This window comes from Rhipicephalus sanguineus, chromosome 5 (assembly GCF_013339695.2).
Source record: "Rhipicephalus sanguineus isolate Rsan-2018 chromosome 5, BIME_Rsan_1.4, whole genome shotgun sequence".
Lineage (NCBI taxonomy): Eukaryota > Metazoa > Arthropoda > Arachnida > Ixodida > Ixodidae > Rhipicephalus > Rhipicephalus sanguineus.
Genome location: NC_051180.1, coordinates 189,687,819 through 189,831,997, shown reverse-complemented (window position 1 = coordinate 189,831,997; position 144,179 = coordinate 189,687,819). Strand labels below are relative to the sequence as shown.

Below are 144,179 nucleotides of genomic sequence, written 5' to 3'. Positions count from 1 at the left end.
CAATCTATACCTCTTAAGCAGGCTCGACTTAACCTGGTCGTAATCATCTGCTTCCTCTTTTGTCAAGCGGGCAATTACATCGGCAGCCTCACACGGTAGTAAGGTAAGCAAGCACTGCGGCCACATCGTTTTGGTAACACCCGCCTTCTCGCACGTGCGCTCGAAGTTTACCAAAAACAGACCTATGTCCTCTCCGGAGCGGTAGGGTTGCATTAGGTCTTTCATCCTGAACGACTTCCGTTCTACTCCGCTAGACGCTTCGCTACCTCCACTATTACTTTGAGCCTTGAGCAGCTCGACTTCAAGGCGCTTCATCTCAAGCTCCCTTTCTTGCGCTTCGCGCCTTTCTTTTCTTTCTTCCGCTTCGCGCCTCTCATTTCTTTCCTCAGCCTCGCGCCTCTCTTTTCTTTTTTCCTCAATTAGCTCTAGACACTCTGAGAGCTCGTCGTCGTCTGCCTCAAGGTTCTCAATAGCCTCGATAATCTCTGGCTTTCTCATTTGTTCTCGAACATCCAAACCCAGACTTTTAGCTAACTCTAGCAAAAGCGGTTTTTTCAGTGCCTTCAGATTCATGGTTGCTGCAAGTGCTGCTAACTTCACTACTACTAAGACGCTACGTTCCCATGCACAGGTCAACGCAGAGTAGTTACCCAAAATTACCACCTTTCGAGACAAAGCCTGGTAAAATCTCAGTGAAGAAAAGTCAAGCACTCACCACACCCTGCAGCCATGATCTCGGCGGAGACGATCCCGATGCTGGCACGAGCTTGTTGCGACTTGTCGTGAGCAGAATCCCGTCGCTGCCATCCAGTTGTTACGAGCGGGTATTCGGATCCATCCCACCGCTGCAACCAGTTGTTACGTGCGGCGACGTTGGCCGACGCGGACTCGGGGGGTAGCGTGGTCCTGAGTGGCGGGAGACGTACCGCAGGCCCAGGGACGTCCAGAACAGCAGGAAGCCGAGGCCGAGAGACCGGCGTTGAGGAAAACTTAACAGAAGTTTATTTACAACATCACAGAGGACAGGATCGTCAGAACGACATCTAGTCCGATCGATCCGTCCCGAGCAGACGCTCTGCTGCTCCTTAAATACGCTTCAATACAAAGACAGGGAAACTCCTTATGCGGCAAATGTCCAATCACAAACGTGCATGCCTTTGAAGCTGCATAACTATAGCTCCTTATGCGGCAAATGTCCAATCACAAACGTGCATGCCTTTGAAGCTGCATAACTATAGCTCCTTATGCGGCAAATGTCCAATCACAAACGTGCATGCCTTTGAAGCTGCATAACTATAGCTCCTTATGCGGCAAATGTCCAATCACAAACGTACATGCCGTTGGAGGGTCCGTCTCTTCGGCACATAGGTCACCGCCCACAGGAAGGCACTCCAGAGACCACTGCCCTTTCACTCTTCACGTCCGACCAGTTCGGAAGGGGGGGGGGGGGACAATGCCACCTGGGTTCTGATAATCCCTTTACGAACGAAGGCACCAGCCTTAGCCAAAAGCACACTCGATGCAAATACGCGTTCCACGGAGGGGTCCCGCGTGTAGCAGCCAGCTTCCCGTCGAAGCGCTCAGTTCAGGGAAAAGGCACCAGGTGTAGGTGTCTAATCCGTTCTTCGAAGTGAGGGGGGGGGGGGAGTCCAAGAAGCAGGAAAACTCGTTTGGAGACAGCTGGCCCAGGACCCTCGCATTTGCTTTGTAACAATAGCCGTTTACCACGGGCTGCGGTGTACGGGTATGCGAAACGCAGGTGACTGACAGTTTATATCTACCCAGGAACGGCGAGAACAGACATTGTTAGTTTAAGTGCGAGAGCTTTTAGAAAAACAGACATCGGCAGCGTTGGCCCAACGAATAGAAAGAATAAGAATTAGGAACAAAGCAGGAATCGAACCCAAGCATTCTGCGTGGCAATCAGGTATTCTACCACAGAGCCACGCCAGATCTGTAAACTGATTTGGAAAAACAGCCTATTCAGGCGCAATGCCAGAGTAACGTCAATTGTGGTTATGGTGGTGGCTATCTTATTTTACAAGAAAGCAATAGACACTACATATGTACTCCTGCGATACAGGCGTCATATCAGATAAACGTCTATGGTTCCAGTGTTGGCTCCGCTTTTATAGCAGCCTAATAAACATTACATTTGTATTTCTATGATCCAGCAACCTATATTAAAGCATTGCTCGACCCCGGAAGAATACATTAACGAAAGTTACTTATGATATTCGCATCATCGCACCGTAAAGTGCAATTAGTCCGTCAGAACGGCTCAGTGTGCTCTTCATTTCTTACGAGGCTGGGCGGTGGCCTCGTGCTGACCGATGATGATGCCAGATTGATTGACAGCCGCTTTTGACACTAGGCTACGTAGGCCACATACGCCCATGTACTCTACGAATACGACAAGCGCCGTCCACTGATGTTGGTCTACGTAGCACTATCCAGACATACCAGCCTCGACGGCCTATATCTCACCAACGCGAAGGGTGACTTCAGTTTCCAACATGTCGCCGGCTCTATCGACATAGAATTTGTCGACGAAATGGCCGAGGCATCCATGATTTCCAACAACTGTACTATACCTCATACTTCACTACACATGGATCCCTCGTCACCGCGATCACGACCGGATCCAATAACAAGTCATGACCAGCTGCTGGTGCTCACTGACCACGGTGATGATGACCTTGCTCAAGATCTGTCAAGAAGCTCTTCCACACAAGTACACGGGTTCGTGAAACGTGCGTGCCTTATCCATCATTAGGAACAAGCATAAGCATACATATCAGCTTACCGCTTCTGGTGTTAGTAATACCCACGTTGTCCTTGGCAGCGTTACCCAACTATAAACAACTGGTTAAATAACACATATGCGGCTCTTCAGCATATATGTGTGCGTATAAAATTTATACAGATCTTTATTGTCACTTTGTAACGTTTCGCTCAGTGCATGCTTCGCATAACACCGATTCCCACGGTACGTGGGATCTGCCGAATTTTTTTTTTGTTACGTTGTTATTCTTTGACAGTTACACGTCATCCTTGCTGCGGCTATGTAAGTTTGATACGCATTTTCAGTAAATCAGTTGTGAGTCTACGCTCGTCTGTCTCCTCTTTCTTTCTTTGTGTCCTGACCTGCTGCGCAGTTTGTCAGAAGTGGACAAAGGTCTATGGCCAAGCTATGCTGAAAACTGGCGTTCTGAAATGGAACCACATTGTGCAGGGTGACTCGACTACAGGGTCGGGCCGGCTGCGCATGGGTGCTGTGGTGGACAAGCTGGCACAGGCAGCTGCTGGGAAGCTACCGGTCACACTGGTGTTGGATGACCCCTGTGGCAACAGCTATGTGCAGAATCTGTGTGCCCCAGAGCCAGACCCAGCCCTGAAGGTCACACGATACGAGCGCACTTTCGAGCAGAAGAGCTGCTTGGGCTGAACGACATGCGGACTGAGAACTATTCGTGACCTGCATGGAAAAAATAGCACAACCATGTGCTTGCAATCAAATTAGTTCTCTCGTTACGAAATTATTAAAGCCTGGATTGCGCAGCCCTTCTGTGCATTCACTGTGTCATGATGTACTGTAATTACACTGCCACTATTTTCATGTTACTGGTGAACTGGTGAGCAGGATTTTAGTGTGCATGCAACTTCACGGAACATTCACCCTCTGAAAGTTAAAAGGGGCCCTCCAAAGCATTTGCAGCATCTATTTTTTATTCATGTTTTGCGTAGACTGATGGCTGGGGATAATTTTAGCATAGGTATAAGCACCGATATCAAATGATTTAGTATTCTAATCACGCAATAATGTCACTACATCGCTGCCGACCGCATCAGCGCGTAGTGGCGCTCGCCAGAACTATTGCGGGCGGAAATGATGGCGCACGCGCCAGCCTATGATTGGATAAGTATAACGTTAGAAGCGATCGTGGCGTGGCAAAGTTGAGATTACTAATGTGTTTCGGTTTTCTTTTCTGTGCTTTTTCAATTAACTCCAAATAGACACCATCGCATCAAAAAAAAAAAAACAGATACAGGGTTGTACAACTACAAAACACGACAGAGGCGCCTCTGTCGTGCTTTGTAGTTGTGATCTTTTTGTTGTTGTTGTTGTTGTTGTTGTTTCGACGGCGTCTATTTGAACGGCGTTTTGCCTCTGGTTTTAGAGTATTTTAGCAAGTTACGGAAATATGTTACGTAAGTACGGTGAGGCAGTACGGTAACGCTGCTCCTTTCCCGCTCGTGACAGTGCGCTCCCCGAACGACAGGTTCCTCCTTAAAGGGACACTAAAGGCAAATAACAATTTATGTCAGAGTGAAAGCTCAATGTATGACAACGTCTAAAATGGCAATATTATCTACAGCAGTGCCTTACTTACCGAGAAATTAAGCTAAATGTATCATACGATGCGCGCCACGAGCGGCACATTTTCAAAATGATCCCGATGACGTATGAGAGTCTGCCTACAATTAATCACTGGTAATCAAACTAGCAGCAGTAAAAAAAACCTTCCGTGCATCAAGAGATGTAATAAAATGCTGTTTGTTCGTTTACGTTTGATCCATGGAAAAACAGAACCACTTTGGCGTTGCCATGGGGAACGGCGGGCGTGGTTCAAAGGTTCCGTTGTCGCCGAACTGCGCTTCGCCCGGCGCCCTGCTTCGCTCACGCGGTCACGTCTCAGTAGTTTCGGTATCGCATACTGCCGCGTGTGTTTTGCGCGCTCGTAAAAGTCGCTCTGACAGAAAGCTCGACAAAATGCCGCATGCATGTAATGTTGCCGGATGCCCGAATGGTGCACGCTGCCAGTGCACGCCGCCGCGCAGTAAAGGCGGGCAACGTAGGGCACGGCAGCAGTGACGTGTGAAAGACTGATTTCAGGCGGGTGATTTGAAGTGCGCTAACGCGATGCGGAGCACTAAAACGTTATTTTATTTCAAAATAAGCACTTCCTTGGCATAAAAGTAGCACTACGAGGTTTCTGGAGCGCTATTTCAACAATCAACGTCGACTTAATATTTGCCTTTAGTGTCCCTTTAACAATGCGTAGGCTGACAAGTAACAATAAGGCGGGAAAACCCCACAGTAATTCTTTAAAAAGCTTTTGTGATGTTGGGGTGCCTTCACCTGCAAAAGCACACGAGCGGGAAAGGAGGAGCGCTACCGTACGGCCTTAACGTATTTGCGTACCGTATTTCCGAAACTTGCTAAAAGACACGTTTCTCTGTTCCCTCTTTTTGCTTCAGTACGTTTGCGAGCTGTCTCTTTCCGCACGTGCGGTGCAAGTAATAGACCTCTACTAGTACTGAGGTTGAGGTGCAAATAGTCTAGACTCTCCCGCAAAAATGCGTTTGTCTAATGATGATAATAGTACTTGCAGTACCATCTCGCCTTGCTCTATTGCAGCTTAGTACGCCGCCGCTACCCTTATTTTCGTACTACAGCCAAAGGTACAGTTTCCTATTCATATTTTAAAGCGCAGAACTGAAACGACAAGGACGGGACAGGGAACACACACACAAGCGCCATACTTTCAACAATGATTTATTGGAAGCCGGATCAAACATATATACATGAAAAACTTGTGATCACTCAGGCACGCGCGAATGTGGAGGCATCAAGTAATGATAATTCTTTTCTTGATAATGACAATGATGGTGCGCTGACGCAATTTTACGCTAACTGATGTATGGTAGCCGATTCAACAATCAACCAATACAATATGAATATCTCGTACTAACAAGGCCAAATAACTACCCTTGCCAAGTACAGTTTCCGTTCTCTCATACCCAGGAATTCGGGACATCGCTTTTAGTTCACCTTTTTTCACACCACGTGGCGTACGGACCTTCAACGTTCAAAATTCGCGCGATGACGCTTGCCGTAGTCGTGCGAATCGAGAAAACCACAATACATAATAAAAGCACGACGACGATATCCGCTACAAGCAGTGAGCGCGAACCTAAGACTGATAACCGCAGCGCATGCAACGAGCGGCCGGTTGGGCTTCTCGACCGTGAATCAGCAGTTCTGTTGCAATGAAAGGAGGCTTACATGTCGCTTGGCTGCGCTTGATAACGACGAACTCTCGAAAGAGCGTGCTGCCCTTCTTCGCATCCCCTGCCTCTTCAATATATTTCGTCCGATTATATTGTTGTTGGCTCCCACGGGTTTCATAAAAGTTCTAAAGCAAGAACGTCCTTTAGCGCTGCTATTTTTGTAGTGTGAAAAAGCTAACTTCCAGAAAATAATAAAAGCTTGTGAGGCGGTGATGACGATCGCGGGTTTCAAAATGTGTTGACAGACGCTTGCCGTCCCTAATTTCAGTTAGCCTCAATTTATGAATTCAATATTTCGCGCTTTTACAAGACGTCTTGCCGTGTTATATTCGCTGCCCACAGACATTTTTCTTTACCCTAGCAAAAATCCCAATAGAAAATTTTATTGGTCACATACATAATTTGTATTGGTTCTATGTGTCCTCTATTTGATTTCTATGAGACCTTTATAATGCAAATAGAGGTGTGAATTGGTCTCATAAGATGGAGGCTATCAGTCCTATTGGCCAATAAGCATGTGGCTTATCGGGTGTATATGGCCCGAGTTAATTCTATTGGCTGGTGTGTATTGGTATGTGACCAATACACACCAACAAAAGTTGGACAAATACAGAATTTTTCAAATAACATCACATTTATTTGCTGGTGTACTTCAAAATTATTTTACATAATGAGCATGCAATATGTGAGAAATCACCAAATTGAGCAACACAAGTAAAGACAGTTAACAAACAGGCAGATTTAACAAAGTACAATTTGCGTCATGATCGATACACAAGAGAAATAGTAGTGAAGAACAATATTAAGAAAAAAATCAATTATAACGAAAATATATAATTATGTAGGCACAATTTCACTCTAGCTCATAATGAATTGTAGGCAGTGCCAATTTAAAACCTGCAAGTTCATGAAGATCACTAAAAATACTGCTATAAATGCAAAAATTAGAAATTGTTAAGGTGACTAAAGCCTGCTGAATTTTGCACTTTAGTTAACATTCAATGCTGAGGCACATCCCCTCATTATTCACAAAACTAACGCAGTTAAAACATATCAAAGCTCACAAAACGTTATATAGCAAGTGAAATGAACCTCTTTTTACACATGTGAATTGTAAAAGCACTACAGAAATAAATGAAAGCATTTCCTTAGTTTGCTACTAGACCAACCCTTTACAAAACACTTCTCTTCAATCCCGTTCCCACATATTCGGCATATCCGCCACAAACTGCTGACTGCCAACTGTCAATAAAACAGAAACTCTGTTAACTTCATGTGGAAAAAGCACTACCTTTTGAGCTGCTTGTTTACACACATACATGTGAGGCAAATTTTTATACATTTGACAGTCCATGCGTGTGCATATCAAAACACAAGTGCCGTCCAACAGCTGTAAGGCTTTTACCAAGGCATAATGTTGTCCGTCTATGCTGCTGAAGACACAGTTGCTAGTCTTTTTGGCACGCCTGTAATTTGTAGCATGAATGCGCTGGCTGTGGACCTCCGCACGTTGGTAGCTTGTCACTGAATTGGGTACATAGCCAAGTCGTTGAATACAAGCTACCTGTTCGTCCTGTTCAAGTGTTTCCAACACTATTCCCTTTCCAAGCAGCCTGGGTCCCATGTTATCATCAGCAGCTGCAGGTGGTGGCATCAACTCTTTGCACAGCACTTTTGCACATTCACTAAGTTGAAGTGTATTTGCAAGCTTTGCAATTTGAGCTTTCATTACAAAGCGCTCAAGAACTTGCTTAGGGACACCATTTGCATCAGATATGAGTCGCAGTAAAAACCCATTGCCCGACTCAAAAATGAATGTTGAGTGTGACCACAAGGGACCCAGCTCCAAAACGCTATTTGGAAGGTGCAGCAATTGATGTACGTTAAACGTCATTGCTGCTTCACTGTAGAGCTCCTGAGCGCGGATAACAAAGCTTGAAATGCCGTCCATAGCTTTGCAGACATCTTCCTTGACAACAGCATCCTTCAGTAGAAGATAAACAGAAGACACAAGTAAAGACAGATGCTCATGATACGTATCAGGCAAAATGCCATCCAGGCATGGCACAGCGTAGAAGAGAAGCCACCACTTCCACTCGCTAGCTTTCCAAAGTGCTCTCTCCTCAATAGCACGTGGTAGTCTTGTTACCCACTGTGGTGGTGTCATGCCAAGAAGCCTGAAGTTCACCTGTCGCACAGTAGAGGGCTCACCAATATATGCAGCAGATCTTGGTGCTCCAAACCAGGCCTCGGCCAGCTGCTTACAAACTCCTTCCAGGACGCAGTGCATATAGTCAGGAGAAACACTCCAGACAAGGTCAAAGTTATGCAGGCGGGCAAGAGGAGAGTACCCTTTGAATCCGTGAGACAGCCCTCCAGTTGATGCTGCAAGCTGCATGTCCTTTCTTACGGTGCTGTCTGTCCGTGCTGTTGGCAGTGCTCCACTGACTGGGTACTTCACAGTGCCTAAAAAAAAACATGTACAGGGGATAACAAAGCTTGAAATGCCATCCATAGCTTTGCAGACATCTTCCTTGACAACAGCATCCTTCAGTAGAATATAAAGAGCAGACACAAGTAAAGACAGGTGTTAATGTGACCAGTTAAAATGTGACCTCAACAGTAAGTGCAGTTACACAGATGAAATTTCAGGAGCTGTCAGTGAGAGCTAATTACTGCTATCATGCATTTTACGGACTATGATTAACATATTTTAATTGGACAAGCAAATAAGGCCATTTGCTGCTGCTCTATTGGACATATGCATACAATAAAATGCATCAGGCTGTCCAAATACGTTGTATGACTACAACATATTTTGCAGGTGTGATAGATGCTCGCAACACTCAAGAGATATGTTTTAATATACTTACGACCAACAAGGGCACCCTTATGGTGGCAGTAGCTGCATCCGTAGTACCCATTGAACTGCTTCATGTTGAGCACAGCAGCCCTTGCAGGAGCGTCAACACAACAGCAGATTGCCCGTATTCTGGACTTGAAAACTTTTCCATCACATTCCCAGTTTACCGTTACTGGCTCATTGATGGCGTCGGCAAATACTTGAAGAAATGGCTGCATTTTCGGGTGGCCCTTTCCGAAATAAAGTCCACAGAGTAAGACATGGCTCCACCGCACTGCGACAGGAAGTTCATTTATAACTGCCTGTATAGGCCACAGTGTGCATTTGCTGCTCTTGAATACTCTGGCACCATCGGTGTTAAAAGTAAGGGAGAGGTCCCACCAAGATGCGTCCTTCCTCAGGTGCTTGTAAAGCCTTCCATCACTGACGTCCCTCAATGGGACATTGCTGCTCTGGGAGGCACTGTCTGCCTGCACCTTCTTCAATGAGTTTAGAAGGGCATTTGCCACCTTTGGGTCGGAGAGGTGCACCTCTATCTGTTTTTTTATGCTCACAGTCGTGAACACATTGCTTGAACTGTTAGCATTGCAAGATGGGCAGCTGTACTCTTTTGCACCTTCTTCATTAGGGACAATTTTCCCACAATGCTCACAGTAGAAGTGGTCTGTGAGCATGTCTTCTTTCCACTTCTTCCATACCTTACGGATAAGATACTGCGACGTGGGCAGCACAGACTTGCCCAAAAAAAGATTAATTACTGAAACTAACTTTTCCATATGCACCCAGTTCAGGCCGACGGATGCAGAATAGGCCATTAAAATGAGCATGGCGTCTCTGACAGTCAAATCGACGTTTGGGAGGCGTTCATCAGAAAACATATTGCAGAATTCTTCTGCGTCACCTTGTTGCGCGCTTTCAGCATCAGCGTCGTCATTGCATTCACCACTAGTTTCGAAAGCATGCGCGTCGCTGCTGGGGTCGTGACGTATTCTGCTGTCACTGCTATTTTCTGATTCACTGCCAAAAAGAGCAGTCTCACTTTGCGAGTCTCCCGAAGAGTTGCACACTGCGGTATCATTTTCCGTCTCGTCGCGAGATGTGGCGGCAGCTATATGCGATCCGTGCTGTGGGTCGCAGCACTTGTTGCTCGAGGTCCGCAGCAAGTCACTGACGGTGTTTGTTCCGCTTGCACGCTGCTTCAGATTTATGTCTTGATATCGCAGCGTGGTTCGCGGAACTACACAAAGTTGCCCCGGCTCCAGATAGCGTTTTCGTTTCCTCGCGCGAGGGTGCACGGAGTTGGCAGCTTCAGCTTCAGTGACAGCGGTAGAAGGGCTAGCTTCGCTGGCGTCGGCGGAATCTTCAGCATCATCCATGGCAGCCAGAATGATTGAAACGGATTCACAGACACACCACAGCAGTAGCCGAAAACAAAATCACAGATCCACAGAACACAAGACAATTTTGCTTGGCCTGGCTTGACTTAGCCGGTGGCTTAGATGTGTTTTGGGGGCGCAGCATGTGCGCGTGCAGCTGCCCGCCGAGCGTAGTAGACCACTAAAGCAATTTTTTTATTAATATTCCGAAAATTTTTATTGCTTAATTAATATTATTTATTTCCTAAATTTAGCTTAGAAACGCGTATTTACAAAAAAGATACGCAAACGGAGCCGTGCTTGTCGGCGTCGTTAGCAGCAGCCACGGCGGCCGGATTGGCATCGGCAGCATCACTGCTGAGCGCGCACGTGCAAAATATTAGCAATGACTTGGTTCATTTGTGCCTCACGTGTACTCGTGACTATACGGTTTCGTGCCATCATCCTTTGTCATCGTCTCATCCTCGTGTCTGTTCACGCTGTCATGTACGCGTACGTACGCTTCCGCGATGACAATCATCGAGCTGTTGTTGAGACAACAGACTTTCGTAACTTCAACCCTAAACACAAGGATGACTTTGAGAACAAATGGTACGAAGTCTTCTGGCAAGATGAGGTCCAAAGTGATTACTTCAAAGCACAAGTTGTGCGCCTGTACGGTAAGTAATCTTTACTTCTGGGAGCGTTAGATCTGTTCTCAGTGCTTCAATACTGCATGCAGCCTCAAGAGAAGATGCTGAGAAGCGCGGCAAGAGAGTGCCCATACCGCCACCTCCCTCGGACGACAGCGACGCGAGCTCGAGTGATGAGTGGGAACCAAAGGTACTTGTACTTTTAACTCGAACCCTCTAGACGACGATGTGGCCAGATCGAGTGCCCTGTTGCCCTAGGAGCATGTTTTTGGATGGGTTCACGACGCTCCAATGCATATTCATGGCGTACAATTGCCATAGTTGTGCGTCAAAAGTAACACGAGGGAAATAGCTTTGTTGGTAACACGTTGAAAGATGCCGCAGCGAGGAAATAGAACAAAGGCAACTGATAGGACACGCTTTATCTTTTGCTTGCACCCCTGTGGAAAATGCTTCATTGATCTTAATGATCCTTGTGACACGCTGACCGATGAAAACTACTTCATCTGAATTTGATATTAACACATTGTGGGCACCAAAACTACTGTCGCGTTTTCTTTTTTTTTCTTTCCACTCGCGTGCTGTCGATCAACAAAGCAAACGTCGAAGGGCAGCTAGGTAATAGAAGAAATGCCACTGCTCTCTCATTATGTTGTGCTGGATGACGAGTGCGTGCTCGGGCACGTGTTTCGTAATTTATAAAGATGCGGGCTGATTGTCCATAGCATGCACGCGTAGTACATACTTCAAGACATCTCTAATCATAGTAATAAGTTGCAGAGTTTTTAGCCTGAGAAATCTAACGATGGATGGTGATTTATTTCTTCGCTTTCTTTTTTGCAATCATTATGGTCCCTTTCTTAGATGAGCAGTTTGGTCAATGTAACTGTTTTTGTATGTGCAGGCCATCAAGAAACCACTGCACAGCGTGCAAGAAAAAGAGGAGCGCTTCAAAAAAAGAAACCTGCAACTTCTGTGTGCCAAGGATGAGGATGAATTAGAGAACCTGAGGGAGGAAAACAAACGACTGCATGAGCGCATTGCGATGCTGGAAAAGGCACTGTGCAGCAAAATTTTTGAAACAGGTGTAGTTTCATATTTTTCACTCACTTGTTTAATTGCATGGTTCAATCAGCAGGAAGCATTGTGTGCATAATAGAATGTGCACTTGGTATAGTGCTTCGTTTCAAGAGCAGTCATCCTTCATGTGCACAACTTGAGCTTCATGGACCTTCTCTATGCAGAACAAATGCGGTGCAGCAAGGTTGGCACATTCCCAGAGAGCAGAGAAGTTCAGCGCACCGCAGCAGTCGCAAACACAGTCCTTTCTAGGGTGCCCAACACTCCAGAAAAAAGTGACAAAGAATTCCCAGATGAAGTGCTCGTGCCACCTTCACCTGAAGATGGTGCAGTGGTGTGCAAGAAAAAAGCTCCCGAGGAGGGAAATTTGGTGCCCTTTGCAACTGTTGGCACTGAGGTACGTATGTCATAGTTTGGTTTGTTTGCAGTGAATCTCTAAGCAGTAAGGGATAAACAGCGTGGTTTTGCTATGCATTATTTATTTCAGGTGTTCCTGGGAAACGGAGTTGAAATTTCAAGGGCAGCCTTCAATCATCTGATGAGCCGTCCTAAGGACAGTATCTTTGTGCGGGAAGCATCAGTTGCAATTTTTTCGACTGCGGGACTTCTTGGTCGCAGCGTAACAGGCTCGGTGTCTAACCGCACAAAAACAGACCCCAAGCCAGCATTGGATAGCCTCAAGTATGAAGCACTCAGTGGTATGTGCTGATTCTGTGCATTTCATTGAGGTGTACGCTTTTTCCGTAATCCTATGTTGTGTATATTTAGTGCTGTAGTATGAAATACCACAACCATGTGAGCATGAATGGCTGTACATGGCAATTAAGGTATAGCTAAGTGAACACTAGCTTTCTCTGTGCAACAGTTTAGTGAGAAGCAAAAAAAAGGGTGAAGGAGAGATGAGCTAACTAGCTTTTACTCGTGTGCAGTATAGGCCTGACATGTTTCCGCAGTAATTGCACTTCTCTTTCTTCTTGTGAGTCTTAATTTGTAGATGGGTTATATAACAGAAGTCTCCAACACTGAGTGTGGGAGTTTAATATGTAGTCTGCCATTTTTTCCCCCAGATTTCTTCAAGCACTACCTGCAGCAGCATTGTGCAGGGGCTGAACTACAGCTGCGGCACCGCGCCTTACGCAAAATCCTCGCTATGAAGATTGCTGATGTCACCAAAGGACAGATCTTGAAGTCGCAATAAATCTTGTCAACATTATTTATTCTGATGTTTCTATGGCTAGTGCACCAGCAACCTCTTTAAATAGCACATGCCAACAGGCCTATAGGTCCATATTGGTCTATAGGTCTATAGTGCCAAATATGCCTATTGGTATTTGGACCAATAAGCCTATTTGTCCAAATAGGTCTATAGGTCCGAATAGGTCTATAGGTGTCAATAACCAAATAGCCTATTGGTTTTTTCTATTGGTCTTTTTTGCTAGGGTAGAGCTCAATTACCAGCAGAGGTAAAGCAACAATACCTTTGCAAGCACAATATTGTTCAATGATCTTAAAAAGAATCATTTTAATAAAGTCACCTTAGTTTCAACAGCGCCCCTAACAAGCTCTCGCGGCTATGCGCCCGTGCGTCTGAGAAAAACAATAAGGCCGCCTGTGACATACAGCATGTAAAACCGTATTGCCCATGCATACTTGGGGTGGTTTACGAAATACCCCTCAGCTGTGGTAGGACATACATCGGCCACACTGGTCGATGTTTAAATATCCGATTAATGGAACATGAAGCCTCCCTTAACAATGTATCTGGTTTACACTTGCCTTCGCACTGCAAGTCCTGCGCATGCGCGCCCCGGTTTTTCGATACCAGGGTGCTTGGGAAAATTCGAAACCAGGTGGCCAGAGAATTGTTGGAGGCTTTTTGCATAAATAAGAAGGGTGCCCAATGTGTTAGTGTGCCTTCCTTGAATTTATATCGCAACGAATTGCACTTTTTAGACAAGTCTTGATAACTCAAAGTAGGTTGTCATTCTGTTACCATGATTGTCAATGTGACTCGCCCATGCGCGTGAAGCTACCTGGAATGCAATGTTCTTTCCAATAAAACAGTTTTTAGTTTGGCACCAGTCCTGTCATTTCTTGTCCTCGTTCCTTTGTGCCTCCAAATTTTTGTCAGACCATGCACCAACTAGCCCAAGAACGTGTTTTAGTCGATAACAAAAGACGCCGGAAAGCACCGACTTCATTATGCTCATGACATGCTACCCAGGCCGCGTTTTCCTCTCCGCTAAGTGTTGGTGAAAGAGGGATGAAACAGATTAGACTGATATAAAGTATCGTGAAACCCGCCTTCTTGTTTGACTGCCTATGCTGATCTGCAACCCTTCAGGGTGGTCTAGTGAATAAGGTGCTCGACTGCTGACCTACTGGTCACGGGATCGAATACCGGCCGCGGCGGCCATATTTTCGATGGAGACGAAAACGCTAGAGGCCCGTGTACTTAGATTTAGGTGTATGTTAAAGAACCCCAGGTGATCGAAATTTCCGGAGCCCTCTACTACGGCGTCTCTCATAATCATATCGGGGTTTTGGGACGCTAAACCCCAACAATTATTATTATTATTATATTATGCTGCTCTGTAGAATTGCTGGAGGTCGCGGCTTGAAACCCGGTTCTTGCGGCCAGTTTTATTCTAGACAAAATAGCTTGTTTCTATTTTTACATGGTAAAGTTCGTTAAAAAGTCTCTCGTCAGGACTCATTTAATATTTTCATTACGAGTTGAAATCTTTTGCTTATGTGAGCAAGTGACGTGGAAGGTTCTAGAAAAGCCGTTTTATGTTTATTCTCTGTGTCGTGCCTTTGTTTACCGATAGACAACGTAGCACCTCACGAGGCGATGTTTCTCAAATAGTGGATTACACTGAAAGTTGTTAAAGGCAAGCTGAGCAACCTTCCACGAATATCTTTCTTTTTTTAGTCAATTAGGTCACTGTTGAGCGTGAAAAAGCGCGCCGAGAGGGGACAGAAAACGAAAAGAAGCACACATACACATCGCTATGTGTGTGCAACTCTTACAATAGCGGGGTGTACCCACTATTATAACAGTTGCAAGGCATTGAACTGCCCTGTTACCGTGCTGCCAGAAGGTAAACATTGCTGTCAACGCAGGCCTTGTCCGCCTCGGTGGAGCAGTAAATATGGTGCTCGGCTGCTAACCGGAAGGTCGCGAGTTCGATCCTGGCCGCGGCGGTCGCATTTCGATGAATGCGAAATGCTAGGGGTCCGTGTACTGTGCGATGTTAGTGCACGTTAAAGAACACCGGATGGTCAAGTATTCCGGAGCACTCCACTACGGCGCCTCTCATATCGTGGTTTTGGGACGTTAAATCCCGGATATTATTAACGCAGGCCTTACCTATACCACGGCGATGGTCTGCAAGTCTACAAGCGGAGTTCTTTCCCTGCATTTCGTTACGTACCGTAGGCAATGTACATACTTTGTTTTACTTACGTGATGAGCCCCACTTTTTTCTGTGTTGGTTCGTGGCGCTTCTAGAGTGGCCGCATTGAGCTTCTCGCAATGGGAGCTTAACTGAAGCCACGTGCTGCAGTCAATGACGCTGAAATCAGTGTGTTGCAGTGCGCGACTCACATCTCGCAGAAAGTGTGACCCCCCCCCCCCTCTTAAAGGCATGGCCTACTTTTGATTATTTTCATACTTAGTAGACACGATATTCGCCTGCTAAGTGACGGACCGAATTTGTCAGAAATCTTACATGATGAAATTCTTCGGTTTCCTCGCATCACTCATTGCCATCGTCTCAATCGTACAGTAATGCCAATAAAGACTAGAGGCTGCTAAGTAATATCCTTAATTAAGAGGGCAGTGTTGTATGGCTTGTGATTTTCAAAGCTCCTAGTGACCCGGTGAGCTTGGAAGCGTGTGCTCGCGCCATACCATGGAAAGATCGAAAGCGCACGCCTCGTGACTACGTTTGCGAGTAGTACTTCATGTAGACTAAGGCCTATCATTCGTATAAAAAAAAACGCACTGGGCCCCTTATGCATTAGACTAAGACGACTCGAAGGTGAAAGTTTTCTTCTTGTCGTCATTCGATGTGTCTGTTCTGCCCCACTCTCGTGCAAAAGCTTTCTGCACCTAACGTGGTTTTGCACTGCCTCCGTGATTGGCCAACCGATCACAGAGGCAGTGCAATGCGACGGTGTCATGTGATGAAGTCACGTCATGTGACGTCATCATGCCGTCATAATTACGTGATTTTGGGAATGTGTGACGTCATAATAACGTCGCATCATGATGTCATCACGTGATGATTTTTTGTTAACGCCGCCAACGCCTTGGAAGCAATTGGCTGATAAAGTGTGGCGCTGCTGAGTAGCGAGGTCGCGTGTTCTATTCCCTGCCACGGCGGTCGTATTCCGGCGGGGACGAAATGCAAGAACACATGCTTACTTAGGTCTGTTAGATGCACGTTCTAGACCCCCGGGTGTTTAAACCTATCACAGAATCTCCCACTGCGGCTTGGCGATAATGACAATGGGGTTATGGCACGTAAAGACCCTTGAATTATTATTGTTTACGTAGGCCGCTTGGGGGCAACAAAAATAATGCAGGAAAAACAACCTCGCACACACGCGTCATCATTAATGCGCGAATGTCACACACAGAGTTCTGCCCAAATTAATATTCTGCATGTTCCATCACAAGCATCTGCTTATCAATAATTCGGAAGTATCCATGTGAATGCGCACATGGATACTTCGGAATTACTTATGCTCTTGCCACAGGATAAAAAAAAATCGAGATATAAAGGGAGAAGGCTATGATATTCCTCTAGTCTTGCTTGCTTTATTCGCTAGGCCATCTTCTGGGGCTGCTGTCGCATCCGAAAAGCTACAGCGCAGTGTGTCCGTATTTTGGCGGTGTCTGCATTTTGGCGGTGTACAAGTAAAGAAATGGCTCCCCCTGGTTTCTGTATATATATTTTTTTGCAGTGAGATTGCAAGTTGTGATATCCACAACCCGACTAGACGCTTAATACGAGTGCGGTTTAAACCGATGCACCGTGGAGAAAACAATAAAACAGGTTGAATATAAATGCTTCAAGCTTTCATTTGTGGTAATTCAATTTACATAAACCAACACTCTACGACTTTCACGCCTTAGTAATACTACTACTACTACTACTACTACTACTATTGCTACTACTACTACTACTACTAATAATAATAATAATAATAATCAATCAATCAATCAATCAATCAATCAATCAATCATTTATTTAACGTGCCCAGGAACAACCGTGAGGTCTTTATGCAGGCGCACGCAAAAAAAAAAACAATAAAAATCAACAATACAATACAGACAGTCTTCAGAAATAAAAAGAGCAAAAACACGTAGACAAAGAGAAATGAACACAAAAGCGGAGGAGTAAAATAAGACAATATGAGAAATATTGAAGGGAAATAAAAAAATTAGATTGCACATATACAACTATGCGGAAAGACGGAGAAGGGAAGACTTTGTACATTGTGCCATACTATGTCAAAACAGTGCAAAGCTCGGATAAAAACAATGATTGTGGACTATGAAAAACGTCAAGATCAAGAAAATTAATATTATAAAGACTTTGTATTCTGTGAACGGTAGAGTGTTGGAAGAAGCAGGCGGGTACATGAAACGGTCTGTTCTCTCTGGTTAACTTACGCGGAATTCGAAAATTAACACAATTGAGAAGTACAGGGCAGGATATGATACCGTGGACTAGCTTGTAGAGAAATAAGAGATCAGAACGATCTCGTCGGCAGTGAAGTGATGGCAGTGATAATGATTCAGCAGTATTTGAACGAGATCCAGAGTCATTTTTAGCAAAGCGATGGTTATATATGCTGAGGAATTTTTTCTCTACTCGTTCAATGGTGTTACCGCTGGATTGAGCAATGCCATTCCATATCACGGACGCATACTCAAGTTGCGGAAGACATATTGCCGTGTACAATTTGTGTAGGGCCATGGGAGACCTGAATTCTCGAGATATTGTACAAACACATCCGAGAGAACGAAGGCCCCGCATAGCAGCACGCTTAACGTGAGAAGAAAAGTTTAACGCGCTGTCAACAACAACACCAAGATCACTGATTTCATAAACCTTGCATAACGGCACAGAATTGACAAAGTATTGAAATGACACGCTAGATGTTTTGCGAGTGATAGACATGAATTTTGTCTTTGAGGTATTTAGAGAAAGGTTATTGCCGTTGCACCATTCGGAAAAAGAACACAAATCTGACTGCAGCAAGCGACAGTCGTTAACTGAATGAATTTCCTTAAATATCTTGATGTCATCGGCATACAAGAGGAAAGAAGAATTACGAATGGCAAAAGAAACATCATTAACGTAAATTAAAAATAGGAGTGGGCCTAATACCGACCCTTGAGGGACCCCACTAGTCACTTTATACAAAGAAGAGGTTTGGCCATTTACGGCAACATAACAAGATCTATTGAGCAGATAGCTGTGCAAGAGATTCACAATCGACAAGTCAACGTCAAAGTTCGCAAGTTTAACCATAATCAGTGTGTGGCTGACTACGTCAAAAGCCTTGCTCAGGTCACAGTAGATTACGTCAACCTGTCCTCTCTGAGAAATAGGTGTGGAGATCTGCGTCATGAAACTAGCAAGATTTGTGGTAGTTGAGCGGCCAGCAAGGAAACCATGTTGATTTGGAATCAATGAGTTTTTCACACTAAAAGACAATATTTTGTGAAGAGCCAGTTCGAAGATCTTTGATGTGGCACATAGTAGAGAAATCGGTCGATAATTAGAAACATCTGTCTTAGAGCCCGACTTAAATACTGGGAAAACACGAGCAGTTTTCCACATGCTAGGAAATGTGGAAGTGTCCAGGCAGTTATTAAATATCGTAGTCAGTACTGGGACAAATATAGTACCATATGCTTTTAGTATGGCGGAGGGGATGCCATCTGGGCCACATGATAAGGATGGTTTTAAGCGCTTAATGCATTCGCTGATAAGATTTTCATCCAGCGACAAAGCACTGGATGAGCTAACTGCCTTGGGCTGTTGTCTGATATCAGTGCTGGAGTCTGAGGCCTTATAAACGGATGAGAAATGTGTGGCAAAACAGTCAGCGACGGCATGCACTTCTACCCCATTTGAGTCTAGTAGTCTGAAGGACTCTCCGCTTTTGCTAGACCGTTTACGTACATACTTCCAAAACTCAGCCGGCCTGTCAGAGGCGCTTTTTTCTAAGAATTCAATGTACGAACTATGATCCCGTTTATATAGGCGTTTAGAGAGAGTTCGAAAAAAGCTGAACTCTTCCTTCCACTCGCTGGATGGAGAACATTTAGATTTCCTGTGTGCGTGATCTTTATGCTTCAGTGCACTGATAAGTTCAGATGAGAACCAGTGGGGATATTTACGTTGGTGAGGTGTATACTGGGGAATAAAATTAAGCATGCTGCTCAGTACAAGCTCCGTAAACCGATCAACCTGGTCATCAACATTAGGTTTGTCAGTAACCTGTGACCACTCAACGGTGGACAAGTGATGATAGAGGCCCGTGTAATCACCTCGCTTGAACGCAAATCTTGGAGATTTGTTTACGTAACTGCTGTAGCTCGTTGTTTCGGCTGATGCAGATAATCTTACGTTAAGTGGTGGGTGGAATTTGTCCGGACGTACAAGAGAGATGTTGGAGCGGGAAACTTCAAGGGGTTGATCGTTTGACACACACAGGTCTAAGACGTTGCCACTGGAATTGACGACTGAATTATGTTGCACTAGGGAATTAAACGCCAGAAAGTCCAAGAGCAGGCTGCACTTTTTCTCTGTGAAATGATTGTAATGAGAAAAGGTAAGCGTGCTCCAGTCAATTCCAGGTGCATTGAAATCCCCAAGAACAATAATTCTGTGCCCACTATGAGAAGATATCACAAGTTCAATAGAAGACATGACATCGTGAAACGAGGCAGGGGAAATGCTGGGCGGTAAATAGAAGCATCCAATCAACAATTTTTCACGGCGCTCAAGGTTGATTTCTAGCCAGATCGATTCTTCGATAGTTTCTAGGTCTTTCCGTCTAACGGATTTCAGTGAATTGTCAATGGCAATCAGCACGCCACCGCCTTTCTGTTTGGTTTCACTGAAATCTCGGTCACGGCGGAAGGTGGTGTAGGTCGGGGGAAAAAAGTCCGATGAGGGAATTTCAGTGCCGAGCCAGGTTTCAGAAATAGCGATAATAGGAAAAGAAGACGAAAGAACATTAGAGAAAAACTCGAGTGTCTTGGTACGCAGACCCCGAGCATTTTGGTAGAATATGTCTACGTTACACGGCACTTTCGATTCCAGGCGCTAGCTCAGAGGGATGAAGCATGTCATTGCGCAGCTCCCCACGAAATGGCTTGAAGAGGCATCCGAGGGGCCACATCGAAGGGTCATTCAGGCGTTGTAGCGTGTCCTAATAATAATAATAATAATAATAATAATAATAATAATAATAATAATAATAATAATAATAATAATAATAATAATAATAATAATTGTTATTATTGTTATTAGTAGTAGTAGTACTAGTGGCGTTTAATGTCCCAAAACCACGATATGATTATGTGGGACGCCGTACTGGAGTGCTGCAGAATTATTGACCACTTAGGGTTCTTTAACGTGCACCTAAATGTAAGATTTCTTCCAGTATTTTTATATACGGTTCGTCGACGCCCTGATTCCGTTGTGCCTGAATGACTGCTGCCATCTCGACCGAATCAAATGCCTTCTCGTTATCTCTGACGGCTATATATCGGGGTTGGTTATATTCCGCGCATTTCTCTATCACTTGATTGATCGTGTGAATGTGTTTATTGTCGAGTAGCCTGTACGGAATCTTGCTATATTTTTAAATCGCTTGTACACAACGGACAGTAAGCTGATCGGCATGTAATATTTCAAGCCCTTGACGTCGTCTTTGTCATGAATTAAGGTGATTTTAAAATTATTCCAAGATTCTCGTACCTTCATCGTCAAGAGACACTTTCTATACATGGTGGCCAGTTTTTCTAAAACAATATGTCCACCGTCTTTCAACAGATCTGATGTTACCTGATCCTAACCAGCGGCAATTGCCTCTTTGCGTTCCCTCTAAGGATTTCTTTACTTCCGATGTCATTACTGGTGGGTTGTCCGATTCCTCTGGCCTACTAATATACTTCTTACGTTATCGTCCTCGTTGTCCTGGCTTCTGTATGGATATTTGTAAAGCTCCTTAGCTATTTTAACTTTCCTATCCATATTGACAGTGACTTTGCCTTCCTCATCCCTTAGTGTGCATAGGTCCGGTTTTTGCCTGTGCGCAGTTTCCTCTTGACCCCTTTGAGGCTTCGTCCGTCCTAGAGATGCCCAATAAAAGGATGGGACGAAGTCAGTCACGTGCGTGTCACGTTTGAGACCCCAGCCCTGCAGCAAAAATTAAATAAAACGATACAACGTGGCTTCCTAGATGAAGTCCAGGAGCGGTCTATACAATTCGCGCATCCACTTGGAATCAACGTCCATCGGCACTGTCGACGAGCGCAAGGTAAGGTTGTGATACTTACAGAGTACTCGAGAGACTGATTAGACCGTGTGCGCGTCGATCGCACGGCGTATACATGTATATAACAAATGATAAGATTCTAGCGCCCTTCGTTGATACTAACTGCAGTTGTTGCATTTTAGAAACGCTGGTTGTACTTTCACGTGTTTGCTCGCAGGTGAATGCATGCCGTAGATATGTGTAGTCGTGCGCAAGATAAGTCTCTAACACTGAAATTATCTTTGAAATACGCCATAACGGCTAAACGCAGTGAGCAAGCGCAAAAGTGTTCATGACACCAAATGCTGAGGCGGAAAATTCTATGGCATTTCAATACGACACATTCGCATTAGTACCTTCCAAGTATTCATACACTAAACATGAATTCGGTGTTCCGCTCACATTATTGACAAACGAACGTCGTGACGGCATCGGCACGCGATAACGCACATATCGATTAACTGCTACGTTCGATATACATACGCTCGGCAATACCTACACTGACTGTGTTATTCCTTTCACATTTCATGCGTAGATATACAGGCAGATGCGTTTGGATAAGTATAGTCTTTTACGATGTAAGAATATTCAACAAGCCGCGATGTGTACGTTCCTTTCGTTTCGTGCTCCCACGGCACCAACGAGCCGCGGGCGACCGAACGGCCGGCTCGCTCGATGTACAAACTTTTCCCATAGTGCGCCATGCTCCCGCGGGGCTTTCTGGGATTGCTTGAAAAGGTCCATCAGCAAGAATCTCGCAATGCATTCACCGTCTCTCTTTAGACTATCATCTGATGCTTTGCAATCATATGCCTCAATTTGTTTTTATCATATATCTGCACTTAATTATTAATTTCCTAAAACTATCAGTAGATTTAATTACTTCTTTAAATTGCAGAAGGGTGTCTTGAAGGGTCAGTTGGTACATGTTACTGCGTTTCAAACAGCGCAAAAACGGGGCGAAGGCTTAGGAACAAACAACAGAAGCTCTGTTCCTTTGTTCGTTAGCCTTCCTGCCGTTTTCGCGCGGTTTTGAGTGCAGTAACATGTAGCAACTGGCCCTTGAAGACACCCTTCTGCATATTGTTTCTCTTACATCAGGCTCTTTTGCACCCAGTGTTTTGCATAACTCATCAATGTGCGAGCGCTAGTGTTGTTGTTTTTTCCTTAGCCTTCGTCCAATTTTCGCGCCGTTTTCAACGCAGTACTCCTTTAAATCGTCATCTCTCGTAAACGTTCCTTTTGACACTTGTCGGTGATAGATGGTATCTATATTAAACGAATAATTATAATTGATTACGAATTAATGATATTTATGACTGCTAATAATGAATGATATTCTACTACTTCCCACCATTGTATTGTAACTGCATAGATTGAGATCTATAGCTGCATAGATTAGATACTATCTATCTACTTTACTGATGTCCTACACTGACAGCTTTCACCCCTAAATTGAACATATGTTGAATTCATTGTCACCATTCATTAGTAATGCACTGTGTACCAAGGTGCGAATGTTTATCAACATTAGTAAGATACTCTTACTGTGAATTCTGCTTAGCTGACCTAATATTAAAAAATTTGCGCAGCTTGCAATGAGTCGCGCAAACCTGGGCTAGAGCAGAGCTGGTCTGCACTTGGCTGGTCTTGGCTTTACTAGACACACGTGCATTCACACGCCGATGCACGAAGTGTTCACGGGGTCACATTGGTAATCACGAGTATAGACTAGGCGTTGATCGGGTTCGATTGGGTATCGCTCGGCAGTCACAACACCAAATAGGTTAATTAGCTTAGTCAGATTAATTGTAATAATTAATGTAATAGGTCTAATTTGCACATTTGGAACTTGGTCTAGGTTAACTTGCATCCCTAGTCAAGCTAGCATTAATTATATCTTAATTAGCTTAATTATGCTAATGAGCTTAATTAGTATAACCTACATACTCGAGGCTTCATCTCGACGAGCTTTCACCAAAGTCAATCTATACCTAATGAGTTAATTAACGCAATTAATACTAATTAGGCTCATTCATAATTAATCTATCGGTATCGCTCGGCATCTCTTGCCGAGCTCGGCATGACGACGCAGACTAGAATCTCAACTCGGCTTAATTAGGGCTAATTAGCCTTCTGACTTTATTATGCTTGGCTAATTAGTTTTCATCGTGCTCAACTAAACTTAATTACAATTGGCTATGATTAACATGGCTTAACTAGGCACAGCTATGCTGAGTGCGCCGGCATAATGGTGATTGTGTTTTGTCTACATCGCGAGTAGTACAAAGCGTGGGCATAACTCTGCTGTAAAAAATATTATTAATTACGCTGCAGAGCCCCTAAATGCCAATTAGCAAACATTCCAAATGTATTCAGCCTCTTCCTATATGCTTTCATTTGATGCATTACTATGTTGTCGACCTATTAAGTTATTGACCATATACCCGCACTTGGCAACTGCCTACAACGATCACTAATAAACTATAATCGTCATATTTGGCATATCTTTTATTTGATACCTTTAATTGCTAGGTTCCATAGATTTTCCCCAAATTATCCCTGATTACTAATTATCGATAACTATCGCTAAAGATAACTATCTATCTCGGATGGTAATTGCATACATTGAATACCCGATATATATCATGTACATATCCTTCTATACTGAAAGATTTCTATTATAACCTTAAAAATTGGTAAATTCACTACAAGTGATTACTTATATGGTGAGGGTGCAAATGTGCATAATGTTGCTGAGTAAATCTCACTCAGTGTGAATTCTTGGGGGTCATTGTCAACTCTGTTAATTTTCCATAGTAATTAAGCTAAAAGACCCCTAATCACTGATTAGCAACCTAAGATTCTTATATATTTGATCCTCTTCGTCTCCACTTCCATGTAATACATGACAACGCAATCCTCCGATTAGTTGATTCTTATTTACCCCTTTTCTATTTACCTCAAAGTGTAAGTATTAATAATGACAGAGTACAATTACCATATCTCTTATACCTTTGATTACTAACTAGCTATAACAGTATCTACTGCTAGTTATTTGCATGCGACAGCCATCTAATATTAATGGCGTGCATTGCAATACTATATCTAAATATATATATAATGTACATGTCCTTCTGTACTAACCGCTTTCACCAATAAGTTTTAAGTAAATTGTTAAATTCATTAGTACCCCTGATTACTTACACCCAGTGGAGCAAAATTCGTATCCGTATCAATATATCTTCTTAATTCTTACTTACTTTGAATTACGGGGAGCTATTCTCATTTTTGACCACCTGCTCTAATTAATCTAAGACTTCTCATTGCTAATTAACAACTTAAGATCTTCACAGTATTCATACCCTCCATATCTTTAGCAGCTTCAAGAAAAACAAGCTTATATAAAAACACTGACATTTTCACCTGTTTTAGGGCAACCGTAAACGCTATGAAGCGTATGCACCCCTATAAGGTGGTTTCGCTGCAATGCACCTTAGACAAAAGTTCCCGTCGAACCTCAGAAACTTCGCCGACATCCGCCAAACGTCACAGGTATAAATATTGAATCATCGAGATTGGGTCCCTTCAGTGATTTAAGCAGGTGAGGGCGCATTGTTTTTATATAAATTTTTAAGTTATCTCCTATGGAGTTTCACATAGCACATAAAAGTGGCTCTCGAACCCAGGAAGTTAATGGGAATAAAGCAAAATTTCTCGCACTGTGGCATAATGACTCCCATATCATATGGACAAAGTGATTTAAGCGTATATTGAAGCGTTACACTACAATAAATGTTTAAAGGTCGGTTCCCATTGAGTGACACTACCATTTAGCAGCCAACACAACAGATGGCGCTAGTTGTCGATGTCCCGAATTCCTGGACATGAATGCTACTAATGCTGCGGCGATTTCTTCACGATTGTGCTACAGTTAAGGTACCATGCTTGGCCTCGCGCGTCAACTTCATACGACTGTGCGGTAACAAATGTGTTGTTATCGTTCACGGGCGTAGCCAGAATTTTTTTTTTTTTGGGGGGGGGAGGGTTCAACCATACTTTGTGTATCTTCGTGCGTGCGTTTGTATGTGTCCGTGTAATATACCCAAGCAAAATAGACAATTTTCGGGGTGGGGGGGGTTGAACGACCCCCCCCCCCCTCGCTATGACCCTGTTATCGTTGTTGCATCGGTTAATATTGAATTGTAGTTGGAATACCGTTTTTGCAAAGGTGAGTGAAGCTGTAAGTAGTTGCCCTTCTTTATGCTTGCTAGTCCACGAACATTACTTCTAGAATCGCATTTGATGTTAAGTTTCACGTACCAAAGGAGCATCGAGCATACGAAATACACACTGCACGCGTGTGCGTCTTATATAAATCTGAGTTATGCCATACTTAATTTAAAGGGCATGTGATAGAGGATTGTGGTGTCAGTGGTGAAAGTGATTAGATATTCAGAAATATGTGATTGTAATGCAGTTAGAACTCCCTGATAATTTTAATGCGGTCTGTGAAATAAAAAAGCGCTGTGTGAATGTTTGTTGGTCATTTGCTCTGGTACGTTCACGTAATATTATGCAGATGTGTGACGCCTGTTAAAACGTTAAACAAGTGAGATTTCGGTTTTCTTGGCATAATTATATATATAGCTGCATAGTTGAGTGCTGCAAGTGTTGGGCGAAGTAAAAACGGGTGTCTCTTGAGCGTTTCTTAAGCAGGCATACAGCCGTAATATGCATTGTTGTACTGTTGGGAGTGTTCAATAAAACAAGAATGGTGTTTTCTATTGCAAAGGTTTTTGTTTTATCTGTGTTTACAGATCACGCAAACAACTTCGACGCATGCACGTAAGAAACGTACGCAGTGCATCGCTCGCACGCATAAAAAACCGGGCCTGTCATTTAAAAACAAATATAGAACAATCGACGTAAGAAACGGCATGGTTGTCTAGTGGAGCTGCGTCGGCAGTGCAAATATCAAACCAGAATTAAAAATTAATAGAAAAACGGTGAGTAACGCGCGCTTTGCCCACGGCTTCTATGAGCCGCGTGCATCCACTTTTCGCCACCGTTCGCCGTTGGTGGCGCCACCCGTACAGCTGAAAGCAGCAGCGCACGAGGCGGATAGCACGGTCCCTACGGCTATCGCCGTCTGGTGGCCGCCGGCGGAAGACATCATTCTCCGTGCCACCGTGACGCCCGCGGTCGGCACACTAGTAAGTATATTCTAGGCACTGTTATACCCCTGCCACACTGGACGTTTTAATGTCATTCGAACAGAATGATATTCGCACCTAATGAGATTATGCGGCTGCTACACAGCGATATTGAATGTCATTAGAACCGAATGACTTAGGCGATCGAATGAGTTCGAGAAACACATTCGCCATCGCGCTAGCACCGAATGTATACTCTCAATTCCATAGACTACTTGAAATGTGGCACTCAGCATTCTCAATTTGAGAAGAAATAATGCAAACACGCTATTAATTTTGAGTTTTTTAAGGCATCTGTGATCTTAACGAGATCAGTTGTGTGGAAGGCTGTCGCAAAAAACTTTGTACTCTCAACCTCAGTGGTACAGAGACCACTCGCAGGCTTCCGGCCGACGGCGCGGTCGGCCATATTGTAAACAAACACACGCTGACGCGCACGTGTGTTTGCAGCGATAGCATCAGCTCCGCGTGCGCACTGGACCCAGACGGAGACGCTTGCTCTGATAAGGCTATGGGAAGATAATCTGAGGGACCTGCGTAAAGCCAAAAGGAATAGTACAGTGTACGCCCGGATTGTCGAGGAGTTGCGCAAACTTGGGATCGAGAAGACCCTGAAAGAGACGAAGACAAAAAGTGAAAACCTGGGGAACAAGTACAGGTAAGTGTGACTTTTTTTTACGCGCTGCGCATATTTATTAACTTATGAAAAATTAAGTAACTGTACTGTGCGCTGCTCCTTTGCAAGCGGTTATCCCGTATGGATGTGAGAGACCGCGCTTTTAAATTGACAAAGGCGGAACGGTCTCGTTTTTTGTGAGCGTGCTGTCGCACCACCAACTGCCATGGGTGCCTCTATGACTTCGCGTTCTAGAGAACTTCAATAGACGCGATACGTATTTTTTTCATTCATTCTTTTCCCCCGTCACGTCGCGGATGAAGCGAATACACGTCCCAGCGTTTTCGCGTGCAGGCTCGTCTGAGTGCATGGGATTGATCGAGTCCTAGCAGATGCAGAGAGCTCGGCATGACTATATTACTACTGTCACTGTTCTGAACGCATTTCAAGAAAGCTAGAATAAATATTGTCGAAGCGAGCGACTCGAGTGCGTAACAGCTGATTGAAAATGTTCACTCGTTTATGTTGACAATGTAGTGTAAACATGACTGAGTTTTACCCTTGTTATTGCAGAGACATCAACAAGAAAAAGGGTACTGGATGTGGAAAGATTACGTGGCCCTACTACTGGGAGATCAACAGATTTCTGCAAGCGCTGCCTATGAACGATGCAAGCCTGCTGCAAGAAACGGCATGCAGTGACAGCAGCGCAGTAGAGCAGGTAAGTGCAATGATGGCAGTTGTCTTTGTAATCTGGTTGTGCAGTGGTTACATCTATACACAATTAAAAAAAAAATTGGTTTTCTGCTCAGAAAAACTTTCATCTTATTTTCTGAATTGGATTCAAGTTATTGTCAAAATGTGTTAACATGCAACAGAACATACTATTGTGTCTAACAAAGAAAACGAGCCCTTAAATGTACACTTCTTTCCTTCATTAATAATAGCTACAGTATTATGAGTATTAACTTTATAGAGTAGTTTGTAAGTTTTGATGTAATGCCTTTCTTGTGCTAGTTTTGCAAAGTTAACAATTCTTTAATCAGGAATACACAAATAAATATAGGCAGACCACTTTCATTTTCAATCTATTTATTGTTTCTTTTTCAGATCATAAGGGATATGGAGATGGGCAGCACATGTGAGCAGGCGGATGATGCCTTGGGGGGCGACGAAATTTCTATACAGGTGACAGACCCCATAGCAACACAAGAAACTGAAGCCAGCAGCAGTCCAACAGAAGGTGCAGATACACAAACGAGTGAAGGGACAACAGCAACACCAGCTGCAGAAAAAACACAGCAGCGGCAGTCCAACAAGAAGCAGTCACCGCAGCAAATGCTGATCTCCGAGCTTATCGAGGAGCAGCGGCAGCTGCGCCTCTTTGGAGCGTTCCAAAAACAAAGAGCTGCAACTGCGTGAGAGACAGCTAAAATTGGACCAGGCAGCAGCGGATCACGAAGAGCGGCTCATATCTGTGCTCGAAAAGATGGCTGGGAGCTAATTGTGTATGTATCATTGTAAATAAACAGTATTTATGTTTTCTGCACTTACTCGAAGTGATCTTTATGGGAGCGTTACATCACGAAGGTGTACTTTAAACAAATATATAAGCCCTAGCTAACACCTGTAAAGACTCCACAGCTTGGTGTACCTTCACCTCTGACACACACTTCGGTGAGGCTGGTCTAGCAACGGTGCTGCGGCAGACTCGGGCTTAGGCCTGCCTTGAAGTGGTGCATTTGGAACTTTTGATGGCCGGTCGACCCATGCAGGGTTGCACGTGTACTGGTGTTCGTGTTGAATGACAGACCCTTTGTACAGAGAACAAACAAGCATTCACTTTGAACAACGACAATGTCAAGAGCTAACGAAATCAATTAAGAGGGGAAAAAATATGCATGATGAAAAAGAAAAAAAGACACTAGACAATATGCACTGAATGAATAACTTTAAGTACAGAAGAGAAAAACAGACAACACGGCATGTCAATAAAAAGCTTGGCAAGAAACAGGCGATGATAAATAAAAAACAGTAAAAAACACACACAATTAAAAGTTCCGTAAGGACCATGCCAGGTTGTGGTGCTCGTAAAGGAGTTGATGGGGCACCGTAGATGGTCTCGCCACTTCAGGTAAATGATGACGGTGCCTGGTGTTATAGTCGACTCGGTTTGTTACGTGGGTCACGCCACAAACGCCGCCTCCACAAGACTTGTGACACCGATGACCGCACTATTGACTGGTTAAACGTCAACTGCCAAAGCAGCCAAATTCTTTCGTGGTTTGTGCACTTTCACAACAGGTGACTTTTGCTGCTTGTGTGGAAAACCACCCGAGGCGCCGTTCCTTCAAAGTCAGTCGTAGGATATTTCTCTTCCGACACCAGTGAGAATCGCAAACCTCTGTGACAGCCCCGCCGCGGTGGTCTAGTGGCTAAGGTACTCGGCTGCTGACCCGCAGGTCATGGGATCGAATCCCGGCTGCGGCGGCTGCATTTTCGATGGAGGCGAAAATGCTGTAGGTCCGTGTGCTCATATTTGGGTGCACATTAAAGAACCCCAGGTGGTCGAAATTTCCGGAGCCCTCCACTACGGCGTCTCTCATAATCATAGTGTGGTTTTGGGACGTTAAACCCCACATATCAATCAAATCAATCAAACCTCTGTGACAACGTCTGAAAGTTACGGGTTCTGGTTCAACTTCCAAAAGTACTGCGCAAGAGCACCTCTAACTACATCACCTGCACCACTGGATGCAGTAGTAGTGTGCGATGGCTGCTCGTACAGAGCATCGAAGGCACGGGCTTCTTGCTCCCACTGTCGTTCCGCGCTGTCCCTAAAGCCTTCACATATGTTGTGTAAAGTACATGATGCCCTGATGGCGAGCTTCGCATTTGCCAAGGTACATTCCATTCTTTTCATTACAAATCTGAAGCGTGCCTTCAGCCTCCCGAACGCATTTTCCACAATACGTCTAGTCCTCGATAAATTATAGTTGAATGTAGCTTCCTCTGTGTTTGGCGACGCATTAGGAAATGGCTTGAGCAGGTTTGTTGTCAGTGGAAAAGCCTGGTCACACAGTATTATTGGCTGCACCTCGACGCCCTCAATCACAGCCACGGGTAATCTGAAGCACCCACCGTCAACCATCTTCGACAGATTTGACCTTGCATACACATTGGCGTCGTGGCACCTGCCAGGGGCTCCAATGTTGATATACCGAAAACGGTACATATGGTCGACCACTGCAAGCAGCACGATGCTGTACCTGCGAAGAAGACATGCATTAATACCAGTTTTCATGCTGCACTTGCACTACAGTCACATGCAAAATAACTTCCTAACAGAGTGATACAAGCATCTGCACTTCTTCAGAGTGATTATAGGACTTCCACGCTAATGTAAAGCGGTAATTTTGCGCCGTCCTAACAACGAAATATATTCCACATTAATAAATTGGTCACTGAAACACCCTGACTGCGAAACTTGAATAGGCAACGAGAATAAAAAGAAAGCTCAACCGAATGTTTCAATTGCAAACTTCTGTCGAACTTTTATTTCATGCATCTGTGTATTAATTTGAAGTATCCGCGAATTTCGGACTAAACGACCACGTGAAGTTTACAATTTCCCCTAAAACATAGAGAACAAGGCTGAAGCTGTGCTGATCAAAAGCCTTTAAACCAAAAGAACTTCTGATACTTACCATCCTTTGTAGTTGTAATAATCCACCGCATGTTCTTTGGGTGGTGACACACAAAAGTGGCAGCCGTCGAGGGCGCCTATGCCCTGAGGAAACCCGCTGAAAGCGAAGAATTCCCTGATATGTTCCTTCATGTCATCCCGCCGGATCATTTGGAGCCACTCGCTTTCTAGTTGGCTGATTACAGCCTTGCAAAAATCTTTGTAGAGTGCGTTCACTGTGGATCTCCCAATTCCAAAAAGATGTGCAATAGTTCCGTCTTCTGCACTCGAACACAACCGGTACAGTCCCACCGCCACTCTCTTTTCAACGGAGATGGGCTTTCTCAGCCGCGTTGTCTGGCGTTCTAACACACATCCGCAGGCTTCCACCAAATACCTAAACGTAGAGGGTGACACCCGAAAGGCTTGTTTGAAGTGACGGTCTCCAAGGTTTGGCAGCGTATCTTCAAACCATCGTTCGTTCCTTTGGAAGGTCCAACGTTCCCGGTGAATGATCGATGCAGTAGCGACAACTGCTGCATTAGCGAACGCGTTCGCTTGGATGCGCTGCTGAATGTCGTCGCTGCGTCTACATTCTTCGTTTATCTCATACTCAATCCTCTTCCTCTGGCTAACGCGCTTCTCTCGAAACGCCAAGTAGACAGCAACTAAACGCTTTATTTGCTGCAGCTTAGCGTCGTTGTTCAGTGGCACCGCCATGTCCGCCATGTTGCTTGTGTTCATTCTATAGTGCCTAGAATATACTGGCTAGTGTGCTGAGCGGAGGGGGTTTCCTATGGGAGGAGGTGGCAGGGCCGGTGATGCCTTCCAACTTTCGCCGGCAGGCGGCGACGCTTGTCGCAAAGGTGTAGGCCGCGCGCCGGTTTGGCCTCCGCAGCCTCATGTCCGAATTTGTCTTGGTGAGGTCAGCGCTGCTTTTATCGTGTTTGCGCTGTTGTGTACGCACGAGTAAATTAGAACTGCAAAGAGTAATGGTTCAACGGGAGAAGCATCATGGCAGGCAGAAAACATGCTTCGTTCCGCTGTGTCGGAGTGGCTATCACATTTTCTGTTGAAGTACAGATCGGGTTTTTCACTAATATGTTTGTATTAAGCAGTTGTTTAACTATTTCCCTGCCCGTTTAACATTTTTCACTGTATTTTGCTGATTTAGGAACTGGTATTATGACTATTTGTATTGTGTCACTTCTGTTGAGCGTTTGTTTACATTTATGTGTGCGTTGTGTGTTTTGAACATTATTTATGTTTGATAAGTTGATGGTTAAGTTGTGGAACTGTGGGATTTTTCATAGTGAAAGTCAGATTATATTCTCAGTTATTAAGGTGGGGTGAAACTTCGAAAGTGAGTTTCAAAGCTTGGCTGTACAGCAGTGGTAAGGGAAGCTATATGACTAAAATTTGCGAGGTATCTTAAGGTGGACGCAGGTTGCATTAAAGCTGAAAAATGGTTTGAAATTGTTTAGTATTTTTTTACTTGTGTTTGTTTTTTACTAATGTACTTTTTAAATAAGATCTGCCAACTGCAGACCATTGCAATTTTGCATAAAGGTAGCTATACTAACGCTTTACAGAAGTGGAACTAAAATTGTGAGCGTACAACAAAAACTACATTTGTTATGTTTTCTTATGTTTGTTGATTTATGAAAATTGCCACTTATGACTTGATTTTTTATACTAAAAAATACAAATGCGCATAGGCTACTGCTTCTAGTGCCAGTTATGTAAATGCCATTAGTTACCACGTGGAAATTTTTGTTTTCTAAGCCCACTAGTTCTCAAGAAAAAGGTACAGAAAGTACAAAAATGTTCTTTTGGGAAAAACGCAGAAATAACGTAGGGGTACGTGAGCATTACCTGTCAATGTGTCAAAGAAAAAGGACCTAAAATTCTTTTTGAAACGAGTACCCAAATGTGATATATTTTCTGAAAGATAAAGAAATGTTGTATCACGTAATTTTGAAATCCCTAAATTGATTTTTTTTTTGCCAAAGGAAGTCTCATCCCGCCTTAAACTGTTAGTTCATTGCGGTTAAAAACAAAAGCCCATATTCACAAAGGTGCCTCGCCCTTGATTTTTTCAGGCAATATTTCAGCTATAATCACAATGCTAGACTAATGAAATTATCTAATTGAGATGTCGATCTTGAATAATGACTCCTGTTCGGTTTCTTTGCACTTATGTTACCTTCTGTTAAAATGAAATTCAAGCTCCAGACACATTCGTAATGTTTTTTTTGTTTTTTTTTGTGTGTGTGTGAAGTGAGTAGTACCTTTCAGATAAAATGCATGAGTAGTGAATCCTATTCAGACTGGCTTGTGTTCATGGCATGTGGTCTAGAAAATACGGATGCCATGCTGGAAAACGCAGAACAGTGAAAGTGACCCCACCCCACCCTACATTTGCGTATAAACGATGCTCTGTTAACTACAGACTTGCTCATGTAGATACAACAACGCAGTAGCCACAGCTGAACTGCAGAAACATCGAAACAACCGATCCGAGAGTATGGGGCCTATGCTGATATCTGCAGCACTGGGTGTACAATATTAATCCTGTTTGTGAAAGCGAACAATGTGCAAAAACTAGTGTCATAATGTCTGCAAGAAATATTAGTGTAGTTGTGTAATACCAGCGTTACACGGGAATTTGCGATTACTGTTGACCTGCTCCGAGTCAAATATCTGCTCGCGAGAATCATCGTAGCCACCGATCCGACTACCTCGGCGCATAATACACTCTGCAAGTCCATGATGGTGCATTATACCGAGTGTGACGCGCCGCTAATATAATAAAATATGACCACGACTGAGCGGTGCGAATTGCAGTTGACTGGATCGACTTCGCGTAAAATCGCTGCGTTGAAAACAGCGCGAAAACGGGATGAAGGCTAAGGATAACAAACAACACAAGCGCTGTTCCTTAGCCTTCGTCCGTCTTCGCGCTGTTTTCAACAGAATAAGATGTACTAACTGGCCCTTCAAAGCACCCTGCTCTCACCAGCGAATGTTCACGTGTAGCAGCGAAGAATGCGAGTCGGACTTGATCGCGATCGAAAGTGCCGTGAACCATCCTTACGACACGATTGCTTGCACCTAACGTGTCAACCTTAGCTGAGTGTTTTCAACTGGCAAGTTGGGTGTATCGTAGTATATTAATTGTGACTTTTCTACTTCGCTTTGGTGGTGAAGCACAGTGTCGCGAAAGCTAGCAGACGACCGTGAGGGACGTGTGAAACCTTCGTCATTTTGTAGTGCCCAACCAGTTGAGGATTCTCTGCGGGCAGTAATTTGCCGCTAATATTTCCTTCTTGATATCGAGTGTTCTGTCGAGTGTGTTAAAAGGAACGAAGAACACTGTATTCGCAGCAGAAAGCGCCGTGCTACGCAGCCGCAAGCGCAGGAGCCGCCGACGCGCGATGGACCTTAGCGAGTCGCAGCGCCTCCATGCGGTGACTGTGGGAAGGCATCAGCGCGGTGGCCACGCCAGAGCGCGCGCTCAGCACACTAGCCAGCATATTCTAGGCACTATAGTTCATTCTATCAGCTGCGGCTAAAAGCTAAGGCTCGTGTTGGCTTGTAGTGGCCAGAAATATTCCAATACAAAATTTCTATGCGTGTTTGTTTTAGCAAAGCGACTCCCTACATGTCTTTTAAAATAAATAACTTACGTTTTCTACCACGCTACATTTACCTTACTCAACTTTTCTGGCTTTTTTTTCTAAATTATCGACATTGGTATCACGAACGAATGACATTACTTTTTCCTATGTAGCACCACCTCATATCGAATGACATTCGTTGCGCCGAATGGCCTTCGAACCAAATGACATTAACACCTCCAGTGTGGCAGGGGTATTATGGTGGCCAACGTTTCCAGATGCTATTTCAGTTTCCGAACTCCTCCTTTCGAGGCGGGCGCGATTTGCTCCTAGGGAGTGTGGGGGCGCTGCAGTCTAAACTTTGCTCCAAGTAAACGGCCGCTCTCCGCTGGCTTCACTGCCGCCGCAGTTGTGTGCGTTCCGTGTTGGTGTTCGGTAGCGCCTCTTTTTTTCTGTGCATCATCGCTGTCTGTGCACGTGGCAAGCTTCCACGGTCTTCTGAAAACAATCCGACGTCTACGCTGACGTCTGCGACGTAGGACTGTCAGATTGTTGTGTAACGTGGGCGCGATCTAAGCATTGACCACGCGTGGACGCACCGAGCACGTGTGTATGTGTGGACGTCTCCCGAGGTAAATCCTACTGCTGCTGCTATCATGTGCGTCATGCCTCAGACCTTCGGGACATCATGCCGACGTGTTTTGTGCGTGGGTGCACCAGCGGGTACAGAAAAAAACCCCGGAAACGCCACTTCTCTCCGCCGTCCATAGGTCGGCAAACTCACTCATGAGTTGACTCACTCGGACTCAATCAGACTGAGATCGGGGCGTGAGTCTGAGTGAGTCCCGCTGAGGAAAATTTCAGTGATTCTGTGTGAGGGAGTCCGGTTGAAGAAAATATATGTGAGTCTGAGTCCGAGCGAGCCATAAGCTCAAGATATATTTTTTAGTGAGGTCCACCGTCCTTTGCCGACCTATGGTCCTATCTACTTATCTTCAGCACTACTATCAGTCTTATATCGGCTTACGTTTATGCTCATGTCTATTTACACATATGTCAACGCACGAGCGTTCATGCGCCATCTCAACATTTATTGATCAGAGGCGTGAGTTGGGTGGGGGTGCTGCCATGACCTCCCCCCTGCAAATTCTTTCACGGGAAGTTCTTGATAAAATATCTCGTGTGAGTCGTTTATTTCATAAAAATGTCCTTACAAGATCGAAACCACATATAACACGTATTTGAAGGTACAAGATCAACATAATAATAATATCTGGGGTTTAACGTCACAAAACCACGATATGATTATGAGAGACGCCGTAGTGGAGGGCTCCGAAAATTTCGAGCACATGGGGTTCTTGCGCGTGCACCTAAATCTATGTACACGGGCCTCCAACATTGTCGCCTCCATCGAAAATGCAGCCGCCGCAGCCGGGATTCGATCCCGCGACCTTCAGGCCAGCAGTCGAGCGCCATAACCACTAGACCACCGTGGTGGGGCAAGATCAAAAGGCGTATCGTAGAGCACCGATTATGTCAGGTATTGGCGTTAAAGAGCATTGACAGCATGACCTAAAAAGCAAATTTTACGCTAACGGACTCATGAGACGACTCACTCAGGTTCGCTTAAACTCAGGTCAAGCCGTGAGTGTGAGTCTGAGAGAATCCAGCTGATGCATATGTTGGTGAGTTTGAGTTCGAGTGAGTCTGATTGAGAAAAAGTTCAGTGAGTCCGGTTGAGGAAAATTTTGGTGAATCTGAGTCCAAAAGAGCCCTCAGAGCAAAATATGTTTCTTGAGTGAGTCTGAGTGAGCTCAAATTTTTTTGCCGACCTATGCCGCCGTCCGAACAGCTGTTACTGCAGAAGTGCGAAAGATACATGCCACACGCGGACAAAAATTTGGGAAAGACGTGCAAGGTGTGCGATGTTCACTTTCAAGAAAGCGACATCCTGAAGACATATAAGGTGCGCAGGATTCCCTTCCTTCTGATGGTCTTGGAGAGGGAATACGTGAGCGGCATCCTTGCTTACCCCTCCATGAAACTTTTCGAATGTGCGAGGAGTGTGGACCACGTCATCATCCTGGAATCGAAAAATGATTCCTTTGGTGACCTCTTTTGGAGAGTCTAGGATGCACTTACGCAGAAAGGCACCAGCTTTGTTGGTTGCGAACAGCACTGCAGTGAATTTAATTCAGGGTTGATTGACGTCTACATTGAAACTAGGATGCATTTCTTTGCAAGACAATGGCAGTGCCATCAAAGCACAGAGAGAAAGAAAAAAGGCGAAACATGTGTGATATTCGAATACTCGTGACAGGTGTGCTTTAATAAAGACACATTTTTCTTTTCATACGTTAAAGCCACTATGCTTGTGAACTAGTGTGTGATCGTGGCAAGTATTCTTGTGTCAATATATTGATGTTTTCCTATTTCTTTCCACAATATTTGCATTTTCTGTTTGAAAGATTCTAAACATCCAGAAATCTGAATGCTTGAAAAGAAGAAAGTGCACTGGTTTATGCTATATGAACAGAGAAATAACGTAGTTTCAGTGGGATTTTCAACGAGGGTCTTACCTTACAGCAAAGGCTGCAACTTGCTTTAGGGCACGGCACGCTGAGGTGCTTATCGCTGCGCAATGTTAATGTGTAGTTTCACAAAAGAAGCGCTCTGTCTTATTTTACTTCTTTTCTGATGCGCACAAAGAACAGCTGAGCGGACACACTGGGCACAATGGATGTTTGTTCAGCAGTGGTATAATGTATACCTATTTTTTTCTGCAAATACAATGGGGATCAAGGGCGTTTTGTAGCAGATAATATTGTATCAAGGAAAGTGATTTGCAGCTTGAGTTCAGTTTCAATAGGGAGCGCATTAAAAATCGGAGCCAGAGAAGAGAATGCCCTCTTCACATTATTTTCGTTGCACTCTTTGTTGAAATTTAAAGCATGCTGTAACGACAAAGCCGATCGCGCACCCTTCTTGATATGTAGAACCCATCTTCAGCATAATAGCACCTTGCCACAGGAAGAGGAATAGGCGAAGAAAGCCAAATTTACTACCTTGTTGTAAATACACAATCCTATAGATAAAAATTATAATGAACCGCGTGCACCCCGTTTACATTTAGAAATACGTATAAGCAGCCAAAAGGAAAAAACAAAAACTATTTGGCATAGCATATTATTTGCAAATATCACACCTCTGCTAGTATATAGAGTCTATCATTTTTTGTGGCATATTTTATAGTTTATTTCTTCACGTGGTATTGTGCAAAAATGAAATTGTCAAGAGATTCCTGCTTATAATCACACCATGCGCTGTTGCATCACCTATCCTGCCGCGCTAAACGTTTCTCGCAGTGCTTCGTTAGCCGCAGGGGCACACATCTGCCTTGCGAATTCTAAGGCGTCGGCAGTCGTTGTTCTTATCTTCCACCACTGGAGCAAATTTAGAATACCTTCGTGGACCTCTGCAGAATAAACACAGCTGTCCAGCTCATCCCTTCATTTCTCTTGTTTTCGAACGTCGTGCCACTCTTCAATATCATCTGTAAAACTCCTCTTTGAGGGCTTCTCCTTGAAGTTTTCAGCAGTGTATGTTATGCACGGTTTGCACCGTGCTCTTTTTTTCCATATTATAATGGTGTATGCCTTCCTAACGATGTTGTACTGGTAGAAGGTGGTCATTGGACTACCCGGGTAAAACTGGCATGAGGTGGACGAAGAGATTTCGATCAATTTTCGGGGTTCGTTACCAGTGCGGTAATAAAGGCGCGAATAAGCTTCTCGAAGCTTACTCATTGGATGCATACACGGTTCGAGATAAAGGGATATCACCCCTCCCAGAATTCGTAATTGTCGTTTTTCAAGCCAGATATTTCATCGAGCGAATATACTTTACCCCACGCCTTTTTTAATGGGCCTATGCTATTCCTGCACGTTTCAACGCTGTTGCGGCCGTACCATGTAGCTCGCGCACTTTATAGCGAAGGGGCCTCAAACACGCGGCCCGCACATAACTGTCTTCGTCCCATTTTCTTTCTTTATAAGTACGTGCTTAACCTACACAGTCATGACAGGGCTAGAGCATTTTTTTTCGTGTGGCACGTACCCCCTGCAGCCACCATGTGTTGATACATAACCGTTAAACAAACTCTACATTTCAGAATCAGCGTCCAGATTTTAGTAATCTTGGAGATAGGTATCCATATGTTGTTGGAATTTTGCCTCCGAATACCCTTCAGAAATAATCCATATAGGAGATACGGAAAAGGTCTTTCAAATGGCAACGTTAGCTGACATTTGGTACGACCTAATCCCCCTCCCACTTATCTTCATCACCGTCCTTTCCCCTGCGGGAGTAAATTTTCGTGAATGGGGCCCGTTAGCTGAGGTCAGTTTGAGACCCCTTATATAGCGGAGCAAGGCGAAGGCTCAGACGTTAACAATGTGGGCACACAAAGCAGGCTGTGCACGTCTATCTCGCGTCACATGACCACTGGGAGTCATGACGGAACCAAGGAAAAAGAGCGTCTTTAGAGGAATTATATACAACGAGACTCCGTGCAGTTCTTTCGTTTAAGTGAAGGGCTGGAACTTTCAAGAACGTTTCCCCGTTTTGGAGCTCTGTGATCGCAACAGCGATCACAGAGTTGCGATCTTGCGAGTTATAAATTTATTATGTTACATTTAATACTGCGATTATAGAATAACATTTGTGATATAAAATATTAGCGAATGCAAATAAAGCACAGGATAGCTATATGTTAACCATATAAGCGCCTGGTCTATTTACTTTTAGCTCGCCTGTTTCAGATACGTCAAGTAGCCCCAAATTCAAGGAGCAGAAAATGTTCAGTACTTGCCCCTCATAAAACTTCTCCAAATAGCTTGCCCCACACACAAAAAAAGCGTTTTTTTTTATTTCGAGATAAAATGTGAAGCATACATGTATGCACAACGAATGTGGAACGAACTTGGAGACACTGAAGAGAAGAACGATTTTACTATAATCAGTAAACTACGCTTTTACAATTCCAAAATCACGGCGCTCGCTACGACAAGGCTCTTGGTAAGCGATATAATGCACAAAAATAAAATACGGGTGAGGACGACACCTTGAAGTTCGTGCAGCAGACGCCGTGACGTCATAGGTTCCGACAGTGTCCACAGGGGCCTACGTAGTTCCTAATCGGTAGAAATTGACCTCTGAGGGGCCATAAACCTAACATACCAAGTTTCAGGAAATTTCTTTGAGCCAAAGTCCGCAAAATACGAGAAATACAGTTTGAAATTCGTGACGCCGCGCGCGGCGTTTTCAGGGCGAAATGTAAAAATGGACCTTTGACCTTGACTTTCTCCTTTATTAATAAACTTATGATGACGAAGTTAATGACATTCGAGTTCTCAGAGTACACTTTATCAGTCTAAACCGATTCAGCAGTGTTTCACTTTAGTGCCCCTTTAAGGACGGAGCAAAGTCCAAGCCCGGCCCGACCCGAGCCCGCCACCTAAAACCCGGCCCCGGCCCTAAGCCCGGAGCTTCAGGCCTGAGCCCGGCCCGGGCCCGCCGTGAAACTTACTTTACCCGGCCCGGGTTTTCGGGTAGGCCCGAGCCCGCGCAGTGCTCTGTTTTGTAGGCGCCCACTGTGCAGACTTCAGTGCATCGCACTATAAAAATATGTCGTTGCATCTACAGTGCAATCTGAGGGGAGGGTCACGCATATTTACAACAGCCCCAGAAGGGATCATGGCGGCACACAGGGAGCCTTAAGCCTCCCCTGAAAGATCCTTTGCTGGAAAAGCAGATTAACGAAGCTTAGGCTTTCAACGAATTCGTTGAAAGCCTAAGCTTCGTTAATCTGCTTTTCCAGCAAAGGAACTTTCAGGGGAGGGACATCCTGCTTTGTCGTGTATCACTCGCATGAACGCCTTTCCGGAAGATGTCCCCTTGCCTGATGAACTTTAGAGTGCCCATGCATATGCAGACAATTCGAAAACGAAATTGATTTTGTTTATATCAAGTAGCATACTCGCCGCATATTTGTGCATGTGCGCTGGTCATCGCGATAACTTGCGGAATTTCATAACTCACACGTTCTCTAATGCCTGTGTGAAAAGTCGGGTATAGCAGTTCAGGCTGTGCAAGGACTGCAGTGCCAAGTAAGCTTGAATGAAGCTATTAGTCATTTTCACAGGCGTTTTAGCTTTTCCTAGATTGCAAATAAGTAAATAAATAGATAAATAAATAAAAACGGGCCGAATTTACAATGCTTCTCCTTCGTATGTGCGCACGCTCTTTGCCAATGACTCTCCGGCTTCGCTATTCATATGTCGAGTATCATTATTTTGAACCCCACAGGTTCAAAACCAGTGCGGGCATGCCCCCACACTCAAGGTAACAACCCCCCCCCCCCTCACCTTTTCCCCTGGGGCCACGCGGCCCCGTGAGGCTGGAAACTCATTTAAATCTTGTGGAAGCCTGTGACTTCTGATGCTCTATTTGTCGGTGCTTGGTCTGCGTAAACAGTGTTGTAATGTAGATGCGCTGAGCGAAATCTGCAAACGAGTAACGGAATAAGTGGACAGGACAAACAGCATTGTCTGTTTTTGTCTGGTTCAACGTATGTTCCGCCCTGAAGTGGTTCTCGAGGAGGTAAAGGAGCTGTATTCTGCAGCCCTTGCAAGAGAACGTCTCAGCGCCGCCACCTTAGGATGCATAGTTCTCTCCCTCTTTCTTTGCTCCTATCCAAGCCCATGAAAAGCAATAAGATAAAAAGGTAGGTGTAATTAAGCCTAGTCCCACTTAAGAACGATTTTAACCATGAACTTACCCAGGGGCGTATAGTCATAAACTTTTTTCCTGGGCGGTCTGACCTCCTTTTATCTATGTTCTCGCGTGTGTTTGTATGGATGCGGGTATATATACACATACAAAATGTACTAATTTCGGGGTGGTGAGGGGTTGGACATCTCAAACCTTCTACTAGCTTCGCCACTGAACTCATCGCTTGGAATGCTCGTTTTCCTCCGGTTCGACCCATAAGACCTTGGTTCTCTCCCGCACAATGACTGTGGAAAATCGGAAAGGGAAATCGGGGCCCACGGTTTTGTTGCTGAAAGGCTGTGATCTAGAAGCTCTACCAACTCATCGTGCATGTCAGCCTCCAAGCATACGGCGAGCTTTCATGGGTAGACGCCGGGGCGAGTCCTGATGATTTGGAAAAAAAAAAAATAAAATAAACATTTAAGGATATATTATATAGGCTTTCCTTCTTATATTTTTTTTTCAAATCAGTAACTCGTTCACAGACTGCTTTTTTCTATCAAAGTGCATTCCCCCTCCCAGGCCCGTAGCCAAAAAATTCTTTCAGGGGGGGGGGGGGACTTCCTGAAGGTCTTCACTATTTGAGAAAGACACCCATTTCCATTATTTATTTTCGGTAAAACACACCGCTCCATCGAAATTTCGGGCGGGTGGGGGGCTAGACCCCCACCCCCCTAGCTACGCACCTGCCCCTCCCCATCTTTCCCTGTGGATCGGTACCTTCCCAACGAGATGTTCCCCGATCAGCGTGAATATGGGATGAGGGATGGCTATATGACCTCCCTGAAGTAATTTTTGAAAAAAACTTCGAGGTGTGGGTAGGGTGCCTAGTGTGGGCGTTCTCACTGGAAGAAGTTGTCGCGTGTGTACTCAGTGTTGCTCACCAAATTAATATTTGCGTCTTTAGCCCGCAGGCAAAGTCGCCTTCTCGGAAGTGCTTGCTGCAAACACGTGCGCGAAATTTCGATGGAGCGGTGTGTTTTACCGAAAATAAATAATGAAAATGGGTGTTTTTCTCAAATAGTGAAGACCTTCAGGAAGTCCCCACCCTGAAAGAATTTTTTGGCTACGGGCCTGGGAGGGGGAATGCACTTTGATAGAAAAAAGCAGTCTGTGAACGAGTTACTGATTTGAAAAAAAAATATAAGAAGGAAAGCCTATATAATATATCCTTAAATGTTTATTTTATTTTTTTTTCCAAATCATCAGGACTCGCCCCGGCGTCTACCCATGAAAGCTCGCCGTATGCTTGGAGGCTGACATGCACGATGAGTTGGTAGAGCTTCTAGATCACAGCCTTTCAGCAACAAAACCGTGGGCCCCGATTTCCCTTTCCGATTTTCCACAGTCATTGTGCGGGAGAGAACCAAGGTCTTATGGGTCGAACCGGAGGAAAACGAGCATTCCAAGCGATGAGTTCAGTGGCGAAGCTAGTAGAAGGTTTGAGATGTCCAACCCCTCACCACCCCGAAATTAGTACATTTTGTATGTGTATATATACCCGCATCCATACAAACACACGCGAGAACATAGATAAAAGGAGGTCAGACCGCCCAGGAAAAAAGTTTATGACTATACGCCCCTGGGTAAGTTCATGGTTAAAATCGTTCTTAAGTGGGACTAGGCTTAATTACACCTACCTTTTTATCTTATTGCTTTTCATGGGCTTGGATAGGAGCAAAGAAAGAGGGAGAGAACTATGCATCCTAAGGTGGCGGCGCTGAGACGTTCTCTTGCAAGGGCTGCAGAATACAGCTCCTTTACCTCCTCGAGAACCACTTCAGGGCGGAACATACGTTGAACCAGACAAAAACAGACAATGCTGTTTGTCCTGTCCACTTATTCCGTTACTCGTTTGCAGATTTCGCTCAGCGCATCTACATTACAACACTGTTTACGCAGACCAAGCACCGACAAATAGAGCATCAGAAGTCACAGGCTTCCACAAGATTTAAATGAGTTTCCAGCCTCACGGGGCCGCGTGGCCCCAGGGGAAAAGGTGAGGGGGGGGGGGGGTTGTTACCTTGAGTGTGGGGGCATGCCCGCACTGGTTTTGAACCTGTGGGGTTCAAAATAATGATACTCGACATATGAATAGCGAAGCCGGAGAGTCATTGGCAAAGAGCGTGCGCACATACGAAGGAGAAGCATTGTAAATTCGGCCCGTTTTTATTTATTTATCTATTTATTTACTTATTTGCAATCTAGGAAAAGCTAAAACGCCTGTGAAAATGACTAATAGCTTCATTCAAGCTTACTTGGCACTGCAGTCCTTGCACAGCCTGAACTGCTATACCCGACTTTTCACACAGGCATTAGAGAGCGTGTGAGTTATGAAATTCCGCAAGTTATCGCGATGACCAGCGCACATGCACAAATATGCGGCGAGTATGCTACTTGATATAAACAAAATCAATTTCGTTTTCGAATTGTCTGCATATGCATGGGCACTCTAAAGTTCATCAGGCAAGGGGACATCTTCCGGAAAGGCGTTCATGCGAGTGATACACGACAAAGCAGGATGTCCCTCCCCTGAAAGTTCCTTTGCTGGAAAAGCAGATTAACGAAGCTTAGGCTTTCAACGAATTCGTTGAAAGCCTAAGCTTCGTTAATCTGCTTTTCCAGCAAAGGATCTTTCAGGGGAGGCTTAAGGCTCCCTGTGTGCCGCCATGATCCCTTCTGGGGCTGTTGTAAATATGCGTGACCCTCCCCTCAGATTGCACTGTAGATGCAACGACATATTTTTATAGTGCGATGCACTGAAGTCTGCACAGTGGGCGCCTACAAAACAGAGCACTGCGCGGGCTCGGGCCTACCCGAAAACCCGGGCCGGGTAAAGTAAGTTTCACGGCGGGCCCGGGCCGGGCTCAGGCCTGAAGCTCCGGGCTTAGGGCCGGGGCCGGGTTTTAGGTGGCGGGCTCGGGTCGGGCCGGGCTTGGACTTTGCTCCGTCCTTAAAGGGGCACTAAAGTGAAACACTGCTGAATCGGTTTAGACTGATAAAGTGTACTCTGAGAACTCGAATGTCATTAACTTCGTCATCATAAGTTTATTAATAAAGGAGAAAGTCAAGGTCAAAGGTCCATTTTTACATTTCGCCCTGAAAACGCCGCGCGCGGCGTCACGAATTTCAAACTGTATTTCTCGTATTTTGCGGACTTTGGCTCAAAGAAATTTCCTGAAACTTGGTATGTTAGGTCTATGGCCCCTCAGAGGTCAATTTCTACCGATTAGGAACTACGTAGGCCCCTGTGGACACTGTCGGAACCTATGACGTCACGGCGTCTGCTGCACGAACTTCAAGGTGTCGTCCTCACCCGTATTTTATTTTTGTGCATTATATCGCTTACCAAGAGCCTTGTCGTAGCGAGCGCCGTGATTTTGGAATTGTAAAGCGTAGTTTACTGATTATAGTAAAATCGTTCTTCTCTTCAGTGTCTCCAAGTTCGTTCCACATTCGTTGTGCATACATGTATGCTTCACATTTTATCTCGAAATAAAAAAAAACGCTTTTTTTTGTGTGTGGGGCAAGCTATTTGGAGAAGTTTTATGAGGGGCAAGTACTGAACATTTTCTGCTCCATGAATTTGGGGCTACTTGACGTATCTGAAACAGGCGAGCTAAAAGTAAATAGACCAGGCGCTTATATGGTTAACATATAGCTATCCTGTGCTTTATTTGCATTCGCTATTATTTTATATCACAAATGTTATTCTATAATCGCAGTATTAAATGTAACATAATAAATTTATAACTCGCAAGATCGCAACTCTGTGATCGCTCTTGCGATCACAGAGCTCCAAAACGGGGAAACGTTCTTGAAAGTTCCAGCCCTTCACTTAAACGAAAGAACTGCACGGAGTCTCGTTGTATATAATTCCTCTAAAGACGCTCTTTTTCCTTGGTTCCGTCATGACTCCCAGTGGTCATGTGACGCGAGATAGACGTGCACAGCCTGCTTTGTGTGCCCACATTGTTAACGTCTGAGCCTTCGCCTTGCTCCGCTATATAAGGGGTCTCAAACTGACCTCAGCTAACGGGCCCCATTCACGAAAATTTACTCCCGCAGGGGAAAGGACGGTGATGAAGATAAGTGGGAGGGGGATTAGGTCGTACCAAATGTCAGCTAACGTTGCCATTTGAAAGACCTTTTCCGTATCTCCTATATGGATTATTTCTGAAGGGTATTCGGAGGCAAAATTCCAACAACATATGGATACCTATCTCCAAGATTACTAAAATCTGGACGCTGATTCTGAAATGTAGAGTTTGTTTAACGGTTATGTATCAACACATGGTGGCTGCAGGGGGTACGTGCCACACGAAAAAAAATGCTCTAGCCCTGTCATGACTGTGTAGGTTAAGCACGTACTTATAAAGAAAGAAAATGGGACGAAGACAGTTATGTGCGGGCCGCGTGTTTGAGGCCCCTTCGCTATAAAGTGCGCGAGCTACATGGTACGGCCGCAACAGCGTTGAAACGTGCAGGAATAGCATAGGCCCATTAAAAAAGGCGTGGGGTAAAGTATATTCGCTCGATGAAATATCTGGCTTGAAAAACGACAATTACGAATTCTGGGAGGGGTGATATCCCTTTATCTCGAACCGTGTATGCATCCAATGAGTAAGCTTCGAGAAGCTTATTCGCGCCTTTATTACCACACTGGTAACGAACCCCGAAAATTGATCGAAATCTCTTCGTCCACCTCATGCCAGTTTTACCCGGGTAGTCCAATGACCACCTTCTACCAGTACAACATCGTTAGGAAGGCATACACCATTATAATATGGAAAAAAAGAGCACGGTGCAAACCGTGCATAACATACACTGCTGAAAACTTCAAGGAGAAGCCCTCAAAGAGGAGTTTTACAGATGATATTGAAGAGTGGCACGACGTTCGAAAACAAGAGAAATGAAGGGATGAGCTGGACAGCTGTGTTTATTCTGCAGAGGTCCACGAAGGTATTCTAAATTTGCTCCAGTGGTGGAAGATAAGAACAACGACTGCCGACGCCTTAGAATTCGCAAGGCAGATGTGCGCCCCTGCGGCTAACGAAGCAGTGCGAGAAACGTTTAGCGCGGCAGGATAGGTGATGCAACAGCGCATGGTGTGATTATAAAGCCGGAATCTCTTGACAATTTCATTTTTGCACAATACCACGTGAAGAAATAAACTATAAAATATGCCACAAAAAATGATAGACTGTATATACTAGCAGAGGTGTGATATTTCCAAATAATATGCTATGCCAAATAGTTTTTGTTTTTTCCTTTTGGCTGCGTATACGTATTTCTAAATGTAAAGGGGGTGCACGCGATTCATTATAATTTTTATCTATAGGATTGTGTATTTACAACAAGGTAAAAAAATTACACCATCTCCCGCTAAAGGGGACCATGAGGCGATGCGAAGCCGGAGCACTTGCACGATCGCGTTCCGTTGGCGTTCGTTGGGCATGCTACCCACCTCGCGTCGTGGAACGCGAAGAGGGACGCTACGCGCGTCGTATCTTCCATCTAGCCAGGGCCCGTATTCTCAAACGATCGCAAAAGGCGATAGTATCGCGTTTGGTGACGTAGAATTTGATGCATTCGATAAGTAAAAAAAAAGACTTGCCTGTGACGTCATTGTTGCAACTGGCCGTTGGTAGTACGAATGTCTCACAACACGGGAGTCAGCGCACTGTACGAGCGCAGAGCAACCCGAGTACGGCGTTTTCGAGCGTGTGCTGCTGCTTCTACGCAGTGGCCAGGCTTGGCCGGCTTGGCTGTGGCTACTTGAAGTGTAAGACGTGTTGAAAGTGCTTTCAACGTTTTTTTGTTCGATTATTTGATGCACAGTATAATATTTAAAGAATGCAACTTTGCGTGAAACGTATTTTCGTTGAGAGTTTACACGGCGTACTCGGAGAGTTCAGCTGTAGCGTGCCGCCGCAGCGACATCGTCTCAAGATCTCAACATGTTGCCGGCTCGCGATAAACCACGCGAGCAACGCACGGTTCATGCTCCTAGGACGTTCAAACCACGAAAAAACACGCGCTGGCAAAGAACGAGTGCTGATAACACCCCAAGGTAATGCTCGATGAAAGCTTCAGCGTAAAAAATGCTGCGTATATCCACCGAGGATTGAATACTAGAAGCTACCGCCTACGTCACTGAAATGCTAGACTTCACCACGAAACGACGGTTAACGGTGCCTTCGCTTATTGCAAATATGTCGAGAGCACCGTCGAGCACCATGACGCAAAATTGACGTCGGCGGAATTACCAGGTGGCGCCCTAACTTTTCCGGTTTGCTCAATAGCCAATCAGCGCGCACCAAAGGCGATACTTTTGCGATTGTCGCCTTTTGGGAATACGGGCCATGGCCGTTAATTCTCACAGAGCGAGCGGGGAACGCGGTCGACAGGCGGGCGAGAGGGGGCAGCGTAGGAGAGGAGAGAGAAGGGGAGGGGACGCGCATGCGCTCGAGCTCATCGCGGCGTTGCGCAGGAGAGAATTTCGGCATGTCTAGCCCGCGTTTCAGAGGAAGAGTGGAAAGGGGGAGGGGAGGGGGTATGGGAGAGGGGGAGGGGTGGTGGAAAGTGGAGAGGGGAGAGGGAAAGTGGAGAGGGGAAGGGGAGATGGTGAGTGGAGAGGAGGTGTGTGGAGAGGGTATGCGCATGCGCAGTAAGGGTGGTCGCGCCGCACACCACCGGATTGAGCTCGGCCTTAAGATACTTCGCATCTAATAAATTTGGCTTTCTTCGCCTATTCCTCTTCCTGTGGCAAGGTGCTATTATGCTGAAGATAGGTTCTACATATCAAGAAGGGTGCGCGATCGGCTTTGTCGTTACAGCATGCTTTAAATTTCAACAAAGAGTGCAACAAAAACAAAGTGAAGAGGGCGTTCTCTTCTCTGTCTCCGATTTTTAATGCGCTCCCTATTGAAACTGAACTCATGCTGCAAATCACTTTCCTTGATACAATATTATCTGCTACAAAACTCCCTTGATCCCCATTGTATTTGCAGAAAAAAATAGGTATACATTATACCACTGCTGAACAAACATCCATTGTGCCCAGTGTGTCCGCGCAGCTGTTTCCACCGTGAGCCCCTTGTAAAGCGTAGACATTTGCCAATTAAAACACTTTGCTGTCCATTCCATGTTGGGCAACACCACCTAGGTCAGTGGTTCGGGCCCGATTTGCGGTCGGGTCGGGCCGGGTAGGTGAAATTTTTTCTCGGGTTCGGGCCGGGCCCGGGTCTCGCTTTGAGTCACCGGGCCGGGCTCGGGCGGGTAAACTTCAACGAGTTCCGGGCCCGGGCCGAGAATCACGGCCCGTGCAGTGCTCTACTTCAAAACCCCAACAGCGCACGTGGTTTTTTTTAATGCTTTCTCTCCTGATATAGCTGATTTAACGAGAAGCACCTTTCTTTCATCTGAGAAACCGGAGCTAATTGCAAAGGATACGAAGCACCAGAAGTACTTAGTGCGGTGCCGTCTGTCCGCGGCGCAACTTCTTTCTGCAGAGGGGCCTGAGCAACGGACGGTTTACATGGTCACGTATAATTAAAGAGGCGTGAGCCCACAAAAATGCATTGCCGAGGCTGTGATGTGGTGATGTGAGTCTTTCCTGTTAAAATGTCTACAGTGGTTCGGAAAAGAAGGAAAGAGCCGCTATTTTCTGCTTTCACTATAGGGGCGCGGCTCAGCGCCGTGGGATTATGGAGGAATGGGGGGTAAAGATTACTTTTGCCTGTATGTCAGGGGAATTACTTTTACACTTTCTCTTTTAACACGAAAGTGTTTTATGCCGGGGTCCACCATGGATCCACTGACGTATTTCCGTCACGGATATGACGTAAAATATATAGACTAACAGTGGACAAACGAGCCGAGCGACCACGTCCGCCTCTACAGGGCGTGGTCGCTCGTGCGTGCGTTTATCTCGTGATCGCGGTGGTTCGCACGTCTTGCGTTGAGAGCACGAAGGTCACTTGGCTCACTGCAGCGGCCGCTTTTGCGAAAGGAGCGCGGTGCTCACGCAGAAATAAGTTACAAAGGTGACAATCTTTCATACTGTGTATGTTCGTTCCGTGCGTCCTTTCTCTTGAGCAGCGCGTAGCAAGTTTCGAGCTGCTTGCCGTTCTTCGCGTGACATTACAATTTGTTGCTGTAGCATTCATTCCTTCGCCAGTGGGGCGAAAGAATGCACAACAAACGCTCAACTGCGTCTGTGAAGACACGTTTCAGTTTCGTGTAATACCGATTCCTATGACAGAGGGATCAGCCATGTTTTTTTAATCCTTCAATCACGCTGACTAGTGGGTTTCAGTGCCAGGGACCCCAAGCCGCTTGCGTACGCACGCTCTCACATTCCTTTGTATTCCAGCCGCACCCAAGGATCGATAATGCAAAGAATACAAGGGAACGTAAAGGATAACGTACTTAAGCCGCTTCGAGGACGCGGCACTAAAGATATCTCTCTTTTTTGTAATCTGTCGTCGTCATTTCTGAAGAGTACGATGTCGTCTTATGGCGCGCCGATCGTGCCGACAAAACACGTCGGCGGCGGCGCGCCGACGTCTCGGCGCACACGTCTGTGTCCTAGACACCCAGAGTTCTTCAATCATGCTAGCCACCATCAACGTTTATAGGTATTTTTTTCAGTTTCCGAACTCCCCGCTTCGCCTACAGGGCAGCGTTGCTACAGGGAGCAGGCGGCCGGCTGCAGTTCCCGCACCGCGGCGCTGCAGTCGAACTTTGCGCCAAGCAAACGAGGGTCCTCTGCTACACTTAGGCGCGGTGTGCAGCGTTTATACCGCGATTTCAGGTGAAGAGCCCTGCAGCGCTACTTCTTGTTTTAGGCACGAGGAGTGTAACGTCGGGCCTAGACACGTGAGCTACGTCTTTCCGGGACCTCGATAAATACAGTAGCTCGCGTAAGCGTGGTCTAAAAGGAAAATACGTTCTTTGTGCGCAAAACGTTTCAGAAAAGAAGTAAGATAAGACAGAGCTCTTCTTTTGTGAAACGACACATTAACATCGCGCAGCGATAAGCACCTCAGCGTGCCGTGCCCTAAAGCAAGTTGCAGCCTTTGCTGTAAGGTAAGGCCCTCGTTGAAAATCCCACTGAAACTACGTTATTTCTCTGTTCATATAGCATAAACCAGTGCACTTTCTTCTTTTCAAGCATTCATATTTCTGGATGTTTAGAATCGTTCAAACAGAAAATGCCAATATTGTGGAAAGAAATAGGAAAACATCAATATATTGACACAAGAATACTTGTCACGATCACACACTAGTTCACAAGCATAGTGGCTTTAACTTATGAAAAGAAAAATGTGTCTTTATTAAAGCACACCTGTCACGAGCATTCGAATATCACACATGTTTCGCCTTTTTTCTTTCTCTCTGTGCTTTGATGGCACTGCCATTGTCTTGCAAAGAAATGCATCCTAGTTTCAATGTAGACGTGAATCAACCCTGAATTAAATTCACTGTAGTGCTGTTCGCAACCAACAAAGCTGGTGCCTTTCTGCGTAAGTGCATCCTAGACTCTCCAAAAGAGGTCACCAAAGGAATCATTTTTCGATTCCTGGATGATGACGTGGTCCACACTCCTCGCACATTCGAAAAGTTTCATGGAAGGGTAAGCAAGGCTGCCGCTCACGTATTCCCTATCAAAGACCAACAATGTTTCAGAAGAAAGGGAATCCTGCGCACCTTATATGTCTTCAGGATGTCGCTTTCTTGAAAGTGAACATCGCACACCTTGCACGTCTTTCCCAAATTCTTGTCCGCGTGTGGCATGTATCTTTCCCACTTCTGCAGTAACAGCGGATCGGACGGCGGCATAGGTCGGCAAAAAAAATTGAGCTCACTCAGACTCACTCAAGAAACATGTTTTGCTCTGAGGGCTCATTTGGACTCAGATTCACCAAAATTTTCCTCAACCGGACTCACTGAACTTTTTCTCAATCAGACTCACTCGAACTCAAACTCACCAACATATGCATCAGCCGGACTCACTCAGACTCACACTCACGGCTTGACCTGAGTTTAAGTGAACCTGAGTGAGTCGTCTCATGAGTCCGTTAGCGTAAAATTTGCTTTTTCGATCTTGCTGTCAATGCTCTTTAACGCCAATACCTGACATAATCGGTGCTCTACGATACGCCTTTTGATCTTGCCCCGCCACGGTGGTCTAGTGGTTATGGCGCTCGACTGCTGGCCTGAAGGTCGCGGGATCAAATCCCGGCCGCGGCGGCTGCATTTTCGATGGAGGCGAAAATGTTGGAGGCCCGTGAACATAGATTTAGGTGCACGCGCAAGAACCCCAGGTGCTCGAAATTTTCGGAGCCCTCCACTACGGCGTCTCTCATAATCATATCGTGGTTTTGTGACGTTAAACCCCAGATATTATTATTATGTTGATCTTGTACCTTCAAATACGTGTTATAAGTGGTTTCGATCTAGTAAGGACATTTTTATGAAATAAACGACTCACACGAAATATTTTATCAAGAACTTCCCGTGAAAGAGTTTGCAGGGGGGAGGTCATGGCAGCACCCCCACCCAACTCACGCCTCTGATCAATAAATGTTGAGATGGCGCATGAACGCTCGTGCGTTGACATATGTGTAAATAGACACGAGCATAAACGTAAGCCGATATAAGACTGATAGTAGTGCTGAAGTTAAGTAGATAGGACCATAGGTCGGCAATGGACGGTGGACCTCACTAAAAAAATATATCTTGAGCTTATGGCTCGCTCGGACTCAGACTCACATATATTTTCCTCAACCGGACTCCCTCACACAGAATCACTGAAATTTTCCTCAGCCGGACTCACTTGGACTCAAACTCACCAAAATAATAATCACCCGGACTCACTCAGACTCACGCCCCGATCTGAGTCTGAATGAGTCCGAGTGAGTCAGCTCATGAGTGAGTTTGCCGACCTATGGACGGCGGAGAGAAGTGGCGTTTCCGGGGTTTTTTTCTGTACCCGCTGGTGCATCCACGCACAAAACACGTCGGCATGATGTCCCGAAGGTCTGAGGCATGACGCACCGGATAGCAGCAGCAGTAGGATTTACCTCGGGAGACGTCCACACATACACACGTGCTCGGTCCGTCCACGCGTGGTCAATGCTTAGATCGCGCCCACGATACACAACAATCTGACAGTCCTACGTCGCAGACGTCAGCGTAGACGTCGGATTGTTTTCAGAAGACCGTGGAAGCTTGCCACGTGCACAGACAGCGATGATGCACAGAAAAAAAGAGGCGCTACCGAACACCAACACGGAACGCACACAACTGCGGCGGCAGTGAAGCCAGCGGAGAGCGGCCGTTTACTTGGAGCAAATATTTTTCAAAAGTAGCGAAAGGTCTTGATCCAGCCGCCGCGCCCTGCGATAGGTCGGTTGGCGACACGTGACCTTTTCGCCTTCGCGCCCCGCCCAAAGGGTCCAGCGGCGGCAGCGCTGTGCCGGCAATAGGTACGGATCACTGTGTTTTCAAGCGTGGAGTGGGGCGATTTTAGCACGTAGAGAGTACTTCACGCGCCTCTGTCGCACTGTTGTTGCAAACTAGATGCGTTTATGTACCTTAAGTTGAGTGGACGCAGGAATTCCGCGTTTGAATTTAATGTTTGGAGCGTGACGTGCTAGTATGTCGGGTCTCTATGCCTTCGGTTGCCTCACCGCGCGGAGGAGAGAAAAAAGCTTTTTTTTTTTCGTTCCTCGCGGTGACAAAAATGTATGCTGAAGGCCCAACAAAATCAGTCGCAAGAAATTTCTGCCCACAGAAAACACCCGGATATGCGAAGTAAGTGATTTTGTAATGTTTATAACTTCAAGCAGCCTTTCGCCTGGCCGGCGTGCTTTTGTTCGTGCATATGCATGAGAATTATCTCAGCAATGCTATTATTGCTTCGGCATTCTTTATGCCGTAGATTTTTACACAGTAGTCAATGGAGAGTCACGCCCCGTATCTCTAACATTAAATTGCTCGGAATCCAATAAAGCTGCCTTTGTTTTTCTCACCGAGGTGGCTTGAACACTACAAGCTCACAGGGAAATCTTGAAAGGTACTCAAGTTGCTGATATTCCTCAAATGCAGTGCAACTGAATTTGAGGAATATCAGCCCTTCTCCTAAGAGAGGAATGCATGAGGAATATCCCCTCTTCTCCTAAGTAAACCTCTTAGAGTATAAACAAAATAAGCTTAGTTAAAAATACCGTGTAACCGTGGGAAGACTTCCGAATACTGACAAACACAGTCAAACCAATAATAGCGCGTATTTTGCGCTACGCAATACAAGAGCGCTACGTGCCCGATGAAGTTTCCGAAAGTAGCAGTACGCTGACTACCTGTCTATTTTATTCGAGCTAGAAAACAAGCACTTTTAACTCACCCAAACACCACCTGTTCTTCAAGTTGCGCTGAATGTCAAAATATGCGAAGAAAAAAAGAATAAATGCCCTGCATTACTGCTGCTGTGGGGAACCCGCTCGGAATCTGCTTCGGAAACGCACGCGTTTTATTTCAATATTCAACGTGCTCCGGTGCTCGTTAAAGTTATTGTCCCTGTAGTTTGATAACTGATGAGCAACTTAAGCCACAAATATTAATAATTTAGCGGTTCAAGCGAGCACCGAGTTCGGTTTCAGGCGCCCGCAATATGCACGGGAGCGAGCGGCGCGTCGTCTGCTATCGCTGCAAAGTTTAGACTGCAGCGCCCCCACACTCCCTAGGAGCAAATCGCGCCCGCCTCGAAAGGAGGAAATTCGGAAACTGAAATAGCATCCGGAAACGTTGGCCACCATAACAGTGCCTAGAATATACCAACGTTTTTAGATTACTTCAGTTGGCAAAGAGCGCGGCCTTCCAGTGGCACGGGGCGGCTTGCCGCGATCGCCAACAAGGCGGGGGCGCTGCGGTCGCGTTAGGATTGGTCTCGGCGCGTCGTCTGCTACTGCGCTACTGATTGAAAGGGGCCGACAAGCGGCTACCACAAGGGTTAACTCGATGTGGTAGTCGCTCTCATTTCACTTGGCTTGAGTGAAACGCGCGGTTTTGGTTGTATCTCAGCATTATAACAAGAAACAGAGCCTAAGACAGGGCATGAAAAAAAAAATAAGTTAAAGTTAAGGCAAACACTGCACGGTACACTTCCTTCATTCTTTTTCCCGTTGTAACCGGCTTTAATTTTTTGCCTGTATATACGCAAAACATTTTAGGCTCCCGTAAGGCTGAATCATATCCCAACCTCGACTGAACACTTATTACGCCAGCTGCTGAAAGCCTTACCAAATCAAAAAGCCAGAAAAACACGTCTTGTCATTTTCATTCGATTTCGTGAAACAGAATACAACAGGTACATTATTTGCAGTTACGTATTTACGGGTTGTGTGCGAATGTTCGAAAATTTCAATATTCAAATGGAACAGTGCCTTCTTCGATTCTACCATCGAATCGAATAACAGTCATTTGTAATGACTGTTATTCACATCACACATCGCTGTGCCGTGTCCACTTCTCGTCTTCGTCTCTGTTTTTTGCGCTGTTAGCCACGATTAATCTGCACCAACTCTCCCAGTATTCCATCCCACTTAATATCATGTGTAAGCCCGAATATTTAAAAATGTCAACCGCAACGAAGTAATGCGAAAATTGGCGCAAAAGAACGATAACTGTCATTCCTGTAAGGCATATTAGAGGCATAAAAGGCGACAGCTCATGTATAAGGCACGCTACCTTGCTTGGGGAGCACGCCTTTACTAACAAGGAGCATTCGCGCTTTCTGAACAGTCATGTGAATACGGCTACTTATTCCCTCCAGTTGCTTCCCTCACTCAACTCCTACTGTGAAAGGGCTCCAATTTTTAAATTTTTTGTTTAGTTGCCTTCATTCACTGACCAAAAGAAAACAAGTCATCATTCCAGTGCCTACAAATGCTGTGTACCTATAGCATGCGCCCATTCTAATACGTATCGACCTTCTTTTACAGCAAAACGGGCGAAACCTAAATTTTCAACATGAATTTTCGGCAATGTATATATTTTCATGTATTCATGTACCCACTCGCACGGGCCGTGAAGGGCTTGCAGTATACTTAAAAAAAAGAAAAAAATATCTAATACACTTCTATCTGACACCGTCCTAACCGACCTTTATTTCTGGGATTACTCCTCATGTAATGTCCGGTTTTGAAACCTTTGAAAATAAATAAGTAATAAATAAATAAATAAATAAATACAAAACATATGAATACGAGGACGTGAACATCAATTTGTATACATTCGTTCTAAGAACGGCTGTTTCAGATTCATGACTTGTTCAAAAAGTATACCATATTCACTTCTATTCGCTTCTGTCACTATTCGATTCGGCCTCAGAAATCACTATAAGCGCATCCCTATACAATCGGAAAGCTGCTTATGTTGACGGAACTGCACGGGAAGCCTTCGCATTAGCTTTAATTAATTTTTTGCTGATGCGACCTTTAGACCTTAGGGTTTTGCAAGCGTCTTTGGCAGCAAAATGCATCCTGAACACTATGTATGAGTGAAGAACATCTGCAGTAGAGGTCCGCCTTGGTGGTGCAGTGGTTACGGTGCTCGACTTCTGACCCGAAGGTCGTGGGTTCGATCCTAGCCGCGGCGGTCGCCTTTCGATGGATGTGCTAGAGGACCGTGTACTGTGCGATATCAGTGCACGTTAAACACCCAATGGTCTAAATTTCCGGAGGCAGTAGAACGGCGTGCTTCATAATCATATCGATCGTGGTTTTGGCACATAGATACCCCAGATATTATTGCAGCAGTGGTGTTCTTGTGAACCGGACATTCGACACTTGTCACATCACAGTCCCGAAGTGCGCCAAGAAGGGCTCAAAAAGTGTCGAAACAGACACGGTTCATTTGCAGCTCAACTGAAAACTTGGTTTCAATGCCTCTAAACATACAGAAAAGCTCCCATGAAGAAATGTCGCGGTACGGGACTGCCACAGCCGAAGCATACCCCGAACAGCTCGCGGCGCGCTGAGCTGACAGTTCGCGGTATGCACGGTCACTGCAAAGAGCTCATGCCTTGGTGGAACGCGTGAAACGTCAGAATATGAGTGATTAACGCGCGAGCACAAACCAACAACGCAGCAAAAGAACGCGGCTGAAGCACGCGTCGCCCTTCGTACTGCATCTCAACCGATCTCAACGCTACGCCAGCGCCACCTCTCGCGACGGCGACAAAACCTGGCCGCCTCTCGAAGCTAGTTTGCAAACTGAAATAGTCTAAAAACGTTGGAATATACTTACTAGTGTGCCGACCGCGGTCGTCACGGTGGCACGGAGAATGATGTCTTCCGCCGGCGGCCACCAGACGGCGATAGCCGTAGGGACCGTGCTGTCCGCCCCGTGCGCTGCTGCTTTTAGCTTTACGGGTGGCGCCACCAACGGCGAACGGTGGCGAAAAGTGGATGCGCGCGGCTCATAGAAGCCGTGGGCAAAGCGCCCGTTACTCTTAAACACTTCGCAGCACAGGAAAACAGACACAAAGAAGACGACACCAGACAACATACGAGCGCTAACTACCAACAAAGGTTTATTGAACATCACATGCGTATAGGTCTCTTCGATTTGGCTTGCACTGCCTGCACTAGTTCTGGAAAGTGCCGTGGCGGTGCGAAGAGGTGCCGCGCCGGTTCAGCAAGTGCAGGTGCAGCCGCGACACTGGCGACACTACCACGCGGCGGCTACCACCAAAACGAAGATGCAAGAGCAGGCCGTGTTGGTCGAGCAACAGCCGACGCGGCGTGTATCGCTGGTGTTTACCAGAACACTGCCGCGGCGGCACTCTTCGTAGCTGCCGTATGGAACTGCTCGACTGCAGCGAGGACGATTCGGACAATGGCGACCCTCAAAGATACTCCGAGGAGGAGTTTGACTAGGGACCGTAGTTTGACGGTGTACGTGTTTTGTCGCATGCATGTTGGTACGTGAAGATGTAACTCCTGTTCCCGGGTACGAGAACGTCGTCGGCAGGTTCCATATGAGTGTAATTTCAAGAGACTGTTCAGACTATCTAGAGGCGTTTTACTGGTTCAGCGGAAAATTGCGCTGGTTTTGGCCTTCTATGAAAGTGCGTGCAAGGCCATACAACAATAAAAAACGAAAGTATCTGAGGTCCTTTGACCGACGCTAAGACGACTTGACGCGAATGTTCAGTTATCTTGGAAAGTGTATGCTCGCAAATTTGTGTTCAAAGGGTTTTACTGGCGTCGCCACTTCACGCTAGACTATAGGGAACGAATGTGACAATTCTTGTAAACCATTAAGACACATGTATACGCACGCTCACCTGATGAATACATTTTTAAACTCAAAAGTATTTCTAGAAGACTTCCTATCGCCTCAGCTTCACGATTTCGCAAGGACGAACTGAGAGAGCAGCATCGCGAATCGCGCCACATCTTTATTACTTTTTTTGTATCATTCATATTGCCGCCATGTACGGTGAATTTTTCTGCTCACGAGACATGTAAAAGGTCCGCCTTAATAGCTGCCGAAAAGACGTGGCTAAAATTAGCCGTCAGAGTCAGCAGTTTAACTTGCTTTTGCACGCCCTGAACAACAACACGCAGCGTCGTCTGCTCTAAGCTTGGGAGGAGCAAGGGGCGCACGCCATGCTGCACTTCTTTGCACCTCCTCTTCAGCGAGTGCAGGCCGGCAGAGAACTCGTGCAGCACTACGCTTGCACCTTGACAAAACGAGGGAACCGGTGCAGAGGGCTAGCGCGGCACCAGCAAAACGAGGAGGACGATGCTGCACCCGTTGAACTGGTGCCGCCGGTGCAGCCAAATCGAAGAGACCTTATATATACCACGCTCAAACACCGTCGCACATGCGCACCCTACTTTCTTAGAAAGTGCAACTCTTTTATCTGAAAGTTGTACAGTGGGGGTGCTGACACATGCTGAACCCAATGAAGATATTTTTTCAGCTTCTATAATCTCGCGTGTGAGCCTATCACTACTTTTGCTGACAACAGTACACTGTGCGAAAAGAGGTTCACAGCCACAAGATCCGCAATGCATTGCCAACCAGCCGTCACGTGCCGTTTTCTTTACATTTATCGCATGCTCTTTCAGACGTTCATTTAGACATCGCCCTGTCCGCCCTATGTATTGTTTACCACAAGACAGCGGAATACTGTAAACTACATTAGTAGCGCAGGCAACAAATGAACCTTTGTGCTGTGTTTTGCAGCCCCGCTGAACACGAGAGCTCCTCTGATTACAGAGTTTAATGAGCTTCCGTGGTGCGGAAAACACCATTTTCACTTTTGAGCGACCAGCAATTTTCTTGATATTGTGGGACAGCTTGTGAATATAAGGCATAACGGCCACTTTTTGAAAAAAAAAAATTTCTTCATTGGGTTCAGCATGTGTCAGCTTTATCTGAAAGGTGCCCTGTACACCTTTCAGATAAAGAGTTGTACTTTCTAAGAAAGTAGTGTGCGCATGTGCGACGGTGTTTGAGCATGGTATATATACGCATGTGATGTTCAATAAACCTTTGTTGGCAGTTAGCGCTCGTATGTTGTCTGGTGTCGTCTTCTTTGTGTCTGTTTTTCCTGCGCTGCGATGTGTTTAAGATGATCAACCAACAGGCCCAATTCGCCACAATTCTGAAGCCCGCTACTCGCCGTTTTTCTATTAATTTTTAATTCTGGTTTGATATTTGCACTGCCGACGCAGCTCCACTAGACAACCGTGCCGTTTCTTACGTCGATTGTTCTATATTTGTTTTAAAATGACAGGCCCGGTTTTTTATGCGTGCGCGCGATGCACTGCGTACGTTTCTTACGTGCATGCGTCGAAGTTGTTTGCGTGATCTGTAAACACAGATAAAACAAAAACCTTTGCAAGAGAAAACACCATTCTTGTTTTATTGAACACTCCCAACAGTACAACAATGCATATTACGGCTGTATGCCTGCTTAAGAAACGCACTAGAGACACCCGTTTTTACTTCGCCCAACACTTGCAGCACTCAACTATGCAGCTATATATATAATTATGCCAAGAAAACCGAAATCTCACTTGTTTAACGTTTTAACAGGCGTCACACATCTCCATAATATTACGTGAACGTACCAGAGCAAATGACCAACAAACATTCACACAGCGCTTTTTTTTATTTCACAGACCGCATTAAAATTATCAGGGAGTTCTAACTGCATTACAATCACATATTTCTGAATATCTAATCACTTTCACCACTGACACCACAATCCTCTATCACATGCCCTTTAAATTAAGTATGGCATAACTCAGATTTATATAAGACGCACACGCGTGCAGTATGTATTTCGTATGCTCGATGCTCCTTTGGTACGTGAAACTTAATATCAAATGCGATTCTAGAAGTAATGTTCGTGGACTAGCAAGCATAAAGAAGGGCAACTACTTACAGCTTCACTCACCTTTGCAAAAACGGTATTCCAACTACAATTCAATATTAACCGATGCAAGAACGATAACAGGGTCATAGCGAGGGGGGGGGGGGGCGCTCAACCCCACCCCCCACCCCGAAAATTGTCTATTTTGCTTGGGTATATTACACGGACACATACAAACGCACGCACGAAGATACACAAAGTATGGTTGAACCCCCCCCCCCCCCCAAAAAAAAAAAAAATTTCTGGCTACGCCCGTGAATGATAACAACACATTTGTTACCGCACAGTCGTATGAAGTTGACGCGCGAGGCCAAGCATGGTACCTTAACTGTAGCACAATCGTGAAGAAATCGCCGCAGCATTAGTAGCATTAGAGAACGGAAACTGTACTTGGCAAGGGTAGATATTTGGCCTTGTTAGTACGAGATATTCATATTGTATTGGTTGATTGTTGAATCGGCTACCATACATAAGTTAGCGTAAAATTGCGTCAGCGCACCATCATTGTCATTATCAAGAAAAGAATTATCATTACTTGATGCCTCCACATTTGCGCATGCCTGAGTGATCACAAGTTTTTCATGTATATATGTTTGATCCGGCTTCCAATAAATCATTGTTGAAAGTATGGCGCTTGTGTGTGTGTTCCCTGTCCCGTCCTTGTCGTTTCAGTTCTGCGCTTTAAAATATGAATAGGAGACTGTACCTTTGGCTGTAGTACGAAAATAAGGGTAGCGGCGGCGTACCAAGCTGCAATAGAGCAAGGCGAGATGGTGCTGCAAGTACTATTATCATCATTAGACAAACGCATTTTTGCGGGAGAGTCTAGACTATTTGCACCTCAACCTCAGTACTAGTAGAGGTCTATTACTTGCACCGCACGTGCGGAAAGAGACAGCTCGCAAACGTACTGAAGCAAAAAGAGGGAACAGAGAAACGTGTCTTTTAGCAAGTTTCGGAAATACGGTACGCAAATACGTTAAGGCCGTACGGTAGCGCTCCTCCTTTCCCGCTCGTGTGCTTTTGCAGGTGAAGGCACCCCAACATCACAAAACTTTTTAAAGAATTACTGTGGGGTTTTCCCGCCTTATTGTTACTTGTCAGCCTACGCATTGTTAAAGGGACACTAAAGGCAAATATTAAGTCGACGTTGATTGTTGAAATAGCGCTCCAGAAACCTCGTAGTGCTACTTTTATGCCAAGGAAGTGCTTATTTTGAAATAAAATAACGTTTTAGTGCTCCGCATCGCGTTAGCGCACTTCAAATCACCCGCCTGAAATCAGTCTTTCACACGTCACTGCTGCCGTGCCCTACGTTGCCCGCCTTTACTGCGCGGCGGCGTGCACTGGCAGCGTGCACCATTCGGGCATCCGGCAACATTACATGCATGCGGCATTTTGTCGAGCTTTCTGTCAGAGCGACTTTTACGAGCGCGCAAAACACACGCGGCAGTATGCGATACCGAAACTACTGAGACGTGACCGCGTGAGCGAAGCAGGGCGCCGGGCGAAGCGCAGTTCGGCGACAACGGAACCTTAGAACCACGCCCGCCGTTCCCCATGGCAACGCCAAAGAGGTTCTTTTTTTCCATGGATCAAACGTAAACGAACAAACAGCATTTTATTACATCTCTTGATGCACGGAAGGTTTTTTTTACTGCTGCTAGTTTGATTACTAGTGATTAATCGTAGGCAGACTCTCATACGTCATCGGGATCATTTTGAAAATGTGCCGCTCGTGGCGCGCATCGTATGATACATTTAGCTTAATTTCTCGGTAAGTAAGGCACTGCTGTAGATAATATTGCCATTTTAGACGTTGTCATACATTGAGCTTTCACTCTGACATAAATTGTTATTTGCCTTTAGTGTCCCTTTAAGGAGGAACCTGTCGTTCGGTGAGCGCACTGTCACGAGCGGGAAAGGAGCAGCGTTACCGTACTGCCTCACCGTACTTACGTAACATATTTCCGTAACTTGCTAAAATACTCTAAAACCAGAGGCAAAACGCCGTTCAAATAGACGCCGTCGAAACAACAACAACAACAACAACAACAACAACAACAAAAAGATCACAACTACAAAGCACGACAGAGGCGCCTCTGTCGTGTTTTGTAGTTGTAGTGATCTGTTTTTTTTTTTTTTTTGATGCGATGGTGTCTATTTGGAGTTAATTGAAAAAGCACAGAAAAGAAAACCGAAACACATTAGTAATCTCAACTTTGCCACGCCACGATCGCTTCTAACGTTATACTTATCCAATCATAGGCTGGCGCGTGCGCCATCATTTCCGCCCGCAATAGTTCTGGCGAGCGCCACTACGCGCTGATGCGGTCGGCAGCGATGTAGTGACATTATTGCGTGATTAGAATACTAAATCATTTCATATCGGTGCTTATACCTATGCTAAAATTATCCCCAGCCATCAGTCTACGCAAAACATGAATAAAAAATAGATGCTGCAAATGCTTTGGAGGGCCCCTTTTAACTTTCAGAGGGTGAATGTTCCGTGAAGTTGCATGCACACTAAAATCCTGCTCACCAGTTCACCAGTAACATGAAAATAGTGGCAGTGTAATTACAGTACATCATGACACAGTGAATGCACAGAAGGGCTGCGCAATCCAGGCTTTAATAATTTCGTAACGAGAGAACTAATTTGATTGCAAGCACATGGTTGTGCTATTTTTTCCATGCAGGTCACGAATAGTTCTCAGTCCGCATGTCGTTCAGCCCAAGCAGCTCATTTTGCTCGAAAGTGCGCTCGTATCGTGTGACCTTCAGGGCTGGGTCTGGCTCTGGGGCACACAGATTCTGCACATAGCTGTTGCCACAGGGGTCATCCAACACCAGTGTGACCGGTAGCTTCCCAGCAGCTGCCTGTGCCAGCTTGTCCACCACAGCTCCCATGCGCAGCCGGCCCGACCCTGTAGCCGAGTCACCCTGCACAATGTGGTTCCATTTCAGCACACCAGTTTTCAGCATAGCTTGGCCATATACCTATGTCCACTTCTGACAAACTGCGCAGCAGCTCAGGACACAAAGAAAGAAAGAAGAGACAGACGAGCGTAGACTCACAACTGATTTACTGAAAATGCGTATCAACCTTACATAGCCGCAGCAAGGATGACGTGTCACTATCAAAGAATAACAACGTAACAAAAAAAAACAGTTAAAGATTTTAATCAATCAAGGCCGCGTAGTGAACTGTAGCACGTGGAACGCAGATACGCGAATTCATTCTCAGACAGACTGATAGAGGGGTAGCTTCCCTTTGTCCTGATGTGGAAGGCCCCTAATATCTTGCGGCCTATGTATCTAGTTTGCCTAGATACAACTGTCGCGTCATTAAAGACGGGTTCGCAACCACACTCCCGGAAGTGCGCTGGCAACTGTAAGCCCGCGGTATTGTAAAGCGATCGCTCGCGTTCACTTAGCCTCATATGCTCATAATGTAGTTTGGTGTTTCACTATAGTTGCACGCACTGGATGCCCCTTAAAAAAAGTTCCATTCATGCGTAAATTGAAATGTGAACCTACATAAGTGTAGAGTGCAGTGCCACCATTCTTTTGAACGTGCAAACTGGCTGCTGTCATCCGCTTCGGGCGATATAGGGAACCCAAGCTTAAGTTTCGGCGCGACGCTCGCGCGGCTGAGCTATGCGTTACAGGGGGCAGACGCTGCCCTCTAAGGCCGTTTGTCGCCAGATTTGCCAGCCTCGGCGGCCAAGGATACATGCGCGCATGCGCTCCTCATTCGGACCAGAGCACTGCTAGTCAGCAATAGTTACATTACACGCACCACAGATGCAACCCGAGAGCTCTGCGCGTGCTCAGAAGCTGGGGCAGCAGTGTTGTGGTCGTGGATGCCCCCAGTTGCGATAAGAGCAGTGGCGCCGCACGACGTTGCTTTGGAAGCCTATGGCTTATTGCCGAATTTGCAGGGTGGAATTGCCGCCCCACGTTCAGGACCTGAAACTCCACTGCACAAGAGTCACACATGTAAACAACATGAAGTGTTCCGCTAGTCCCTCAGTGGGGCCTATGGCATCATTTGTGGACAGAAGACCAAAGGAGCCATGTTCCGGGTCCTCTGATGAGCGCAAAGTTGTAGAGCTGCACCTGGCTGCTCATCTAGCCGTCCACGGGAGCTTCAGCGATTTGGAAGCAGAGCACTTGTGTGAGGCAATAAGAAAAAAAGAAAAAGCGTTCATGGCGTAGTTGGTTGGCGCGCTCTCCATGGAGTCCTTTTTTTTTTTCAGGTTATGCGTCAACGTCAACGTTACTGCTCTGACGGAGTCGTAACTTTTTCGTTCATGTCTGCGGCGGTTAGACAGCCCTAGCGTTCGGATGATGCGTTGTCCCTATGTGACCTGGGTTCTAATCACGCTGAATGAGAAAATTTTTCCGTAACTTTTTCTTTTTTCAGTATTGTTTCACAATACCGTCCCGAGCTTCCACCTAGTCAACAATAGTTACTCATTCGTGGCAGGGACCGAACCTGCGACCTTCGAATAACGCGGGCAGGTTGGGTCCCTGCCCGCGCTTTTCGTCCACTTTTCTTTCTTCACATTTACCTTACATTTACTACTAATAACATCACCTATACTTTCCTTGGCATTATTGTCTGTTAGTGCTCATTAATATTGTGTATAACAAAGAAAAACGAGCCCTTAAAATTAACACTTCTTTCCTTCATTCATAGCGAGGGTCTCGTTCCGGCAGACTTCATGCTTTCAGGTAGTATTCGAGGGATAATTGGTCAGCTGCCAGCTCGTAATAAAGTTCACGTGCCACGTGACGCCAACAGGCCGAAAAAGAGTGTTCGACATTCGCCGTCATGGCTACTGGCGGCGCTGACTGACGCTTGCACGTTTAAATGTACATATATACACTATAAAGTGGACGGGGGGGATGGCCGCCGCGGTGGCTCAGTTGGTAGAGCATTGAACGCGTTATTCAAAGGTCGCAGGTTCGGTCCCTACCCGCGGCAAGCTACCTTTTCGTCCACTTTTCTTTCTTCACATTTACCTTATATTTACTACTAATAACATCCCCTATACTTTCCATGGCATTATTGTCTGTTAGTGCTCATTAACAAACAGGATACGCCGTTTAGAGCAACTGCATTGGATAAAAACAGTCGGCAGTTAGCAGTATCTTAGTTAATTACTCATACAACAGACACTTTCTGGCAATAAACTCTGACGTTGCTGAGTTCCTTGGCATTTATGACCTTGCACGATCTCCAGCATTGATGAAGTGGATCTAATTATTCCTTGCCGCACGACAAATTGTGTGCATCATGGGCGCCTCCAAGTCTGGCTGCCAGGTGAAGCACACCAACCGCTACACTCGGTGTGCGACTGGTGTGGTGTATGAACTGCCCCTAACCCGTGGCAAGTCCTACGTAGGAGAAGCGTGCGTACTTGAGCTTGTTGGTACACATTCATAGTGAAAAACAGCGCGAAAACACAAGGATGAGACAGATGAAACGGGACTCGCGCTAGCCATGTTTCATCTGTCTCGTCCTTGTGTTTTCGCGCTGTTTTTTTTTTACTATGCCTACGTAGGACAAACGGGCAGATGCGTAAATGACCACATGAGAGAACACGCGAACAATTCAAAGAAGGATTTTACTGCGCACATTTCGGCGCATTGCAAAACCTGTTCTTGTGAGCCGAGATTCTATGATGTGAAGATCCTTGGCAGAAGTAAAGATAAAACGGCGCGTGAACTTCTAGAGGCATTTCACATAAAACAGAAAAATTGTGATTGTGTTAGCCAAACGTCCGTTTCACTGTATAACGCGGAACACAGCTTCCTTGCTTTGATACGTCCCCTATGGCGTGTGCGATGTTGATTATGCGTCTGCGCATTGGAAATAGTATATATGTGCCACACTTTCCTAGTCTCTATTAAAGTTGTGAGTTAGCGCCTGTCCCGTCGTCATGTGTTCCTTTCTTTTGTGATTGTGCTAAAGCGCTACAGAAATGTCAGTTGTCCACAGAGTTCCGGCGAAGGCAAACAATGTCCCAAATGTCGTGGTCAAGTTTCTGTCGCGCTTTAAATGTGATCTAATATTATAGTCAGCAAGAAAGAACAGAAAAACTGAAATACAAAAAAGACACGCACCATCGAGGAAAAACTTAAGCCAGAACAAAAAAAAATTACACCATCTCCCGCTAAAGGGGACCATGAGGCGATGCGAAGCCGGAGCACTTGCACGATCGCGTTCCGTTGGCGTTCGTTGGGCATGCTACCGACCTCGCGTCGTGGAACGCGAAGAGGGACGCTTGCGCGTCGTATCTTCCATCTAGCCTGGCCGTTCTCACAGGGCGAGCGGGGAACACGGTCGACAGGCGGGCGAGAGGGGGGCAGCGTGTGAGAGGAGAGAGAAGCGGAGGGGACGCGCATGCGCTCGAGCTCATCGCGGCGTTGCGCAGGAGAGAATTTCGGCATGTCTAGCCCGCGTTTCAGAGAAAGAGTGGAAAGGGGAGAGGGAGAGGGAAAGTGGAGAGGGAAGGGGGAAGGGAAAGTGGAGGGGAGAGGGAAAGTGGAGAGGGGAAGGGGAGAGGGAAGGGTGAGTGGAGAGGTGTGTGGAGAGGGCATGCGCATGCGCAGTAGGGGTGGTCACGCCGCACACCACCACCGGATTGAGCTCCGCCTTAAGGTACTTTGCATCTAAAAGGGCGTCACTCGCAACTAACTTTATTCTCAGAACATCAGCGACATTATAGCCGTAGCAACCATGCGCGTGCACATCGCCTCACATGCTCGTCAAAATACACGCTATAAGAATGACAAAAACGACTTAATCGAAAAAATATTCGAAGAAACTAAATTCACCACCACGCACAACAACAGATGTGTCACGCATACCTCTCTTCTCTTTAATGTAGTATGCGTCCATGATTTCATGCGCTAAGGTTATTATTACTCTTTCCAAGAACGAATACACTGGAAAACCCAGGCTCACACTTGCAGGAACCGCATTGCACGTAGTATGCGTCCATGGTTTCATGCGCTAAGGTTATTATTACTCTTTCCAAGAACGAATACACTGGAAAACCCAGGCTCACACTTGCAGGAACCGCATTGCACGTAGTATGCGTCCATGATTTCGTTCGCTAAGGTTATTATTACCCTTTCCAAGATCGAATACACTGAAAAACCCAGGCTCACACTTGCAGGAAACGCATTGCACGTAGTATGCGTCCATGATTTCATGCGCTAAGGTTATTATTACTCTTTCCAAGAACGAATAACTGGAAAACCCAGGCTCACACTTGCAGGAAACGCACTGCACGTAGTATGCGTCCATGATTTCATGCGCTAAGGTTATTATTACTCTTTCCAAGAACGAATAACTGGAAAACCCAGGCTCACACTTGCAGGAAACGCACTGCACGTAGTATGCGTCCATGATTTCATGCGCTGAGGTTATTATTACTCTTTCCAAGAACGAATACACTGGAAAACCCAGACTCACACTTGCAGGAACCGCACTGCACGTAGTATGCGTCCATGATTTCATGCGCTAAGGTTATTATTACTCTTTCCAAGAACGAATACAATGGAAAACCCAGGCTCACACTTGCAGGAAACGCATTGCACGTAGTATGCGTCCATGATTTCATGCGCTCAGGTTGTTATTACTCTTTCCAAGAACGAATACACTGGAAAACCCAGGCTCACACTTGCAGGAACCGCATTGCACGTAGTATGCGTCCATGATTTCATGCGCTAAGGTTATTATTACTCTTTCCAAGAACGAATACACTGGAAATCCCAGGCTCACACTTGCAGGAACCGCATTGCACGTAGTATGCGTCCATGATTTCGTTCGCTAAGGTTATTATTACCCTTTCCAAGATCGAATACACTGAAAAACCCAGGCTCACACTTGCAGGAAACGCATTGCACGTAGTATGCGTCCATGATTTCATGCGCTAAGGTTATTATTACTCTTTCCAAGAACGAATACACTGGAAAACCCAGGCTCACACGTGCAGGAACCGCATTGCACGTAGTATGCGTCCATGATTTCGTTCGCTAAGGTTATTATTACCCTTTCCAAGATCGAATACACTGAAAAACCCAGACTCACACTTGCAGGAACCGCACTGCACGTAGTATGCGTCCATGATTTCATGCGCTAAGGTTATTATTACTCTTTCCAAGAACGAATACACTGGAAAACCCAGGCTCACACGTGCAGGAACCGCATTGCACGTAGTATGCGTCCATGATTTCATGCGCTAAGGTTGTTATTACTCCTTCCAAGAACGAATACACTGGAAAACCCCGGCTCACGCTTGCAGGAACCGTATTGCACGTAGTATGCGTCCATGATTTCATGCGCTAAGGTTATTATTACTCTTTCCAAGAACGAATACACTGGAAAACCCAGGCTCACACTTGCAGGAACCGCACTGCACGTAGTATGCGTCCATGATTTCATGCGCTAAGGTTATTATTACTCTTTCCAAGAACGAATACACTGTAAAACCCAGGCTCACATTTGCAGGAATTGCATTGCATGGGCAAATGTGGCGAAAGTTTATTTTTTACTGAAGGTTCATGCTCCTTAATTTTGTCGTTTATGCACCGGCCTGTTTGGCCGATATAAGCCCTACCGCAACTAAGCGGGATCTCGTACACCACGCCAACCAAGCAGGCGACATACGGTCTTGCGTGCCTCTTCTCACATGGGGAGGGGTTCGGTGCAGTAGAAATTCGTGGGCACAGGCTAGCCAACTTGCGGGACACCGAGAACACCAAAGGTACCTTGTACCTGTTAGCTAAGTTCTTAAGGTTGTAAGAAACCTTGTGCACGTATGGCATAACCAGGCTAGGGTCGCAGGGAGCCAACCAGGCTAGGGAGCCACCCTATAGCTAGGCCTCGCAACGTCAACATGCACGATTGTTGTGGACGTGCACACCTGCCAACTCTCCGATTTGCACGGGAGACTCCCGAATTTTCGGGCAAACCTCCCAATTGTGCGGGCACGGCCGTAAATCTCCCGAAAAACATCGCCAGCACCACCACAATAAAAGAATGATAAAAAACATCGGTTCTACAATTTTCTGGCCTCCACTTATCGCGTGCAAAGCACTCCTTAAGTCCCTTTCGCCGCAGTACTCTGGTGTCATGCGAAAAAGCGTTCTAAGAATAGGAGGTGGCTGCTGGCTGTCACAGGTTACAACACATCTGGTTCAATACGCACATGCGTACGTGCCGTATTTTTAAGAGCACAAGTAAGATCGTTGACGTCTAAAAATATTACTGGCAATCATTCAGAGCTGCTCATGACGTTCTGCAGCCCCGAAAAACAATAAATGAAAACGTACGGCAGCTTATGCATACTTATTTTCCATGTTTTCCGGTGATACGAATTTCGGATGATACGAATATTTTTCATGACCCCGCGAGATTCGTACCACCGAGGTTTTACTGTACTTGCTCCTGCAGTATGTATCACGACGACTGTCATTTGCAGTAAATATCAACTTAACAAAAATATTCGTATCATCCGAAATCCGTATCTCCAGAAAACATGGAAAATTAGGATGCGACAAAAGAAAGTTGGCATAAGTACTGATTTAGTGTTTCTCAGGGCCGCAGCGACGTCATGAACAGCTCTGAATGATTGCCAGTAAAGTTTTTAGACGTCAACGATCATACTTATACTCGTGAATATGCGGTTGCGTGCGCGCGTGTGTAATTAATGAACCAGATGTGTTGTGACCCGTGACCGCTAGTAGCCCCACCTAATCTAACTACGCTTTTCTGCATGACACCAGAGTACTGCGGAGAAAGTGACTTAAGTGCTTTGCACGCGATGGATGAAGGCCAGAAAATTTTAGAACCGCTGCCCTTTGCTGCTCTTATTTTCTTATCGCGGTGGTGTTGCGGCTGCTTTTTGGGAGATTTACGGCCGTGCCCGCACAATCGGGAGGTTAGCTCGAAATTTGGGAGTCTCCCGTGCAAATCGGTGAGTTGGCAGGTGTGCGCGTACGTTGCGAGGCCTAGCACCTTCATCAAGACCATCCGCTTCGTCTCTTAGGGTCTTCGTCCACCTTTCATGGGGCTTCATGATGAAACCGCAGCCAAAGTTTGTCTTGTATCATAGAACGTCTGATTGCGCAGGACATGGCTTGCATCGACGTGGCAGGCACGTGTTAACACAGTACAAAACGCTGCTGCCTCGAGCGCAGCAGCACGCGTCAACACGTTGGAAAATAAAATAAAAAAAAGAAGAAACACGACGTCAACGCCATCTGTAATCTAAACGCGAAGGCGCATAAAAGCCTGAACACACGTACGCGTTGCAGCGTGTCAGCGCGTGACCTTTTGACGCGGCGCAGCGCCCTCTCCCTATGGACGCTTGCGGCCTGAATGTCCAACGAGACGGAATGTCCAATAGTGGACATTGAGTCTCGTTGGACATTCAGTCTCGGTTGGACATTCCGTCCCGGTCGCAAATTTCGCTTTGCCGTTTTCGTTCCACACATCCCAATATTTGCTGCGAAAATTTTCCGCATGAGCCCTTAAATTTCGACGTGCGTGAAAGTTCGTGGCGCTGAGAATACTACTCGATACGTAGTCTTGTACAAATGGCTGCGGTATATATATATATATATATATATATATATATATATATATAGAGAGAGAGAGAGAGAGAAAAGACATGAGGGAATAAACTACGGACAGAAAGAATTAGGCGCCAAAAGAGTAGTAGTTGTAGTACAAACTTTATTGAACCGAAGGTAATTAGGGCGAAGGTGGGTGGGTCCCCTAGTCCAGGGCCCCACTGGCCTTTGCGGCTCGCTGGGCCTGATCGAGTAGAGCTACTTGGCTCTCCCGATCATTGCTCGCAAGCCAGGCCTCCCACTGCCTCTCGAATGGGTTTCTGCCCAATAAGGGCGAATTGATTTCGGGTGGCCTGTGTGTACACGTCCACAGACGCCAAAAGAAGTATTTAAACATAAGACAAAATATTTAAAAAACTCCCTTTTGCACCCGTTTTCTCGTGTTCTTATAACTTGGTGCCTTTTGAACAAATCGAGTTGATAGTTCGAGCTTTTCATGCCTTTGTTATGTGTGCCCTCCCTAGTCCGTTCGTTTTTTTTATGGTATTATAATCGCTGACTTTCTTTCACTGTAATGCGTACAAGTCTGTTCCCGCCCCAGTTTGTGTTTTTTCACTCGAGTTTCACGGCACTAATATTGCCGTCATTGGAAGAGTAATGGAAAAGCTCGTGTTTAGGCCGGTTCTGAAAAGTCCTCAAGTGATTTTAAACATCATAAAAACGGTTTTATTGTCACCAACGATTACGTGTATGTTATGTGCTGTAATGAAAAATTATTCACGCGACGCACTTTGCAAAACGCGAGCAAGTTTGGCTACTTCGGCGATAAGCTAAAAAAAAAAAAGCAGTTCGCAGCCGTTGGCCTGATGCTCTCTTGACAGGCCCGTTGCAGCGGAGCTGTAGGTCACCGCTCATTGCACGTCACTCTAATGAGGTGTGTGACATCACTAAAACTTACGTCACTGTGTAGGAACACAGTGACGTCGGTGTCAGTCGCGCTAGCGATGGGTCTCGATCGCGAGAATGAGCATTTATACATACTTTGGAAGTGAATTAAAATATATTCTAAACGTTTGCTGCGTACAACACTTCGTGCTGACGTCCTTGCTTACAGAGAAAGCCTACAGCAGGCTTTTTATAGCCTGAAGATTTGGTGACACCACCTCTTTAACGGCCCAGTCTTTCCTAGACCGGCCCGCGATTCTCTTGTAGCCGAAATGTCAAGACATGTTTTCATCAAGGTAGTCAAAACTAAAACTGATATCCCACACTGCAGCATGCTTCATAATCATTTCGTGGTTCTGACGCGTAAAACCCAAGAATTTAGTTTTAAAGGAAATTTTCCTCCCTTCCTTCTTTTACCCACATTGTTTAAGAGGAAAGAAGAATTGTTCGAGGGGCTCATAGAAAGTCAACAATCAAGCCAAGGAAAGCATAGGTACGTTATTCGTTGTTGTTCTTTAACTGTAGTGTAATGAACATGACCTACACTGAAAGGACTTAAATGGCCCGAAAAAGCACATTTTCTTTCGGTGGGATTCGAACCCACAACTTTCGCATTACGCGTCTGATGCTCTAACAATTAAGCTACGACGGAGGGCGCTCCGTTGGGTATTTATGTGAGTTTGATCCCTGGTAGTGTTAGCCAGCGCAAATCGCCGCCGTAATTTTAAGGTTGCGGGTTCGGATCCCACCGACGGAAAGGGTGCTGTTTCGTCCACTTGAATTCCTTTCAATATGGGTTATAATTACACTGCAGTTAGAAAAAGCAATAATGTCCCCAGTGTTTTATTTGGCTTCATTGGCTGTTGGTTTTCTAACAAATAACTGAGTCTCTCGAACTATTCTTCTTTCGCACTTTCATAGCAAGGGCTTCGTCCTGCCTCGTGACGCTTTCTGGCAAAAATAGTGTTTCACACTCGCCGCCTTAGCTACGAGTGGCGCTGGTAACACTCTCAGGGTAACGTCCCTCTATTTTTCAAAGGTAGCGCAAACTCCTCCTCTCCGCGCCGTTTCCTCCTCACCCGGCCGCCATTATTGGGCGAGACTCTCAAGGCGCGCCCGGCCCGCATGCGGCGCTTCGAAGCGCTTGCTTCCACTTGCTTAGAAACGCGACAATTCTGGGCGCAGATTCACATAGCTGTTCGTACGTAAGATGTGTAGTAAAAATAGTTTGCGGTTGGTCGGTAGATTAGCTATCATTTCGCGTTTTATAAGCAACAAATCGCACACTGGTGCCGGCATATATAAAATCTCATTGCGGCACCTTACGCGCGAACAGCTTTCTGGACCTGGGACCTGTTTTGACAACTTGAAAACCTAGCATTTGTGCATTGTATTTAAGTTCATAAGTATAGGATGCGTCGCTCGCTCCAGGCGAACAAGAGGCTGAACCTATTAAACGCAATCCTAGAAAGTCTTTGCAGCTGCCGTTTTTCTTTTCGGATACCGTGGTGTTTGTTCACAAGACGCATTTCGGAAAATCAGACGCTACGTCAAATTATGAACACACAACACGGCGGAGGCACCTATTTGCTAAATACCCTCAACACGCATTCTTTTAAATTTCGAACTGAATTGACGCGCTTCTGTTGCCCCCCCTCAGGTAATTATCTTTTTGGTTCCATCGCGTGCTGCTCGTGCTCATTAATTGGAGCTAGCTCTTTAATTGGAGACTGTTCCAGACTGGCCGATGCAGAAATATGGAGGGAACCGCATTAGGCTTTAGCTTCTTGCAGCCATTTGTCGCAAGGATGACTGGCTCGAACTAATTGTCCGTGAAGTGTTTCTGAAATATACAGACATCCTCCAATGTGCCCTCTGTAATTTGCCTAACGAAATGCGGCCGAAGTGCTCAAAACTACAACAAATAATAAAGCGCATCAAAGAGAAACATGCAGCAACTGTCTTATAATATTTATTATTGAACACAGTATCAGTAATACTGAATAACAAACACTGAGAAATGCGGATAAATTAAAAAATATATATAAAAACCGACCAACACAAAGAATAAAAACTTACACCCGCTTCAAATAAACATATAGTTCGGGGGAAAAAATCAGAGGGTTGGAAGACAAACATGCGTTTAAAATTATAGTTTGCATACGGGCAGCTTTGCAGCATATTTCTAAGTAAAATTTTTTTTTTTTGCGCGCAGCAAATTACGCTACTCAATCGACGCTACTTACTTGCCATGTCTCTTTCTTTATCGTACACATCTCGTCACCACCCTCTATATGAGCACTAAAGAAACAGCTACGACTTCCTCAGAGTAAGCTCTTTAACGACTTTTGGCAAATGAATTTTGTAAAATCTACGGGCCGCGCCAGGGTTGGGCGAGAAAACAGAGATCTTGCAAAAATATTTTTCTCAAACGTTGCAGTAAATTTTCGCAGAACAATTATTTTCGCTGTAAATATAGTGTGCGAGAAAGCGTGGCCGATAATGTCATGCCGCTTTTTTTTTTTGTCTAACTTAGGCATCAGTGTCGAGCCTTAGCTCCATCTAAAAGAGTTCGAATGGCAAATATGCGCGAAAGGGTTTAATAGTGGTCGATTTACCTCACAAAGCCTCCCGTCGTGGCAATCGAAATTCTTTCTCCCGATAAAATGGAACCATATCGCTCGCCGTTTGAGGTTTTCCTTTCCACGAGGAACCAAAAAAAAAAAAAAAGCTTGACATCCTTGACAATGCTGTTCGAGCAGCCAACTGCGCAACAAGTTGGCATCTGACTGCAGCCGATGGCATCTTGCAAACTAGGCGTATAACGCCTAGTGCGCGCCGACGGAAGCGCCATAGGCGGCGAACTCAATCATTGCTCTCGGGAAAGCAAGCAGACGGCCGCCGTGGTTTCCTGCGTCGTTGTACGTGTGTTTCCGCGTTGTTCACGTTTCCGTAGTGAAATAAGCAACGTTCGTCGTATGTGTGGTGGCCGAAACTTCAAGGGATGTCGAATAACAATTGCTGTGGAGTGGAGTGCTCAAACACCTACAAAAACGCGCCCGGAACACGGTTTTACTGACTTACCGCAAGGCCTCCTGAGCAAGAGCGACGGAAGCAATGGATCGCCGCTGTTCGTTGGCAAAGACGAGCCGCTTCGTCATTGTGCGGGTTGACACGTCGCTTCTTGTTCTAATGCTTTCGTTCTGCCATATCGGTGCTCGCTGGATGCACTCGATCATGTTGACACTGGTAGACGACCAAAGTTATCGGCCTGAGCATGCGTTGGTTCGGTTCGACCGCTGTGCAGGGCACTTCGCTCAAACGTTCTATATTTCAGAAGTGTTGTAGTTCGGGCGAGTTGGTCATCCATGAACTTAGCTTGTACTAGCGCGGTACATGTACCGCGCTATTACAAGCTAAGTTCTATATTTATTATTTACAGAAACAGAAATGCAGTAATGGTTGACTTCAGAAAGAACAAGAAGTGATTGAGACGTCACCTTTGTAAACAAAACAAGGCGGATGTTCACCACGAGCTGCACCTCATAGCTGGATCTTGTTACGCTGGTCTGCGCGACGCCCCTTTGATATTCACCGGCATGACGATTCACTCCACGCGGACGTTCGTTCTCCTCCGCAGTCGGTCATCACATGTCTTCTCGGCGACCCTCTTCAAAACTTGTCACTGTCTCTTGATACTTAACTCACAGCACTAGATCATCAAACAACACGTCTTCTGCGATCGAGCGAACGATGCTATCACTAGAACGACGTAACTTCTACGCCGACTAACTCCTCACTGACTGACTCTGCCGCTCTGCCCCCGCGCGCGTGCTGCGCTTGCATTGCCTGTATCGGCTCGCGCCTGGGTTCGGGAAGGTGCGTATGATTCGTCTGTGCGTAGCACAGCGAAAGCTAGGCAAAGGGCGAGATCCTCTCACCGATTCGTCTGCGGAATCAGACGGCGCCGCTGGCTCGGCTTTGCTTTCTCGAATATCCCGATCTTTCGCGTTCGTTGGCTGTGTCGGTGGCGTCTTCTGCGGAGAGGGTAAGAGGCGCGCGGACGCGCTCCCGGCGCCTTTTTATACTTGTTTTTTCTATGCGCGCGCTCTGTCGCGCACGAACCGTCGGCGCCAGGCTTTCATGCCGTCGTTCGAAATCGGCGACGTGCGATTAATTAAGCGCTCGTTCGTGAAAAACATCGTGCACAAGTCCACTTTCGTAGAGGCCCACGCCTTTCCTGCAGCTGCCAGTGAAGAATTAGTTGTCTGGCACCCGCACGAAGGGGAAATAGCAGCCGCGAACTTCATTCATCTCCTCACAGCAAAGCTATGCAAAGCGCTGTCGTCTGCTCGGCTTCCCGCACGTACTGTCGGCGGCGCCCGCTAGGTGGCTATCAGTGGCGCCTCTATAGGCGGTGCACAAGGCGTATAAGAAGCCCGCGCTCACGTACAGCGCGCACGTGCGGCGGTGTTTCTACGCCCAATAATGGCGTCGTTTTCCGGCGCCAGAGCAAGAGGTGGAGGAGTCATCGGGGAGCACAAAAGGGCGAAGAGGGGAGAGACGCAGAGGGCAAGGAGGAAATTCTCCCTTTCCTTTTTGGACAATGGTTTGCGCTACCTTTGAAAAATACAGGGACCTTATCTCAGGGACTAAACGCACATAGCGACCGCACAAAGTGGACGAGGGAGCGCCCTCTCTCGTAATCCTTGAACGGGTTGTGATGTCCGATTTTTGACAGAGATAAACAGGAACAGCAAGGTATGCAAACAAACAAAATAAAGCAATAAACATATTCAGCATACAAAAGAAAACTAAAAATAGAAAATAGAAATAAAACTAACGAAAGTTGAAATTATGATAAATGCAGTAAAGCGAATACGGAAACAAAAATACGACGCCCGACGCCACAGACAGTCGATATTTGCAAAACACACACAAAAAATGCGATCTTGCGTTTGGCTATCTTAACCCAATTAATCAGTTGAGAAATTTGAAACTAGGGCGCGTTTATCTCTTCTAAATTGGACATTCCGTCTCGTTGGCCATTCCGTCTCGGTTGGACATTCAGTCTCGTTGGACATTCCGCCTCGGTTGGACATTCAGTCTCGCCGGTGACGTTACCCATTGGACATTTAGTCTCGTTGGACATTCAGGCTCTGAATCCCTAGGGAAAGAGAGGGCGCGCAGCTTCGCGTAGCCGCGCGCCCTCTCCCCATAGGGAAAGGGCGCGGCGCCGCGTCAAAAGGTCACGTGCTGACACACTGCAACGCGTACGTGTGGTCAGGCCTTGAAGGCCTCCAAGATTCGCGCGCACAATCTCGGAGGCAACAACGCATCGTTGATGGTCGCGCAGGGCGCATGCCCGCGCCCGCGCGTGACTGCCGCGTCTTCCGCGACAGCACCTGTTCGGACCTGTTCGTATCAAACGTCGCCGGGTGAAAATCGGTTCGGAACAACCGTACTCCAATACTTTGCAAGCTAATTGGCTTTGGCCGGGACCACAGAAATATTCGAATCACTCCGAAAGTCGTACGAGGCGTGATCGTATCACCGAGGTTTTACTGTACCTTCTTTCTCGGCGAAATGAAGATGCACCCTTTCCCATGCGTTTTCGCACAATTTCCACGGAGTCAAAGGCGCTAGCTGTGCTGCGTTTTGTACACTTTGACACACGCTGAATTTTTGCACGGTTTCCTCCAGCGCATAGGACGCCAGCATAGAGTTAATATACTGACTCCAGAGGAAAAGCATGGGTTCCGCCATGATGGAACAAAACAAACGTTGTCAGACCCTGAGACGCTCGCTATATTTACCACCTGCTTGCGCTTCTCCTGCGTTCTCGCTTCTGCTCTCGCGGCGCATGCGCTACTCTCCTCCTCTAGTCTCCTCTCCTTCAAGTGTGAATATAAAGCGGGTGCGCGCGTTCGGTGCGGCGCTTGCTTCAGTTAACTCCTCTGAAATGCGGGCTCGACATGCCGAAATTCTCTTCTGCGCAGCGCCGCGATGAGGGCCAGCGCATGCGCGTCCCCTCCCCCTCTCTCTCCTCTCCTACGCTGCCTCTCTCTCGTGCGCTTGTCGACCGCGTTCCCCACACGCCCTGTGAGAATTAACGGCCAGGCTAGAGGGAAGACGCGACGCGCGTAGTGTTCCTCTTCGCGTTTTACGACGCGAGGTCGGTAGCATGCCCAACGAGCGCCAACGGAACGCGATCGTGCAAGTGCTCCGGCTTCGCATCGCCTCATCGTCCTCTTTAGCGGGAAATGGTGTATATTTTCTGTGTGTGCGGAGTCGCCCACTAAACAGCTGCATTCCATTAAATATTCTGACCGTTCCGAAGAGTTTAAAGACGTAATGAAATGAACAAACAACTCGCGTCGCAATGAGCACCAAAAAAATTCAGCTGACTTAGGCAGAAGGGCAAAGTACCGTTTTATGAATGGAAGCTGGCTGGCATCATTAAGTGTAAGTAATGTTTCTCAGCTGTGTTGGTATGGTTTTTGTTGTTGCTGCTGCACATGAACGACCTTCTCACAACTCTTAATATGCAATGACATATTCTGAGTAGTGCACAGCCTCTTTAACCAAATCATGCTATGTGTGATGGTCTGATAAGAAGCATCTCGTAGTCCATATTACAGCATCCTAGTATTTTATCTGAGTAGTACAACCACTTGCAACTAACTTGTTTCAGGTGCTGTCCGAAGGAATGAAAGGTTTAAAGACGTGACAGAGTTTGATGTGGAAGAGGCCATTAAATCTTGGCTTCGGCATGGACAGGCATGACTGCAGAAAGGTAACTTGTGCAAATGAACTTTTTTAATATTTCAAGCCTTCCAGCTCTCTAAAGCCATAATTAAGCTCAAATTCATTTGATTCATGATGATGATATATGGGTTTTAATGGCGCAAGGGCCATGCTTGGCCAAACAGCGCCATGAACAGTGGTGAAATGTAATCAGGGTGTCTACCGAGTTGACTTTTCTAAATTCCCCGAGTTTTCCAGGTTTTCCCTGAGTGTTTTTGCTAGAATTCCCTGAGTGAAGCAGAACTTTGTTTTATGTCAAGATGGGTAGAGACCATATCGCTCGGTGATGTCACTCTCTAATACGCAAGTTAGAAAATTAAACCGACTTAATCCCATTTGAATAGTACATAGAACAGTTAAACCTCAATATAGCGAAGTTCGTAAAAGCGGCAACTCACTTCGTTATATCGAAACTTCGTTAAACTGAAATTCGACTTTCATGCAAGGCATAGTTAGTGAAGGATTAATCTTAAACTGAAAATGGCACAAGAATGTTGGACTGATATGGCAACATGAAAAATCTTTTTTTATTTTTTGTGTGAAAAAAAATCAATTTTGTTGAGCCTGAGGTGCAGCTTGAGGTGTTGAGCCTTTGATGCCTTGCCAAAGTGTCACATGTAAATAAGAAACAAATGCGGGTTTAGTGCACTGTGGAATTGCACTTGTTCTGCTTTGCTACCTTGTTTCCCAGCCGAACCATTTGCTCTCCACGAACGCAAAACATCGAAAACCATCCCACGATAGAAAAAAAGTCGCAGTTTCACCGCGAGAGTAAAATAATAAATCCGATAGCAACAAAGAGGAATTTTATATGAACATAAGCTAGCAGCTCGCTCCTTCAGGAAACGAGGCCGCTGCACTAAGAGAAGTGCCCTATCTATGGCTCAGGGGCGGATTCAAGTACCTAATGGGGGGGGGGGGGGTACAAAGGCTGAAGCCCCCGCTCAGCAGTGCATTTTGGTGGGTCACGCATATTTACAACTGCCCAGAGGGGATTATGGCGGTGCCTAAGAAGCCTTCGTTCTAAATGTGCATAGGGAAGCAGGAAAAGGTAGAGCGATGAGAGAGGTAGAGAGCAGGCACAAGATTCTCTTTACCCCTTTTGGGCAGTGGCAGGCGAAGCAACCTGAAAAAGGGGGCGAACTCAACAGGCAGCCTGACAAAGGAGGTGGACGACAGGCACTGAAGGGAGGGGGCGGGCTTAAGGTGGGGGGGGGGGGGCGATCGCCGCCACGCCCCCCCCCCCTCCCTTTGGATCCGCCACTGCTATGGCTTCAACGGAAGTTTTGCAATTAGAGCACAACACCTACAAAGGTATGAGCCATCTGCTGATCCCCACTAAAGATACCGCGGCGCACGCGACCACGCTCGCTGGAACAAAGTACGCACTTCCTGTCGAACTCACGCAGCCCCCCCCCCCCTCCCCAACCCGCCGGCTCCTATCTCCATGTGCCCATCGCGCGAACGAGACGGTCGGCTCGTTTAATCTCTGCTTAAGCCCCGTTCGTCGGCAGCGCTCGCGCGCTTTCACTCGCGCATGGAGCATACGACGCGCGGGGTGATGTAATCGCGATTTGGACTTGATAAGGAAGATCATGGCGAAGGCAAAAAATTCGCGTCGGAGTGTCTATATAATTGCTATCGCAAAAAAAAGCAATATAGCTGAGGGCTCAGATCGCATGAAAGCACGGCAACAGCCTGAATTACGGCACCTCCGATTATGGTGGAAACGTTACTGTTTTCCGACATCGCGCGCCGAATCGAGCAAATGGGACCCGTGCTGGTGTCGCGAATTTTGGTCGCCGCTATGCCTTGGCTCTGAAAAGTTTTGTAATTCGGCTTTGTAGCAAACATCCACGTGGTGTGGCTTGTAATTGCGAGCTGCAGCCCCCAAAAATATCGGCCGACTGCCTAAAACTTGTTTCAGCAGTGCCCTGATCGTGAAAAAAGAAAGAAAAAAGCTTTCACTTGCTGTGAATGGGCCCGTTAGTTACGCTAGCTCTCGCCTGCAAATTTATTCTATTCTTCACGGAGTCCTAAATATAGCATCTTTGAAGCTCGGGATCAGAGCGAGTGAGCTCTCCGATAACAGCCAACAAGCGTCGTCTTTTTAGGGGCGAAGCTCCTTAAAGGCCAACTCCGGCGATTTTTCGAGGTCGATGGATCTAAATGAAATTCGCTGGGTACGTTCCTTTGCACGTTTCCGTCATTTATTCCAAATCACAAGCTTGATACATGCGCAGATTGTTTGCAAATGAATTTTAAAGATTGTCTGCAAACGCCCTACTGGCTTCCCACAATTATTGGCAACATTGCGTCTGTGACGTCAGTATTGGGAAGGCGGCGGAAGTGACGCAGCCGGTGGCACCGTTAACTTCGGCGCTTCGGCCGCTACAGCGAGCGTCTGCTGTGCACAAGGCGACAGACAGCGTTGGTTTGGCCGGCGCTTCGCTGGTCGTCCCGGCTGTCACAGTTTTCATACTCCGCGCCGGCGTGACCGGCATGCCTTGCACGACTTCCGGTTCGTTCGTAACAACGTCTACGTCATACGTAGACAGTACACTCGGTTGGGTTTCGGTCGCGGTGTTGCGCTTTTTTGCTAATTTAAAATTATTCTCCAATTTGCCGAGTATTTCTGCTATCGGGCCCGTAACAGGAGCGTCTCAAGAACATAAAACCACCATTACTTTGACATGGCCAAAAAATCGCCGGAGTTGGCCTTTAAGGCGGCACCCGTTCGTCCCTCGTAGTCGTATAGTGCGTAACCAGTCGTAACGCTAGTACCAGATCTTGACCTCCAAGGTGGTGCCGGTGGGAGATTTTTCCTGTGCGTTGTTGAACAATAAAAAATTCGCAGCGTGCGCGTTAACTAAAAGCCGAATTCTTCTGTCTCTCATTCCCCATTAGCAGCCATTGGCATGTTCCAGTAGGAAACGTTAGTAGAAGTAGAAGTGTAAGTGTTAGCTAAAAGCCGACTTCTGTCTCTCATTCCCATTAGCAGCCATTGTTTACCTCCAAGGTAGTGCCTGGTGAGATTTCTCCTGTGCGTGATTAAACAATAAAAATTTTGTTCAAAACGCCGTTGATTGATGAAACAAACCAACGAAAGACGCCAGATGTTTTCTAAAAGCAAAACGAAAGAACGCCAGATGTTTCTAAAGCAAAACGAAAAGACGCCAGCTGCTTAACGAAAGACGCCAGATGTTTACTAAAGCAATGGTTTTCTAAACAATGAAAATTCACAGCGTACATGTAAAATTAAAGTGAGCTGCAAGTCGTCATAACTCATCGAACCTTTAGTATAAACGCGCCCGATCTCACGTCGGTGATGATGTACTGGGCAGAATTCACGGAAGATTCACGGTTTACCGATGAACCTCCGCAGCTTCGCCCACTCATCATCATTCACTCCGTGGATATGCTGTGATTTTTTCTTGCCGATCGGGATCGCTTGCCAGATACCAGCCTTATCGAAGACATCCGCTTCCTGAACGATCGCGATCGCTTGCAAGATAACTCAAGCTCGCTACTGCTACCGCTTCTACAGCTAATCATGCTTGTTACTTGACACGCGGCGATAACAAAAACACCATATCGGGCGCTAACGCACAGCACACGCGAGAAAATACAGAACTACACCGCGCAGTCACAGAACACCCTGACAACATTGCGCGATACGATGTGTCGTGGTTCATATGGTTCCCGCATGCCACGCATTAGCCGGATTCTCTCCCACTTCACCGCTCCGAAGGCGATGACAGCGTCGAGGTGCGCCACTTCCCCGCAGCCGCACCAGCTGTTCGATTTGAAAAATGCGTTCACAAAATATCGAGCCAGCGCTACCGCGACTTTCGTTGCCTTTCAATAAAGTTACTGTGGATTTTGCCTGATGGGAGCACAGTTTCCCTGAGTTTTCCCTGAGAATTTCCAGACTACCCAAAATCCCTGAGAATTCCCGGTTTTCCCGGTCGGTAGACACCCTGATGTAACAATGATCCGTGATTTACGATATGTAAGGGATGTGAGCTATGATAGTGTTACGCGGCTGTATATGGACCTAAAAGTCTGCGCCCTAGGGTGGGTAAAACATATACGTAATAAAATTATGAGAGTGACGTGATCTATGCAATGAGGATCAATGACAAGGAATCGTGATAATGAACTATACACAGATGGCCACAGCATGAATGCCTCGTCAACAGCCCCTGTGTCCAAGGCATACCTGCCAAGTTTGGAGGAACAGAATCCGGGAGATTTACTCAACGGGGGGGGGGGGGGGGGGTATAAAATATTTCGACCGCGGGAGGAGGGGGTATAAAGTATGCCGACCGCGGGAGGGGGGGGGGTGTACTGCGATAGCAATTATATGTACATTAGGCAGTTTTAGAACAGCGTACGCAAAGCTTTGCGCTGGCTTTTAGCGCAACTGCGCCTGCGCGTGCGTCGTATACGCTAAGCGCTTGCGGGCTCCCGGTGAGTGACGGAAATAGCGGGCCGCAAACGCTAACGCTAACTTAGCGTACACAATTCTAAAACTGTCTATATACTGTCAGCGGGATTTTGCGGTCGCCGCTGATTTGTACAGAGTCCAAACCGATAACATCGCTTACGCATCGTCTGTTTCACGTGCGAGTAAATGCGCGCTAGTGCTAGGGACCAATGCGGTTGAAGCAGAGATGAAACGACCCGGCCGTCACCGTCGCGCGAAGGGCACATGCGATAACAACACTCCGCGTGCGAGGCCTGTCGTCGCTTGCTTACCAGTTATTTCGTCGGGCAAGGGACCATAAGGGGCGCCGTTGAGACGGGGACGGTCGCGAGCGCTGGCGAACGCGCTATCTCGGCAGACATCGGCTACCCTTTTAAGTGCTGGACTGCGGCGCAAAGTGCACAGCTACTTCATGCGCAATGAAACTCAGTTGAACCTTTCTACCATCGTTAAAAAGAAGAAGAAGAATCCTTTCTACTACGCGGCCAAACAACTTTGCTCATGTGGCCAGACAAAGCACTGGACGCGCGGGGCAAAACTGGATTTCCGGGAGATTTCTCAGCAGTGCGGCGGTTTGGGCACGTTGGTATTCCATCTTGAAAAACTATGAGCGCACAGAAAACACGGACGACAAAAAGACACACATATGCACACACGTAGGCGCTACTTCCAACAAAATTTATTCTTGTGATCCACTGCTACTTATAGCACACAATCAGCCCATATCGATGTCCTATATACTGGTAGCTATATAGGACAAACCGGTCGCTGCGTCAACGAGCGCTTACGTGAGCACTCGTACAATGTCCAGAACGTGGCTGGTGGCTTTTTAGGGATACATTGCAAGAAGTGTGGCTGTGTGCCTTTGTTTGACAAATGTAGAATTGTTAGCAAGAATCGAAATCAGTTGACAAGAGAGATAATCGAGGCAGAGCAGATTGAAAAGATGGGCGAAAAATGCGTAAGCATGCCGTCCATTGCATTAACAAAAAAAGAGTTTGAATACGTGGGTATGACAACGTCAAAATAAAAAGTGTCATCTGGGGGAGGGGGGGGGGGAGTTTGGCGCATCGATATGGGCTGATTGTGTGCTATAAGTAGCAGTGGATCACAAGAATAAATTTTGTTGGAAGTAGCGCCTACGTGTGTGCATATGTGTGTCTTTTTGTCGTCCGTGTTTTCTGTGCGCTCATAGTTTTTCAAGAGGGAGATTTCTCTATGACCCGTACAACCGGGAGAAACGTTCAAAATCCGGGAGTCTCCCGGGTAATCCGGGAGACTTGGCAGGTATGCCAAGGGCCGCGAGGCAGGTGCTATTTTAATGTAGCCACCGCAGCAGCAGCCTCTACTTGGAGGTCGTGCTACGGGTTGCCGGAAAACATGACGTGAAAACTATTTACATCCCTTAAAAACGCGAAAAATGATTTGTATGTAAAAAGCAGTTCCTTACCTATGAACATAGATGGATGCAATGGTATTTGATGTCGGTGGGGAAACGGAAAAAGTTTTTTTTTTTTTCTAATAGCATCCAATTCCGTGCATTGTATTAAAATGTGGAGCACGGTGAGTGGCTCACCGCATTTCTCACACACAGGTGGATCACCACCGGACAAGAGGTATGCATGTGTGCTGTGGGTGTGTCCTATTTGTAGCCTGGTAAGTGTTCCTTGTGTGTGGCGTGATTTGAATACTGGTGGCCAATTTCCAAGGTTCAGCTTGATAACATGTAGCTTGTTTTGAGTTTGTCCCACGAGCGCTGTCAATAAGCCCTGAGCTTTTGCTTTAGGAAGGGTTTAAGCTTGTCTAGTGCAGGGACAGCTATTGATGTATTGGCGGCAACGTTGTCGTGGGTGGAGGCAGACAGTTGGTCCGCCAAAACATTTTCCCTGATCTCGCGGTGCCCTGGCACCCAGCACACTACAATGTTGTTTGAGTGTGTAGCGCGTGCATAAAAGGAATTAAAGCGACACAAGCACAGGATTTTTGTTTTTTCAACGTTTTGAAAGCTTTTACGACGCTCAGAGAATCCGTGTATATGACTGCACGTATTAATTTTAATTCCTTAACGTGTTTAACGGCCAACTGTGCGAAAAACAAACCTGCTAGATATCAACTTTGCCAGTCCTTTTATGATAAAGCACCTAGGCTTGGAGATGCGGCGGTAGTGGGAGTTAGACGCACAGGTTAATGTCCCAAATACGTACCTGTCAAGTCGCATTTGAATAGCAGCTACCGTTTTGACTGTTAGCGCAATATGCATATTTTGGCACATTTTGACTTTTATAAATTTCGTTTTTTAAGTTTTTGGCAATTTCATCATTTCAAGTTTCAAACTACCTAAGCTCTACAAGCCGAAACTATAGCTTTTGGACTACTGTCAAATTTTTACTGCGAAAGCTGTTATGAGATCACAACAAGGGCCGTTTTTGGCGCCGTAGTTGTCCGCCGCCGCCGGTGTCCGTAACCACTATCGCTCGAAATAAGAAAAAAAAAAACGAAATACAATAGACTCCCATTAAGGCGAACTCTAAGGGACCGTGGTCATCTGTTCGTCTTATCAGGAGTTCGGCTTATCAGAAGTGCCCCTAATATGCATCTAAATGCATATTAGGTGCATCTAAATATGTTACTTGAAAACACTGAATGGAGTAGACTTACAATGGGGGCAAAAAGACAAGAAAAAGCATTTATTTGGCTCAGTTTGATAAAAACAATGCCTTGAAGTATAGTATTTAAACGAATCGTACGAGCACCTGATTTCGCGGGTTCAAAAATAAAAAAATTTCATGAAGCTACTGCTACCATATTTTAATGGTAAAACTGTAGCACGCTCCTGTGTTGACGATTACCAGAAAAAAAGAGAGAAAGAAGCACAATTTTCCTTCAAATAATGTAAATTTCTTGTCCTGGCAGTTCCTTTTCTTCTGTGAGCCTGTTTTGCTGGCTCTAAGATCACTTCTGAATACGCCTCGGTCGCGTGCTGTTGCCTTGACAAAGTCATGATAGGCTGAGTTGCTTAAAAAAGTCTGCAAGGTTTTCTTCCAGGTTTCGGATATTGACCCGTTTTCGGCCCGTAGTAACTTTTCCTGATCGACGTGTAGCTGAAGATATCCCATTGAGCCATTCACGGTCACAAGCCTCGCGTACACGAAAAAGACACGACGCAGCTATATTCAGCGTGCGAAATAGCCCTCCTTTGTCGTGCACTTCTATAATCAAAATGGCTCATCACAATTTGTACTTCACGGGCAACAGATACAACGCGCACAGGTCCTACGCGAACCAACGCGAACTGACCACAAATGGGGACGGTTTTTTTGCAGGTCGAACCGTTTAGCCCACGTGACTATTGCGATGACGTCACCGTCTACGTCACTGGCGACGCGTCGTCTAGGGATTTTCGATCGTGGCGCCGTCACCGTCACTTTAAAGGGGCCCTGCAACACTTTTCGAGCATGCTCAAAAAGCGCTGCCGATCGGTAGTCGAGGCTCCCGAGAACACGCGAGCCAAATATTATAGCGATGCGCACGGCCCGAAATTTACAATAAATTCTCAAAGCCAGCTGAAAATCGCTCCCTCTTCTCTCGACAAAGGATGTATTAGTCCGCAAAATATGACGCGATTGTCGGGAGTTCCACCATTGGCTGATGTTATAATCACGATAACACCCTCATTATTACCTTCGTTGTTAATTTTGAGTTCAATAAGTAGATAATATGTATGTTTATATTCTGTTATCGCGTTAAAAACACCGGACAAACATTATTATTAGCACTTCCGTTCTCACCGACAGCTCGTCTGCTCGTAGTTGCGTGGTTCCGTTTTCTTCGCCATGCGAAGTGCCGAAAACGTGAATATTTCTGTGCTTTTGACCATCGCCGGTTGCCGTTGAGAGTGGCAGCCGTTCGAGTGTTGCCTCGTCAGCTGAGAACTGCATCGTCGGCACGTTCTCACGACCGACCGAGGCAGGGGCGCAGCGTGTCTCCGATAACAATGCTGGCGTCCGGTAATGGCGGCGCTTCGGGGTCGCCTGCCAGTGCCGTCTTACGAGGCGGTGTATCGGAGTATGGGCCGAAACCGATCTCAGCTGTCATTCGTTCCAAACGAGCGCGCAGGTTTGCTTCCATGGTTGGCAGAGCGATGAAAACACTACGGCGTTCGAGGTGCACACCCAACATTACCAAACCGACGCGCAGTTTTCAAGCACGCGCGATACACACTGCGATCGGCTCCGCTCGACGAGAACGACGCAAGCCGACCGGAAGTGGCGGCACAGACCACGTGGTTGCGCCCAGACGTCAGAGAGAAAAAAATGAAGAAAAGAACTCCGCCGGCGCTCTTGGGCGGAGCCTCGCTCCTCTGCGTTCCCTCCCTCGACTCGCTGCCTAGCTTTCCGCGCGCTCACGGCGTTGAGTTGAGGGAGAAAGCTGCGGAACGTGATGTCTATAATTTGGTAACACCACTTAGACTTGACGGATTCGAAAAATTTTTGCGGCATATGACTCGTGAAGAGTCATACGTCAATAATGAGACTATTCCAATATAACTAAGAAAGGTGTTGCAGGGCCCCTTTAAAGGGCCGTTTTCACTTTCCTGTTGCTCAGTGAAGGCCCTCTGCGCCCTTCGGGCGCGGAAAACTAATCGTGGCTTCGCCCTCGCTTCGCGAGTGCGGCCGTTTCGCTAACGCTCAATGGCCGGTTGGCAGGGTCTCCGTCACGCGCTACTGGCCGCTGTTGGACGGGCGCCTGCGCCTTCGGGGCAGGCGCCCGTCCGTGCCAGCGTCCGTGGTGTGCCCGTGTCACTGGGGCGCACGTAACCCACGAGCCGCTTCGCGCTTCTCTGCTAACAGACTAATGCAACACCAAACAATACCCTGCCGGAAAAAAAAAGAAAAAAAACGGCACAGCAGCGAGATTCGAACCAACGTCCTCGCAGTTTCGAGCACGACACGTTAACCGCTGCGCCACTAGGGCCAATTAAAGTCCCTCTATCTTTCAAAAGTAGCGAAAGGTCTTGATCCAGCCGCCGCGTCCTGCGATAGGTCGGTTGGCGACACGTGACCTTTTCGCCTTCGCGCCCCGCCCAAAGGGTCCAGCGGCGACAGCGCTGTGCCGGCGATAGGTACGGATCACTGTGTTTTCAAGCGTGGATTGGGGTGATTTTAGCGAGTAGAGAGTAGTTCACGCGCCTCTGTCGCATTGTTGTTGCAAACTAGAAGCGTTTATGTACCTGAAGTTGAGTGGACGCAGGAATTCCGCGTTTGAATTTAATGTTTGGAGCGTGACGTGCTAGTATGTCGGGTCTCTATGCCTTCGGTTGCCTCCCCGCGCGGAGGACAGAAAAACGTTTTTCTTTTTTTTTCGTTCCTTGCGGTGAGAAAAATATATGCTGAAGGAAGGCCCAACAAAATCAGTCGCAAGAAATTTCTGCCCACAGAAAACACCCGGAAATGCGAAGTGATTTTGTAATGGTTATAACTTCAAGCAGCCTTTCGCCTGGCCGGCGTGCTTTTGTTCGTGCATATGCATGAGCATTATCTCAGCAACGCTATCATTGCTTCGGCATTGTTTATGCCGTAGATTTGTGCGCAGTAGTCAATGGAGAGTCACACCCCGTATCTCTAACATTAAATTGCTCGGAACCCAATAAAGCTGCCTTTGTTTTTCTCACCGAGGTGGCTTCAACACTACAAGCTCACAGGGAAATGAGCATTTGGGATTAGTTTTTTGCCACACCTTGCCGTGTTTTGCCGCACAGCTGTGTGCGAGATCGATTAAGACTTCCTCGTTGAAGCATTCCGCGTGATGTATTCCCTATAGGACCAGAATGCTTTTGACATGTTCGAATAAATAATATTGCAAGATGCTGGGAGGAAAAGACTGAAACCATATATGCCGCACCGAACACCTTTGCTGATTTACCGAGGCAGAAGGAACGGAAGCCACCCTGCAAGCGACTGAGGGGGGATCAGTGCTCACAAAAAAACTACCAAAGAAAAAATTTCTTATGAATTCATGCAATAAAACCCAGTTTTTCTCTTGCATCTCTACAAAAAGCCACCTAACACAGCTTTTCTTGTTGTAGCCTGGTTTTAGGGCCTGTACGTCTATACATACCCCAAATTTATTTGAAATTACATTGCGTAACATTGCTTTATATCTGCGGGACATGGAGGCAGCGGGGGTAGTAAAAGGGGGACGGCTTTGGATAAATGCACGTTGTTAAAAACAGTTAAACATTAAAATGGGCGAGGAACTAGTGGGCATGCTATATTTCCTAGATCTTGAAAAATACTCAAGTTGCTGATATTCCTCAAATGCAGTACAACTGCATTTGAGGAATATCAGCTTTTCTCCTAAGGGAGGAATGCATGAGGAATATCTCCTCTTCTCCTAAATAAATCTCTCAGAGCATAAACAAAATAAACTTAGTTAAAATAACGTGTAACCGTGGAAAGACTTCCGAACACTGACAAACACAGTCAAACCAATAATAGCGCGTATTTTGCGCTACGCAATACAAGAGCGCTAGGTGCCCGATGAAGTTTCCGAAAGTAGCAGTACGCTGACTACCTGCCTATTATTCGAGCTAGAAAACAAGCACTTTTAACTCACCCAAACACCACCTGTTCTTCAAGTTACGCTGAATGTCAAAATATGCAAAGAAAAAAAAATAAATGCCCTGCATGACTGCTGCTGTGGGGAACCCGCTCGGAACCTGCTTCGGAAACGCACGCGTTTTATTTCAATATTTAACGTTCTCCGTGCTCGTTAAAGTTATTGTCCCTGTAGTTTGATAACTGATGAGCATCTTACGCCACAAATATTAATAATTTAGCGGTTCAAGCGAGCACCGAGTTCGGTTTCAGGCGCCCGCAATATGCACGGGAGCGAGCGGCGCGTCGTCTGCTATCGCTGCTCCTTGGACCCCTCGAGAGGGCGCGCGTGTAGTTGTCGCTACCTTTATAAATATAGGGACTTTAGGGCCAATCGGTTGGCTTCGCACGAAAGCCTGAAAAACGCGCCCGACAATAACGTGACGAGTCGTCAGTGACGTAGACGGTGACGTTGTCGCAATAGTCACGTGGGCGAAACGGTTAGACCTGCAAAAAAACCGTCCCCCACAAATGTGCTCGGCCGCCACTGTGTGATGGCGATGACAAAGCACCTGACCCCTCTGACGGGAGTGCGCCGCAAACGTGGTTTCGGTTTCGTACTCGATTGTAATGCAATTTTTGTTCCCGTTGTCGCTTTCTCTCTTTTTTTTCTTTTTCCTCCACTCCCCTTGTGTTTGCCCCTCTGACCATGGCGGAGGGGCCCCAAGCTCTTGTGTTCTTCTGTTCTCCTTTGTACTCCAGCTGGGAAACCGAAGGGGGGGGGGGGAATACAAAAGGACGCAATGGCTTGGGGGTCCCAGTTGTAAATCCCCCTACTCTTTTTGTTGCTTTCTTTGCTGATAAAGCCCGCACCTCCCCCACCCACAGGCTGGGGGTGAGGGGGATACCGGCTTTATCCGCTGACTGTCCTTTTTCGTTTATCTCGCGCCCTCCGCGTCGCGATTCGCTTAGCGTCCCTTTGCTCCGGGAAGCGCTTCTTTTTTGCTTTTTCTCGGTCGCCTGACTGCCCCACCAAGACTGCAGTGTTCGTTTCGCAGAATCGCCAGCGTTGTTGATCACCTCGAAAATTAGTCTTAACAGATACAGTCAGGCGCTTCGTCTTAAGCGAATTTTTTTTTTTTGCATCGAGTCTATGGGAAACCAAACTGTCCCGTGTTGTTCGGCATAAGCAAGAATTCGTCTTAACTGAGTTCGTCTTAACGAGAATTCACTGTAAAAAAATTCCAGGATGGAATGAGGTTCGAACCTGGGCCCTCTGCGTGGGAGCCCAGTGCTCTACCTCAGAGCCATGCCGGTGCTTGAAACTGCTTTGCAAAAAGACCCTATACAGGCTTCATGTCGAGAAGGAATCACATTAACATAAGTGATGTAGCGTGGTAGAAGAGTAAAATAACAACCAAGCGTCACACAACGCGAATTCTGTAACCAGGCGTCACACAATGCAAATTGCGCAACGAGTGGTTTGTTGAATGCTTCCAATCCATTACAAAGGGTTCTTCCATAATTCTTCAGCATCATCAGCCACAGCATCAACAAAGTGCACATAATTCCTTACAGGTGTTTAGCAGGTACCACGGTTCCCCGCAGAATGACGAAAAATTGCATAGTGGCTGCTTCCCTACTTCACAAAAATTATGATGATTTATAGCGTAGTGGGCTCCTCGCAAGTGCACTTCTATTGGTTGCCAAGGAAGCCCATAAGGCTCCCATGATGCATTTCCTCAGGGTCTCAATGAAGTTAATTCCCTCTCTCTATCTCTTTCTCACGTTAGCGTATGTTATAAAGCGTGGTGGGAGAGTCAACGACCGGGCATCACACAATGCGAATTACGTAACTTGTGGGTCCTTTAAAGCTTCCAACCCATTACAAAAGGCTCAGTCATAATTCTTCATCGCCATCAGCCGTCGCATCAAGAAACTGCACATTTGGTACCTCGCTTCTCTGCAGAATGACGAGTAATTTCGTGGTGGGTGCTTCCCAACTTCACAAAAATTATGATTTGTGGCGTAGCGGGTACATTGCTAGTGTACTTGTATTAGTAGCCACAAGAGAGTTTATAACGTGCTCTAGAAATGCCGCTCTTCGAGCTTTCGCTGTGACTGTGCTGCGCTTTCCGCGCAAGCCCGGCGTTTTTTTCTCGAAGGTGGTGATCTTAGGCAAACGGTGACTTGCGCTCTGTCGTGCAAAACTCCTCAGGTGGGTATGCGCCACAGGAATTGGGCAAGTCCCACTACCGTGTAAAGCAGGTGCGATTGTCAAACGAAAATGAACACGTGAAAAAAAGAGACAAAAAGAAAGCAACAGAAAGAAAGAGGAAGAGAAAAATAGAGAGAAATAAAGGGAACAAAGACATAAAAAGGTAAAAAGACCGAAAAACATAGAGAGAAAGAAATACAGTGTTAAAGAAAAAAAATAGAAAGAAACATACAAAACAGTGAAAAACAAGGAGAAAGAAGAAAGAAAATAAAATAAATAAATAAAAAGAAACAGGGACGGCCATCCAGCAGGCTAGGCACTACTACTAGTGCGATGCTGCCATAATTTTTTTCTAAAGAAATGTCCAGACAGTGTTCTTTCAAACGCTGGACTATAATTATGTTGTGTTCTTCCAAGGAATTAATATTGTTACGTAAAATGACACGAGGCGTGACTATCTACAAGTGTATTTACTTAATACAAAAGGGATAACTGCGCTACCTGACAAACACGCAACAACCATACACACAAAGGCTGTATGGTTTCAGTTTATTTCGGACATAGTTACTTAACATGAAATATGTCCACGAGGCAAGGCAAAGGGAGACTCGTATGTCTCCTGACGAGGCCTTCACCCCGGACTTACATGTCGGACAGCCAGGAGCAACACCAGAGAAAAATAAGTACAATGCTCGTTGCACAGCTTATATAAACAAAAATTATATAGGACAAAAATTATATAGGACAAAAATTATACAAAGTTTACATTGTTCGGGTTTAACAATTCTACAAAGTTATGCAAATATACAAAATTACACAATTTTCGCGTTCATAGCAAGATAATTGCATATTTCAAGGAGGCAAGAAAAGTAGCTTTACTTGTTTTTTAAGACGAGACATACTTGAGTTCTGATTGGCCAATTCGATTAGGGATGGGTATGCATTCAACAATGAAATAATCTGATAATCTATAGTTTTAGTACCATAATTAGTTCTTGGTCTTGATCCCATCAATGAAATAGTGCGAAGGTCATATGCCACTTGTCTGTTTAGATATTTCTTTGAGAACATGGTACGATCATGTATGAATTCGCAGAAAATCATTGTTGCCAAAGAAATCTGATATAACTCTGAGAATGGTGGTACGTTCAGGGTTTTATGCAGAGTCAGTTGATGGGGGAGGATGGGAAGAAATCATTTTTAGGCTCCTTTTTTGTAGAGAGGAAACGCGTTCAGAATCAGTCTTGTTGCACGTACTAGGTGACAATATGTTAGGTGGCAATGAATAAAACCAAAGTATAATTGTTTTCTAACGCGCAACGGCAATAAATATCTTAGTCTGTATAACATACCAAGAGATCCAGATAGCTTAGCACGAACATAATTAATGTGCTCAGACCAGCTGAGGTCAAACCTAAAAACGACTCCCAAGAATCGGCAAGAGTCTACGGGCGTTATATTGTTGATACCCAATTCTACGTTATGAAGAAGTGGTTTATTTTTTGGACGAAATATTACGTACTGTGTTTTCTTTACGTTTAAGTTTATTTCGTTCACATTAAGCCAGGTATGAAGTTCGTTTAGCCAGATATTAGCACGCTGCTCTAATGAATTTAGATATGGACCAGAAAAGAAAACGGTGTCATCAGCGTACATAGCAATGGTGGGAGTAGAAGAAATGTTAGCAATATCATTATTATGATGGCACAACTTCAAAGCGCTAAAAAACAGGGACAAACGAAAAAGAGTGGACACGACGAGCGCTAACTTGAAACTGAAATTTATTACAAGAAAGAACAAGCTAAGTGCTATATGTCCTGCTTTGCAGAAACGCCTTGGCACTAAGGAGCGTGCCAAAAGTAATCGATGCAAGGTGAAACATGGCTTGCAGTTTGTGCCCTGTAAACAGGGGGCTGTGTACCACATTCCTTTCGCGTGTGGACGGTGCTATGTTGGACAGTCGGGCCGATGCCTGAGTGTTAGGCTTAGAGAGCACCACAGCTCCCTCAAAGGAACGGCCTATTCGCACCTGGCGATGCATTGCCGTGATTGCGGATGTGAACCTGGTTTATCTGACACTTCAGTAATTTTCAGACACGATAATAAACTAACAAGGGAGATAGTCGAAGCCTATCTGATTACAGAGAAAGGCGACGGGTGTGTCAGCCAGCCTTCACTGAGTCTGTTGGAATGCGAATATAATCTACTGCAGAAATCTGGCGTCATACCGAAGTGATTTTGTGGTGTTTTCCTGGGCTTTTCTGAGCAGTCTGCGCAAGTGTGCACGCATGTGCGCCATCAAATAGGGTTTACCTTTTTCCAATCTTTCTTGTAATAAATTTCAGTTTCAAGTTAGCGCTCGTCGTGTCCACTCTTTTTCGTTTGTCCCTGTTTTTTAGCGCTTTGAAGTTGTGCCATCATGTCTTACAAACTCGCCCAAGCTTCCGTTAAAAGAAAGAGCAAAGGACCCAAAATAGATCCTTGTGGGACCCCAAAGTTTATGTTACCCAAGTCTGACTTCAATTCGTGAAGCTGTGTATATTGCATTCTGCCTTCGAGGTAGCTCTCTAATAATGTAAGGGCCAGTCCACAGATATCATATGTTGTTAGCTTTTGAAACAAGACTTGGTGTTTGATCGAACCAAACGCTTTTCGAAAGTCAAGAAAAATTCCCACTGTAAAATATCGCTGTTCGAAATTGCTAAGTATCTTTTCTTTTACCTGCAGTAGAGCAGATTCCACCAATTTTCCAGATTGAAAGCCGTACTGGTGTTTTGAGATAATATTTTTAACTTGAATAAAATCATACAATCGTTTATAAATAATACGCTTGTGATAACCGGGTAGTCCTGGGCCATGCCGGTCGCCGAACTGAATCACACACACGTACGTTGGCGGGTTCCACACACTGACTGGCTGGTCATGTGCGCCGTATTTATTTCATTGCAACATCGACGCCCCCTGGCGCCGGAACGGCAAGCTAATCTTATCACATCGCTGCCCCCTTTATTAATGGCTGCAAACAATTGTTTTAAGGTGAGTAGCGTGATACTGGTCGTCGAATTCTGGTACTTCGACGCAGGACAGGAGTACTGGGTGCTGTTACAGCAAGTTCCGTTTCCCTCGCCACGTCTTCCCGGGGATCTTGCCTAGACTCTGTGTCATGAAGGCGATCCGGAGTTAGCTGCCGCTGACCCACGTCCAAGCTTGGAGCAAGACTTGTAGCTACTCGGCTGCCTGACTTTTGGTTGTCTGCACTCAGTTCCTCAGGGGGCTGGCGGATGTGATCCAGATGTCAAGTTAAACGCCGTCCGTTCTCCAGTAGAACATCCATGGATGAAGTACGTTGTTCGGTGACGAATGCAGGGAGACCCGCAGAACCTGGACAGAAGTTCCTTACGAACACCTGGTCACCAGGATGACCCAAAACCCTGGGTCGTGTTCCTAGGTCGCATCTGATTTTCTGCTTAAGTTGCTTCTGTAGCACCTTAGTCCTGAGGTCTGGGTGTAGCAGGTCCAACGCAGTCCTCAGCTTCCGCCCCAACAACAGCTCAGACGGACAGCAACCCGTGACCTCGTGAGGCGTTGACCTGTAAGCCAGGAGCATGCGAGCAATTTGAGTGTGAATATCTCCAGGGCCAGCCTTCCACAACTTGTTTTTGACAGTCTGCACTGCCCGCTCTGCAGCACCGTTTGACGCTGGATCATACGGCGGCACCAGCATTCGCCTCACCCCGTTTTTCTTGAGGAATGTGGAGTAGAGCTCACTGGTGCGAGGAAACCACCGAAACTCAAAAAACAAGGACGAAGAAGAAGGCACATTCAAGCACACACCATCGCCGGACTTACAACCAATTTATTGACACATCCATGTATATTTATACACCTCATCCCGCGCACGCTACAACATGAAGCCTATCATCCACCCGCTAATCAGTCACACCCTGAAAGAAACAGCCAGCGTGGGGGTAGTGTATTCCATTCCCACGACTTGTGGGCACGTTTATATTGGGCAGACCGGGAAGTGCATAAATGAACGCCTCAAAGAGCATGCCTATTGTGTACGATCGGGCACAGGGAGCAACTTAGCGGTGCATGTGAAGGATTGTAATGGTTGCGAGCCTTTGTATCGCCAGACCTGCAGGGGAAAATCGAAGCTTGAACGCGAACTGCTTGAGGCGTACCATATCAAAAAGACTGGACACGTGTGTATTAGCGAACCTTCTGTGCATATCACAGAAAGAGTGGCTGTTTCTTTCAGGGTGTGACTGATTAGCGGGTGGATGATAGGCTTCATGTTGTAGCGTGCGCGGGATGAGGTGTATAAATATACGTGGATGTGTCAATAAATTGGTTGTAAGTCCGGCGATGGTGTGTGCTTGAATGTGCCTTCTTCGTCCTTGTTTTTGAGTTTCGCTGGTTTCCTCGCACCTAACATGAACCAACCGGCCCAGCTTTTCACGCTTCAGAGCTCACTGGTAAATGCTGGCCCATTATCCGACACGACCACATCTGGAAGGCCTTGGTGTGCAAACATAATTCGCGTGCAGGAGATAGTTGCTTCAGCCGAGGGTGTGGAAACCGGGAACACTTCAATCCACTTTGAGAACGCATCGACTGCGTTAAAAAAATAGGTGTTCCTGTAAGGACCGGCATAGTCCACATGCAGCCGTGACCACGGTTTCTCCGGGAACGGCCAGGGCATGACAGGCACTAGTCGTGACACTCTTTGATGCTCCTGGCAAATACGGCACCTTTGAATGGTTATCGCTATATCGTTATCCAAGCTAGGCCACTACACATGGCTACGCGCAACTGCCTTCATTTTGGACAGTCCTGGATGACTCATGCAGCAACTGGATGACTTCCCTTTGTAAGGATTTTGGAACAATGACTCTGTTGCCCCACAATAGACAGTTCCCTTGCACACTCATCTCATGAAAACGTGTCTCGTAGGGTCTTCCCTCTGACCCCAGGTTTATCTCGCAGCCTGACCACAATGCTGCTCTTACTTGCGACAGCACCGGGTCTCTGGAGGTGGCTGCCGCAACAGCATTTGACGACAGCACCCCTGGGTATGCTCCTTCCAGCATTAACACTTCGGCAGGGCAGTCAACAACAAAATCGGCAGTTGGCAGAGGTAGCCGGCTTAGCCCATCGGCATATGCAATTTGTGAACCCGGCCTATACTTCAGGTCGTAACTGTACCTCGACAACAGCAAGGCCCACCTTAGCACTCTCGGAGAACAGGATTCGGGAACTGGTTTGTCTGCTGCGAGCAGGCCGAGCAGCGGTTTGTGATCTGTGACGGCCTCGAAATGCCGGCCCCATAAGTACTGCCTGAACTTTGTAACGCCAAATACAAGGCTCAATGCCTCCTTATCTAATTGGATGTAGTTTTTACCCGCGGCTGCCAGGCTGCGGGAGGCAAAACCAATGGGGCGCTCTTCTCCAGATGACTCTCGTTGCGCCAGTACTGCTCCAATACCGAAAGGAGCTGCATCAGTGACAAGCACGGTTGGCTTTCCTGGATCAAAATGTGCCAATATAGCAGCAGAGGCCAATAGCTCATTGCTTCTCCGAAATGCCTGCTCTTCAGTTTCCAGCGCCAACTATTGAGCGGCTGTAACATGGCAGAAAGGTTTGGCAAAAACCATCTGTAAACATTAACCAACCCGAGGTAACTCTGAAGTTACCTGACCGCTCGGGGTGCGGGGGCTTCCAGCACTGCTTCAGTCTTAGCCGGGTTTGGACGCAGCCCAGCCGCACTAATGATATGGCCCAAGTACTGGACTTCCGGTTTCAAGAATTCGCATTTGGATAACTTCAGTCGCAGTCCAGCAGTTTTCAGGCGATCCAACACTCGGCCCAAATTTTCCCAATGCTCTTTGTCACTGGTTCCTGTGACCAGAATATCGTCAAAGTACACTACGACATGGTCAAGGTCGTGCAAAAGATTTTCCATCTCTTGCTGAAATATAGCCGGAGCTGATGAAACCCCGAACGGCAGCCTTGTGAATCGGTATAACCCCCTCGGAGTGTTAATGGTGACTAGCTCTTGGCACTCCTCATCGAGTGGGACCTGCTGGTAGGCGTCTTGCAAGTCAAGCTTTGTGAACTTCTTGCCCCCTGTAAGCCGCGCAAAAAGTTCCTCAATCCTAGGAATAGGGTAGGACTCAACGACTGTCACCGGGTTTATGGTAGTCTTAAAATCGCCGCAGACCCGAACCCGGCCGTCGCGCTTCAATACAGGAACGATGGGCGCGGCCCACTGAGAAGTTTTCACCGGTTTAATAACGCCTTCCCGTTCCATCCTCTGTAGTTCTTCAAAAACTCAATCACGCAAAGCAAATGGTATCGGACGTGCCTTGACAAAACGTGGCTTCGCGCCCTTTTGTACGGATATAGAAGCTGCAACGCCGTGAAACGTGCCAAGCTGCTCCAAAAAGGCTTCGTGATATTGGCTTACCAGGTCTTCCGTAGACTTCACGACGTTGACTCCCTCCGTCTGAGCGATGCCTAGCTGAAGGCCTTCATCCCATCTTCGTCGCCACTTGTGATAACCGCGTAGTCCTGGGCCATGCCGGTCGCCGGACCGAATCACACACACGTACGTTGGCGGGTTCCACACACTGACTGGCTGGTCATGTGCGCCGTATTTATTTCATTGCAACATCGACGCCCCCTGGCGCCGGAACGGCAAACTAATCTGATCACAACGCTCTGCGATTTTTGAAAAAAGCTGCAGTACCGATATTGGTCGATAATTATTGAGGTTATTTTTACTGCCACCTTTATGAATGACAGCAACACGCGCAACCTTCATTTTGTCAGGGAAAATGCCAGTCTCCAACATTTTGTTGCAGATATAAGTTAGTGGGCCAGAAATGTCACAGATAGCAGCTTGTTGTTGCGTGTTTGTCAGGTAGCGCAGTTATGCCTTTTGTATTAAGATGCACCAACCCACCCAGCAACAAGTTCTTCTAAACTGTATTTGCTACACTAATGTGCACAGCATCTATTGGAAAAAGAGAGACAAAGAAGAAGACGAAGAACGCTCCGCTCCAGAACACATACTACAGCAGCAACCCACGGAGTCGGGCTGCGGTTTATTGTAAATATAAACTCCTTTTTCTACGAATCAGGAGGCTTGATTTCCTTCAAGTGGTGCTGAAACCCTTTGGTACAGTGAACCACATCAATGGCCCCAAGGTAATCACCTTCCTGTCTACCGATTCAACGTACCGACCTATAGCTGCTCAATGCGGAGTCGAACATGGAAGCTCTCAAGCTGAAGCGCAAAGCCGAGAGATCGCAATTAATGCGCCTTCTCAACGAGATCGAAGCAACGCTCACTCAAGACACTGTTACAGAAGAGCACCTTTGCATCCTCAACGAACGCCTCACCCAACTTCACACCGAAGTGGAAGCAACTGACTCCGCCATTGTCGATCTGCTGTCAACCACGGAAACGGAGGCAGAGTTTGACCGGGTTGTGGAATATAACGATCGAGCAACAGCGACGTCCGCAAAACTCAAGTATAGGCTGTGTCAGTTTAAGGAGTTCCAGAAACGCGCACTACCGGACACCAACCGAACCCGTGCAACGCACGCACCAGCCCGCCGTCCAACTTCCGAAAATCGACCTCATGAAGTTCGATGGCCAACCGTCATTGTGGACACCTTTTTAGGAGGAATTCAACCAAATGATCCACAATGGTGGACTCACTGACGTAGACAGGTTCACCTATCTACATTCACTCTCGACTGGCGACGCAGCATTGGCTATCGCTGGATTTCCAGCAACTGCAAGCTGCTACTGTGAAGCCCTGGACATTTTGAAACAACAATTTGCCAAGACCGACGTGATAATTCAGGCTCACATGCAGCGACTCATCGACATGCAACCAGTTCGATAATCTAACGATCCTGGAGGACTTTGATGCCTCTACGACACGGTGCAGTCCCAGACGCCCGCCCTCAAGACTCTTGGAGTATCGGAAGACAGTTATTCCACAATGCTCTATCCCATCCTCCTGAAGTTGCTTCCTCAAGACAGTCCTTGACTTCAACAAGACAATCGCAGGCCAAAGTACAGAGCAACAGGACAAGGTGCAAGCACAGGCCAACAAGGGCAGCATACCCAGAAACAGAAGGCGAGCATTCAGTCTTTGCTGCTTTTTATTCCAACGGAAATAGAGGTTAGAGAAAAAACAGTCCTGCGTGTTTCTGTAAGAGAAGACACGTCCAAGTCCCAAGTTGACGATTTTCGCAGTAGCGCGACATCCTCTTCTCGCCTCAAACGTTCAACCACGGAGTGTTTGAATTCATCCGCAAACCCAGTTCCTCAAGAGAACGCCTCCTTTTTCTGTGACTCGATCACCCATAATACAGAGCAGTGCGACACGAAAGAAGAAACATCTACTAAGTGTCGGTCGCTGCTTCCGTTGTACTTTGCAGCATCATTTGGCAAAAAATTGCAGGAGGAGCGTTACTTGTACAAAGTGTAACCAGTACCATGCTAAAACAATGTGCGACCCTCAGATACTGAAATCGACTACCGGTCCCCAGACATCACCGACACCGCTTCAATTCAAAATGACTGAAACTAGCAATTACAAACGGCGGGTATACCTGCAAACAACCGTTGCTTGGGCAGCTGGCCAAGAAAGTAAATGCTGTAAAGGAATGAGAGACAGAGACAGCAACCTTGCTGCGGGCCGGCTGTTCTATTTTGAGCCTTCGTGTCCTCCTCTTTGCGCATCCTGCCCTCACGCCAGAGCCCCCTGGTGTCGTTCTTCCTCACCATACTCGGCCATAACTGCAAGCATTGTCGGCTGAGCTGTCGACAATGTTGCTGGAGGGCGGTGCTGGCTGCATCGCGGTGGTCGGTCCCGACCAAGCTGCGACTTGGCTCGTGAATCTGCCATAAGTATGTCTGGTGAAACAAAACGGAAAGGCGAGCTAGTTGGTACTGATTTATAATGGCGTGATAGTAGCGCAAGAAAAGACAACAAGAAAGTGAACACCACAAGCGCTTACTCAAAACTGAAAGCTTTATTGCTTGAACAGAAAAAGATATCTAAACTCGACACTCGACTAATTCCTTCGCATGCGCATCGTGAGTAAGGCAAAAATCAGAACAAAAGCACACCCCCTCCAACCCCCCCCCCCCCAACAGGCTACCTCCTTTCTTTGAGTAGTATCACTTCCTTTTCCGATATGGCCAAAGAAGCATGACTGACGCACATAGATGCCTTCGTGTTAATATGGAAAGCCTCAGCAAGTTGTCGTGTCCTGCCATCGTGGTGTTTAAACAAGATCTCCATGGCGGCGAATTGCGCTTCGCACCGGCACTCAGCGCAGTGCATGGCCAAGTGTGTTAGGGGTCTCCCCTGCAAGGAAGACTGATGCTCTCTTAGACGTATCTTTAAAATCGGCCTGTCTGGTCGACGCAGACACGACTACACGACAGAGCGATGCAATAGACGACGTTAGCCCTGCATGACACGAACCTAACTTTGTGGTTAATGGAGCAACCGCACGTCCCGACGTTATCAAGCCTGTTGCCGACCATTGAACATAGTCTGCCTAGCTTGTTACTATCAGAGAAAACCACCCTCAGCCCAAACCGCTGGGCTGTCTTCTTAAACCAATGTGAGAGCGCGTGTACGTATGGCATAAAAGCCATTTTATCGTTTTGATTCGTATTCTGGCTGCGTACATCGATACCTTTTGTCTGTTTGATGAGGCACTGGCAGGTGATTTGTAGCACCGAGACAGGAAAGGCTGCGTTTAGACGATCCACCTGCTCTTGAAAGCTCCGAAGAGCAAAATGCGTACAAGATCTGTTGACAGCGGATTTCAGACACGAGAGAGTAATGCCGTTCTTCACCAGCTTAGAGTGGAAGGAACGGTAGTTCAAGAGCGGTTTAGTTGACCGGGGTGTGTATATCCAGCAGACGTGCTGTGAAGAAAAATGCAGGGATAGGTCGAGGAATTGTGAGGTGTTGTCAACCGGCACCTCACAGGTGAATCCACCGCCTCGATTGGTAAAAGCATGGTAAAAGCAAACTATTCGATTTGTACACTTCTCGTCAAAACCAAAAAAATTGTCGACATACCGAAAAACATTTATGGTTTTGTCCTGCAAATCTATCTGCAAGTCGCTGAAAAACCTTGCTCAAAAATATGTTACTAAGCACGGGGGAAACTCATGACCCTATGCACACACCCGACTTTTGCACGAAGACCTTATCCTTAAAACCCACCCCGGTGTTACTTAGGTAGAAGCTTAACAATTCCAAAAAGGCCTCTACCGTGGTTCCACAGGTATTCCTGAATTCCACTTCACCGTTATCGTCAACGATGCATTCCTTCACGCATTGCATCAATAAGTCATGTGGAAGGGAGTAAAAAAGGTCCTCCACATAAATTCTGATAGCCGTACACGCGGAGCACTCTGTGGTAGCCAAAAATTGAATTACTTCCCTGGAGTTACGTACAAAAAACGGATCATGGACGGACAAAGAATCTAAGTGTTTCTGCAAAAAAACTGAAACTGCCAGTTGCCATGTGCCACGGTCAGAAACGATAGAACGACAGGGGACTCCCGGCTTGTGGGTTTTAGCTGCGAAAAATAACGTCAACGTCAGCTGCGTTGACCGTTTTATAGCTGCTGCGAAACTTTCCAAATTGTGCTCTCTGCACAGGTCAAGTGCTCGTTTTTTGCTGTCACCTCAGCCTCTTTGAAGTTCTTTGCCACTGCTGCCCACGCTTTCTCAGCGAACGCGGACTCTTCCAGGACCACGAAATGGCCTTCCTTATCTGACACAAGTAACCGTGCTCCCTCTGCAGCCAAAGCCGAGGATTATGAGCTTAAGGAGCCCTCCCTCTTGTTCACTGCTCTGGACCTAGCAACGACATCAATGCACTCTGAAACAAAGTGATCCCTCCTTTCATCAGCCACAAAACGTGCAACATTCCGCGTCAAGGCTAACTGTTCTACAGTCTTCAAAGGGGTGTCTAAACAGTATTTTCGACCGAGACTCAGCAATTTTTCCTCACAGTTATCCAAGGGCACATTTACTAGCACCAGGGGTTTCCCGTCAGCAGGCCTGCACTTCTTGGCGACCTGAAGACTTGGACGCACTTTGTTCCACAGTAGCTCAGTGAGTCTTTCCGTCTGGGCAGTCCACTGTCGAAACAGACCCATGTTCAGCCTACCCATTCTCAGAGACACGCAGGCCACCTTCAAGCTGTCTCTGAAGTGTCGCTCCTGGCTTTTGCACTCGGCACAAACCATCTTGCACATCCTCATCACATGGCCGGGTGAAGGGTGCAGAAACCCGAACACACCTTGAAGCTTGGGTGGGCAAAGTCGTCTTCGGAGATGCCAAGTGTACACTCGAGCCTTGCACACACACAAGGCCACAACGGGCGCCAAGGTAGCAGGATTAGTGAGGTCTAGATTTGGTAACACTTAAAAGAGCTCGTGGAACTAGAAATAAAGTGAAGGAAAACGGAAAGGCGAGCTACTTGGTACCGATTCATAATGGTGTAATACGGGAACCATCGTTAAAAGCGGAACACCACACAACACAAGAGAAGACCAGACGAGCACAGGCGCAAACTAACAACTGATTTATTGAAGGCAGATCTCCAGATATATATACCAACAGGCTGTGCAGGCGCATTGTCGCAACAATCTTCGGAAAAGTCGTACATGTCGCGAAAGAAAATCAATTTCAGCTTTATCAGGGATGCAACAGCCGAAATAGGATTTGGTGCAATTTTTGGAGCAGCAAAATGTTGCTTTTGGAGCACAAAAATCCAAATTTGGAGCAGGTTACGCAAAAAAAAAACCTGAATTTTTGAGCCCCAAATCCCAAACTTGGAGCAGTATGACAAAGGCTTATTGTTATAAAAGAAAACAAAATTATGTAAAACCATTCAACATCAGCTAATTCGTGCACAGTGCACCTGAACACCGCTATTTCAATATAAGCAGTGTGTTGAGCCACCTCACAGTACAAACAATGACTAAGTCCACATTAGCATTTGCAGGAAATGCTAATGTGGACCTGCGAACCTGGCAACCTGGAAATTTGGGAGATTCGTAAAGCAGGAGCAAGTGGGGGTAGCGAAAAAGAAAACTGGCATACGCTTTTGTCTATTGCTTCTCAAGGCCGCAGAAATGACATACACAGCAGCTCCAAATGATTGCCAATAATTTTGTAGACATCAACGATCATACTAGTACTCGCGAGCACGAATGAGTAATTAAGGAACAAAATGTGCTATGCGCCTGACAGCTAGTACTAATAGCCCCTTCTAAATCTCGGTGTGTTTTTCCACAGGACACCAGTGCACTGCGGCAAAAGTGGCTTAAAAAGCGTTCTGCACGCAATAAAACAAGCATCAGGAAATTTGAGAACTACTGTCTTCTTCTATTGCGATAGCAACTATATGGACACTCTCGACGAGTTTTTGCCGTCATCTCCCGTATAAAGTCCAAATTGATAACATATCCCTGCGCATAGTATGTTCTACCGCGGGTAAAAGCATGCGTATGCGGGCGACGAACGCGGCTGAAGCAGATATCAAACGAGCCAGCCCATCTCCGTCGCTCGGAGGGCGTATGCGATTACACTACTCCGCTCGGGAAGCCTGCCATCAAAGCATAGAGGAAACACCCCGCCCATCTTGAACGAGCATGAAAAGACGCGAGAGGGGGGCGGGGGAGGGGAGGAGGGCTGCCGCTCGAGCAGCAACTTTTGAACTTTGATTCTAAGGGCACGGTCGCAATCGCTGGCGCGCGCGCTATCTCGGCAGCCATCAGAGGGCGGCTCGTATATCCTGCTATGTGCTGCGCTCTCAATTTATTTATTTATTTATTTAAATACTCTCAATGCCATTTGCGGCATTACAGAGAGGAGTGGTAACAAGTTATAGATGGCAGTCTAGAATTATGCATGATCAGGGCTGCTGGCGATGGAGGCAGGAAGGTGGTTCCATTCGGATGAAGTCTTCGGCACGTAGGAGTGGAAGTACATGTTGGTATGGCAGAATGGCACATGGACTTTGAAGTTATGGTCGATGCGAGATGAAACGTAAGAAGGTGACGAGAACAATGTGCGTTTTATTTCAGAATTCATGCAAAAATTTTGTGGAAGAGACATAGGTGGGCCTGCTTCCTCCTGTTAGAAAGGGTAGGAAGGTCCAGAGAAGATTTAATTGATGAGATGCTAGCAGTATGGGAGTAATTAGCAACAATGAAACGAGCTGAGCGATTTTGGATGGCTTCTAGTGCATTAACAAGTAAACAAGAATGAGGATCCCAGATTGATGAGGCGTACTTGAGTTTAGATCTCACTAGTGTTTTGTAAAGAAGAAGTTTTAATGAAACAGGTGCTAATGAAAAGTTACGACGCAAGAAGCCGAGAGTGCGGTTAGCATTGTTAATCACATAACTGATATCACTATTCCATGTTAAATTGTTATCTATGTGAACACCTAGATATTTGTAAGTATTGACAGAAGACAACTGAAAATTAGTCATTGAATAAACAGGGCTAGTGCAGTCAGTACTTCCTCGAGAGATCCTCGTTATTTTACATTTGTTAATATTCAGTTTCATTGACCAGAGTGAGTACCAAGATGTAATGTTGTCAAGATCCGATTGAAGTAGTGATGAATCATGAGGGTTAGTTATTATGCGGTAGATGACACAATCGTCAGCAAATAGCCTGATTGTTGATGAATGCGAAGACACGTGCAGAAAGAGCATCTTTCCCTGGAGCAGCCGTATTCTCTTACACCAACGTTTTGTAGAGTTACGCGAGATTGGATACAAAAGAGTTTGCTGCCAGCCTCACTTTGTATAACATTACAATTTGTTGCTATCGCATTCATTGCTTCGTCCTTGCGGTGAAACTGAGTTTTTTTTTTTTCTTTCACGAGGGGTTAGGGTTAGGGTTTGCGTGTCTGTATTGGATGACGATGCCCACATCGCAGATGACGAACGTGGCCTCCATTTCTTGCTCAAATTTGCACAACTGAGAAAATTTTAAGCTAGTCGGACACTTTGGCACAGCGTGGCGCAATTTTAACCAATTTCACGGTTTTCACTCAGCTTGGGTGCAAAAATAAGGAATTGTATCAAATTGGCGCAATTGGCGCAGCTGTTGCATCCCTGCTTTATACAGCGCAATGGAAGTGTTGCTGACACACTCCTCACTTGCTTTTCTGATTAGAAACGCTTCCAACGTTTCACAAGCCGTTTCTTGTCTGCCTCTGCCTACAATTTTGGCGCATCGGAAACGTGGTTCACAGTTCGGGCATGTCATGCAGTGGTCGACAAGGTGACTTCTCTCCTTGTTAATTAGATTTCTTGCGTGTTCCCTGAGCCGGTCATTGAGGCAGTGCCCTGTCTGGCCGATATATACTTTGCCGCAGGTCAGGGAAATCTCGTACATGACATTGTTGGCACACTGAATGAAACGTCGTTTATGGTTCTTTTTACAGCCTCCCTTTTCCTCCATACAGGTGGTGCGACGACTCAGCTGAGCGAGCTTCTGGGGAGCTGAGAAAGCCAACGGGACGTTGAACCGGCTAGCCACTGTTTTCAGGCTATGTGCGACCTTGTGCATGTACGGAACCACCTCTGGCCTCTAAACGCCCGCCAGGGGCTTCGCGGCATCTAAGTAGCAACAGTGCTTCATCTTCTTAAGAAGCGTCTCAGCAACAGACAAGACGACCAACCCAGGGAAGCCGGCTGACAACAGCCTCCCCAATTGAAGGTTAAAACTATCCTGCACCTTGTGAATACACGACTTCCGAAGTGCTGAATCTAAACAGAGAGTTGCGATGCCTCTCTTTACTGTTTTTGAGTGAGCTGAATTGTACGGAAGGAACTCTTTTTGTGCACGCGGAGAGTACGCCCAGCAAAAATGACTTTCGTTGAACGTCAATTGCAAATCTAAAAACTGAAGCTTACTTTCTTCTGGACGTTCAAAAGTGAAGGTTAGCCCTTTCCCATGATTTCTAAAATCATCTAGAACATACTACTTCAGCGCATGCTCACATGAGGATGAACACATACTAAAGAGAACTAAGAAGTCGTCCACGTAACGAAAAACTTTAAGGACCTTGTCATTGTTAGAAGAATTAAAACGATCGTGTAAAGAGCGATCGATGGATGATAAAAAGACATGACACAACACAGGCGCAATACATGAACCAATACAGATGCCTTTCTTCTGAAGGTAAATCTGGTCATCAAATTCGATAAAAGTGGCCTGAAGGTAAAATTCTAAAAGGGCTAAAAGGTTTCCTACTAACATGCCTGCGGCATTTTGGAAAGCAACCGCACCATTTTCATCAATGCAGTCTTTAACTGCGAGAAACAGTTCACTATGGGGCACCGCATAAAAGAGCTCTTCAGAAAAAGCAAAACCAATGTCACTGTTGCTTTCAAGAAAGTTCACTACATCAACGGAACTTTTCATGAGGAACGGATCAGTTATCTCGAGGTTATTCAGGGTTTTAAGCAGGAGCTTACTGACGCAATGCTGCCACATGCCCCGTTCATTCACAATGGTACGAAATGGGGCATCAGGTTTATGCGTCTTAACGCTAAAGAAAACATTCAGCGCAGCACTATCACTGTTTGCGATATCTCGGGCGAGCTTAAAGGGACCGACAACTGATTTTTCTCGACACAGTTTTTTACGGCGCGACAGGAAGCTCACCCTTCATAGCGTTTGTAGCTGCAGTGGTTTATCCGAAAAGCACGTAGTAATTTAATAAGCAGTATTTTACGATCTGAAAGGCTCCAAACACGCGTGGAGGCTTGCTCCAGCAACGCTGAGAATTGATAGCGATGCTGCTAGCCCTTGTGAAAGCTGTCGTTGTTCTGCTTTCGCAGGAGTTACTGTAACTATGCTTAACCACCTTTATTTTGAGCTTTCCAACCATTCTTGCAAATAGCAAGCTGTTACAATGAGATGTGTGGCTTTATACACCTTCCCGGTATTTGTACAGCGTTGTGTGCGCCTGCGCCCAAGGTTGCCTGCGCCTGTGTCATGGATTACTTGTCCCGGCGTCGTTACTCTCTCGATGCATGAGCCAAGCCAAGTAATCGAAAACGTAACTGTGCATATGCACAGCCGCACCGAGTAGCCACGCGCGTCATTTCTGAGACGAAGTGTAGGTAGCAAAACTATGTCGCTCCAAAACCTTAGCGACCTGGAAACTGCGTGTACGGTTGCATGACTACGCTGAAAGGTTGCTAAAGACGCGCTAACGAGCATGGGATCATTACGCCACGCGAAGGCAGTGCCACTGTAATGCATACTACTAATGCAGGCCTATATGTACATTATTATGGAGTAATACCTTTTAATATAAAGAAACGAACAATATTTCAATACTAACAAAAAAATCGTCGACCGTGTACAGCAATCAACGGTCACGTGGCCGTCTTCATCAGATCATCATCATCATCATTTATTAACCCTTAAAGGGACCCTGAAACGGTTTTTTGAAGTTTTGTGAGCGTTTAGGCAGGAGCATCCCCAAATCATTCGCACCAGAAATTAAGCGACGCACTGTGTACTAAGGCCACTACAGAATTTATATTTATACCCTCCTCCTCACCACTGCCTTGCACCCTCAACTCACACCCTGACATCGCCGGCGATCACTTCGCCCAGTCATGGCCTTAGATATTGTGCGCCGACGGGTTGCGCGCAATCTCGGAGGCCCAACAAAGACGAAGCTCGCGGAGTGGTTGATATCTGCTCCGACAGGTGCCGCCACACAACCAGCAGATCTTATTTTATTCTCCTGTACGGCGACAATCTGCAAAAACATGCGGACAAACAAAAATAATTCGAGAACGATCACCGATAAGCGTAAACTCGGGCAATGTGGTTGTGTCTTCAGCGGTGAAGTTACAGCCACAAAAACGTGGATCGTGGCGTTGAACGGATAGCGAGAGCGCGACGCTTATTGCAGCGACGAGCTGAAGGGATTCCGTTCGCCAGATGCCTCACGAACATTGCACGATGTCGCAGCTTTAGAAGTCACCAATTGCTAGAAACTGCTAGATATGTGGTACACAACACGGCTAGGGCAATTAATTATGCCCAAGAAAAGAAACCTCGAGATAAACACTGTCGCTCAGCTCACATCAACACGGAGTAGGTTGTAACACAGGCAGACGACGCTCGCTGCCCACAGGAGGTTCAGTGACGTGTACTGGACATATCCAATCAGATCAGCCGCCTGCGTGACGTCGCGCTTCCAATACGACACGCACTGGAAGTGGGCGGTTTGAAAACACGTTTGGCTGAGCCGCTGTGAGCGGTGGCGATTCGCAGCTTTAAAGCCTTGTAATAAATTACACAGTTTACGCGCAAAGCTTAAATCGGTCTGTAAATGATCCTTAGGACTTGCTCTACCGGCTCAATGTGTTCGTACAAAATCGTCAAAACCGTTTCAGGGTCCCTTTAAAGGCCCCTGTTGGGGTATTACATAAGGGGGGAGCATACATAAGAGAAAAGGAGCGTTCAAACAGTCATTAAAAATACAATAAAAGTAACACATACAAAGGAACGAGGTGAAACTACAATACAGTCAAAATACACAGGTAGAATAATGTGCTACAAAAAAAAGAAAAACAAAAACTCAGAATACGTTACGCAGCAGCACTCAATAAATTAGTTAGTACGTTTCGAAATTTGGTGGGGTCACGTACAGTGACAGCAAGGTCAGGTAAGCTATTCCATTCTGCAATGGCTAATGGCAGGAAGGAGTTGTTGACGGAAGTAGTAGAGCCATGAATTCTTTGAAGACTGAGGGACAGGCGGCGTGAAGTGCGGTTTGGCGGAAAAAGAAGCAGGTCACGTAAGTGTGGGAAGTTGTAATACAATTTATGAAAGAGGCATAACCGAGAGATTTTTCTGCGAAATGCTAATGATTTGATGTCCAAGGATGATTTGATGTTTGTGACACTTAGATCATTCATGTCTTTGCTGCCAGAGGCGCCACAGGTCATTTTTTGCGACTTTCAATTAAGAAATAAAAATATAAATCCATCTCTCACGAAAAAAACAGGGTTGGTTTGAGTCAGTGCGACGGACAATCTTTACATTAGTGGAGTCAACTCATTTCATATTCTAGACAGTTGTCGGTCCCTTTAAGAAGATCTAAGCGCTTGTACAGTTCTACTGCTTTACATTTAACTCTTGCATTGCCTTTCTTCACGCAAAATAAATTCTTGTTGACAGCCACAGCAGCTTTTTCAAAGTACATACCATATAAACGCGTGTAAGGGCCGCACCAGTGTATGGGCCCCACCCCGTTTTTATTAAGTACATACTCGAAAAAAAAAATCCGCGTAATGGCCGCACCCACACCTTCGTTAACCCACAAGTATTCAAAATGCATGTGTGCATGCGAGCTTTTGAATGTCGTCAATAGATATGGCGCGAAAAAATGCAACCATCATCATTAAAGTTTACAGCGGGTTTACAGGTACAGTACGTCACTAGTATATTTTGTTGAACTTTCTTCGTGCTAAGGTGTTCATATAGTTAGCTAAATATTTTAACTATTAGAGTAGTGATCATACACTCGTTGCCTAAAGGTTAAACCGAGATTTTATCCTTCGTGTCTCGCACAACTATACAAACGCGCTCTCCATATCGGCATTAGCATCGCCAACTTGTGCAGTTCGGCCGGCCATTTGCAGGAGTTGTGCACGTCGTATTGTCTCTCGTGCTTGTCTTCTGCCGAGCGTTCACGTTGTGGCACGATGGGCAAGCACCTGAATAGCTACACGGCTGGCTACAAGTTAAAGGTGGTCGAGTTTGTGCAGGAGCACGGGAAACGTGCCGCCGGCAGGAAATTCGACGTCGACGAAAAGTGCATTCGAAGATGATGCGCACAAAAGGAAGCTCTGGAAAACACGAACAGCAAAACGCACGCTTTCCGAGGAAAGCCATGCAAGCTTCCGGAACTAGAAGAAGAGCTGTTCTGCTATGTGACAGAAATGCGGAACGATGGATATGCACTAACAACAGACATGCTGCGCTGAAGGCAATAGACTTGGCACGTGCGAAGAATGCACCGGCGGGGACTTTCAAGGCTAGCGCTGGCTGGGTGCGACGATTTCTGAAAACGAAGGATCTCTCCTTTTGGTGAAGGACTACGTTGTGCCAGCGGCTGCCAGAAGACTACACCTTAGTTTTCACAAATATGTCATCGGCCTTCGCAATCAACATAATTATCTACTGTCTCAAATAGCGAACGCAGATAAAACTCCTGTGTGGTTCGACTGCCCGGAAAACTACACAGTCAAACTGAAAGGCAAAAAGAGCGCCGCCGTGCGGATTACCGGCGCTGAGCGCCTTTGTGTGACCGCGGACGGGCGGAAGCTACCCCCGTACGTTGTGTTGAAAAGAAAAAGGATTCCCAACGAAGTGTTCCCCAAGGGAGTCATAGTTCGAGCCCAAGAAAAGGGGTGGACGAACGATGACTTGGTGCTCGACTGGGTGAAGTGTGTTTGGCAAAACCAACCGGGAGCGTTGTTGGCCAAACGGTCACTTTTAGTGTTAGACAGTTTCCGCGGTCACCTTACCGATAAGGTGAAGGAACAGATGCGCCGTGTCGGCACAGACATAGCCGTGATTCCAGGCGGCCTCACTGGAATGCTGCAGCCTTTGGACTTTAGTCTAGCGTCAAGTTTAGTCGAGTGTCAAGTTTAGATATATATCTTCTGTTCAAGCAATAAAGCTTCGAGTTGTGAGTAAGCGCTTGCGGTGTTCACTTTCTTGTCTTCGTCTTTTCTTGCGTCACTATTACGCCATTATGAATCAGTACCAACAGGCTTGCCTTTCCGTTTTCCTTCACTTTATTTCTAGTTCCGTGAGCTCTTTTATGTGTTCCCAAATCTAGACCTCACTAATCCTGCTACCTTGGCGCCCGTTGTGGCCTTGTGCGCGTGCAAGGCTCGAGTGTACACTTGGCATCTCCGAAGACGACTTTGCCCACCCGAGCTTCAAGGTATGTTCGGGTTTCTGCACCCTTCACCCTGCCATGTGACGAGGATGTGCAAGATGGTTCGTGCCGAGTGCAAAAGCCAGGAGCGACACTTCAGAGACAGCTTGAAGGTGGCCTGCGTGTTTCCGAGAACGGGTAGGCTGAACATGGGTCTGTTTCGACAGTGGACTGCCCAGACGAAAAGACTCACTGAGCTACTGTGGAACAATGTGCATCCAACCCAAGAAGTGCAGGCCTGCTGAAGAAGAAACCCTGGTGCTAGGGTTTTTCCGCCCTCACCACCCTGCCGCCCTCACCGCCCTGCCTGGTGCTAGGAAATGTGCCCTTGAATAACCGTGAGAAAAAGAGTGCTGGGTCTCGGTCCAAAATACTGTTTAGACACCCTTTTGAAGACTGTAGAACAGTTAGCCTTGACGTGGAATGTTGCACGTTTTGTGGCTGATGAAAAGAGGGACCGCTTTGTTTCAGAGTGCATTGATGTCGTTGCTAGGTCCAGAGCGGTGAGCGGGAGGGACAGATCCTTAAGCTCATTATCCTCTGCTTTGGCTGCAAAGGGAGCACGGTTACTTGTGTCAGATAAGGAAGGCCCCTTCGTGGTCCTGGAAGAGTCCGCGTTCGCTGAGAAAGCGTGGGCAGCTGTGGCAAAGAACTTCAAAGAGGCTGAGGTAGGGCACCGCACGGGCCTGGGCCGTCCGAAGCGTTTTCTGGCGGGCCCAGGCCGGGCTTGAATGTGCGGGCCTGGGCCGGGCCGGGCCCGGGCTTGAGGCTGCGGGCCGAGCAGGACTCAGGCCCGCTCATTAAAAGGCCTAAGTTGGGCCTTCGAGCACACGCGAACGTTATGCCTTGCATGGTGTAAGGCATTCTGTGCCAATTTGCTTGATTATATAATTATATTGTACACTGCGGTCCACTGTTAGTGGAAATACGCGATCGCGTGGCCGGCGGCCCGCGTGGCGCAAAACTGGCGGCAAGATTTGTAAACGCGGCGCACGCACATAAAGGCAAAAGGGTGGTGTTTGCCGCTGTTCGTCTGCTACTTTCCGCCCCTGCCCTCGGCGAGCACTGGACAGCGCTTCCGTCTTTCAGCGGTGCGATTCATGTAGCCGCCACTCTACCTGCGCCTCATCGGCTAATCAGCAGGCAGAAAAAAAGGTGTGGTTTGTTTTGTTGCTCTGGTTTTTCGCCAGTTTTGATGAGATGCGATTCGCGGCCTCAGCGGCCGAATTTCGACTGGCGCCCCCAGCTGTGGAATTCTGTGAAAGTGATAACGAAGCCTGTCACTTGCATAATCTAGTATAATTGCTCAATATGAGGCAAACTGCCCAACAAAACGTCGACAAAGGGAAAACAGAACCGCACAAGTGCACGCGCTTGTGATGTTCTGTTCTCCCTTTGTCGACGTTTTTTTTTTTTTTGCACAGTTTCCCTCACAGTGAATCACCAACTAGCCCAACAATCTATTCTTGTAAGCGCTCACCGATGAGTCAGTCGTAAGCTTTCAACATGCTGCTCGCACCAGCCGGCCGCTTTTTATAACAGACAAGGAAATTTATTCCCGATGCAGAGATCATAGCTAGCTTGTCCTTCCAACCGCAGAAGTATAGAATTTCGCTAGCGCGCGCCGAGCGCTGGAGCGAAGAAATAGCAGACAACGCGGGACATGAACCGCCCTTGTGATCCTACGCGCATGCTCCGCGTTTCCAAATCTCGCCAGCAGTTAGCGCTCCGCTGATCGCCGGCCGTGCGCTCGCGTGTACTGTACATGGCGATAGCATTTCCGTGACGACGTTAGAATATGAACGAATTATATTTCATTTGCTTTTGGTGGCTGTTCACCATATATAACGTTAACTCTTTCGCTACCGCGGGCAAAGGGGCCGTTTTTACTAGGTGTGAAAAATAATTTTTTCCAGCTAGATACTAACGCCTTATTTACATTGTTTGGTAGCAAATAGCTAAAAGAACGCTCTGCCCAATAACATAATTGTTGTACATATATTTATTACACATACTAATGAAAAAAATGTTTATAAAGAAAAGTTTATACAGTAATTAATCATTTAAGACATTAAAAAGAGGATAACTTAAAAAATAATGAGGTTAAAAAAAATTCAAGATATACAATTTGTAGCTTCTTATGTTGCAAAAAGGTTGTACAAGTTTAAAAAATTATTGCTAAAAACTGTTCTTCCCACGAAGAAGAAAGTTAGTGAGGGTGCCTCTCGTGCCATTCTCGAAAGCAGTCCATCGTCGGGATGAAACAAAGATAGACGCCGCATGGCTGACACAAAACTGCTGTTTTCATCTGTGTCTTTCGTTTGTCATAGCAGAGCTTGCAATTCCAGCGTTTTTCTTGCACCTGGGGCTTGTGTTCGGACTTTTTTGGTGGTGAAGGAGGGGGAACAAGTCTTTCGCCCGTGCCAAGAATCTTGACGACCCATCCTCGTCATCGGTGCTGAAATCTGATGAGTGAACATCTTCTCCAGACTCATTGATGCTGATTACATCCTCAAAATCGACTGTTGATGCGCTGGATTCGCGAGAAACGCGTCGTCTTTTGGGAACGCCTACACGCGATGACGACGCCGACGCGCGCGCACAGCAACCCGAAACTTTTTGCGGCGAGAGAAAACTTCCCCGTTGCAAAAAACAAGCAAAACATCGCAGATCCCTTCGTGTGTTTCCCACTTTCTTACCTAGATGGCGCTAGGTGCCCCTAAACTGCGCGATGGCGCGAGAATTCAAACTTGAAATGCATCGTTCAAATTGAACGATTTGAATAGGCGCGGTAGCGAAAGAGTTAACGTTTTTTATCTTGCTCCAACAGACTATTAATAAGGAGCCCCTTTTAAAAATTTCGTAATTACTGTTTCCAACGTGAGTGTAGACAAGAGCATTACAGAAAATGTCCCGGGTTTTTCTTCTATCCGCTTTTTCATGTTAGTTGTACACTTCTTTTAAATAAATTTCGTTGCTATGTTTTATTTTCACTATACTGTTATTGTAATGACTTGCCATGTGCCATATCAACAACATTCCATTTATATTCCTTGGTATTACGTGCCAAAACCACAATATGAGTACGAGGCGCAGCGTAGTGGGGACTGAATTAATTTCGACCACCTGGAGTTCTTTAACATGCACCTAAAAATAAGTACACGGGTGTTCTTGCATTTCTCCCCCATCAAAAAACGGACGCCGTGGCCGCGATAATCGCACCCGCGTCCTGGGACTTAACAGCGAAACTGCTTAACCGCTGAGCTACCACAGCGGGCAAAGCAACATTTCGATGCATGTACACACCGGATTTTCCATCTGATTGCCTGCTACAAAGCGCAAGGCATCATTAATAATCATCATCAACAACTGATATCCTCTAGCGGGCCAGGGCTGCGCCTGGTCATGAACACGCGCGCCCTGGATAAGTTTAGTAATGAACGCCCGAGCCCGAGCCGGGCCTGGGCTTGGAACCACGGGCCCAGGCCGGGCTTGGGTTGGGTTCGGTCATGTACGCCGGGCCCGGGCTGGGCCCTCGCTTGGAGCCACGGGCCCAGGCTGGGCTTCATAAAGCGGACTCGGGCTTCATAAAGCAGGCCCGGGCCGGGCCAGGGCTGGAAAATCAGGCCCGTGCAGTGCTCTAGGCTGAGGTGACTGGAAAAAACTCGAAAAAACAAGCAATTCACCTGTGCAGAGAGCACAATTTGGAAAGTTTGGCAGCAGCTATAAAACGGTCAATGCAGCTGACGTTGAAGTTATTTTTCGCAGCTAAAATGCAAAAGCCGGGAGTCCCCTTTCGCTCTATCGTTTCTGAGCGTGGCACATGGCAACTGGCAGTTTCAGTTTTTTTGCAGAAACACTTAGATTCTTTGTCTGTCCATGATCCGTTTTTGTACGTAACTCTGGGGAAGTCATTCAACTTTTGTCTACCGTAGAGTGCTCCGCCTGTACGGCCATCGGCATTGATGTGGAGGACCTTGTTTACTCTCTTCCACATGGCTTATCGATGCAATGCGTGAAGGAATGCATCGTTGACGATAACGATGAAGTGGAATTCAGGAATACCTGTGGAAACACGGTAGAGGCCTATTTGGAATTGTTAAGCTTCTACCTAAGTAACACCGGGGTGGGTTTTAAGGATAAGGTCTTCGTGCAAAAGTCGGGTGTGTGCATAGAGTCATGAGTTGCCCCCGTGCTTAGTAACATATTTTTGAGAAAGGTTTTTCAGGGACTTGCAGATAGATTTGCAGGACAAAACCATAAATGTTTTTCGGTATGTCGACAATTTTTTTGGTTTTGACGAGAAGTGTACAAATCGAATAGTTTGCTTTTACCATGCTTTTACCAATCGAGGCGGTGGATTCACCTGTGAGGTGCCGGTTGACAACACCTCACAATTCCTCGACCTATCCCTGCATTTTTCTTCACAGCACGTCTGCTGGATGTACGCACCCCGGTCAACTAAACCGCTCTTGAACTACCATAAGCAGGTGAAGAACAGGATTGCTCTGTCGTGTCTGAAATCCGCTGTCAACAGATCTTGTACGCATTTCGCTCTTCGCAGCTTTCAAGAGCAGGTGGATCGTCTAAAAAACGCAGCCTTTCCTGTCTCGGTGATACAAATCACCTGCCAGCGCTTCATCAAACAGACAAAAGGTATCGATGTACGCAGCCAGAATAAGAATCAAAATGATAAAATGGCTGTTATGCCATACGTACACGCGCTCTCACATCGGCTTAAGACAGCCCAGCGGTTTGGGCTGAGGGTGGTTTTCTCTGCTAGTAACAAGCTAGGCAGACTATGTTCAATGGTCGGCAACAGGCTTGACAACGTCAGCACGTGCGGTTGCTCCATTAACCACAACGTTAGGTTCGTGTCATGCAGGGCTAACGTCGTCTATTGCATCGCTCTGTCGTGTAGTCGCGTCTGCGTCGACCAGACAGGCCGATTTTAAACATACTTCTAAGAGAGCATCAGTCTTCCTTGCAGGGGAGACCCCTAACACACTTGGCCATGCACTGCGCTGAGTGCCGGTGCGAAGCGCAATTCCCCGCGACGGAGATCTTGTTTAAACGCCACGATCCCAGGACACGAGAGCTTGCTGAGGCTTTCCATATTAGCACGAGGGCATCTATGAGCGTTAGTCATCCTTCTTTGGCCATATCGGAAAAGGAAGTGATACTACTCAAAGAAAGCCTGTTGGGTGGAAGGGAGGGGGGGATTGGAGGGTGTGTGTTTTTGTTCTGGTTTTTGCCTCCTGCCTTGCCCACGATGCGCATGCTCGGGTATTAGCCGAGCGTCAAGTTTAGATATATATATTTTCTGTTCAAGCAATAAAGCTTTCAGTTGTGAGTAAGCGCTTGTCGTGTTCACTTTCTTGTCTTTTTTTGGGCTACTATTACGCCAGTATGTCTGGTGGACGGCACTGGCTATATCGGAGTGGCCTGGCTCAGCGATGCTGGAACTTCAGTTGGAACTTTGCCTAGTATGATTCCGGTGGCTGACACTGGCTATATCGTAGCGGTCGCAGGTCTCGGGCGCGGTGCAGTCTGGCTTGCAATACTGCCGATGACGATGGCTCTGGTTGATGGCGCTGATTGTATTGTTGTGGTCGCACATTTACGCTGGTCTTATGCCATGTGCGGTGGCACGCATCATCCACTTTGTCTTCTTCCGGGCTTGCGTTTTGAGTCGGTACATAATGGCTGGACGATGGATGCTAGCGAGGTCGGACATGTGTGCACCCTGTGCCATGATTGCCACGGGTGTCCAAAGCCATCTCGATCTCGCTGCCTCTCCCTCCGGTCGACCAGCGATGGATCTCGCGCAAAAAACAACTCCGTCATGTTCCACGTGGCCTTCAGGCAACACAGTGGCAGTCTGACTGACATTGTTCCTGTCGTAAGCGAGCTCACATGCAAGGGGGCAGGGCTGGCGGATATCGGCTTCTTATGGCTGGGGTGTGCTTGGCTAGCCGCTTGATGAAACTGACTGACCCTTGGCGAATGTGGCATCATCTATCGATTTGACTTCATGAAGCGATATGTCGCTGAGCAGTAGGTGAGCGTCTGCACATTCGGCCAATGACTGCGTTGAAAGCGGAGCACCATGCTTTGATGCGACAAGAAGGACCTCTTTCCCAGAATTCGCAGACAGGTCAGGTTTCGCGTGAAGTGAGGGCCACTTCTCCAACTGTCGCTGGTGCAAAGAGGTCGCAGTGACGTGCTCATACGATGGTGAGCGTCTGGATCGCTTTTCCTATGGCTGTGAACGAGATGTGATCTTGGCGTCAGTCAGAGATGTTATTGTGTTAGTTACCGATGCCGAGTCCGTGACCTGAGGTGGTGAGCCTGGTCTTAGTTGTGTGTTTGTCCCAGAGCAGGTTGAGACACTGTATGCAGGTGAGCTGCAATGCGCAGTTGCAGCCTCGAGGTGGTGCCCCTTCAGAGCTCCATCCTCGGTAGCGGTGAGGTTGGACTGGGGGTGGCAGCGAGGTGGTAGTCAATCGGTCCAAAGGCAGCTATGAGCCTGGTGCTCCACTCCGCCCAGGATTGCTGCCTCATGCCTTCGTACCTGTGCCACACCACGGCACCATTTCGAAGGGTGGTGGCAGCGAGGTGGTAATCAATCGGTCCAAAGGCAGAGCCTGGTGCTCCACTCCGCCCAGGATTGCTGCCTCATGCCTTCGTACCTGTGCCACGCCACGGCACCATTTCGAAGGGTGGTGGCAGCGAGGTGGTAGTCAATCGGTCCAAAGGCAGAGCCTGGTGCTCTACTCCGCCCAGGATTGCTGCCTCATGCCTTCGTACCTGTGCCATGCCACGGCACAATTTCGAAGGCCTATGGCCACGCACCACTTCTACTGATCCGTACAGCACTCGCGAGCTCTGATAGCATTCACGGTCGCCACCCAGTTGTCGGCGTCGTCCTGGAAACCGTGGAACTCCGGTAATTCGCGAACAGTGTCAGTGATGGTGGGGCGGCAGGCGAAAATCCGGAGTATGCCGACGCCAAGCAGCCCAGTTGGTATGTGAGCTGTGTGAGGGCACACCGGAGCTCTCTGCGGCTCTGGACTGAGCTGGATTCAAGGTCTTGTGAGGCAGCTGCAGCTAACAGGGCACTCATTGCGCACAATGATGGTATAGCGGCAGGACACAGCTTGGAGCACCGCGCTATCCAGGTGTTAATCTCGACGCGGAGTTGTGCGATGGTATGCAACAGCTCCGCAGCACTGTCGGATGAGGCGCAGAAAGAGCGAGGATTCACGTCCACGGAGTAAGCGGTGGTAGCAGTACTTCCTACGGCAACATCCATGTCCAAGGAAGCCTGAACGACGTCCATTGGATGCTCACGCATTGGGAGAGTCCTGGACACGGGATGCATACGCGACGTTCCCAGATGACAAGAGCCCGTGCACATTCTCAGACCAAAGTGGTAGCACGGTTCCTGGAAGATCGTATGCTGGAACCACCGAAGAGGCATGAACACCGTCCGTGGATGATTCGATGAGTAGTGGCAGCAGCGGTTGAGTCGTGGAGTCCATGATCGAACAAGCGTGGATGGCGTTCCTTGGATGGAGAGACCCGTGCTGCCGACGGCCCTCGAGGACATGTGGCTTCAGCTTCAAGGTTCGATTTGCGTCGTAGGCTGCACCATTGTAAGGTGTCGTAGGCTGCGCCATTGGCTGCGGTGTCTTCTTCATCATCACAATGCTTTGTTCGAGTTTTATTCGATGGAGGCAGACAGCGGAGTTTCGTGACTAAGCGATTGGCTGAGAAATTGCATTGTCGAGTACTCGATCACGAGAGTCTTGCAACGGGGTATTTTGGAGGACAAAATGACAAGAACACCTTTCAGCGCGTGCTCGTCACTTGAGTTCACTGCAAGGTTGCAAGTCACTGCAGATTGAAGCTCTCGTCACAACGAAGATCAGTCACCAATCCATTCCTCGACCACCAAGTACAGATTTCATCGACAAGCTCGACCTCGAAGGATGCTGCTTCGCCGACATCGACCAAGCTGAAACCCCAAACGCTTTCACTTTGATTGGCAGTGACTATTATTGGCCATTTCGCACGGGAAACGCAAAGAATTTGGAGAACAGACTCAGCCGTCGAGAATAACTTAGGCTGGACACTGCGTGGACCGGCAACCTCTTGCGCTAGCACCACGCATTGCAACGAGACAATTGTACGGAAGGTGGTAGTGACAGGCCATAAGATCGCTACAGAGAACTACTGTGACTTAGAAATCATGGGAATGAAATCCGAGGAACATAAGACAAAGAATAAAAATCCAGAAGTGGGTTCAATTGAAAACGCTTCCAAGCTGTTGTCAGAAGCCAACGAGATATAACATGCCTCAATGAAGTTACACAAGTCGGCTTCGAACGATCCACGCATTCTTGGCATGCAGTCTACGCAACCTCCAGAGTTACATCTCGAAAAAGTGAAAGGAGTACCAAAAGCCTTGAGAATGGTATGTCATCCTGAAGCGAAACTGCGATTCGGCCTAGCTGGAACATATTCATCTTGAAATATTTGCGCAGGCACACGGGTCCCCGTGTGCCTGCGTAAATATTTCAAGATGTCATCGTGACACCGACGTACTGCCATCCACTCCGGGAAAAGCTACGGAATTAATACAACAAAGAACCGATACGGAACGCTTTATCCTTCAGCCTATACGAGCCTCGTGGCATGTTGGTTTCTTACACAAGGATGACGCAGAACCCTGAAAAGCAGAGCCCTCCTTACTCTTTAACAAGAGGAGCATCTGGCCGTGAAGCAGTAGGAAACAGACTGGTGGACAGGGTTCAAGCGGCTTACTTGTGGAGACAATGAGTGGCCACCACCACGTATGCATAACTCTACCGACTATGCTACAGCTTTGCTACTACCACATGCCTCGAAGACGAAGTAGAAATGTGCGTCCCAGGGAGCCTTGAATGCAGCAGAAATAAAAGCTGGCCCATCATGCCTTTCTGGAAGCGTTTGTCCGAAGGGTATACCTTTCAGGGCTGAGAACAAGGCAAAGCACCAAATAAGCACCTTGCACGACAGAGTTACAAAGGGACCTCGCTTTTCTACATGGGTCGAGCGAGCCTTAGCAACTATAGAACATCATTCAAATAGAGGAGCCCTATAGGCTACTCAGTGAAACTGCCATTAACCGGTCCGTTCAACATCTGTACCCACTGGAATCGAACGTCTTTATGAACTTCTTTGTGCGGGGCAGTTTGTTGGAAAAAGAGACAAAAAAGTAGACGAAAAATGCTCTGCTCCGGAACCACACGCTACAGCAGCAATCCACGAAGTCGGGCTGCGGTTTATTGCAAATAAACCCCTTTTTCTACAAAACGGGAGGCTTGATTTCCTTCAGCATCGATCAAGATGGAGGACAGCACACACACCGGACAGGCCAGTACTCTTTGTCGTCTTCTGTAGGCAGAATGTCTGACTCTTGATGTGTTAGCTACGTAGCATTACACCCGATGGTAAAAGCTCCATCTTGGTGCACTTTAAACATGGTCTTTAGGAGGGTGGTATGGTGTCAGTGTACTGACGAGCACTACACCACTGGGTGTGATTGCAGACGGAGTAGTCTCAGAGATGGGCATGATCTTGTAGGTGACGTCCGTCACCTGGTGGATGATACGGTAAGGACCCATATAATGAGATAACTAGGGGTGTGTGAATATTCGAAATTTCGAATATTTTTCTAATAGTGTTTGCTATTCGATTTGATTCGCACTCGAATTTTACTATTTGAACTTCCGAAAAACAAATACAGTCAACGTCCGATTGAAAGTGACCCCTTCAGATTTTCAATATGCTTCACCTCATTACACTTTCGTATTGCGGCAAAGCTGCCTTTCAAGCTCCGTTACGGTCGAACTTTGCCAAGACACAGTCAACGTCCGATTGGAAGCGGTCCCTAGATTTTCAATATGCTTCACCTCATCACACCCCCGTATGGCGGCAAAGCTGCCTTTCAAGCTCTGCTATGGTCGCAAATGTATCAACTCAAGAAAACGCTAGTTCCAACATGGAGATGAAAGATGTGGCAGAGTTGGGGGCTCAATTTGGGCAGGAAGTTTGGGCAGGAAGTCTGAAATTTGGGCAGGAAGTTCGAAAAACTGGACGCCAAAGCTTTTTAGCATCCAAAATTTCAGATGTTCTTAATATCGACGTCTACGAGGCGGACTTGGAACTCCGGACATGAAGGGAGCACACCCTTGTCCACCACATCAGTTGGGCTTCCACAGAAGTTGAAAGAGGAGGAGAGGCTGAGGAAATGGCATCTTTGCCTATCACGCGTAAAATGTTGTCGGCAACACTTTGGTTGCCCCAAATCATGTACATAAATAGAATTCGGCCTCTACATTGCCTCATTCTTGATAAGACAACTACGAAACACCACCCCGCTAGTGCTTCATCAACCTAGCGAAAAGAAACACTTTCATGTTGCTATCTCATAAGAATATGCTTAGGAATCCTCTCTTAACTTTTTTTTCTGCAATTTTGCTTCGAAGTATTCGAAAAATATTCTAGAAATATTCGTGAAATATTCGAAAAATATTCGATTCGATCCGCACTCACACTTCAATATTCGAATTCGCTTCGCACCCAAAATTTTGCTATTCGCACAGCTCTACAGATAACTTCTCTGGCAAGCCAACACGAAGAACTGGGCACCATAGGATAACTAGGGAACAGGGTGAGTAACAAACATCGATGTGCCGGCTGTCGTAGAGGGTCTTATGGGTTGTTTGTGAAGGCGACAGCCTAGAGCGGGCGATCTGACGTGCGCAGTCGGCACAAACGATAACATCACGTGCGTATTTGCTTGGCGGAAGTGTAGTAGCCAGAAGTAGTGTGTCCAGTGGTAACATCGGATCACGGCCACAGATCACGGCCATAGAGCATATGGCCATACAGCATATAGAGCAAGGTGAATAACTGGCGGTATCATGATGCGATGAATTGTAGGTGAAGGTCACGTGAAGTAGTGCCAGGTCTCAGCCACGGTGGTCAGATGAGACATACATTGAGAGCATGTCTGTGAGGGTGCGATTTAGGCCTTTTGTTTGGGGATGGTAGGAAGTGGTTAACTTGTGCTGCATTGAGGAAGAGTGTAAAAGGTCGTTGATTACTTGGGACAAAAATGAGCGGCTACGATCCATGAGCCATTGGCGAGGAGCACCATGGTGTAGAATGACATCGTGGAGCAAAAAGTCGGCAACATCAGTAACAGTGCTGGTGTGAAGCGCTCGAGTGATGGCATACTTGCAGACTGCATGGTCTATAGCAACGGCGACCCATTTGTTGCCAGAGTTTGACTCAGGAAAACGAGTTCGAAGGTCTAAACTAACATTGAAAAAAGGTTTGATAGGGATAGACACGGTTGAAGGAGTCCAGCAGGGGGTGCGGCAGGTCGCTTTTGACGTTGGCACTTATCGCTGGAGGCCACGTAACGTCAAACAGACCAGGCGAGACTGCGCCAAAACAAGCGGTGCCAGACACGGTCGTACGTGTGAGATACGCCCAGGTGTTCGTCAGCTGCTTTGACGTGAAGCTCATGTAGCACCATTAAACGCAGATGTTTAGGCACGACGAAAAGTAGCTCAGGGCCATCTGGCTGGATGCTACGACGGTACAGCGTACCATTCAAGAGGACGAACGCTCAGAGTGACGTGTCGTTAGGGGCAGGTTCGAGCCGGTCAATGAGTGATCGCAAGGAAGCATCACGACGTTGCTCGTCACCAACCTGAAGAAACTGAGACATGGACATTATGCTGGGTACCAGTATGGGCTTGTTGGTTCATCGTAAACAGGCTTGTAATAGCATGGAAACAAACAAGGACAAAGAAAAAGTAGTGTACTACTTTTTCTTTCTCCTCATTTGTTTCCATGCTATGCTACAAACCACTTTATGACGCTGGAGCTAGGCTCGATGACTGATCCATCTGGTTCAATGGGCAAGGATGTCCACCCTGTTATCCCCAATGCCAATGAGCTTGCCCATGCCCGCGCACGCGAACTGTCCCACTGTGACGGGCAATCGGCACCTAATTTTGGGGATGGCATCCGGCAGCTTGATTCGCTCCTCACCTTTAATGAAATTTGCAAGCATTATCAATTGGCCAGGCGTAGCTTTCCGCTCCCGCACCCGCAACTCTCGAGGGCCCATCAGTCACTTTAAGAATGCTGCAAACGGGTACTTACACGTCGCCTTTAGTGTACAGCAAGTTTATTCACAGCATAAAGCCGCACTACCTTCATTGTGACGAGAGACGGTGCACGTTACCCCACATGCTCTGGCATTGCACGACACTGCGCAATGGCGAGGATCTCAGCCCAGAGGACGCCTGGAGGACGGCAATCACCAGCTCGGACTGGGAGGTCCAAATCCGGGCAGTCCAGAGGGCCCACAATTTAGCGGAGGGGCTCGCCCTTCCTGTCTCCGTGTGGGTGCGGCCCGCAGCCGACCCTCCTTCTTGAGGGCAATTGGCTCCTCAGGACAATTTGTAAATAAAGTTCACTGACTGACTGACTAATCTGGTTGGTCAACAGGGTGACGGGACAAGAACTCTGCTTCCAGATGGAGGCGTCCAGACTTGTAGGCAACTGAGTAGGAGTAGGTACTCCTGAAGACGCAGCGTCCAACGACCAAGTCTTCCAGTAGGGTCCTTCAGTGAAGAAAGCCAACAGAGTGCGCAGGCTCTCAATTGCATTCTTGAACAAAAGTGCATTAATTCAACGAAGACGATAGAATAAGAAATAATACATAGCACGACACAATGTTTATTTTTTTCTGTCGTCTTCGTTGAATTAGCCTACTTTTGTCTAAGAATGTAGTACCAACTCGCCCAGCAAACCACCCTTCTCTCAATTGCCGATGCTTTTATTAGAAAGGTCTAGCTTACGTTATACTAAGCAAGTCGGCTTCATCCGAAGTTTTTTGGTGAGCACTGATATGTTCTGCTCATGCGCAGTACCATCAATACATGTACTTTTCAATGTGCACCCACGCACATAAATAAGCGACTTACGCCTCGGCCAACATTTACAGTCGAACCCGCTTATAACGAACTCGAAAGTGTCGCGAAAAGTGGTCGCTATATCAGTAGTTCGTTGTATATGGACTCGCCCTTAAAAACGTGCGCTGAGCGGCTAGCCGTTCTTTTTTTTTTTTGTGCACTTTTATTAAAGTGCTAACAACCCCTCCGGTGACAAGCTATAAGCCTTTTCGCGTCGTGAAGCGACGCCCGCTGCGTGCTCACGAGTGAATTCACCGCCTTTGCTGTGAACTGACACCGTTTCACCGAAGCGCGGTACCGCCACGTGACGTGGACCCTATCATCCCTGGCTAGTTGCGTGCAGCGCGTCGCCTACTCGGCTCGCAGAGTCACTGCCGGGCCGCTTGCTGAATGCCGTATGCGCGCGCTTGTACGTTCTTCGCGCCTGCTTCACTCCGGACCGTGCACAGGTGCGGCAAGTAGCCTGTTCGTTCAACGCGGCGAAGACAAGCATTTTACAGGCAACACGCACTCTACATCTCCGCGATGCTCTCGCGGCCCTGCACAACGACGCGTGGCGCACTTGAGTTGTCACCTAATCAAACACGCAGTATACGCGCTCGCTGTCAGTGCATCGACGTTTCTCGGTGCGCGTGCCGCTCAACAACAGCGAGCTACTCTGGTTTTAGAAAGCGAAGCGCACTTTAAAGGCCGTTTCACATGACACAAAAAGTAGCGATTTTCGGGCTGCGAATTCGCTCGCAGCGAAAAAAATGACCGTTCGCTCCCGCCGCAGCGGTCAGTGGCGAGCGACCAACATGTTGGAAATTTTTCGCTCTGTTCGCAACGGCAGAGTGATTTTTCCGTCTGAACCCTTCGAAATAGCACCGGCTCGGCCGAGCCGTCGAAATTGCGCCAACGAGTTTGTTTTGGTTGTGGCCGTTGTTGCGTATTCTCAAGTGAATTTAGATTGTAAAGTGTTTTTAAATGACAAGACAGGCGTGCTCTTCGCTACCGGTGATGAAAAGTTAAGGATATCATAACGGCCAGATTGGTACATTACATTCGAAATTTATGCAGTGTCTGCCACGAAAAACGGCAGCAAGCAACTTTGCGCGCCGCGCCAGTCGCAGAGCGAAAATCGCAGACCATTCGCTGTCCATGTGAAACGAAACCGCCATTAGCGGCGGTTGCGAACAGAGCAAATAGAGCGAACCGAGCGATTTTCTTCGCTGCAATCGCGGCATGTGAAACAGCCTTAAAGCGGTCTCGCACGACGCGGCAGCGGCGAACTTGCGAACGGCAGCATGACGCGCTCGTACCGCCGTCAATCCGCACAGTGTACGGCGTACACCACACGCGCGGCCGAGCAGATATCTACAGATGACTGTGATAAGGTTGTCGGCTATAAGTCATAATGGCACGTTCGTCGACGGCCGCCACCTCGCCTTCGCTCTTTTCTGATGCTTATCCGCGAAGGCATCGCTGCAATCGCGCGGAAGTCGTAATCACCGATCGATTGGTCTCTGCCGTTACCGAAAAGACGAACAACATTTTGCGGCACATTGTGGTGTCGACGAGTTTAGGGACGCAGTGAACCTATATGCGATGGAAAGTTATCGCTGTTATCTCTTCTTGCATTTATGCCTTCTTGCGTTCCAAGGCATTGCTTGGTTCATCGTAGGCAGTCGTAGCTGCAGAGAACGGCGTCAGGAAAGGTTACCGTGCGAAAGCTGACCGCAAGGCTTCATGGTGCCTCTTATTTTTTTCTTCCTCACTGCCATCCTGCCACTGAAGAAACAGCTGGAAAGTGAGCGACTTCGTTCGCAGCGTCCGAAATCTGCGTGCGGCGCTCGCCGATCTTAGTCGCGAGTAAACTCGCGACTAAGATCGGCGACTAAGATCGCGCGTAGTCGCGAGTTTACTCGCGACTACGCGCGAGCGCTCGCCCCTCTCATGCTTTAGAAGGCCTGTTCTAACTTTTTTTTCTCTTCGTATGCGCTATACTTTTACCGCGACCGCGTCTGAAGTGTTCGTTGTAAAAGTAGGAGGCTTTGAAAAGTGTTCGCTATATGTGGACGCAGCTTCAATGATTAGCATAGGAAAATCGTAAGTGCACCCAAATATGGTCGTTATAACCGATAGATCGTTATATCTGGGATCGTTATAAGTGGGTTCGACTGTATTGAGATATTGAGATTTTTGATAAATTAAACTGACTAGTCACAGAGGTTCCATGCACATGCTTGAAATATCCAAAAACTTCGTCAAGTTGAGATTGTGCAACAGAATTACTTGGTTAGCGAAAAAGACATGGTGTTCAATGCAACAGTGAGAAATGAAAATATTTGTTACACAGAGGATTTTGTTAGATCAACGTTCGTTTTAGTGAGGTGACTAGTAAGAAACACTGGAAAAGGAGAACATAAAGATGTAGATCTCAAAGGGCCGCACCGTGGGATACGCACTTTTTCAGTGACTAAGATCGCTGTGTTAGTAAGTACACACACCTGCGGTAGCTATACAACAGTAAACCTCATTTATATACCTATGTAAAAGCATCAACCACTGTTTCTCATGTGCAAAGGACATGGTTTCTTTTCTAACAAAACTTGCACTTGCGTTATGCATTTAAGTTGATGGCACAGTGCAGGATGCCGTCATCAGGAAAGTTGATGTTTACTGTGTTGTACCGGTTCTGTAACTGGTTCAGTGTTGTGCTTTTTAAACCACTGTAAACTTTTATTTACCTGATCCAAAGGTGAACAAGTGTCTGGTTTCAACTCCAGTTACTTCAGAAAGGATTTTGCATTTTGTTTCATTGGCTCAGTATAGGCTGGCGAACTACTACTTGCCTGGAAGAAGGGGTTCTCCTGTGCCAGTTGTTGGCGCATGCTGTCCAGTAAGCCCTCGACTGTGGTGAAGCGACCTGACAGGAGGCCTGCACCAGCCTCCAGCTCCAGCTCGGGCACATGCACAGTGCACGTCTCAGACTTCAGCAAATCCCGCGCCAAGTCCGCAGGCTCCAGAACACGCAGCTCAATTCGCACCCCCTGCGCCTCTATGCCTGCACCACTCTTCACCTCGTTGGTCCGGTGGCCGCAACGGTCACACGTAGTTGCCATGATCACAACCTCCTTGAAATGTGGCACCTGCATATTACAGCAGCATGAAATTAGCTGCACACCAAAAACAGAAAGCTGGAAACACAACTGAAGTCTCAACCTTTAGAGCACTGCTCAGGGTGGGATTAAGGTACACTGTGCTAGTGGTCCTTGAAATGCAGTAAGACTTCTTGGGAGTTTAGACATACCAAAATCATGGTCGCGCAATGGAACACGAATAGAGGAAGGACTGGACACCGCGAGCTGGTGCTTGTGGTGTCCTGTCCTTCCTCTGTCTCTGTGTTCCTTCGTGCTACAATGAATTATGTCCTTGAAATGATAGCGACATGTCATGACAAGGCATCCTAGACTAGTGAAAGTGAATCAGGGCACACTCATAAAAGATGACCACTACAACACAATTGATTTTCTGTAGAAATTAAAAGAAAAATACAGGTGCATAAAACTGTCTGCATGACCAGTACAGCCTGCTACTTGCATTTGCAAAAACACGGAAAACACAACATTCTCAGAAGAACACAGTTTGTGCTTTTGCTCCTCAGCTTAAAAACAGGCACCTGTGCTGTTTTTAAGCTTCCACACTTGCAGTGCAGATTGTCACCTTCGTAATCAGGTGTGCCGCAAGGGTCAGTGCTAGGGCCGCTTCTCTTTCTGATCTATATGAATGACATTTATTGTGGTATTTCCTAAAACCTTCGTATGTTTGCAGACGACTGCGTATTACACAGGATTACTCATACTGCAGATGATCGCGCTGCTCTACAAAACGATTTGAATTTTATTATGACTTGGTGTATTTCCTGGCGCATGGACAAAAACGTGACGAAATCTGTGCATATGCGTTTACGAGAACAGAAATCTGGCCAAGTTTGCGCTACCTGTTTTATGATGTATATGTGTTTCACTAGAAAAATAGAAGTTGTTTCGTGTACGAATACAACCGATGAGCGAAGCTCCTTAGAAACGGGACGCAAACGACTATGCGCCTGATCTCGCTGCTGGCTTTCATGAAGGCGGTAGTGGGGGGGGGGGGGGGGCAACGTATTTAGAACCAGTAGTTTCGCAGCTCCACTCGCTAGCCGGAACACGCGGCTGACACGTGACCTTATGGCCCTGCTGTTTCATTTTGCTTCACTTGCCGTGTCCCGCAGTATCGGATATGGCAGCGCACCGCTGCTCTCAATGGCGTACTGCCGAAGCTAATCACGGAGGCGACGCACCTGCCGCAGCGAGCTGAGACATGCGACGAGTAGCCGCTTGCGACGCGTTGCACGTTTCTCCGTACTCCGTGCGTCATTTGCGAATGTGTGAGGCGTGAGGCATGATGCAAGATGGAACTGCAGCGCCACTACTAGTTCTTGCATCAGCTGTCGTGTCCACTACGGACAGCAAGTGTCTATGTGGGGAGCTGTGAAACTGACCTGGTTCAAGAAACGCTGGGGTAGGGAGCAGTCCTGCGGTGGGGAGCTTCGACCGCGGGGTGCGGGCCTAAGGAGCTTTGCTCCTAAGAAAGAGCTACCATGATTTTGGTTACAGTATTAATGCAGAAAAACTGACAAAAGTGTCCGAACATAAATATCTTGGGAGTTTATTTTACTGCACAGTTATCCTGGCGCGCCATATCGATTATGTCAAGTGCAAGGCTTCAAGCGTTCTAGGTTTTCTTAGAAGAAACGCAAGAAATTTGCCACTTGCTGTAAAAGAGCTGTTGTATAAAACCAACATTAGACTTATACTTGAATACGCTTGTTGCGTTTGGGATCCTTGGCAGCAGGTAGACATTCAAAGGATTGAAAGGATTCAGAATTTAGCTGTGAGATTTGTTCATGCCAATTATAGGCACAACTTTAGTGTGTCCAGTGCAAAGGAAAACGTTGGATTAAAAGTTTTCACAGTATATTTCATAATAACAATGTGCCTACAAGAACCAAAAGATAAGATGTAGAAGAACTTCATCATGATGGAGTCTTTCCCCCAAAACAATCTGCGAGTGGAACAAATTGCCACATGACATTGCCACCATCATCTCCCCTGATGTATTTTCTTCCTCTCTGCAGAATTCGTATTCTATATAGACCTCGTTTTTCTCGGTGTGTTGTATTTGATTGTGCGTTCTGCACACTATATATGATCTGCTGTTTTCCTTTTTTTTTATTTGGCTACTTGTCGTCGCAGATTTGTTCATTTACCTGCTTTTGGTTGACTATGTTAGCATTGTCTTCCCCCCCACTGTAATGCCTTAAGGCGCTGTGGATATCGTAATAAAAAAAAACTGTGCAAATACTGCTGCCTGCGATAGGCAGCGCTGCTCCTGCTGCCTTATGAAGGTGGGCGGCCAACTTCCAAGGAAATATACTGCAGTACACTGCAGTATATGCTGCAGTAGACTGCAGCACTCGTCCTGTGCACTCTGTGTTCCTTTCGTCTTCGTCTTTAGCGCTGCATCAATCATGCATGTCTTCCAAGGAAAGGCGCTGGGCAACTATCCAGTTGTTCTTAGCGGCAATGCGCCCTACTCAGACAGCTCACCGAAGCCTCTGGTCTTCAATCAAGGACGGCAAGCCCCATCGTCATCAACGGCAACACACCCAGCGGATGTGTCCCGGTGAATGTGCCTCTGTGCAGTGTGCTAAACCTTGTGCTCTTGCACCACAGGTTGGTGAACCATATGCTGCGTTTCCTAAAAAAATCTAGTAATTATTTTTTGGTACAGTAGCTGAGCCCGCATTGCTGTGTTGCCATTGCTGTAGAGAATGTCGATGTAATATGCGACTTGCTGATTCTGGCCGGCAATGTTGAAACGAACCCCTGTTCTAACGTTCCTGACAGCTTACTAACCAAATTGATAAAACTAAATGCGGGTCAGAACCAGTTAATTACTGAAATGCAAGGTTTCAAATCCCAGCTTATGACTACCGACAAAAATATAACTGACTAAAGTAATACCCCTGTCACACGGCAAATCTAATGTCATTTACAACAAATGACATTAGGTGAACTTAATGTCATTTTACCTGCCTGCTGTCACACGACGAAAACAAATGACATTTTAAAATGATGACCATGACCTTAGCACTCCGGAGCCGTGACGTTGGGAGAAATAAAAATCTATTAAAACTTGCATCTCACATGCGTGTATCCTAGAAAATAATTTTCTATCACTAAAAAGCTGCTCGAAGCCGTTTTACACAACTTGCCACAGCTGTACGACACAAACGAAGTCAAGCCAAGAACCAATCGAAAACCAACATGGCCGACGACCGGGCGTGCGTACAGTGAACTAAAGCGTGCGAGCACGACTGACACTCCGGCTGCATAAATGAGACAGCGGCAGCTAATTCGTGTAGTCACCACCTTCATCACCAAAACACGTGCAATCAGACGATCAACACCCGCGATACGGGCAACAGCAAGAGAGCACAAATGAAACATGGCCGGCGTCCAGCCGCTGTAGTTGAGAGTAGCTTTCTTTTAGAAACTTTCGCGCGTGCTGTTACGTGATCAAACCAGCAATAAGTTAATCTAGTAAAGAATAAGATATTTACGAATTACAAAAGTTACGCATACATAAGTCAACAGTTATCTCCCTAAAAGGTCCCTGGTGTCGAGACTACGCATTCGGTCCAAAATCGAATGCGAATGTGTTTCGGGAACTCATTCGACTGGAAATGTCATTTTCATCGAATGGCATTAGTTTCCCCGTGTGACAGCAAACAAATGACATTACAAACGAATGACATTAGCTGTAAATGACATTAGATTTGCCGTGTGACAGGGGTATAAATGATTGAGTGACCTTGAGAGTCACTACTCTGCCACTTCCAGCTGGCGCCGATCCAAACCAAAATGGTGGTGGTGCACACAGGTGCTCGAGAAGCTGCCCATCGTATTTCTGAGCTGGAAGCACGTATCGACAATGATGATAATCGATCACGACGGGACAACTTAATTTTTTATGGCATTCCCGAGCCTTTCTGCTATGAAGCCACTGCTGACACAGAAATGCTGATTGTTGATCTGTGCTGCGAGAAGTTAAAAGGAAACATCGACACTAAAGAAATTGAACGCTCACATCGCCCGTTTGTCACACCCCCAACTGCTGTCACCCCCTCACAGTTAAACTTGCGTTCCATAAAATGAACACAAACATCCTTTTGAAGGACGTATGCTTTAAAATCAAATCAAATCAAAAGGGGCATTTTATTGCACTATAATATGAAAAATGTGTACACAGATATATGGACCCATAGACTAAGCGGGTAGTGATGGGTAAATAAAAAAAAAGTGTTTTCTTCTGGACTTGTAAACGACGGTCAAATTCCTGAAGTCGCAGGCTCCACCGTGCCAGGCGACCTGAAGGGTCCTTCAAGTTAGCTAGCCAACACAAGGCGTGGTGGTTGCTCACAACATTGAAGAGCCGGCCATAAAGGTAGGGGCGAAACTTCTATGTGGCCCAGATGATGGCCAGGCACTTCTTTTCTGTTGTGGAATAGTTGCTTTCTGCCTTTGATAGCGACCGGCTAGCATAACTGATGACCCTTTCCAGCCCGTCAGTCTTCTGCACAAGGACGGCGCCGAGTCCTACGCTGCTTGCGTCGGTGTGGATTTCAGTATCGGCGTATTCGTCGAAATGTGCTAGTATCGGAGGCATCTGAAGGCGTTTCAGTTCTTGAAATGCTTCAATTTGTGCCATTTCCCACTTGAATGGCACGTCAGTCTTAGTGAAGTGCGTTAGCGGCTCGCTATTTGCTAAAATTCCTTGACGAAGTGTCTGTAGTAGGCGCACAAGCCGAGAAATCGGCATACGGCCTTCTTGTCGGTGGGTGGCAGGAAGGCAGTGATGGCAGCTGTTTTATGCGGGTCTGGGTGAACACCATCCCTGCTGATCACGTGACCCAAAAACAAGAGCTCCTCATACGTAAAGCGGCACTTTTCAGGCTTCAAGGTGAGTCCGGAGGTCTTGATTGCCTGAAGTACAGCTTCAAGGCACCGGAGGTGTTCGTCGAAGCTTGAGGCAAACACAGCATCATCCAAGTATACGAGGCACGTCTGCCACTTCAAGCCGGCCAGTACTGGATCCATAACGCGTTGAAAAGTCGCAGTTGCCAAGCAAAGACCAAAGGGCATAACCTTGAACTCGAACAGGCAGTCTGGTGTCTGGCAGTCTTTTCTCGGTCTCTGTCGTCAACTTCTATTTGGCAGTAGCCGATCTTGAGGTCTATTGACGAAAAGTACTTCGCGTTGTGGAGTCGATCTAGGGTGTCGTCTATTCGTCGGAGAGGGTACACATTCTTCTTTGTGACCTTGTTCAGGTGACGATTGTCGATGCAGAAACGTAGGGTTCCATCCTTCTTCCTCGATAACGCCACAGGTGACGCCCACGAACTCTTGGACGGCTGAGTGATGTCAGAGCATAACATTTCGTCGACCTGTTTCTTAACGGCCTTGCGTTCTCGCATTGAAACTCGGTACGGGCTCCGACGGATTGGTCGGGCACTTTCTTCTGTTATGATGCGATGCTTCGCGACTGGGGTCTGTCAACTTCTTGACGACGATGAGAAGCAGTCCTTGAATTGCAGGAGAAGGGCTTTAAGCTGGTCTCGCTTGTGTTTCGGGAGGCTCGGGCTGACGTGGAAATCTGGTTGGGGACCTCGATCCGTTGAAGCAGGTTTGGAAGCATCGAAGAAGGCGAAAGCATTGCTGGCGTCCACGAATTCGTCGGTGTAGGTGACCGTCGTACCAAAATTGAGGTGCCTATATTCGTGGCTGAAGTTTGTCAGCACTACCTTTGCTTTGCCATCAAGCAGCTCGGCTATGCCTCTTGCGACGCAATCTGATGGTTCAGAAGCAGGTGCTGATCGCCCTCGATGACGCCTTCAAGGTCTGCTGGTTCTTCGGTGCCGAGGGAAATGATGACGCTGGAGAGAGGCGAAATGGTTACGTGCTCTTCCGTCACGTTCAATGTAGGGTTCCCTGGCGTCGTGTGCGGCAGCAGCGCCTTTTCTGAGGTTAGTGTTATTGACTCAGACCTCAGATCGATAATGGCACCACGGTAACTTAGGAAGTCCATCCCAAGTATCACATCCCTGGAGCAATGTTGCAAGATTACAAAGCTCGCAGGATAAGTCCGGTTATTGGTGGTGACTCTTGCAGTGCAGACTCCAGCCGGCGTTATTAGATGGCCTCCAGCGGTCCGGATTTTGGGGCCTTGCCAAGCAGTCCTAACTTTCTTCAATTTTTTGGCGAACGGTCTACTCACGACGGAATAGTCGGCTCCAGTGTTGACAAGAGCGGTGACATTGTGGCCGTCGAATAGTACATCGAGGTCACTAGTCCATCGCTTTGCATTCCGGTTAGGTCGCAGCGTCACATCACGGCTACATCGGTTTGCTCCGCTGTTTCCACGTCGCATCGTCAGGTCTTCCACGGGCCTCAAAGTTTCGACGTCAGGGCTCCGTTTGGCTTGCGGCGTGTTCTTTAAAGGGACACTAAAGGCAAATATTAAGTCGACGTTGATTGCTGAAATAGCGGTCCAGAAACCTCGTAGTGCTGCTTTTGTGCCAAGGAAGTGCTTATTTTGAAATAAAATCACGTTTTTAGTGGTCCACATCGCGTTAGCGCGCTTCAAATCTCCCGCCTGAAAATACGACTCTCATACGTCACTGTTGCCGTGCCCAACGTTGCCCGCTTTTACTGCGCGGCCGCCGACACTAGTAGCAGCCGAGCGGAAGTAGCGGGACCCACAGTAGCAACAACGGCGCTGCGGCAAAGACTTGCTCGGATGGGCACATTCAAAACCGTCACCAAGTTGCGGTTGGTCTCGTAATCCTCAGTACGAAAGTGCAGCGAGCACACACGCGGAGGTTTTGACTGTTTAGCACACTGGCGCAATGGCATGACACTAAGCCACTTCGAGCGTAAGGGTTCATTCCGCGGCACCCAGTGAAAAGACACACCGGTTTCCTTGCTGCAGCACTGGCGTTGTGCACCATTCGGGCATCCGGCAATATCACACGCATGCGGCATTTTGTCGAACTTTCTGTCAGAGCGACTTTCACGAGCGCGCAAAACACGCACGGCAGTACGCGATCCCGAAACTACCACTGAGACGGGCGAGGCACAGTTCGGCGAAAACGGAACCTTTGAACCATGTTTGAACCACGCGCGCCGTTCCCCATGGCAACGCCACGGAGGTTTTGTTTTCCATGAATCAATCGGAAACGAACAAACAGCATTTTATTACATCTTTTGTTGCTCGGAATGTTCTTTTTTTACTGCTGCTAGTTTGACTACTAGTGATTTATTGTAGGCCGACTTCCCTACGTCATCGGGATCACTTCAAAAATGTCCTACTCGTGGCGCTCATCATGTGATACATTTAGCTTAATTTCTCGGTAAGTAGGGCACTGCTGTTGATAATATTGCCGTTTTAGAAGTTGTCATACATTGGGCTTTCACTCTGACATAAATTGTTATTTGCCTTTAGTGTCCCTTTAAGTTTTGTTGCGGCATCGTCGGTGGAGGACCTTCGATGTTTCGTCATACAGCCACCGCACCTCCTCGGTTGCTGCCCTTAGTTTTCTGGATACGGGCTAGGCAACCGGCCCCGTGTTGGGCCAGTGTACTGGCGGCGCTGCGGTGAGACACAGCGGCCTGGCGACGGTGAACATTAAGGTTCTCGGGGTGCCCACTGTTCTCCTGCGAGGTAGTCTGCGATGTCGCGTAGTTGTTCACCCCGCTGTGGACGCGGCGCGTCAACGGCGAGACCACGCAGTCCCATCTGTTGGTACTGGCAGCAGTGGTAGGTGTGGCCAGCTTCTCCACAATGGTAGCATAGTGGGCGGTGGTCAGGGGCACGCCAAACGTAGGTCTTCCTCGGCGTGTATCGCTGGCCGGCTGGCGGGTGGTTTGACGTCGGTAGTGCATGGCGGCGAAGCTGCAGCAGCAGCGCACCGTCTTGACGTGGACGAGGAGCGGGGGCGTTGCATCGGGCTGCAGCAGCGTAGCTCATGCTTACAGCTGCGGCTGCGCCGACTCGAGGATGCCCAGTGACTGCTGGATTCGCTGCCGGATGATGTGTGTGATCGAGGCAGCTTGAGGCTGGCACGACGGGAAGATTCGATGAATTTTTTCGCGCACTACGGCCCTTATGGTCTCGCTCAGATTGTCCGAGCCGACGACTTGAACCATTGCACTGTCTTGGATCAAGCGGCGGTTGTACTGGCGGGTTCACATTTCCAGCGTCTTCTCTATTGTTGTTGCCTCCAAGGGAAATACCTGGACGATATTCGGTGGATTCCTCATAAGTCCCGCGAAGAGCTGTTCCTTTACTCCTCGCATGAGGAAACGAAAATTTTCTTTACGCATGTTGGGGTCTGCGTGGTGGAAAATACGGGTCATTTCTTCCGTGAAGAGCGTGACGCTTTCGTTGGGGAGCTGGACGCGACTTTCAAGCAGAGCTTCAGCCCTCTTTTTGCGGACGACGCTAGTGAATGTGGTCGAGAACTTGGTTCAGAAAATGTCCCATGATGTTAGAGTGGACTCTTGGTTCTCGAACCACATCCTAGCGGCGTCTTCTAAGGCGAAGTAGACATGCCGTAGCTTGTCTTCATTGCTCCAATGGTTGAAGACGGCGACCCAGTCACATGTTTACAGCCAGCTTTCAAGGTCCTCGCTCGATGACTCACGGAATTTCGGCGGCTCTCTGGGCTGCTGAAGAAGGAGTGGCGTAGGCTGCACACGTGTGCGCAATCTTAACAAAATGATCTACTACAATCGCGAAGCTTCTCGAACACTGCAGCGCGGACAGCGTCGAGCGTTGCTAACCGTCCTTGCGGATCAAACCCGAATACATCAAAAGAAAACAAGAAGTGGGCGTGGCAATAGCGTGGCAGAAAAGTAAAATAACCAGTCATCCCCAATGCTAATTGCGCAACTAGTGTGTGGTTTAATGCTTCCCACCCACTGCAAAGTGCTCAGCCATAATTCTTCATCGTCATCAGCCACATGCAGCATCAACAAAGTGCACATAATACCTCCCAGATGTGTAGCGGGTACCTCGCTTATCCGCAGAAAGATGAATAATGGCATAGTAGGTGCTGTCCTAGTTCACAAAAATTATGATTTATGGCATAGTCGATACCTTGCGGAAAGCCAAAACTTCAAACACAATTGGCCTTGCCCCAACACGAAGCTGCGCTCAGAATTCGCATTAGGCAGTATTGTAATCATCGGTGAATTTTTTTTTTTTTCCGGACGCTACACTCATGCAGTATGTTCAGGAATGCATCGAAAATGACAATGATGAGCACATTTTCCAAAATGAATCCGTGATCTCGAGTGGGTCATTTCTGGAGCTCCTGTCATTCTACCTAAACAATACAAACATTGTCTCGGAAGGCCAAACATTTATACAAAAGAAAGGCGTAGATATGTATAGGTGAGAAGGTGGCTCCTGCGCAGAGTAACATTTTTGACAAGAAAATAGAGGATGATTTGGCTGGTGATTGTATACGCATATTTCGGCACGTTGATGATTTTCTTGTTATTGTCAAATCCCTAGAGCTGGAAACAGTGTAACACGTTCTTGACGTCTTCAGAAAAATTGGATCCGGACTAAATTTCACGCATGAAATTCTGGAGAATAACAGACTGCGGTATTAAATTTAGAACTCCCTTTTCAACCAGACCACCTGTGCTGGCAATATGCCCCTAGGAACGTGAAGCCACTGCTGAACTACAAGTCTCATCACTCAAAACTTGGAAAAAAACAGCAGAGTCGCTGGCTGCCTGGGAATGGCGGTTAAGAAGTCTCGTACTCACACGATGAGCACTAGTCTCGAGGCTATAGGTGCATCGTTGCAGGGAAGCCAGTTTCAAGGACTCAGTCCTTGCTGAATGTGCAGGTAGAATACTGAGAAGATTAAAACGCACTAAACGTGACCTAGAGCAGCGCAGTAATATGGATGGCCGACGTGCATTCTCTTTCCCCTGTTTCGGAAAGTAAGGGCCAAATATGGTGTGAATGTGCTGTTTTCTGCTCCTAATAAAGTGGGCAAGGTGGGAGCTGCAGTTCAAGAAAGAGAGAGGCATTGGGAAGAAGCACAGGCTGCAGAATAAAACATGCGACCAAGTTTGTCCCGTGTACAATTGCTGTTGTGTACCAGATACCCTTGTCCTGCGGCTGCACATATATCGGGCTAACAGGGTGGTGCGTTAATGTGAGGCTTTCGGAGCACAATAATTCATTAGAAACAAAATAAACTACCTTTGCCAAGCACTGTTTTGAGTGTCAGTGTGCTCCATTTTTTGTTGACACTAAAATCTTGTTCATTAATAACGATAGCTACACAAGAGAAGTGGCTGAGCCATTTCACATATTGAGAAAAGCAAGTGATTGCGTTAGCCTACCTTCTCTGGCATTATCATCAAAGGAAATGGGCTTGTTAATCAGGGGTGACTAGGGAGCGCACACGAGGCAGTGCCTCACGGGGATGACGAATGTATCGTTTCTGACAATGAGCATGCCTTTTGCTGGATAAAGTGCCATGTCCTTTTTGAATAAACCCAGTAGCAAGTTCAGCACCGTGTGTCTTACTTCTTTCTTTCGTCCTGTGTGTTAAGGGCTGTTTTATATTTCATCACTAAAATCTGAACAGCACAGCTTCACAATAAAGCCATAAATCTCCCATGTTGTTACATTCCCCAGCACTGCAAAGAAAAGATGCTGATCCACAAAAACAATTTCTTGTATAGCATACTGCCTCGCAACCTGGACTTATTTGAATGCGTTGCATAAGTTTGACACACACACACAAAGGCTATACATCCTGATTTCAGCACATAAATTTCTCGCCTGCAAAGCAAAGCAAAACATGTTTTTCGCGAAATCCGTTTTCGTCGCGAGTGAACATTGTACTTGCAGATTATCAGCAATTGCTGCTTCTGGAAAAAAATCATGCTTGGATTCGTTTTCCATTTGTTAAATAATTATTTTTGTTATAATTATTACCATTACAATTATTATTACATCTGTCTAATGCAACGAAACTCTGGAAGCTGCTCAGCACATTGCCAATATTCACACGTCAAGACCTTTAAGAAGGCGGAAAACCCTTAGTAGGCGCAATTGCTTAAGATAACAGCCTCATATGATAATGAATTTGGCCACTACAGGTAATGTTAGAGCAAGGGAGTAACAGCGTACAGAGAGGCGACATGAATCCACACACAAGCGCTTGTGTGTCCGTGTCGTCTCTCATGTGGATGTGTGTTTGCGCTGCTACTCCCTTGCTCTACAATGAACCAACTCGCCCAAAAAAATCACAGCATATCCACGGAGTGAATGATGATGAGTGGGCGAAGCTGCGGAGGTTCATCGGTAAACCGTGAATCTTCCGTGAATTCTGCCCAGTACATCATCACCGACGTGAGATCGGGCGCGTTTATACTAAAGGTTCGATGAGTTATGACGACTTGCAGCGCACTTTAATTTTACATGTACGCTGTGAATTTTCATTGTTTAGAAAACCATTGCTTAGAAAACATCTGGCGTCTTTCGTTAAGCAGCTGGCGTCTTTTCGTTTTGCTTTAGAAACATCTGGCGTTCTTTTGTTTTGCTTTTACAAAACATCTGGCGTCTTTTGTTGGTTTATTTCATCAATCAACGGCGTTTTGAACAAAATTTTTATTGTTTAATCACGCACAGGAGAAATCTCACCAGGCACTACCTTGGAGGTAAAGAATGGCTGCTAATGGGAATGAGAGACAGAAGAAGTCGGCTTTTAGCTAACGCTGCGAATTTTTTATTGTTCAACAACGCACAGGAAAAATCTCCCACCGGCACCACCTTGCAGGTCAAAGCGTAAGACTGGTTACATACTACGCTACGAGGGACGAACGGGTGCCGCTATAAGGAGCTTCGCCCCTAAAAGAAGTATTGATGAGGTCATGTTAGCTCTGATGCAAGTGTTCGAGTCAAACTTACACAGATATAACAAACTGAAAACAGTGGAAACGAAAGTATGTGCATTAATATTTAGCCTTAAATTGTCGCACTTCAATCTGTGAGGATGGTACATTGCACTAACTGTTACTCAAATGGTATACATGCATTTCCACGTGGAATGCACACAAGGTGGCTAAAACAAACATTCACATTCGTTCGCGTAGGTTTTGGCTAGTAAATCAATGACTGTGCAGTTCCTTACAGGGAGCTTGCACGAACGGTGGCGGTGGGATAGGCGGCCATTTTGTTGTCATAGCCATTCTAGCCAGCGATCAGGGAAGCGCGCGCAGCAACAGCTCTCGCTCAAACGGTGCTGGCATGTTGGTGCACTGTGTGGTTGTGGGCTGTAGCAGTTGCACCCAAAATAAGGCAAAGAAGTTGCATCGAAGAAAGATGGTTGCAGCATGTTCAACACGCAGAAGGTGCGCCTCAACGAGTGCGACAACACGAAGGAGCTATCAGAGCAGTACCTGTATGGATGGCTGCTGTGGAAAGGGATGGCTGCACGCAATCAGCATTTCTCATCGACGCAGACGCTGCTTAGCATTCGAGGTACACGCAAAAGGTGCGACTTTCTCCCGTGTGCATAAATGCAAAGCGACAATATATAAAGCAAAACAAATACAAATACCTCACTGCTGCGGCTGCGTCCTGTCACAACAACATAGCTTGCTGGGCGAGTTGGTTCCTAGTAATCTGAAGAGGAAACCAGCGAAAAAAACACCAGAACCAGAAAGGACCAGCGCTTGTCCAGTCTGACTGTTCTCCTTCGGTGGTTTCCTCTTCCGATTACCTGTACCAATGAGCTACATGTAACAAGTAAAGGAGTATTTTGTATATTTTATTAACATATTTTAATAAAGCAATCACAAGGTGTACACAAACATTAAGCAGGATAGAATACTGGGCATGTTGGTACAGGTTCATCGTGGCTTATATATATTAAAACCTACAGCTGATTAGGGTATGAAATCGGGCCAACTACGGTGTCTTGTAAAGGAATGTCAAACCCTGCTGGAGAAAGTGCCAAATATTAATTGCAGACAATGGCGAATAGAATTCAAATACAATACAACCAAAGTTTCTAGGTATAATCACAAAGTAATAATTGCTAGGGCTTTATGTGCCAAAACTACAATATGATTAAGAGATGCGCTACAGAGGGCGACCTCAGTTTAATTTTAACTACCTGGGGTTGATTAACGTGCACAAATCTTAGTGCACAGGCGTTCCCGTATTTCGCCCCCTTCTAAATGCAGCTGCAGGGGTCAGGAATCAAACTCGCGTCCTTAAGCTTATGAAGCCTAGGGTTTGACTAAAACTCGTCTGGAAAAATCATGGTTGAAGAAAACGTACACTCGCCAAATAAAATAGAACACAAAACAACAGAACTGACGTTTCGGCGCCCATTATGGATGCCTTGTTCACAAGGAACGAATGCATGGTGGTCTTTATAATATACGTGTCGAAAGACGCAACGCGCTTGCATATACCTCGGGGAGAGGACCCCGTGTCCGATTTATCGTGCTAGTAGTAGATTGTATGCAAAAAGATTCCTCAAAGAGCCCCTCACCAGGTTTGACAATTTTGAGCTGACAAGTGCAATGCATACACTAGGTGTTCCCGATCACGTCTGGTAAAATTTGCAACACTACGCCCCATGGAAATGGGTCAAATTTCAAGCCGACCGTTGCATGCCTTTCATCTCGCGGGCGCGCGCCCTGAGAATGAGGGGATGATGCACACGATGGAATGGCCCTATGTAGTCGACTGTGCTCTGATATCGCCAACAGTAGTCCCCTCACTTGTTACACGCAGCGCTGTGTGCGCCTCTTCTTTGCTCGTGCTCGTTGTATGCGCTGTGAAACCTTTCGATTATGCTGCACCAACTAGCCCAACGCTCAACCTTAGCCAACAGCAGCACGTGACGCTGCGATAATTATTTGACACGACATGTGTAGTTTGTGTAATCTGTTGCTTGAATAGAATAAAACTTGAGAGAAATAATAAGACACACAAAGGGAATGTGTGTATCTTTTTCATCTTTTTCCACACCAAGGGAATGTGTGTCCACACAAAGGAAATGTGTGTATCTTTTTCATCTTTTTTCCGAGAATTGCAGTGAGATACAGGGCTAATGTACCTCCATTTCGCATGCATTCGTGTCCCCGCGGTTAGCGCATCAAGCAGACGCCAGCCCTGGAAACGAAAGTAATTTTCTGGCATGTTCGAGCACTCATTAGGCTCATTTATTCTCCCGCGTCCACCTAAATGTTCATGCGGCACTGGCTCTTGATACCGCTAGTCTCATGCCCGTACAAATGTCGCAACTTTCATGCCCGTCCCGCAGAAACAAGGCAGTACACCACAGAGAACATCTACACAACGCCCACGGCCGCTACGTAAAAAAAAAAAAGGTAGCGGCTGTGCAACGCCACTCATGTGCTCGGGCTGGCTCGGGCACGTCATGCGCACGTGAACATGCATGCGCATGACACGTTCATGCGTATGCATAGTGATCCTCCAGCTCCACTGCCGAAGAAAGCAGGGAAGGGATTTGGCTTGCGAAGGCTACACGGGGTTTGACGCTCCCCTCCTCGCATCATGGTTTTGCGCCACTTCAAATTATTGTTTTTCTCAACTCATAAAGAACCGATTGGAAAAATTCTTGCGGCATAATGCTCTTCATTGAGCACACAACTTCCAGCGTCTAACTAAAACTTACTATGTGGCCTGGTGAGGGGCCCTTTAAGCTTAGCAGCATAAAGCTTTCAAGCCCATTTTAGAGGATTTTTGTCCGTTGCCCACAACATCACTGTGCAGTTGTGAGCAAGCTTAACTCGAACACTCTGCAGTGTCCTGAAACGGTGTGATTGACACCAGCGGCAACAGTGCCCAGCGCTTCACGGCTGGCATGAGTCAAACCAGTCCAGGCCATGCTACAGAGCGTTCGAGTTAAGCTTGCTGACAACTGTACACTGCATCTTTATGTTGAAAATAAAACTTAACAAGAGTGTACTAGAACAGGGGAGTGCTCGGAACGGGCTTCAAAAAGTGAAGTCAAAACAAGGTCAAGCCGCTTGTGGCGCTGCAATCTTCAAGCCCATAGCCATCATCGTAGCCCCGATATACGCAAACATGTGAACAGGTATGCAAACAGTTTAAGCTACAACAGTGTACTGTGGTCTGCGCATTTAAATTTTAGCATGCCTATAAATAAAGCTTCCACTTACCTACTGGGCAGCCTAGCTTGTTCTCCAAACATCAATAGTACAAAAGCGCTCGTTCTCTGAACATCAAAAGTACAGCATAGAAATTGAAGTTCGTTTTAAGAAACAAAAACAGAAAACCAATGGCTGCACTCCCATCCTATAACAAGTGACATTAAAAATAAAAACCCACTATATACAGCTGCAACTCGAACCCGGGTTTTTGAAGTGGGAAGCACGCATTCTACCTCTGCGCCACTTTGGTAGAGGTGCGTGCAACTCTTAAACGACGACACATTGCAGGCTAAAGATCGCAGCGCCACAAGCAGCTTGACCCTGTTTTGGCTTCACTTTTTGAAGCTTGTTACGAGCAGTCCTCTGTTCTGGTACACTCTGCTATATCCTCGTGAGACCCAATGTACAATATATTGCACACTCGTTCTTAGCATCAGCGCTGTGCTGCGACAGCTGCATTCACGAAGTCCTCTTGTACAATTCATTGCGAAACCATGTGCTGCCATCTGGCCGAGAATGAGAGAAATCGACCGAGCGACGAGCCTGGCGGGCACGTTCGAAAATCGCGTTCATTCCATCGAACACGTTTTACTCGACGCGGCCAAGTTGCCCCTATTTATTTACAGCTTTGCTAAATGTTCTTGGTTTCGCAATAGAATAATTCAGGAATGTTCACGGATGATTTTGAGCACAGTTTCTCTGGAGGCAAGCGCGTAACTTGTCTATGACTTCGGTGAATTGTTTTGTGTACATTGTATTGCACACCGGGACTGAGTGCGGTTGGCACGGGCGCGCGTTTGGCGAGCTCGCTTGCATCCAGGTTGGCTGTTGACATAGCTACAAAGCAAGTTATTTTTTGTTCTGTTCACCGTATCGACACTACAGCGTGCGTAAATGTTATACTGACGCAAATTTTCTTCTAAAAGGATACTTCTGTTATCTGAGCAGCCTTTCTAATTTCAGCTAGTGGCACATCATTTACCGAGAGCAGAATCCAAAGTAGATGACGACGACGAGCCGCCCGTTAAGCGCCCTGTGAACAAGACAACACCATTGCCT

General features: G+C 46.7%; 2 protein-coding genes across 2 annotated transcripts; both read right to left on the bottom strand.

The window, feature by feature from the left end:
* Positions 1 to 7,177: 7,177 nt before the first annotated feature.
* LOC119395150 (uncharacterized) lies at positions 7,178 to 10,329 on the bottom strand. Its single transcript, XM_037662438.2, has 2 exons — positions 8,949 to 10,329; positions 7,178 to 8,541 (listed from the first exon to the last, which is right to left on the bottom strand). Exons 1-2 carry the CDS (start codon positions 10,312 to 10,314, stop codon positions 7,265 to 7,267), a joined length of 2,643 nt encoding a protein of 880 aa, XP_037518366.2. The 5' UTR covers positions 10,315 to 10,329; the 3' UTR covers positions 7,178 to 7,264.
* Positions 10,330 to 62,692: 52,363 nt separating this feature from the next.
* Positions 62,693 to 136,079, bottom strand: LOC119395149 (zinc finger protein ZPR1). The gene is made up of 4 exons (XM_037662437.2): positions 135,907 to 136,079; positions 129,110 to 129,173; positions 127,620 to 127,943; positions 62,693 to 62,970 (listed from the first exon to the last, which is right to left on the bottom strand). The coding sequence occupies exons 1-4, from the start codon at positions 136,077 to 136,079 to the stop codon at positions 62,728 to 62,730; spliced, it is 804 nt and encodes a 267-aa protein (XP_037518365.1). The 3' UTR covers positions 62,693 to 62,727.
* Positions 136,080 to 144,179: the final 8,100 nt, after the last annotated feature.

What these genes read in the sequence shown, in the direction of transcription:
- LOC119395150 (XM_037662438.2), bottom strand. Translation starts at nt 10,314, where the DNA reads ATGGATGATGCTGAAGATTCCGCCGACGCCAGCGAAGCTAGCCCTTCT. An exon ending in TAAGGGTGCCCTTGTTGGTC is followed by an intron (nt 8,542 to 8,948) that starts GTAAGTATATTA and finishes GTTTTTTTTTAG; the next exon opens with GCACTGTGAAGTACCCAGTC.
- LOC119395149 (XM_037662437.2), bottom strand. Translation starts at nt 136,079, where the DNA reads ATGGTTCAAGTCGTCGGCTCGGACAATCTGAGCGAGACCATAAGGGCC. An exon ending in GTCTCAGCTCGCTGCGGCAG is followed by an intron (nt 127,944 to 129,109) that starts GTGCGTCGCCTC and finishes TTTGGTGTGCAG; the next exon opens with CTAATTTCATGCTGCTGTAA. An exon ending in AGGAGAACCCCTTCTTCCAG is followed by an intron (nt 62,971 to 127,619) that starts GCAAGTAGTAGT and finishes CACATTGTGCAG; the next exon opens with GGTGACTCGGCTACAGGGTC.